This window comes from Fundulus heteroclitus, chromosome 4 (genome assembly GCF_011125445.2).
Source record: "Fundulus heteroclitus isolate FHET01 chromosome 4, MU-UCD_Fhet_4.1, whole genome shotgun sequence".
In the NCBI taxonomy this organism is placed as follows: Eukaryota; Metazoa; Chordata; class Actinopteri; order Cyprinodontiformes; family Fundulidae; genus Fundulus; species Fundulus heteroclitus.
In genome coordinates, this window is record NC_046364.1 from 685,766 (window position 1) to 827,695 (window position 141,930).

The window sequence follows — 141,930 nt, forward strand, 5'->3', positions numbered from 1 at the left end:
TCTTAAACTGGGGTAAGACGGGCCTTCAGAGAAAAGCAGGAGCAGGCAGGTGTTAATATCTACACAGGAAGACGTTGGTTCCTAAACGTGGTTCGCCGGTCCGAGGCCCTGCAGCAGCGGTGACTCCAGATCAGGACACTGAGTCCGGTGTCGGGTTCTGGTCGCTCCACGTTGTCTGGAATCAGCTTCCTGCCACAGCTGAGAATGAACAAAGCTGGTTTTGGCATGAAGGGATTCTTTGCTCCGCCGTCTGACGCTGAAGTTAAGACTTAACTCTGAGTGGGTGGGTGGGTTTCACAGAAGGGACATCTACTCAGCTTGTGGGCTCCATGCGGCTCCATGCATGGCTGCTGGTCCAGGGCGGACTCTCCCTCCTTGAGTCACAGGAAGAAGTGTGGATAGTGGGAGGAGTGGTCTAGGCTCATAGTGGGCGTCCCTGCTGTGAGCGGCTGTCTCCGTGTGGATGCATCCCCCCCCCCCAAACCAATTTTGACCTCTCCTCAGGTTCCATGTTGTCATTTCAATCTGGATTCTAGTCCATGGCTCTGATGGCACAACAACCGGGTCCAATTCATGTGACGGTTTTTAATCAGTTTTATTTCCACTGTTCAGTTTTGCAGAAATGTTAAAATTTAAACACTTTAATTACATTAAATCACTTCCAGAATTTGTAGAATCAGAACCTTTCCCATCTGACTGGATTTGGACCCAATAGAAAATTAAGCAACATTTTATGGATCAGATTTGATTTGAACTTATTTTTGCTCCATTTCCTGGTTAATTATATTTAGACAATGAATTTTACTCTCCACTGCGGCTCCTGTAACTCCCAGTGGGTCAGAACCAGTGAAGCCCAAAAATGACCCCACCAAAAGCACTGAGGCTGCAGACACTCGGGTCAGATGTTCCTGCTGTGAAACGGTACCAATAACCCAACAGGAAGTGGAGAACCGGAACATATTCCGGGCTTTAATCTCTGCAGAGCTTCAGTAAACGGGTCCATCCACAAACCTTTGTTCTGTTCAGTTCTACCTGACGGCTTCAGGAGAAGAACCAGAACCAGAACCCCTGAACTGCACCATTCCAGTTTTGTGAAGGGAGCTATGGTGCCGACCAGTTGGTTCCTAGATGAGATCCAGATGCTTAAAGGAAAATGTTCTGAAGAGAAATCTGAGCTGGATTCATTATTTTAGTGTGAAAACCGTCAGAAATGATTTCAGCCGCTCAGATCTAGTATGGCATGTTCTGGTTCTGTCTGGGTACCAGCTTCCTCCCTCAGTCCAAAACGTCCTGTAATGGACTTTAGGTTGGTTCTGTAAATTACAGCGAATTTTAATTCTTAAACTTAGTGATCGTTTTAGCATAAAGGTTTATTTCTTGGTGTTAAAAACTTTTCACTTTTTTTCTGCATCTTTAATCTGATTCACATCTGTGGAAAAAGTTAAAACAAAGAGACTAAAAGTGAAGAAGTTAAAAAAAGACTAGTTATTTTTATAAAGAAGAATGAAGGCAGAAAATGTGAATAATTGAGACGACACTGAGCCACTCGATTGAGGAGAGTTTAATAAAAACATTTAGAAAAAAAGACAAACGGGAGGTTCTGTTGCCTGCAGCTGAGCAGAACCTCCGCTCTGCAGGACATACAAGCATTAAATTACCTCCTGGCATCGACCCATTGGACCAATATCAGAACCCTGGCTGGACACAGCTGCAGACAGGGAGCGTCTTCAGAGGTTTCCTTAGGCAGGTCCAACAGAACACGACCAGAATCTAAACCCAGCATAAGATTCAACCTTTGATCTGAACCTTTCCAGATGATCCGGTAACGGATTCTCCAAAATTCAACTAAAATCCCCAAATAAAACCATTTCCAACCAAGCGCCGCTTCCGCCAGCAGCCACTGGGGGCGCTGTTGCTCAGAAAGCGGCATCAGATTAAAGTGCAACGTCACAGAAAGAGGAGGAATACTGGGAGTGGGTTCTCCAGAACCGCATCGCTTCAGGAGTTCATCAGGGTTTCGACTCTGACCCGGTTCTGGACAGTCCAACAGAAGAAATGTTTATTCCATGCGAGGCATCCTGGCAGAGAGGAGCTCCGGTGCTGCCCAACACCCGCCGTCTCCCCGGACGTCTCAGGCCGTCAGCTTCAGTCGTCCTGCAGAAACAAACATCAGAGATAAAGGCCGGTTCTGTGCGGGTCGGTCCGATGTTCTGCAGAAGCCACTCCTGTCCGTCCTGACTCCAACACAGCTCTGCTGAACCTGCGTTCTGCCCAGCAGCCAGCAGGGGGCGCCTCGCTGCTGCTGGTCACCTCTGCAAAGGTTGCTTTGACCTTCAGCTGCATCTAATCTGCAGGATTTCTTTAGAAGCTTTTTGGCTAATCTGGAGTGTGCTGTGACAAAGGTTCTGGCTCCCTGTGAGGAGGTCATGTGACTGAAATCATCATAAGCCCCGCCCCCATCATAAAAACCAGCAAACATTAAAGAACAAACTGAATTTGTGGCAGATAATTCTACAGCAGTCGGGTTTTAAATTGGAGCAGAAAGACTAGAACAGGAAGTTGGTGCCATGAGCCAAACTCTGACCTTCAGGTGAGAGCAGAGCTGTGAACGTCCAGCTGACCAGAACATTTCACCTGAACTAAGCAGTTCTGTGATGATTGGTGCAGCTGGACCTCCGGAACATTCCCAGCATTCATGGCCGCCCCCCCACACAACAAGCAGCTGATGTGAGGCAGACATGGTTCACTGGGCCCTGCACAGAGCCCTGCAGGCACATCCACACAAGCTGGGGGGGGGGGGGGGGGTGTTAGAGACAACACAGGGTCACCATGCCATGCTGAGAGCACCATGCCATCACATCCACCCCCACCTACCTGCCCACCGTCCCCCACCAACGGGCCGGCTCTGTCTACCTGTCTGTCTGGAAACCAACCAATCAGAGCACAGAATGAGGACACAGAGGAAGAGGGACAGACCGACAGCGGCGGCGCTCCGTCTCTGGGACAGCTCCGACCTGCAGCGTTCAGGAGGCAGAGCGCAGTCACTGAAAGACCGCACTTCCCACAATGCACTGCAGAGAGCCAGCAGTGGCATCAGCAGGATTCACTTAAAGTTTGAGGAAGAAGAAGAAGAGGATGACACTTTGACTTCCTGTTTGCTTTTCAGAACTAAAGCCTCTACAGCTTTATTTTCCTGCTGAGTTCCTGCAGGAGCGTTTAGGAAGAAGCTGCAAACGAGCGGCGCCAGAACCAGGCCGGCCGGCCCGGTTAAACCAGAACCACCAGAACCACCAGAACCATGCTGGCCTCATGAAGACTTTTCAAACACTCAGGCTGTCCCCGTGTTACTCAGGAAAGAACCAGAACCATCATGTGTTCTGGTCTCTGATTGGACGAATCTAACCAGGTGACACGGCGTGCACCTGTGTGTGTGTGTGCGTGTGTGTGTGTGTGTGTGTGTGTGTGTGTGTGTGTGCGTGTGTGCATGGGCACCTGCAGCCAGCTGGGACTGGGACCTCCTGCGGGAGCTGCTGGGGGTCCTGGAGGCGGAGGACAGCGTGGAGCCGGCGCTGCTGGCCCTGGAGATGGGGAGGGGACCCGGCGTCACGGGGGGGGAGTCCAGCTGAGGAAGACGTGTTGGAGCCGTTTCATTATTTAGCTTTAATTTCATACTTTCCTTCAAAGTTTGTTTTCTACAGATTTATTAACATCTTTTCAGGTTTCTGCCGGGCTCCTCCCTCTGATCGCTATTTATTCCCTGGATGCTGATTGGCCGTTGGTAGAACGAGTCGCTGTGAAGCCACCAGCCGCCATATTGGTACTCCCTATTTCCTCCAGTAACTAGGGAATATGTGCGCTACAGCATCAAACAAAAGTCAAACCACCTGAACATGAGAAAATCCTCGTTAAAATGTCAAATGCCATATACTGTTATGCTGTGTGCATTAATCTTAAAATCTGACAGATTTACAATAAAGATAAATTAATTGACCAATTGAAGCTCCACAGAGCTTCAGTTTCTAAACTAGAAAAATCACAGAAATTTGCAAAATCCGTGTACATGTATGTTAAACATTACATACACAGTGTGTGTTTGCACACACATTTCTGCATTATAATAATAATAATAATAATAATAATAATAATAATAATAATAATAATAATAGTAATAATAATAATAATAATAATAATAATAATAAAAGTAACAGTAAACAAATGACCAAAACTATCTTCAATGATGTAATGATATACAGAGTTGTGGTTCTAGTTGAGAATTTGCATATTATTATATACATACATGTATGTATGCAGATACTTGCACACATTCTGCACCCAGTGAATAAATGGAGCTCAGTGGCGCCACCAGGCGGTTCTGCCCGGTTCTGGCCGGTTCTGGCCGGGCTCAGCCTGCGCTTACCTCTACGCTGTCGTGCGTGGGCGAGGACGAGGTGGACGAGTTCTCGGGTCTCTTGGACGAGGAGGACGCGCTGAGCTCCACGCTGCGGACGCGCTGGGCGAACTTCAGCGAGCACACCGACTCGCTCATGTTGCCGGGCAACGGAGACACCTGCAGGGAGAGCGCGTGAGAAACGGAGCGGGACTCGGAGCCGGTGCCGGGCTGCGGCGGGACTCACCTGGACCATCATCAGGGTCTTGCTGTCTCCGCTCAGAGAGTCCTGCAGCAGGTAGGTGAGCCGTGAGTTCCTGAAGGGGACGTGGGCGTGTCGGCCGCGCAGCGCGCTGATCACGTCGCCCAGCGCCGACAGAGACTTGTTGATGCACTGAGCCTCTCGGAGCCGACTGCCCTCCGCTCCGGACTTCCCGATCCGCTCCGATCCCGCCAGGTCCACCAGGTTCAGCTTCCCTGGACAAGGATGCAGGACAGACCGAGAAGAAGTCTGAGTCAAAGAGTCGGATCTAAAAAGAACTAGTTCTGATCGTAACAATGATTTCTATTAAATAAGTTCCTCTCATCTCATTGGCCGCTGGCACAGAGGGAGGAGCTAAACGCGCTGCAGTCTGGACCTCTGTGGCCCAGAGCACCGTTTACACATCTGAGCCACCAGCAGAACCAGAACTGCCCTGAAGGAACGCGCTCTGATAACGCGCTCTGATCCAGACCTTGTGTTCTGGTTCCGGTCGTACTGTTGAATCCCGACACGGTGATGATGAGAAGCGCGTGGGAGCGCGAGCTGTGCTCGTTGAGGTTGGTGCAGGCCGTCGCTCTGTTCACGTGGCCCAGCTCAAACACCTGAGGACAGGTACAGAGCCATCAGAACATCCCTCCACACAGACCCAGTTCCCCCAGCAGAACCAAAGCCTTGCAGCTGGCCAGATGTTTTACCCTGTTGATGTCCTCGGGGCTCCGGACCACGATCTCGGTCAGTCCGGGGACGTAGAGCTGGCCGCTGCCATCGGGGTTCATCTTGATGTCCAGCTTGTCTGTGGGATTCTCTCTGAGCAGATCGCTGCAGGAACACAACACGTTCAGATCCCGCTCAGGTTCTCAAAGGATCCATTTGTCAGTGAAGAATGAATTATTCAGAGAATCTTTTACAGATGGACCATTAACGTTGGCTCTGAAAGCCGCAGCGCTGAAACTCTCAGCCTCCCTGCAGCTCCGCCCAACAACCGTCTGCTGCTGGACTGTAACTGGTTCTGGTTCTGGTTGGGTCCACAGGAGCACGCTGTGTTCAGCAGAGAAATAAAATAGATCCTGGTCTGATTATTATGAGGTCAGGATCTGGTACTAACGAGACGAGGTGTCCCAATTACCAGATCTGATAAGGACCGTGGCCCACAGTAACTGCACAATCAGATTAGTTTCTCTCATTTCTTCTTAGACACTTTCTTCTAAAAGTGACGGAAATCACAGCTTTTCTTTGGTGAATGTAACGTGATTCTGCAGGGAGGAAGATTTCCAGATTCAGCTCCAGCCTGGAGCCACTGAGGCGTCAGCAGCAGCAGACAGAACCTAATCCCAGAATTCAGGCCTTTCAGCCATAAAACCCAGATAGTCCTCTACCAGATGTTCTGTTAAACAACAGCTGATGGCCTGTAAAATGCGTTGGGTTCACATAACAGCTGGACGAGGCTGCAGCTCCATCAGGCCCAGGAACCCTGAGGAGGAACCTGCAGGAACGGGTCAGAGAAGTTCTGACAGAACCAACCTGTCCTGTTCTGCACGGCTACCATGACATGTTGGTGTGATGCAGGCTGATGGTGCATTCACTGCCCGGGAGCAGAGACTGGAACTCAGGACGTTTCATAGAACGTCTCCATGAAGATTAAAGGGAGCCTGAAGCAGCTGCAGCTGTGCAGCTTCATGTCACATCGTTACTCTGCAATAAATCCCATCATCACTGCCTCCAGCTGTTTCTGACCGTCAGCATCTCAGGCCAGGTGTGCTTTATTATTACTGCACATTATTCTGCATTCCTAACGCAGACCGGCTCCAGAAGCAGCGTCCTGCCTCACCGCAGCGTCTCGTTGTAGATCTCCACCATGCTGACGATGATCCTGTAGTCCCAGTCTGGAGCTTTCTCCGTCACCTCGGAGAACAGCAGGCGCAGCGCCCGCTGGTTGATGCCGGGATCCTCGGCCACGCCCTGAGGACACAGGTGAGACATCCTGTGTGAGTCATCAGCAGAGAGGCGGAGGCTCAAAGGTTCTGATCCGCCTCATACCTCCATGGTGTAGGTTTTCCCAGAGCCCGTCTGTCCGTAGGCGAAGATGCAGACGTTAAAGCCGTCGATGCAGGAAGTGACCAGAGCCTGGACTTCCTGGAACACCTGAGGGACCAATCAGAGAGCACGGATGATCTACGGGCCTTAGGCAGGAGCACATGACCGGGTCCAGGTTCTGGACCAGCAGGGGACCCACTAACCTCCTCCTGCGAGGCCGGAGGCGGGAAGACTTTGTCCAGCTCAAACGTCATGATCTTCCCCCTGTTGGACAGGTACAGGATGGCGTCGTCGTCAGAGTCGAAGCTCAGCATGGTTCTGGCGTCGGTGGAGTCCTGCTCCTCCTGACTGACGGGTCGGACCCGGCAGAAGACCCGGATGTTACCTGGGACACAGACACAGCGGGGCCGACACACGTAGATTCATCAGTTTTCCCTCAGCAGCAGAACAACAAAGCGGAGCCAGAGAGACCCGACTGCTGTACCGGCCAGGTTCTGGTGCTCACCTTTGAGTCGGACCAGCTCGTTGTGGCACTTCTTCCTCAGGTTCATCTCTCGCTTGTATTTGCGCAGCAGCTCCTGGTTGGTGCTGCTCACGTCGCTGATCACCTGGCAGATCTGAAAGCATGCGGGTTTGGGCCCAGTCAGAACCGGCGGAGGCGAGAGCAGCAGGATGAGACTGTGGCGCCTCTGGGAGACTCACCTCTTGCTTGGCCTCGCAGATGGCCTTCTCCAGCATGGAGGGGAAGTCCTGAACCTGCTTCTTCAGGCAGTTATAATCTGAGGTCAGCGTCCTGAGAGCTGGCTGAAGGCTCAGCAGGTTCATCCTCACACCTGGACACACCATCATCATCATCATCAGCAGCAGCAGCAGCAGCAGCAGCCACAGGCTCCACAACCAGAACAGGTGAGGAACGGGAGCCCACCTGCCAGATTCTCATGCACAGCTTTCATCTCGCTCTCGGCTCTGATGAAGGCCTCCTCGATCACGCGGTTCTTCTCCTCCTCTAGGTTCTGCATTTCAGCCTCCAGCTGACCCTGAGCTCGCTGCATCTCCCCCTCATAGACGTGGATCTGAAGGAGCACACAGCAAAGTCTGTTTCTGCTACGCCTCAACGTCAGCGCTACCCTCGTCTCTGGTGTAACCGTAGTTAGACCACCAAGTACGAGGCAGGAACAGAACGCCACTTTAGTGATAATAAAACATGGCAGAGCTGATGTGTCCTCATGAAGAGCTCACTGTGAGTCTATAAATCTTTGAGGAAATGTTGCTTAAAGGGGACATCATGCTTTTAAATCCCTCTTTCTCACACTGAAATCCTCCAGCTGTGGTCTAGATAAAGTGGAACAGCAACGCTTTGGTCTGAGCTCCTCGTTAATTTACCCCCATGGTCCCCTGTCTGCCCCTGTTCTGAGCTGCGTATAAAATGTGCCATTTTATTAATTGTGGGTTAATACAGCCAACATCCGAACATTTTCACTGATCCACTTGTAGCTTCAGATTCCTTCAGCTTAGACTACAAAAATCAGCAAAAATATAAAACTGGTGCATTCACAAAGTTAGTTTGCTGGAAGTTAATGACCTTGTTTAGCAGCTCTGCAGCAAATAAAAAATAAACTTGATATAGAACAGAGAAAACTGAACAGATTGAAAACTATGACCCAACCAGAATCTAAAGATGCTCCTGCAGCTCCTGGAGAGACTAGATTAAATGTTTCTGCCCTCCAGGAGACTCCAAGGACAGAACAACATATTTAAGGGCTATAAAGTGGATTTTGCATTTAAAACTGAGTAAAATATGCAGACATATTTATTTAGACCCTTTAACTGTTGAATTAAAGTGGAGTTAAAATACTCTATACACGGCTGGTGAGATCACTAATAGATAATCCCAGCAGCAGCAGTTAAATTGTCTACATAACTGATCTATACATATACTGCTATCACAAAAAACACAAGTACAGACCAATCTGACCACAAGTGAAGCTAGTTTTAAAAAAAAACACACACAACAACCATCTGAGCTAAACAGTTTCCCTCTGGTCAAAGTGACTAAACTATGCTAGGCTAACGTGTTTCCTCGTGTTAGAGTGACCAGACAAGTCAGTATGGCAAGCTAACAGTCGCTGCGTGAAGTAAGGCTAATAGATGCCCAATAATTACAGTCAGCTAAGCAGTGAGCTTAGAGTGAGCTAAGCTAACATGTTCCCTCTGGTTAAAGTCACTGAGCTAAGCTAACATGTTGCTAACATGTTCCCTCTGGTTAAAGTCACTGAGCTAAGCTAACGACAACGAAAACCTTAACTTACTTAAGCCTAACCTGGCTTAATGGTTTTAACGACCGCCCATTACTAAGGGGTGGTCCTGTTTCGGTTGAATTTGCATGTTATCTAAGCCATTACAGGCCTTTGTCTGGAATGGTATAAAGCTTGTTACTCATCATTACTCCAGACTTTTTGAATTGAGAAAGCTTCCGGGAGAGGAAGCGAAACGTCTTCAACTACGGAAAACAAGTCCAGTTGCTTTGTTTTTTACCTTTTTTTTTTGGGAATCACCAGGGTCTTCCACATTCAGCTGAATCCCAGAACCGTCAGACTCTCAGTGGATGGAGCATTTGTCTGCAGCCCAAGGTTTCCAGCAGGTGAACTCACCTGTGTCCGGAGCTGAGTGCAGGTGCGCTGCGAGTCGTGCAGCTGCGTCTCCAGCTCCCGCAGCAGCTGCCTCTGCACAGACAGCTGCTCCTGCAGGGCGCCGTTCTTCACCTGCATCTCCACCAGAGCTTTCTGCGAGTCCGCCGACTCCACCTCCACCGTCTGGGTCACAAACTGAGGAAGAACGTCAGGATAGTTCACCTGCGGCTCAACGGTCAGCTCTCACCTCTCCAGCTGCCTTTTAATCCTGAATCAAACTCGTCAGAACTCCCCGCACCAACAGTAAACATGGCTTCTGCTCTCAAACCCCGGGCGACTGGGTTGACCCGGTTCTGCTGGAACCATTCAGATGTCTGCAGCTTTCTGCCCTCCCCTCCTCCCTGAGCAGCATTTCCTTACCTTGACTCTAGGGGGCGTTGCTGCCCGCCTGGCCAGCTCTTCCTCACACTCCTGCAGACGGAGGTGGAGGTGGTGCTCGCCGTCGGTCCGTCTCCTGCTGGACTCTTCCAGCTGTCTCCTGCTGCCGTCCAGCTGCTGCTGCAGAGCCTCCACCCTGCAGTTCTTCTCCTGCAGCTCCTGCTCCAGCTCAGCCAGCCGCTGCACCCTCTGCCGGGCCTGGCCCTCCCAGCGGGTCGCCTCCCTCCGCAGGGCCTCCACCTCCTGCAGCGCAGACACGGGGGGAGGAGTCTCAGCAGGACTAAAGGTGTGAGGCTCACCTGGCCGTCAGAACCCACCTGTCTGACACCTGTAAGCTCACCTGGGTATGGGGGCAGCGGCTGCAGCTCTCGGCCGCAGCGTCGGGCTTCTGAAACTCTGAGCTCCTGCATGACTTCAGCTCCTGTTTCAGACGCTCGTTCTCCACCAGCAGCCGCTGCAGCTGCTTCTCCAGGTCCGTCGCCCCCTACAGGACAGGTGGACACACTCGGCTTTAATCCATCAGCCGATCCAACACCTGTGGTACCACCTTCAGCACTGAACTACACTGGCTCCCTATATCTCAGAGAATAGACTTTAAAATACTTCTGTTAGTCTATAAATCCCTCAATGGCTTAGCACCTAAATACATCACAGACTTGTTATCAGTGTATTAACCATCCAGACCACTCAGGTCTTCTGGCTACAGCCTACTCTGCAGAACCAGAACCAGAACCAGACATGGAGAAGCAGGATTTAGTTCCTATGCTCCGCTTATCTGGAACAAACTTCCAGAAAATTGTAAAAGTGCAGAAAGCCTTCTTTTAAATCAAGATTAAAAACACATCTGTTTAAAATTGCCTTTGACTGTTCTAGTTAAACAGTTTTACTGTTTTCAATGTTCTTTTTTGTTACTACATTCTATCCCTACTTGCTTTTATTCTTTTTTCTATCTACATTTTATTATTTTGCTATATCTTAATCATGTAAAGCACTTTGTATTGTCTTGTACTGATTTGTGCTATATAAATAAACTTGCCTTGCCTTGAACCGTGGCCGAGTAAGACCCGTCAGCTTGGTTCCGACTCGCTACTGGGTCATTTTCTAAAGTCAGAATTACACTGAAGTGGCACCAGAACTGGATCTTGACATCGGACGTCTCACTTTAGTACAGAACTCTGAGTTCTGATCCAAAGTTGGGATTTTAGTTCTGGTGGTTTAGAAATCTGCAGAGGTTCTGGTTTTGGATTCAGTGGTTCTGGGGTTCAGGGATGAGGCTGAAGCTGAAACATGCGGTGCAGTTTTGCTGTCAGTTTCTGAGGAATGTGGTCCAACGAGCCCTCACCAGTTCAGAGCGGAGTCTCTCCACCTCCTGGGTCTGATCCAATAGCTTCTCCTCCAGCTCCTCCACCTGCAAGCAGCACAGTCTCAGTTACACACCTGTACCTGACACAGAGGCGCTGCAGGTTCTGGTGCTGCAGCATCAGCGTTAACCACGTCTGGCCCAGGCTCCATCCGGTCAGATTTAGTCTGTACTGAAGCTGAACTTCAGCTCCTGCCTCAGATAGCTCATGCTGATAAAAGGTCTGAATGGTTTCCCGCCGTCGTCTCTCTGCACAGGTGAGCTACCTGCAGACGTACCTGTGTGCGCAGCCGAAAAACCAGCTGCTCTTCTTCAGGACGGCGGAAACAATCCGAGTGTTGAGTGGGCTGCAGCAGCTTCCCACCTAAAACCAGAGACACAGGAACACGTTGTAATGAATCTGCATCTTCTCTGAGGAGGCCTCTGCTCTCAGATCCAGACCGGGTCGGCATCAGGCTGCGGTCTGATCCGTATTCTAGCTCTACGTTAGCAGACGTCTCCAGAAAACATCCCAACATCTGAATTCATCCCGAGGAAGAGTCACTGAACTCTAGACCAGACGGTCCTGGAACCAGATCCAAGTTTACGGATCATTTCTAGATCCAAGAAAGGTTAAAATAAAACAACGGGACTTTTGTTGTGAAGCTGAAGACGTTTCTCTTCCCATCCAGGAAGTTTTCTCAGTTCCGAATGTGTGGAGTCTCACCAGCAGGTCTATAAAGCTGGGAACTCCTCACTACTCTGGATGGGAAGTGAATCGCCTTCAGCTTCAGAATAAAAGTCCCATTGTTTTATTTTTAACCTTTTTTGGATTAATCATGAGCTGCATGACCTGATTCTCACCTGGTTGGGTCAGACGTCGGTTTTAGGTCAGAAGGGTTGAAAATGAATGGAAGTAAATGCACGGTCCTCAGTGAGTATGTAAAACACGGCTGTGTGTGTGTGTATGTGTGTGTGTGTGTGTGTGAACGGCGGGCTCACCTCTGGGCGTGGCCAACACCTGCTCCTCCTGCAGCGCACAAGCTCCTCCCCCCGCCTGCTGCTGGACACCTTGGTGCTGCGACAGCTGATGACGGGAAATCTCCTCAGAGCAGAACCGGGCCTGAAACTCACACACTTTGTCCTGCAGAGTCTGAACACACACGCACACACACACACTGAATTAAACTACGTCAGCAGGAGGAACGACTGCTTCTAAAGGCCGCTGAGCTCTAAATGGACTGGATCGGTCTACAGAGACTAGGAGCCGGAGCAGAACCAGGAGGACGGGTCAGAAAAAGGTTTTTACATCGACAGGAGTCCACCAGCAGGACCAGGTGACTCTCTGCAGGAGGAGACGGCATGGAAGAATGAAACATGAGAGTTAGGAAGACACTGGAAAGACAGAAAGAGAGGAGATCTGCTCATTATTTAATCTAAAAGATAAAAGTGTCTGCTTTTCAGTTTGAACCCAAACCAGAACTTTAGTCTGATAAACCTCGCTAGCGCAGCCTCACACTGCATGTTAACACTATGCCTGTATGAAAGCAGAGAAAATGTAACGCTATTAAAAACAGGAACCATAGAAACAGTTGATGTCCAAGAAGAAAACTGACCAACAGAAAACAGAGTAAATTAAACTTAGATTAAACCATCTAACTCAGCAGCAGGCAGAGAAAATCTTAATGAACCTGAACAGTGAAGCAGGTAAAGAGAGCTGCAGCTTTGATTATGACATAATATTTTATAAAGAGACTAAACGCCGATGTTCCTGTTTCCATCGTCTGAAGCTAAAACCAGGACTGAGAGGATGTCTCCTGCCTGTGGACGTGTGAAACTGCTGTTCTGATGTCTCCTGTCTTCTCTAACATAGAAAGTACTCCTGGGTCAATGTGAGCTTCTGTGCTTTCTGTGTCTCTGCTCTGTCTTCTCTAACATAGAAAGTACTCCTGGGTCAATGTGAGCTTCTGTGCTTTCTGTGTCTCTGCTCTGTCTTCTCTAAGCCCCAGTGGGTGGAGGCAGATGAGCGTTCACACTGAGCCTGGTTCTGGTTCTGCTGGAGGTTCTCCTCCCTGTTAAAGGGGAGTTTTCCTCCCCACTGTTGCCTCATGCATGCTCAGTATGAGGGATTGCTGCAACGCCGTGGTGATATGTGAATGTTGGGAAAACCGTTCCCTACAGGAGGAATCGGCACCAAGAGAAACTGCAGGAAGGACAGACGGCATTTTCTCTGAGTCTCATTTATAGTCGCTCCGTTTCAGAGTTTGTTTTCTTCACCACCAGAAACGGTAAAATGACTGAAGCAGACGATCAGAGGGACATGCAGAACGTCTACGGCGGTGAGGAGCAGGCTGACGTGGCGTCCTCTGAGGTTCTAACCCGACTGACCGTCATTCGGTGCTGAGATCAGCAGCTGGTCACCTCAGACTGACAGGACAGCCCTGCAGCAGCAGACTGAGCGTGCTCAGCTCTGCCGGCTGCTGCTGGTGAGTCTGTGGAGCCAGACAGCGCCCCCTGCTGGAGCATTTACCTGGATGAGCAGCTGGTGGTGGGACGAGTTAGTGTTGTTCAGCTCAGCGGCCAGAGAGGGGCGCTGTGAGAAGGAGGCGGCGGGCAGAGACAGGAAGGAGCCTTCGTCTTCACCATCACTCATCAGGAAGTCCACTGAGCTCGCTGTGAACACACATTTAAAAAAAAGAGAGCCGTTTAGATGTTGTCCTGATGAACAGAACCAGCAGCTTCTCCTCCAGAACCTGCTGGTTCCACCTTCCATATCAGAGCCTCCTCCGTTAGCAGCAGATAACCACCAACATTAACCTGCTCACAGGCTGCTCCATCACAAGGTTCCCTGAGCGCACGAGACCTCCTAAATCCCGCCGAGCGAGAACAATCCTCGCTGTGTGGGGAAAGCTTTAAGCAGATTTCTCACAGCTTTACTGCTGCAGACGTTCAGAGGCCTCGCTGTGCAACCAGCTGACCATCATGGCGCCGCGTCAGAGGACGCAGCTTCGCCCGGCTGCTCTGTGGCCGCTGGTCCTGAAGCCCAGCAGCCACTGAGAATCAGTCATTTAGGACCAGGTTCTACCTGCTGCAGCGACTGGAGATCCATTAAACAGAGGAACAGAACCAGCTCACCTGGTTCTGATCACCATTCTGTGATTAATGCAGCTCCATCTCCTTATCTCCAACATTTAGCCCTTCGGTTCCCCACCTTCATAAACATGCTGCTTTTCTAAAAACTCCCCAAAGCTGGAAACCAACGTTCAGCAGAACTAGGCCAGAACCAGGTGGACTGCAGAGAAACCCGCTTTCAGGCAGGAAAGGAGGCTGCATGGTGGTAGATCATGTGATCATGGAGGTGAACTGGAGGTAAATCCATGTTTTCTGTGGTTCTGCAGCCCCGCTGTCCGTCCACCAGGCTGAACATTATTACCCAACCAAGCTTTGACAAGCTGCGGACCAACCCTGCTGCTGGAATATTAATAAAACACACGGATCGCACAGAGTTCTGATAAATGCAGGCCGCCTTCACGCGTGTCAAGCTCATTATTAAACAATGTTAGGTTTTAATAAGTCTCAGAAATAAAGATGGATCTTTCAGCAACAGGAGGAAGGAATCAGATTGGTTCTGGTTCTGGTTGCTCTGATCAGGTTTTTAACTGGAAAACACATTTCCAGCTTTGTTTCAGCTCTAATAGGATTATTAGTCCAGTTAACCCAGATTGACCATTAAGGAGAAAGGAGCAGCAGCTTGGTCTACGGAGGAGAAACGAGTCTCAGTTCATCTCTATCTGTGTTTACCTCTAAGAACTCAACCTGAATGACAGCAGCAGCAACGGGTCGCTTGGAGGCATCAAGGTTTCCCAACGTTTTAAAATCTATAAAGTTTAGATCTATTCTGCTTGGAGCTGCATCATTTATCATCATCACTGTATCAGTGTGTAATATTTATATCAGGGAGGGCTGGAGTGAGATGATCTTACATAATCTGTTCCAAGGGTTGTAAACGTTCATTTTCATGCTAATATTTTAGCGAACGCTCGGGAAAAGCAAAACGTCACAGAGGGATGGTAGGAGGAGGGGAAGATCAGACCTGATATCATCATTACAATATTTACCAGCATTATTAGTATCCCAAGCTTCTCTAATATCATGCAATCCTAGCAGAGTAACAGAGCTGCCCCTCCCCAGCCTGTTGCTGTGCACTGCCATAGAGCTGGCTGAAAGAAGACTGCTGCCCACGCTGACTAGAAGGACAGATTCAGCTTTTTGGGTTTTCCATAAAGGATTCCCAGACAGGCTGGTTGGTAGCTGACAGCAGGCTCCACCTGAGCAGACAGCCTGACTAATAAACCTGCTAGTTCCAGCTGGTTAACCAGCTGGTTAACCAGCTGGTTAACCTCCCAGTGTTGGTCTAAACCGCAGAAAGTTCTCATCTTTTCTGACATTCCTCCTCATACAGAACCAAGCCTCCTTAGATTAAATATGACTCAGATTCTGTTGGAGTTACTTCAGAGCTGAGCAGCAGGAAGTGTTTCCCTCTGACAAAGTTTTACAGGAATCAGTGAGAAGATTTAAAAACGCAGCCAGAGACACGTTTGGTTCTGGTTGTTTGACAGAAGCTAACCTTCCCGCAGCAGGAGGCAGAAATCCTTTAGTTCAGGAAGCTTTAAACACACCTGGAGCCGGAGCGCTGGGAACAGCTCAGACCAGAACAATGGCTCCAGTGTTTGTTCAGCTGATGTCTCTCCAGAGAGCGTAAACCGATCAGCTGACGCTCACAGCAAACAGAAACTCCACATTTACAGCTCACCTGTTCCTCCCGCCGACAGTCCCAGGCTTTCTCCATTCGGCTGCTCAGGTGTGACTCACCTGTCCCGTCTGCTGTCAGAAAGAAATGCAGCCACGCTGGTGTCTCCAGGCCCCTCCCTCTGACTCACCATCCAATGAGAGATCCTTCTTCCAGAGCTCCTGCAGGCACGGGGCTTGACCGATGTCCCAGGTCTTTCTCGTTCCAAACATGACCGCCGGGTTGAGCGCCGCACTGGACCGCTGGACCGGCTGGAGACGTGGGAGGAGGACAGGAAACAGAGAGTTAAAGTAAAACTCAGCTAAATCAGCATCTGGTTCAAAACGTCCTCATGTCCAGAACCAAGCTGGACTCCACAGACAACGCAGCGGCTCCCCCTGGTGGCCGGATGAAGCCCAACACCCTCACATGTGATGTTTGGTCCATTCCAAGAGTCCGGGAATTTTAAAAGGACCATTCATTGGATTTGATGTGAATTTATGGCATTAAGCCTGGAATTTAAAATGTTAAAGTTGTCCTTTAAATACAGAGAGTAAGATTAGTACTAAACATGTCAATTTTCCTCAGGTAAAGTTTTTCTAAAGCAAAACATTTACACCGGGTGTCAGTAACCCACATAATTGATGCCAATTGGACTGACACACTGCAAAAGAACTAAAATTAAGTCACATTTCTTGAAATTAGTACATTTGTCCTTGATTTGAGCAGGTAAATAAGATTATCTGCCAATGAATGGAAAAAGATGTTTGCACTTAAAATAGGATCTTATTTCAAGCGCAGTATAATCTATCTTATTCTAGGGGGTCAAGATACTCATTTCATTGGCAGATAATCTTATTTACCTCCTCAAATCATGACAAATACACTCATTTCAAGAGAATTTGACTTCTAGTTCCCTTTTTGCACTGCAAAGGTAAATAAACATTAAACATAGGAAGGAAAGTCATAGAAAGCCAAGAGAACAACTGAAATTCTGAACCAGTTAATAAGGGAGAAGGAAACAACCTGAATCAGGTGGAAACTGTAAATCTTCCTGTTTCTGCACATCTAGATGGAAATTAACCTCAGTCTGAGGAGCATTAATGAATGTAGATAATCTGAAGGACTTTCAATCATATTAGAGGTGTGTTAGATTAATGTTTGAGGCTAAATGTGATATTTATCCATCTTATTATTCTGATGTTTTATTAATTGGTCATAGTTTTATTGTAATTCTGCTTGCTAGAGCTGGCAAGGTTTTATTAGTTAAATCGGTGTACAGCACTTTGGTCAATGGGGATGTTTTTAAAGTGCTTTATAAATAAAGTTGAATTGTATGGTTTTATTGTATAGCTCACAAGCTTTTGTTTGATAATCTTTTCCTTTTATTCTCATTCATTAATGAGCCAACTGTTGCAAGTGATTTTATGTTGCTATAGAAATATACAGCTACATAAAATTAATTTATCACAATTTTATTAATAATATAAAGTATTTATACAAATACTTATCTTATAATTTAATTTAAAAAGCGCCTTTTAGAACACTAAATGACGATAAAACAACAAAAGTTACAATGAAAAACTAATAAAAACAATAATCATTATGACTCAACCAAACATTGACATTAGAAATCTGAATTATTTCTGCTTCTAACTCGTCGCTTAAAGCCAGCGGGAGTTTGAAGCTGGGAGACGGGCGCTCTGTCTCGGCTGCTGGTGCAGCAGACATGTCTGAACACGTCTGAGCACTTTTAAAATGAAGCGATGTCAACACACCCAGCATAGCTCAAGTTAGCAAACTTCCTGCCTGAAAGTAATCTTTTAAAGGTTTCTAGGTCACAAAAAGCGTGATTTATCCAACTTTATTCACAGCTTTTCACTGCTTTAGATATTTGTTACAGAACTGTGCAGGGATGTCCAACCAGAGATTCCCTGAGGAACTGAAGTGTGAGGAAACACATTAGTATGTGAGCGACAGAACGTGTGGAACCAGCAGCATCTTCATAAACATGTAACAGACTGAGCTAGGTTGCTGGTTTGATTCCCAGTAGGGGGCGATGGCCCTCACAGCTTTGGGGAAGAAGCCGTTTTTACGTGTAAACGGTGCATCGCCTGGGTGGGTGGGATCTGCGGCATCCCATAATCCCTGGTTCTGACCTCACCACCCATACCACACCGTCACGTTCAGACAAGACGCTTTCCTCTGTAAATGTTTATTAGCTTAGCAGAAAGTCCAGTCCGTTGTTGGGCCTTCTTCACCTTTTGTCGCAGCGCTGTGACATAATCATCCTTTGAAGGGTGCAGCCCCTGGTTGAGACACACCTGTCTCCTTCCAGCCAGGGTGTCTCACTGCTAGACCACTTCCTGTTTTCTGTCCAATCAGAGCCCAGAGAGAGCGACACGCCCACTCTCTCATTTCATCTCTTAATGGTTCTGTAGAAACTGGACCTGAAGGTTCTGTTTAACCCGTCAGATCTGCAGAAAACACTGCAGACACAAACGTGTCCATATGTGACACCAGGAGGTCCGGATGATCCCAGTTTATTATTTTATAAGGATTTATAGTTTTTACACCGAAGTCACCAAAGCAACGCCGTGTTTTTGACACGGTCCAGAAAAGGAGGGAATCTCCATAGCAACCATTGATGGCAACAAAAAGCAGACATCTCGCCAAACTCTAAATATAGAAGCAGAGCCGGATTTCTGTTCGTTAAAAATTGACCAGGAGCATCAGTTTAATTTCTAATTAAACTTCCCTTTGTTCTCAGGCTTTCATTTCCAGAGAACTGAAGCCCAGACCTCTGATTGGGTTAGAGCTCTGAAGGTGTTTTAATCTCATTTACTGGCTGAAGGGTTTTATACAGAACCCATCTGTCCCACTCACCTCCCCTTTCAAGTGTCAGAGAGCACTTTTCTAAAAACGAGGGTGGTAACATCAGGTCCTGATGCTCTGGGCTGAAACTACGGCTCTGACAGAACCAAGCAGACCCAACTAGTTTCCCTTGATGGGGGAAGCTGTTTAAAAACCCAGTAGGAGTTCTGCTGCTAAACCCTCCAGTAAGAAGTTCTGACTCTGAACACACCTCCACATACAGCAGAACCAGCCGATAAGACTAGCTTTCATCTCTGGGTCCAAACTCCTAGCTGAGACCCAAAAGTACCGACTGGTCTCATGCGTTAGCGCCAGAAGACGTCTAGATCTCCAGCTGACTCCAAAAGCCTGGAAGCTTACCGCTCCGCAGCGCGTCTTCCTCTCGGCACCGTGTCCGGACCGCCGTGGCTCCAGCCAGCTCTGATTGATCAGCGTTCCCACCCAGCCCAACATGCTGCCGTCCAGCCATCCACTCAGAACCAGCGACCCACTTCAGGTCCAACCGTGGCGTTCTCGTCTCAGAGCGTCCTGCAGCCTCTACACCTGTGGTGAGGAAGCCCACCTGCAGCAGGACGACCAAACGCAGAGCAGCTGCTCAGGATGAAGGTAATCTGATAATCCCAGGAGCAGATGGTCCGTTAACCGCTGCAGGACGGGACGAGGAACGCAGCTCAGAGGGAGAGCATAAGGGGAACTCTCACTTTGACTTCACTGTAGATCTACAGTAAAATCTCCTGAAGGTCCGTCAGAAGGTCAGGAGACCTGAACTAAACCCGTCCATCGAGCAGATGTAGTTTAGATCTTCTCCTGCTCAGTGAGAGTACAACCAGGACTTCATTCTTATAGCGCAGTCCAACACACGCACACAATTAGCATCCATTACAGTCCATTCAGTAAAAAATGAAAGTCAACTTTTTCTGTGAACCACGCTGGAGATAAGCAGCCTGAGTTCAGCTCCACATTCTTCTAGAGAGCAGGAACAGCGTTCAGATCTAGAGCAGGTACCAGGTGAGGCTGAGGTTACCAAGGCAACAGAGACAGGTAGTGTGCAGGTAGAGGTAGAGTCAAGGTTACCAGGGAGAAACGGACGGGAATCACAGAGAAGGAGTTAAACTGGACTCCTGCTGAGTCTTTGTGCTGGTTTGGGTTTGTTGGTTAAATTAGTGGCTGTGGTTCCGTTTTGGGTCTTTAGACTGATGAACTCAGGCCTTCATGGCCTTCACACTGATCCAATATGAGTCAGTGTTTTTGTTTTTTTTACACAAGTTATTGTCAGCTCCAAACATTCAGAACCGGAAATAAACTGAAAGATGAGAAGATCTCAGAGCGGAGAGAAACCACGTTAGTCACACAGTGAACCACAGCGGCCCATTTCAAATCAGGTCAGAAAGAAATGGAGAAACCGACAGAGAAATGGATCAAAGCCAAATTAATCGGTCAGGAACAAAGATTTAACAGAACATCATTTTCACTGAAAAACATACAAACATCCATGTTTTAAATGCTTACTGAGGACCTGGCCTTGACTTCCATTCATTGACAACCCTTCATATGACCAAACCCAAACCTCACCATGACACCTTAAATCATAAACCTAGCCCAGAAAAAAAGTGATGAGCAAATAAGAAAAAGGTCCTTCCTCTGATGGTAAAATACAAAAAATATGTTCTCACTCAGCTGCAAGTACAAGTACACACACACACACACACACTGTATGAAAGCTTTATTCGTGTTGACAGCTGCTGACACAGGCCTCCCTGCACAGCTTCTCACACACGCACTGTACATCCTCCTCATCCTCATATCACCCTGAACAACTCCAACAAAATGTTTCACAGCAGGAGGCATCGAGTCCTCACAAGGTGGGCAACCTTCAGGGTGTCCCAAGGCAGCAGTAAAACAGACACACACACACACACACACACACACACACACACACACACACACAAGCACTGAATAAATACTGCAGTCACATGGTGACAAATACATCTGTTAAATAAAATATAATGCAAATGTTAAGGTTATTTAATCATGTTAAATTGTAAAAAGTAGATATTAATGTTAAAGTGTATGTCTGTATTGATTGCTGGTGGACTTTTGTAAGATTACTGTAAGGAAATAATATTTTAGTCCTTAAACCCTTAAGAGGTTGTGCTGAATAAACAAAGACGTTCAGTTTCCACCATTCTGTCTTCATCTCTGCTGTAAATCCAGCTACCTAAGGCCACCTTATTACATCCTAATATTAACATGTTTCTAACCTGTAAATGTCTTCAAAAATGTTTTTTAAGCAGATTAAATCAAGAAATTATGGTTTTGTTATTAAGATGATAGAATCAATCTCTGATTATGTTCTCTTCTCCATGATTTGCAATAACAGCTCAAATTCCCCACTTTTGTACCGACATTAAAAGCTTTGCCTCACATTCTGACCTATTAAATTAACAATAAAAACCATAAACAATTTAAAGACTCTGCCAATCAAAGGGAACACGGTCAGGTCAAAACAAAAAGGAGGAAAAATGTTTACTAAATCAGCAACCTGTGTGCGGCAACGCGGAGGACAACAAGAAAACTATTACCACATATTTTGGACGTGCGCTTTGACTGCACCATGTGGAGTGAAAGTCATAAAATCTTTATGTCATACATGTTCTGCATGGACATATAATTTCTGCTGAGATCAATGTATCTAGGTCTTCTATTAGTAGGAAATGGCTCAGCCCCCAGAAACCAATGCTAAATGAGTGGATATAGCTAAAATAGAGAGATAACATTTAATATCAGATTACAAGACAAACCTGAGAAAAAAAAAATGGAGTAAATGTAAAAATAAATTAACCTATTAACATCATTATCATCCAGTCTATGTGGTTCAGCTCATTCACAAAACCAAAATTTTCATTTATCAAGCTTTAAAATACTAAATCGTTTAAATCAGATTTTAATGGGGGTGTTTGTAACCAATGCAAATTACACAAAGAGAAAAATAGCAGCTGGTAAAACGATTGACTGGCAGGTATTCATTTTTCCACCAGTCACTGTGGCAGGTGGGAAAAATGTTTAATTTCCACCCCAGCTGGTTAAAGCATCCGATGATGATGATGATGATGATGTGTGGACGAGTCTGATCAATATGGTCCCATCACCCCCCCCCCCCAGCAGCCGCTCAGTCTGACCTACTTCTACCAACCTGCAGGCCGTACTACGAGCCGTTACGGCTAAAAATACCTGCCAGAGGCTCCGCCCACACCTGCTGCTAGAACAGCTGAAAGGCTCCTCTGTCCGCTCTGCAGCAGCGGCGACTCGGAGCTGCAGAGACCGACTCAGACAAAAACAGAGACATCATGCAGCCGCCTGCCAGGATTCAGCTCGGCTGCAGAAACACGAGCTGCTGCATCAGGTTCCAGAGCCGCACGCCTGCAGCCTCTCCTCCACCCTCCATCCCTCCATCCTCCACCCTCCATCCTCCACCCTCCATCCTCCACCCTCCATCCTCCCAGCTCTTACCTCCCTGCAGCCTCCACATCATCTCTGCATCTTCCTCAGAGCCGCAGCTTCATGGCGACAGACAGCAGCCGGATCAACACCACGGACCCCCCCACTGCTTCCGCCCCCTGTTTCCCTAGCAACAGCAGATCAGCATCACACCTCCTGAAGCCCCGCCCCCTCCTGATGGATTCATATTTCAGAGGAGCTGCCCCTCCCCCACTGGCCCATTGAGCTTCCTGCTCCATCTCTGATTGGTTGGTTTGACTCAGTGACGTCTCATTTCTATAAAGCTGCTTCTGGCTTTCAGATCACATGATGGAAAGATGGGCTCCCACTCATTTAATTACGCTGCAGGCCATGCTGTAGTCATTTTAGTTAATATTACAATTTAGATCACAGAGGTACATGTTTTTGTTTTCTAAGTGCTATTATAAAGCACTACTATGAAGTACTAATGTGTGTAAGGCGTTTCTGCAGCGTACTGAGCTGCGTCATCTTTGCCAGGGCAACAATACATTACAGTGGGCTTTAAGGTTAAATAAAGCATAAATAAATAAAACTATTCCCTTTCTAGCATTTTACTATCTGAATCCAACAACCAGCTCAGCCTCTGCAGTATAATTATATATTCTTGATTGATTTATTTACAGTTTGACCCTGAAGGCATCCTCTGTGAGCGGTTTTATCCTCCAGGATTTAGAGGCAGTGCTGCTGTGACAGGAAACGTCGTCATCCAGCCGCCAGCAGCCGGTAAACTGCAGGAGTCCAGGTTTCCACTACAGGGAAATATTAGTTTTATTCCTCCTTTAACGTAAAAAGATGCTGGGACGGATTTACGTCTCTGTTCCTCCATCATCAGCACCAACCAGAGAGCTGCAGCTCAGCTACAGATTATCTTCATCGTATGATGATGATGATGAAGTGCGTGTCATTACGTAACGATCCTGACAAGCAGAGGTCAGCTGACAGCAAGGGACAAAACTCTGATCCATTAGGGTGAAGCTTTCCTCTGATGGGACACCAGAATCTGAAGAACATTACCTGTAACCAGGTAACAGCTCCACACGGATCAGAACCGCTACAACCAATTAATAAAAACAATAAAAACAAGCAAATAATTAAAAAATAAATAAAAAGAACTGGTCCAACCAGAGGCTGTGTAGAAGCCAAAGTTTCTCCGTCCCTCTCTGAACTCGTTCATGGGCCCTGGTACCGGTCCTGAGGGGCCCAGGAGGGCGGAGCCTCTCTGCTGCTGCTCCTCATTAGTGGCATTACCCCCCCCCCCCCCCCCCCCCATTTCACTGCCTACTTCTAAAACTCCTTAAAATTAAAAATTCACTTTTAGCACGTTCTTTTGGCAATAACTGAAAGGTTTTGTTGGCGTCTAAAAATGAGCCGTTTCCAAAACCTCCAGATTATTGCATCACAATCGGCGGCATAGGCCCCTCCCCTAGCAACCCAAACGGAGCTCCGCCCACCTCGTTTGTTGAGGAGCAGCATGTTTCCCGGTGTACGCCGTTGGCTGCAATAGACCACATGTGTCCGTGATGTATGGCTGCGTTTTATTTTTGATGCTAATCTTGCAGCCAGTGACTTTACCAGGGAGGGAGAGTTTGGAAAAGTAGATCTGCTGTTCGCTGGAACTCTGCAGATGACGGACATTAAAGAACTTCATCATTCCTCGTGTGCTTTTTGCATTGCTATCAGTTAGCATAAGCTAACGCTGCTGATAGCCTAGCGTCATCCCGGCAGACGTCCATCATTTCCAGGGAAAGTTACAGTTTTAGAGTTTTAGGTTCACAGAACCTGATTGTACCGTTTGATGAATTATTACACATGCTGTGAGGCGTGTTGTTATGGCAGCTGGTCGTGTTGTTGAAGGAGGGCTGGGCGTCGGCCGCCTTTGAAAAACAAGGAATAAAAGAGCCGAGCGCGAGCGGCTCACCACTGACGGAGAACTGGGATATTATGGGATGTTTGGATCAATTCATTTAGTTTTGACTGGACTGATCCGTCCTGCTTCTAGGTGTCAGGATTAAATATGTACGGCTGGTGCATCGGCCGGCAGCCATTTTCATGTGAATAAAGACTTATTTACATAAACAATCATTTTAAATGAGTTTAAATATGTGAAACTGGGAAGGTGAAATCTCCTCATCTGAGAATTTATGCAGAAAATGTAATAAAGATGTTTGGTTTAACCCAGAAGCGTAATAGTTCACCTTTAAACCGGTTTTTATTCCTTTAACAGCAGTGAGACGTTTGTTTTAACTGGTTTAATCTTTCGTTTCTGCGCCATATTCAGATATTCTTCTTCTCTGGTTTTATCACATTAGCCTCGTTCAGCACTTCCTGCTGTGGTCGTTTTACAGAAACAACGCTGTGACTAAAACCAGAACCCAAACCCATCCACCGGATCAGGAACTATGAACCCAAACTGCTCAGTGTGACAACAAACTGGACAGAACCACTAATAAACAGATTAGTCCTCATGAGCTCAGAACAGAACCAGCACAGTTCTGTTCAGCACAGCTGCTCTCAGGTTCTTAACAGATTACAAATACGACCGGATCGACCCGCGTTCTGTGGAGGATGCTGCAGGTTCAGCGTAAACATTCAGAACCGAGACAGGTTCTGAATCCAGAACCAGAACCTATCGTCTGCCCCGGTGATCATCCTAGCTGACCCGTTTTCCCCGTCCTCACCTGGACCCGTCCCCTGCCGGTACCACCTCGCCTCCCTTCAGCCTTCACACCACCACCTCTCCTTCCTCGGCCCTCCGAGGCGCCGCCATCCTCCAGATGTTCCTCCAGATGTTCCCCCAGATGTTCCTCCCGTCCTGCAGCCTCAGAGGTTCTGTCCGGCTCGGCGCTGATCCGCTTCCTGAGCAAGCTGTGGAGCGTCAGGACGGCCAGGGTGCACAGGACGTACATGTCCTCGTCCGCAGGTGCAGCTCAGAGTGGGAGCGGCTCCGGGTGGAGGCCAGCCTCCATCGGGGCTCTCTGTGGAGAGCTGAGGAGGTTCTGTTTGGACCCGGTTCTGTTTGGACCCGGCTCTGTTTGGACCCGGCTCTGTTTGGATCCTGCGTCCTCTGGATCTAATCCTCTTCTGACGCCGTAGCGTTCCACAGCTCACCTGAGTCTCCTCTGCCCCGGACCCGCCTCCTCACACCTGACCCAGTTCCACAGAACTGATAAGTTCTGGACCTTGTCCCTGTGTGGAAGTCACGTCCACAGAACTTCTCAGGTGTCCACAGGTAACCGGAACCTGCAGCTTCGGTTTTCAGTAACCCGACCCTCCTCCGTCACATCGGATCCCTGCGGCTGATGCACACCGAGCCGGTTTCAGAACCTCGCCGGACCCAGAAGCCTCCAGCTCTGTGACAAAGTCCGGACTCACTGAAGAGCCTCGGTTCTGCTGTGCAGGGAGACGGGAAGAGGTCCGATCCGACTTCACGCTCCAGTTAGATTTGGTTCAGAGATGACCCAGATGATGGTTCTGGACCTTCGATGTTCTGAAGCGTCCTGCAGCTGCAGCCTCTGGAGTAAAAACAGCCGCTGATCCGACTGGTGGTCCAAAACGTCCAGATAATCCGTCGGTGTGTGCGGTTCTGATCCGAGCTGCAGCAGAACCGTTTCCTCTGAATGAGACGGATTAAAGCGTCACCTCTCCCCCTCCCGACCCACGACCATCTGCTGCAGCGGGATAAACCGGGCCGCCGCTGCTCACCAGCACTAGGAACGGGTCAGAACCGACCCGTCCAAGCTTTTCAGAGCCGCTTCTCTAGACCATCAGAACTTTTCTCTGCAGTCAGAGTCCAGCAGGTTCTGACCCACCCCCCCTCTCTCTCTGCTGGTCAGAACAGACCCGATGAGCGCCGTCAGCTTCAATCAAAGCCTGTGGTTCTGACGCTTGGTTCTGATTGGCTGACAGAAGCTCAGAACTTGAGCGGCTCTGAACTGGACCGTAAACAAAGCGGGTTGCAGATAATGACCCACAGAACAACAGGGCAACGTTTCTGGTCCACTGAGCCCCACTCAGAGTCCTAATGAGGGGGGGGGGGGGGGGGGTCAGGACCGGCCCGCGGCGCCATGAGGTCCAAACCTGAGGCCACATATAAGCCAGACGCTTTCTGGAAGGTTCTGCAGAAGCATAAAGATCCAGGATTTCTCCTTTCAGATTTCATTCTGGACTCAGACGGTTCTGGAGAAACGGTGCAGGCCCAGGTGTCAGCAGGTGAGCCCCGGGCCGACCAATCAGACGCTGAGCATCAGTGATTTTAATCCACCTTTCATCCTGCTGCAGCGGCTCCACCTTAACAACCAGAACCTTCTGTTGTTGTTGATCCGATCCATAAAACCAGCCGGATGCGTCAGAGATTCTGCTCCACAGAATCTCTGACCCGGTTCAGACGGAGGCTAAACATTAACCTGCTCAGGAATTTAATCTCAGGTGATAAAACCAGAACTGCTCCTCCTCTGCAGCGCCGCAGCACAACTGATCCGGACCTACAGAACCCAAACCCAGAGCAGTCCGTTTAATAAGTCCAGCTGAGCACAGAACCTCCCTAGAATCTCTAGAAGGGCTTCCAGAACCAGAACCACTGCAGCATGACCTTATTTTCAGCAACAGGCCGTCTCTGGGGAGGCCGCTGCCAAAGTTCTGACAAACACCAGGAATATGGATCAGAACCAGTTAAATCACTGAACTTGATCCCCGTTTGGTTGTAATAATCTGGACCTGAAGGTCTCAGAGTTGCTGTCAGGAATGAGCCGTGTGGACCTGAGAGATCATTAAACAGCAGTTCCAGAACCAGAACTCCTCCATTCTGGAAACCCGAGACGTTCCAGAACCTGTTGGAGACTTTAGGAAAGGTTGGTGGTTCTGCTCTGACCATCGGCTCCAACATATTTATGCAGGAGGCACCAGAGGCTCTTCAGCTCCCCCTGCTGGACAATCACAGCCGGACCGGAGCAAAGGTTCTGGATCAGAACTTCAGGTGAACTCACCTATGAACGCTTCTTCAGACTCACCGTGACCTAACCAGGCCTACCACGCTGGTTCTGATCCGAACCAACTCACTGCCACAGTTTCCCAAACCCAATCAGCTGACTCCTGGTTGATTGTTCAGAGGAACCGGTAACGGTCCAAAATGTCGTTCCTGATCCCTGCAGGTATCTGAATCTGATACGGACCCCGGCTCCAGAACCCTGCAGGTCCGGTCCAGCAGAACTTCAACACATGCACAGAGTTCCTGAGAGCTGGACCTGTTAGTCAGCGCTCTGAGGTTCTGCTGGGAGGACGTGACTCTGATTAGGAAGCTGCTTACCTGATTTCATCTCATGCAGCTGCAGCAAACATCTGGACCCGCCTGGGCCCGGTCCGCAGAGCTCCTCTGGTACCTGAGCAGAACCTTCTCCTTACTTCTACCAATCAGGTTCTGATCAGCTTAAAATTACACGATGCAGAAGTATTCACACCCCACCAGTGGGTTGCACATCGAGTCTCAAAAACAAAAAGAGAAAATGGAGCAAAACGATGAAATAGAAGGACGATGATTCAAGATTTAAACCTAAAATAAAAAAAAATAAAAATAATAAAGAAGTAGGAGGACGATGATTCAAGATTTAACCCTAAAAGAAAAAAAGAGAAAAAAATAAGTAGAAGGACGATGATTTAAGGTTTTTAACATTTCCTGCAGACAGAAACTTTCTAAGAGTTCGTTAGTTTTTAGCTGCTTTGATTTCCAGAATAAAATCCAGTTCAGCTCTCAGAGATAAATGAGTCCAAGTCTCACTGCAGATGTTCTGGTTCTGGCCTCAGACGTTCCTCAGGGAACCAGCATCATGGAGACCCAGGAACCCAGCAGACGGGTCAGGGAGAAAGTTCTGTTAGCAACAAGTCGTGTTGGAGACACAGCGGACCTGGAGAAGAAGGTCCTCTGATCCCAGGAGACCATCTGAGCTTCAGGTCAGACCTTCAGTCTGCAGCCAGAGCTGCTGCTACAGAGTGCTGGCTCAGCATGATGTAGAATAATCTCTGCTCCTTTCCATCACTATGAAATTCTACTTCAACAACAACAACAATAATAATAATAATAATAATAATAAAATAAATAACACGTTTTTTTTAACAAAGTCATCACAGTTTAATTGTTGTAGGTCGTTTCATTGCAGGTTTTCTGTTTAATCATCACTTTTCCAATAAATCATGACAGGAAAGATTATTTGCCTTTTTAATACAAATCCGGTTGAAACCAGATTCACCAGGAGGAAAGAAACCCGGACCTACAGAACCAGAACCAGCTGGACGGCGGATTCACACCAAGAACATCATCAGCGGTTCTGGAAACAGCAGACATAATCCTGCTGCAGAGCTGGTCTCTGGTCATCATCATCACCATCCTCATCATCACCAGAACCATCATCATCAGAACCATCATCAGAACCATCATCATCAGAACCATGATCATCACCAGAACTATCAGAACCATCATCAGAACCATGTCTGAACCATCATCATCATCACCACCATCATCATCACCAGAACTATCAGAACCATCAGAACCACGTCTGAACCCAGAGAAATGACCTGCAAAGTTTCCCTCACTTGAAATATTTCTACATTTTTTGAACTTCTCTCCAGGTGTCGGTACCGACCCAAATAATCTACCGATACACAGAAATCTGAACGAGTCCAGATGAGATTACGGGTCTAATCAGAACCAGGCAGAAACAAAGTAACCAACAGAAACTGATTATGTTCTGGGAAAACCTTTTCCTGGATGGAGACGTTAGCGTTGGTCCGGAGGGAACCCGACCCGTTCTGTGTAGGTTCTGATCTTTAGTTCTTCCCCTGCAGGTTCAGATGGATCCAAGTCAGTCTGGCAGGTTCTGCGGGACCGGTTCAGCATTTCCTGGGTTCAGGACTAAAGTCTCAGGTGGAAATCCTCTCATCTTCAGGTTCTTATGGGACTGTCCGTGTTCTGCAGCCCAAACCACGACGTTCCGCCGGTTAACTTCTGGGCTGGAGAACAGAACCGTTCTCCCTCCCAACACGATGCGTTCAATGACCTCCACTGACCAGACGGCCTCCTGCAGCCGCTTCAACAAGCTTTTCCTTCACAGGTGCAGAGCGTCCAGGTCTGTCTGAACATCTCCTGGGTTCTCCTGGGTTCTCCGGGTTCTCCTGGGAATTTTCAAAGTAGGAAAGTTTCCATGGAAATAAAATGGGAACTTATTGGAATAAATGGGAATTTACACAGAGCTGTGCCATGACAGGGAAATGTACTATAGCATAAAAACATAAATATCTCTGTTATTCCTCCATCACAGGAACATGGAGAACCCCGCCATGCATCCCTCACAACTGACAACGCTGACAAACTCAGGACTGAAGACTCCATATCTCTGGTTAGTGCAACTATTATGGTTGTAAAAATTTATTCTGTGCTATATTGTGATATTTTAGGTGCACATTATTAAGCATCATAATCCTTTATATGCATCAATACATTTGTGACATCATCATGCATAATTAATGAGCTGCTCCATCTGTTCTGGTGGCTGTTCTGGCTGCAGTTCCCAGGCTGGCCACTGGGGGCAGGGCAGGTTAAGGTGGTGCATTTCCACTAAATGACTGCGCCTTTATAACACAGGTTGGTGTTTGCTGTGTACTGAGGGAAGCCCTGTTGTAGTTTGATGTGAAATATCATTGCACCAAATGTTGCTTATTAGCAACGTAGCAGCTATGATATGCTAAATGCTAAAAGCCGAGCTGAGACTTTGGTGCATTGACACACAGGACCCTACGTTACAGAGCAGATGAACTCAGAGCAGACTTCAACGACCGTTGGTCCAGAAACGGTCAACTTGTTGCTGACCCTGCAGCAACCATGAAGGTTGCCTAAACACATGTGGAAGAGACCTACCCCCACATAACGAGCAGCGGCTGTGCAGCTCGTACTTTCAATCATCTCCTCAGACATAATCTCATTAAAGACACGAGAAGTATGTGAAGTATGTGAAGAGCAAACAAGTGGCTTCAGCAACTTTCCTCTCAAAGCAAAAGGAGAAAACCAAAAGTAACGCTTTAAAGCGAGCCAGCACAACAAGATGGAATCATGTAGGACAGACTGCTGCAGGGTGTCCAAGGATTTTAATCAGGAAATTATTATTATTATTATTCCCCCCCTCAGGAATCAGGAAATTATTACAGACAAGTTAAAATCTTCCTTCAATGGAAAATATTAGGTATAACACAAACTACTTGTCTTTTAATCGCTACACGTTTTACGTTCACTTTGATTTCATAGCAAACGGGACGACATCTATCCAATGACTTAAACGCAGACTTCTGTGCACAAACTCTGCTTTTATTTATTAAAATTGGTTGAATACAGCGAGTGTTTTGAAAGAAAGACCGACCCAATGCTGTTCTTATTGCTTAGAATAGACCAAAATAAATTATAAAAATAATTGATTCCAAGAGATTTTGAAAACTGGATGACTAAATTTTGATCTGGCAAACGTGTAAAACTATTTTGAAGTTTTGCATCTATTTGTATATTGTCTTTGCAACAGAAAAGCCGACTAATTTAATTAAAATATTTCATGTACATATATTGTGGAGCAAGTTAAAAAAAACAACAAAAGAAAAAAAACCCAATAGAACTTTTTGTAATTTTGGCTTTTCTTAAATATACACCGTTTATGTTGTGGCTCTCGTGTATTTTTGACTTGGGGCCATTTTGGCCCAAGTGAAGGAAAGTTTGGACACGCCTGGTCTTCTGCAGGAGTCTACCAGAGACGGCCAAATGAAATCCTGCAGGATGACGTGTTGTGGGAAAGACGGACCAGCAGCCTGAGAATCACAGCAACAACAGCAGCAACTGCTAACATAGAAAGTGAAGAAGGCTTCTTCTCAGAGGAGTCTTCCTCTGCAGCTCAAACAGGAGATGGAAACAGTTCGTCACGTCTAATCAAAGCAAAATGCTGTTTTCAGTAAGTTCTGTATGGAGCTGCTGCATGGAGCATAATAAAATATGAGCTAAGCCTGCTCTCTGGGGGAGAAATGATCAGTTCCTTTGCTGCGATTACAGCCAACACTGACCTCCAGATCTGGATAAGGGGAAAAGCTTCAGCAGTTCCCAATCCAGGCTAACCTAATCTGGGCTAACCCTCTAATCCAGGATAACCTCCCAATCCAGGCTAACCTAATCCAGGCTAACCTGAGGCTGACGCTGAACTGTCCTGTGCCAGGCTGGAGAGCGATACTGAGGAGGAGGATAGTCAGATTGTGATGGAGGTGATGAAGCTGAGGATGAAGCTGTTGAGACATTAGCATAGAAGCTAGAATTTATTTTTATTATTTTACACTTAAACAGTTTCATTTAACCTTTTGGTTTTGGGTAATAATAATTTGCTTAAATGTTTTATTGTTTAAAGACAAATCTGTTCTGTAAATGTTCAATAAAGCTGTTTAAATCTGTTGGATTATTATGTTTTTATGCTTTTATGTATTTGAAAAGTTTAACTTCCCATGGAAAGTTTGCAGTAATTAACGGGAAACGTTGCGGCGCTCTGCAGCCGGGTCAGAACCCTGATGACGAGCGTCAGCGCCGTGGTTCTGGCTCCAGCACCGAGGTCCAGAAAAGCAGCTGGAACCGTTTGGTGACGGTCGGGTCTGAGCAGAACTTTGGCCGTGACGGCGTTAATAGGTCAGGAGTTAATGATAAACCAGCTGCTAGTGATTAGCTCAGAGCAGCAGGACGGTTCTAAACGGACTTCAGCTGCTTTCTGGAACCGTTCTTCTGTTCTTCCAGTTTTTAAAGCTTCTTCACTCTGGGCTCAGATTTCCTTACATGTGGGATTATTTGGGTCGTTCTGGGGGGAATCCTGTCCCCATGAGGACGTGGAGGAGCTGAGGGACGTTCCTGAGATCTCTTTAAACGGATCACTGTTGTTAAACTGCGGTACGTTGAGGCCAACGTGGGTCAGAGAGAAGTTCTCCTCCCAGAGTCCAAACCAAATCTAAACCCAATCAGAACATCAGGTTCATAAATCCTGCTGAGGGACGGTTCCTTCATCACTTGGTGGGATATTCGTCCAATAATCTCCAGAAACCAAGCGGTTCATTTGTGCATCAGTGTTTCCACTGAGCTGCCTGGTGGGGGGGGGGGGGGGTGCATGGCAGCGAAGGGTTAAACCAGCGAAGGGTTAAACCAGCAGCTCGCTCCACGTCTAAACGGTGACGATGCTTCCTGTGATGTGGCTGCAGCCCTCAGGCTATTTATAGAGGCTGAGCTGCAGCGGTCGGCCTGCAGACACGCCCGCCGCCCGCCGCCGCCCGCCGCCTCCTTCCAGCGCCGACAGGAAGTCAGGGTCCTCCCAGGGAGGGAGGAACGCGGCTCCCAGTCAGCTGAGACCTGCAGCTGTTCAACATCTGCTCTGCTGACAGAAGCAGAGACGCGTTTACTGCCGAGCCGCTGAGCAGCAGGCTGACCTCAGATCAGCACAGAAGCTCCGTCCTAGAAGCCTCTGAAGGCCTCGCTGCCGAGGAACCTCTGAGCAAGACAGGCTGGTCTTCAGCAGGCCTCAAAGCGCTCAGACAGAACCGAGCAGGACGCATCTGGAAAGTTCTGCAGCAGAACACGCGGGCGCTGGAAGGACACGTGTCTCCGCTCCTCCTCAGGCTGCTGAGGAACATCTGGAACATCTGGAACTGGCAGCAGGTCCTCAGAACCATCAGCAGCCACCGGGTTCTGGGAGCGAACCCAGACAGACGGAACAAAAAGCTGCAGTCAGAATAAACCCAGACGGGTGAAGAAGGGTGGAGCAGAACCACAAAGCTCTGAGCTTCAGAACCACATGTTCTATTCACAGCACCAGAACATTACCGGGTACTGTTACACCCAAACATCTGGACCTCTGGCTCAGGTTCAGAACAGGATGTCAACAGAACCAATGGAAATCACCACCAGATGTTAATGTCGGCCCAGTTCTACCAATCAGATCGGTACCGTTCCATCAGAAAATTACTTCCTTCAGCCGGTACCGGTACCGGTCGGGATGAACCGTACCGGTGATAACGCAGATATACGATTCATCCCGACCCAGAATGCTGAGGTCATCACCGGGCAGCTGCTGCTGATTGGACGATCCAGAAAGGAGCAGTTTCCTGCTTCAGCTGTGGGCTGAATGCACGCGTACCGGTACCGGTACCGGTCCGACCGCACGTCCCTGTGGACCTCATGTTAAGCCATCATTTTAAAGGAGGCACACCAAGCTTTTAATTAGCTTCTTTCCACATTAAATAAAGAAATAAATCCTCCAGCTGTGGTCTAAATAAAGTGGAACAGCAACGCTTTGGTCTGAGTTCCTCGTTAATTTACCCCCCCCTCCCCGATCTGAGGAGCGTCTGAGAACAACTCGTTTTGGTGCCGTCTCTTTAAATCTAAAGGAGGCCCTTCAAGCCCCGCCCCCTCCAGATGACAGCGTGTTCCACTCCACCCTGTTCGGCCATTTTTGTAGTCTGCTGGTGGACTACAAAATCCCTCAGAGCTAAAAATGGCGGATTCAGTGAGACGGAGGTCCATGAGGCGTCATGGCCTGAAGAGCTTTAGTGGAACATTTACCGAATAAACGGAACGTCTAAAGATCCGTTCTAAAAGATTATAGCAAACCCCCGATACACGCAGACGTGTGGACTTTACACTGTGTGACGATACAGATAACATTGTTTCCATTGACAGTAAAGAGAGCAGAATGTGTGGACCGACCTGTCCAACATGTCCTCACCGGTCCAGGACAGATTAGGACAGATTAGGACAGATTAGGACAGATTAGTCTTCCTGACCACGTCCAGCAGCTACAGCAGAGCGGCTGCTGGACGGTCTTTTCTGATCCGATACCTGGGCTGAGCGTATCGGCCGATCCGATCCGGTTCTGCTGCTGCTGGACGAACTGTGAGCCTCGCCGTGTGAGGGAAGTCGTCAGGCTTGGAATGAACATTGATAAAACGTTCTGCTGTTAAAACGTTCTGCTGTTAAAACGTTCTGCTGTTGAAACGTTCTGCTGTTGAAACGTTCTGCCGTTAAAACGTTCTGCTGTTAAAACGTTCTGCCGTTAAAACGTTCTGCCGTTAAAACGTTCTGCCGTTAAAACGTTCTGCATGTTCTGTAGCGAGACTAGATCCCCGTAACTGCATCGCCGTGTTTGATGTTACTAAGACAGAAATGACTGGATCAGCGTCAATGAGCCCATGTCTGATCCGGGTTTCTGCTCGGTGCGTCTCTGCTGGACGGGTTCATCAGAACAACCGTCCGCATAGAACCAGAGCAGAACTTCATGTTCTAGATCCAATAAAATAACCCCACAGAGATGGAGATGTTCCACCAGATATCATCCAGAGCTGCTCTGTTCATCTCCAGCATTAAAGACACGACCCAATAATCTGAAACGATTCACTGAAGAACATTTAAATGGAGGCAAAAGAACGTTCTCCTCCATTTCATTCAAAGCTTTATTGTTCTGCTGAGAACGTGACAATTGGTCAGATTATGCCGTCCGCTTCATTTAAGATAACAGAGAAGGTGCAAAGCTTCACCTTAAGAGTCGGATCCTTTCCAGCCATTTGGGACTGGGATACAAGGTTCCCAGAACCCCCAGAACCCCCAGAACCTCCAGAACCCCCAGAACCTCCAGCGATGTAAACTATAACTAATAACGGGCCGGTACCACATAAAGAATTCTGGAGCGGTCCAACAGACTCAAAGCTGTTCTAGAACCCGTTCTGGTTCTGGTGGAAACAGTTCTGTCAGAAGACACAGATCGCTTGCTGAACAGAACAGAACCAGAACCAGCTGCTGCGGTTGTTTAGCTCAGACAGGTCCAAAGCTCTGAGTCACAGTGTGGCTGGTTTCCCACACCAGAACCAAACCCAGAACAGTTTGGGCCGTCGGTACGGGTTCGTACTCTCCACCATATGTGACGTGTTCTCCACAGGACAGCAGAACCCAACTATACAGAACCTTCGGTCCCAGGTCAGGACGCGGAAACTCAGGTTCGGCTAAAGTTCGGGTTCATCACTGGACCCTAGCAGCTGCTTTAACGGAACCGTTATTCCGTCCTTCGTGTTCGGGTCTGTCAGAACTTTCTGGTTCGGATAAAAACCCGGTGATCATTTCTCAGCAGATCTCTTTGTTGGATCCAGTCGGAACATTTCGAACCGAACCGTCCATCAGCACCGACGGCGGGCCGTCCCCATGGAAACCAGCACGTGCAGGGTCACCAGGTGAGGCCGCGCGCTTTGTCCCGAATAAAAGAGCCGCGAGGCGGTGGAAGCTGCTGGAGCCGCGTGAAAAGAACCGGACAGAGCCGAGGCTGACCCGGGAGGAGCCGAACCCACCCTGCCGAACCCGGACGGCCAGAACCGGTCCTTACCTGCCCTCCACCTGCCGGTCAGACCGCCACCCTCCGCGCCGCTGGCAGGAGAACGTTCACGCAGAAAACGATCAGTTTGCGGGGTTTGCGGGGCTGGCGGCTCAGCTGTGACTGACGGTGCTGCCTTCACGGACTGTCGGACGTTCGGGAGAGGGCGGGAAGAAAGCGGCACTTTAAAGGAAATGGGGGCGGGGCGCCGCTGTGTGTCACGTGACAAACACAAGCTTCATAACAAAACGATTCAAACTTAAAAAGCAATTAAAAAACAACACAGCCCGTTAAAAATCACCCGGAACGAGTCTCTGTTTGATCACGGATGCAGCTGGACCTCGTTTAAATCTTTCAGCTATATAAACTTCATCCAGCAGCTTTATTTGAGCCCATTATCTAAGCTTAGACCTGCTGTAGGTGCGAATATTATTAGATTGTTTCTTTGTCATCACCCCAAAGGGCCAAGGACGCCCTGCAGCGGGAACTGTGGGAGGGAACCTCCAGAAACTACTACCGGTCCAGGCTGGCAGCGAGGACCTCATCGTTTACCTGTCCAGGTGAGACAGCATCTGATTCAGCAGATATTAACTGGAGAAAACAGCTGCAACATTTCTACCATCAGATTGTAATCAGTGGCTCATTCCGGATGAGTTTCAGTCTGCTGGTGTGTGCAGAGGACATGCAGTCAGCTGCAGCTCCTTCATATCAGTCAGAACAGAAACAGCCTGTTTAATCTCTGTCCCTGACTGTCAGGCTGCTGCAGCACAAAGATCTGAAAGAACTGGCTGCAGACACTAAAAGAGCAGAACTTGCTCTGCAAGGACAGTGAGCAGCGATTCCATTCAGTCACTGGTTATAACCCAGAATAATCTGAGTCTTAATCAGTGGTTCTGGGAAGTAATCTGAGTATTAATGTCAATATTCTGCAGCAAAATCCGGACACAGCCGATTAATCTCAGTATTAATCAGAGTATTTTGCAGAGTAATCCCAGTATTAATCAGAGTAGTTTGCAGAGTAATTTCAGTATTAATCAGAGTAGTTTGCAGGGTAATGTATTAACCAGAGTAGTTTGCAGAGTAATATACTAATCAGAGTAGTTTGCAGAGTAATATACTAAGCAGAGTAGTTTGCAGAGTAATGGATTAATCAGAGTAGTTTGCATAGTATTTTCAGTAATAATCAGAGTAGTTTGCAAAGTAATATACTAATCAGAGTAGTTTGCAGAGTAATGTATTAATCAGAGTAGTTTGCAGAGTAATCCCAGTTTTAATCAGAGTAGTTTGCACAGTAATGTATTAATCAGAGTAGTTTGAAGAGTAATGTATTAATCAGAGTAGTTTGCAGAGTAATATACTAATCAGAGTAGTTTGCAGAGTAATTTCAGTATTAATCAGAGTAGTTTGCAGAGTAATATACTAATCAGAGTAGTTTGCAGAGTAATCTCAGTACTAACCATAGTAGTTTGCAGAGTAATGGATTAATCAGAGTAGTTTGCATAGTAATTTCAGTATTAATCAGAGTAGTTTGCAGAGTAATCTCAGTACTAACCATAGTAGTTTGCAGAGTAATGTATTAATCATAGTATACTATGATTAATACATTACTCTGCAAACTATAGTTTGCAGAGTAATGCATTAATCAGAGTAGTTTGCATAGTAATTTCAGTATTAATCAGAGTAGTTTGCAAAGTAATATACTAATCAGAGTAGTTTGCAGAGTAATCTCAGTACTAACCATAGTAGTTTGCAGAGTAATGGATTAATCAGAGTAGTTTGCATAGTAATTTCAGTATTAATCAGAGTAGTTTGCAGAGTAATCTCAGTACTAACCATAGTAGTTTGCAGAGTAATGGATTAATCATAGTATACTATGATTAATACATTACTCTGCAAACTATAGTTTGCAGAGTAATGCATTAATCAGAGTAGTTTGCATAGTAATTTCAGTATTAATCAGAGTAGTTTGCAAAGTAATATACTAATCAGAGTAGTTTGCAGAGTAATCCCAGTATTAATCAGAGTAGTTTGCAGAGTAATATACTATTCAGAGTAGTCTGCAGAGTAATGTATTAATCAGAGTAGTTTGCAGAGTAATCTCAGTATTAATCAGAGTAGTTTGCAGAGTAATCTCAGTATTAATCAGAGTAGTTTGCAGAGTAATATACTATTCAGAGTAGTTTGCAGAGTAAAGTATTAATCAGAGTAGTTTGCAGAGTAATCTCAGTACTAATCAGAGTAGTTTGCAGAGTAATGTATTAATCAGAGTAGTTTGCAGAGTAACTTCAGTATTAATCAGAGTAGTTTGCAGGGTAATCCCAGTACTAATCAGAGTAGTTTGCAGAGTAATATACTAATCAGAGTAGTTTGCAGAGTAATATACTAATCAGAGTAGTTTGCAGAGTAATGTATTAATCAGAGTAGTTTGCAGAGTAATATACTAATCAGAGTAGTTTACAGAGTAATCCCAGTACTAATCAGAGTATCTCTCTGATCTAACTGGTACTGCAACATGTCTGAAGCGCTTCAGCTCAATCACAGCAGCAGTCCTGCTCCATTTGCAGCGTCTGCAGCTAATCAATAATAATCCATCATCAGGTGTCCACCTGCATTACAGATGAATCATGATTGAATATCTGCACAGCTGCTAAACTGTTTTAATCCTGCTGCTTCTGATGTGAGCTGCAGAGCTGAACTCTGGGAAACCGAGTTCCTTCCAAAAACGTTTCTACATCAAAGGTGGAGCCAAACCTCTAAAGTCTTTTCCTCTTTTCCCAGTTTGGCATCCTGAGACCTGCGGTGAAGGAAGCGTTTATTATTAACGACACACAGCTCTGTAACAAACAGCTTGGCTTTTATTCCAGAAACATTCCAAACATGTGGAGGTAAAGTCAGGATTAAAGCGGCTCCTCAGACTTCTTCTACTCTCTGACTAATCAGCAGCTTCCTGCGCCTCCTTGTTTATCTTTTCCTCCTTTCCTAGTCAGTCCATGTTTCCTCTGCGGCTCCAGCCGGAACAGCGAGGCCTTCCTGTTTCCTGAACCGCTCAGAGCAGCAGGATCTCTGCAGGGATTCAGCCTGAGCAGAAGCTCATGTGAGCTCTGACTGGGGAGGAGACAGCGTGATCATCTACAGCGTTAGCATGAGGGTTCTGTTAAAGCTCCACTCAGAGATGCACATTTTATACCAGGGGGTGTTGAGCAGATGCAGAGTTTCACTTTGGGTAAACATGTTGGGCAGGGAGGGAAGGAGGAGGAGACAGGAGACTCATGGATGCAGTGAAGAAGGGTCTGCAGAGGGCTGGATGGCCTGCTGTGACGCCCCCTACAGGCTGCTAGGATCAAAGCACTTTAACAGCCATGCTAGAAGTTAGACTCTTTCTATTTAACGACTTCCTGTCTGCTACTCTCATCACCGGTCAACTCCAGCTCTGCACAAACTTCAAACTGCATAAAGAATCTGGAGGGACAAGAAGTTAGCACGCCCCTCTGAGAGCAGGATGAGACGTTTTGAGCATCTTTTCCCTGAGAAAATAAAAACATGGATGGTTTGTGTTTGTGTTGGAGCTTCAGAGCAGAGCTTCCAGTCCTCCATCCTGGTCCCGTCAGCAGCTGCTCAGCATCCTCCACCCTCCATCCTCCATCCTCCATCCTCCCTGATGAACACGAGGCGCGTCTAACAGCTTCAGTCCAGCGGGGAAACAGCCTGTGGCGGATCATATTAAAGCTGCAGGACACAAGCTAGACTTTAGGAAAATGAGTTTCTTTCATTCTTCTCCTGTTTTGGTGGTTTCCTCTCCCGGGGAAGCAGCGCCCTGTTAGCTCCTCTCATGGCCAATGGTGGTAGTGCAGGTTTCCAGTGATGAGCAGAAGCAGAAAAAAGGAAGAAGTCGACTCATTTCTTCTCCTCTTTTTTCTTCTCCTCTTTCCCCTCCCTGGTTTTTCCCTCTGCTGCCACCTCCACCGTCAGAAGCTCCTCCCCTTCCCGCCGCGGCGTCATCCTGATGATGACGGAGCTGTCCGCCGTCTCGGCCACAGACTCCTCTCTGTCGTCTGGGGCCGGGCTCCGGGGGACCGGGGAGCGGCGGTGCATCGGGGAAGGGGGTGGGACTGGAGAGATGGAGTGAGGAACCTGATGGAGGAGAAGAAGATAGACACCGTTACTTCCTGAAAGGAAAGACCAGGAGGGCCTCCAGGCCCGGCTAGAAGATCTGCTCCTGTGAAGGTTTGGCCACCTTCACAGTTTCCTTCCTTCCTTTTTGCCTTTCTCCCTTCCTTTCCCACCATATTTAATCCTCCTTTCTTTCTCACCCCCTTCCTTCCAGCTCATATACCTCTGTTTGGCCCTCAGATGGTTTGTAGACCTTCTTCAGCTTGGCGAAGGTCCCCTCGATGCCCGCCTGCTCCGTCACCTTCAGAGCAGCCTTGAACAGTTTGGGGGTTTCTGGTCGGGGTGGGATGACCTCCACCGCCTCCTTGTGTGTCTCCTTCTCCTCTGGCTTCTTGTCCTTGGTCAGCATTTTCCTGCACAGACACAGCCAGACAGGAAACCTGAGCGCACCGACAGACCGCTGGACCGTCTGACGGACATGGTCAGGTCTGCATGGCATGGTCGCCTGACTGAGCAGAAAACCTGAGGAGGATCACGTGACCATGTGACCCGTTTCTCCTGGACAAAGTGGAGCGGGCAGCCTGAGCTGATTAGAGGCGAGCGTAATCCTGCTGAGGACGGATCGGACACAGAGAGGAGAACCCAGGAAACTACTGGGATTGTTAACGGCTCAGACCGGGGATCCAGAACTTTTAGAGTTCGTTAAAGAATCTGCTACCTTTGGACTCTGATGGCTCTGACCCAGAAATCAGCTGCAGGTGATGCTGATCAGCAGAGAGCGTCACTAACGAACCCATAAACTCCAGCCCAATTACCGTTAATGGGTTCTGTCTCTGCGACGCTAATGAGACAGAAACAGGAAGTGGACTGATCTGCTGTAAGTCACCTGATCTGATGATCCAATCAGAACTAACCTCTCATAAACCCAAATAAACACCACGCTGCTTAGATCAGTTTCCTCATGGATAGCAACCAATCACATGGCAGGACCCGGTCCGGCTGGGTCTCCCCCGGTCTTACTTGGCCTTCTTGCGCAGGAGTTTCTGGGACTCGGGGTAATGGACCAGGATCTCTGCCAGGTCATTCTTATCCAGGATGAAGAGGTTGGCGAATCCGTGCGCCTTCACATTGGCTGTGCGCCGGTTTCCTCCGCCCCCCGCCAGCAGGCTGACCAATCAGAGAGAAAGACAGATGTCAGGAAGTTTAGCAGAAAACTAAAGCTTTCATAACTCTAACTTTATTTCTTATTTAAAATGTGGAATGGAAAATGTCAGAGTTTGTCCTGAAGGGGGCGCCAGTGCTTATTTTACTCCAGTCAGAACTGTTCTGTGTTTTAAAGGGGACATGTAATCTCTTTAAGTTCTTCCTTTTCACATTGAAATCTCTCACTTGTGGCTGATATGAAGTTTAACTGCAACTCTTTGGTCTGAATTCCCCCCCCCCCCCTTCCTCCTTCTTGCCCCGTTCTGAGGTTCTTCTGAGAGCAGCTGGTTCTGGTGCCGCTGTCTCTTTAAATCTAAAGGCGCTCTGACTTAACCCCAACATTAGCTGCATAATGTCTTCCCACCCTGGCTGTGAGGAGGTGGCAGATCAGTCTGCAGGTCACTGTCACTGACCTGATCTCTCCGAACACAGAACCGGCTCTGATGGTGACGAACACCGTCTGGAGGTCTGGACCTCCCACCACCTGCACCTCCCCCTGCTTGATGATGTACATCTCTCTTCCAATCTCCCCCTGAAACACACACAGCATGTTAGACCAGCTCCGCAGAAGCTCCTGAAAACCTCCACAGGTGTTCGCTCACCTTCTTACACACAAAGTCTCCAGGCAGGTACACCACAGACTTGAGCCTGGTCAGCAGGTCGAAGACCATCTGCCTGTCGCAGCCCTGCAACACAAACACACAGGCAGGAGGATTTATGCTCCTCTCAGCGCTTCTCGCTGCAGATGTTGGACGTTGGTCCAGTTGTTCTGGGGTTCTGACCTGAAACAGGGCCACTTTGCTGACAATGGAGTAGTTGACGTCCACGGCGATGTCCAGTCTCATCTTAGCAGGAAGCTGAATCAGAAGCTCCTGTTCATCTGCACAGGAAAGGCACAGTGACCTGGAACTCAGCACGATGCGTTCAGGAACACAGTTTTACACATAATCGGTACCGGTGCCAATGGCGCCAGATTACAACCCTGAACCCCAGGCAGTAGGTGCAACAATGACCCGAGACAACCAGCAGATGGTGCTGTTGGCTGCTGGAGGCAGTGCAGAAGACGCTTTGCCAGGATGGACGTTAGAAGTTGGTTTAATAAAAAGGCAGAATGGAGGGACAGACTAGAGCCTGCAGCAGCTGCATCAGACCAAACAGCTCAGAACAGCCAGGAGGAATCTGAAAAGATGCTGCAGGTCAATCTGTTCAACGCGTTTATTCCACAGAGAGGCACAAAATCATATATCTCAGTTCAATGATGTTTTTTAAATGATTTTCCACAGAATTTGCATTTAGGGTCTGTGCAAAAATCATCATTATTTTCCAGAACTTCTGGTGCTCAGCATGTGAAACTGTTCAGAACCAGAACTAGCAGAACTTTCTGTGAGCTCCTTACCCAGCATGCCCTGGATCTTCCAGGTGTAGTCGTACCAAGTCTTGATGCGGTTCTGGACCTCTCCGGGGATGTTGTAGGAGTTCATGTACTTGACGGTGCTGTCCATGCAGGCCCGGTAGTAGTTCTCGCCCGCCGTTGCCGCTCCGACCACATCTCTCATCTGAGACAGAGAAGAGCAGCTGAGCCCAGAGGTACCGAACGCTCAGACACGAGTCCGTCTGAACAGAACCAGAACCCCGGAACGGTCCAGTGGTGGACTGACCTGACCGATCATGATGGAGAACGCAAAGACGCCCACAAAGTAGTTGATGAGCTGGAAGCAGATCTCAAAGACGGTGGTGGGGTCCGGCAGTCCTCCGATGGTGATCAGCGTCTTCACAGCGAAGTAGTAACAGCGGATGTAACTGGAAGCAGAAACATCTCTTTGTTACCAAAGCGGGAGGACAAACAGGTCTGACCATGAAGTCTGGCTGAAATGTTAATCTGACTGATCAGAGACAATCAGGAATATCTGGGGTCCCCATCTGTGCAGTAATGTGGATCATTGACCAAAGGCCTGAACACAGGACTGATGCTCTGGGTTACAGCAGAGGTCCATCTCTGGACAACTCCTTACGCGTTGCCTTTTCCGTTGTAGACCCATTTGGTGGAGCCCAGGCCTTCATAGTCGGAGCCCCAGTAGAAGAGACAGGCATTGATGTGCAGAGAGTACAGCAGGTAGGTGGAGGTCCGAATCACCCTGACACACAACAACAAAGATGTGAGGAGTTTAAAGAGCATGTTCAGAAAAACAACAGTAGCTGGTGTTCCTCCTGTTCCTGTTATGGTTTTAAAATCTGGCCACAGGTGAAGCTCTCTTTGCTTCTGGTTGTCCTACACAGAAAAACGTCTTCAGTGAAAACAGGCTGAAGGTTCTCGTCATCACGAGGTTTTAACCGCCGGTTACTGGAAAAGGAACAATTTGTCTAAAGTGGACTAAAGATTAAATGGATGGATGGATGGATGAATGATGGATGGATGGATGATGGATTGATGGATGGATGATGGATGGATCGATGGATGGATGATGGATGATGGATGATGGATGGATGGATGGATGGATGGATGATGGATGGATGGATGATGGATGGATGGATGGATGATGGATGGATGGATGATGGATGGATGGATGGATGGATGATGGATGGATGATGGATGGATCGATGGATGGATGATGGATGATGGATGGATGGATGATGGATGGATCGATGGATGGATGATGGATGATGGATGATGGATGGATGGATGGATGGATGATGGATGGATGGATGATGGATGGATGGATGATGGATGGATGGATGGATGGATGATGGATGGATGATGGATTGATGGATGGATGGATGGATGGATGATGAAGGGATGGATGATAGATGGATGGATGATGGATAGATGGATGGATGGATGGATGGATGGATGATGGATGGATGGATGGATGGATGATGGATGGATGGATGATGGATGGATGGATGGATGGATGGATGATGGATTGATGGATGGATGGATGATGGATGGATGGATGGATGGATGGATGGGTTCCTCACCTGTAGATGTAGGCCTTCTTCATCACGGCCTCCATTCTGTCGTTGAACTCAAAGAAGACCATGTACTGAGGAGGAGCAACAATGAACAAAGACAATGATGGATGAACAGATGGATGGATGATGGATGGATGGATGGATGGATGATGGATGGATGGATGGATGGATGTACTGAGGTGGAGCAACAGGAGATGATTATGGTGTAAAGCTGAGGGAGGCTGAGGAACATCTTCTCACCTTCAGCAGACGGGGGAACCTCAGCAGAGAGTTCACGCCTGTGAAGTAGTAGAAGATCTCCATGGGAAACAGGCTGATGATGTCCATCTGACAGCAGACATAGAACACTGTTCAGGGTCAACAGAACCAGAGAGAACCCCAAAGTTCCTCTGCAGCAGAACATGTTTGATAAATGAGGAGGTAACGGAGTGAGACGCGTTCTCACCTTGAACCTCTCGGTGGTCATGTAATGTTCTCTCATGTCCTTCTTATCACACTGTCAAAGAAAAACAGCGAAGCCGTTAAGGTGGTTCCTGCAGGAACGTGAAGGCGGTTCTCCGTCTGCGTACGCACCACGATGTCTCCTCCACGGACGAACTGCAGTCTGGGCTGGAAGACCAGGATGTCGGTGATGTAGATGAGGTCGCAGGTGTAGTCCGCCAGCAGCCACAGGTGGATGTTCTCAGGTGTCTGGTAAGGGAACGCCCAGCGGACCGGGATCAGCCACACGTTCCAGTTCCACGCTGCCACCACGAAGAACAGCCAGATCACGTAGATCAGATCTGAGTGGCAGAACGTTGGCAAAAAGGCGGAAATTAAGTGGATGTTGCTTGAAAATGGAAACCAGGAGAACCACAAGCAGTCGGTAGAACCTGGGCTCCTCTTCCTGTCTGTTAATGAAAGACTCGTAAGAATTCAGATTCGTCATTCTTCTCGGCTAACGAGACGTTAACGAGAAAATGGATCAGTCATTCTTCTCGGCTAACGAGACGTTAACGAGAAAATGGATCAGTCATTCTGCTCGGCTAACGAGACGTTAACAAGAAAATGGATCAGTCATTCTGCTCGGCTAACGAGACGTTAACGAGAAAATGGATCAGTCATTCTTCTCGGCTAACGAGACGTTAACGAGAAAATGGATCAGTCATTCTTCTCGGTTAATGAGACGTTAACGAGAAAATGGATCAGTCATTCTGCTCGGTAACTACATTTACTTCTGGACTTCTCGTTCTGCGGCCCATCAACGCTGTGTCTGCTGTGGATCACGTCCGGTTCCTAGGAACTTTCTCTGGACCTGAGCTGGTCCGCACACACGGGCCCCGCCCACACGGAGAAGAGCTCAGGTGTATCTGCACAGGTATTCTGTCCACATGGAAACGGTTATTTTTCAAACTGGGTCTACCGTGTTATACCGTGTTCTACCGTGTTCTACCGTGTTCATGTCCATGTGGACGGGGACCGCCATGTTCTGGCCTGGCTGCGCCTGAGTCTGCCTCTGAACCCAGTAATCAGGATCAATGGCAGCACCTGCGCTCCTCTGCCATGATGCATCACCTTTACGCCTTTCACCTGTGCGCCTGCCTTCATATACGGGGCTTCTCCTGGCAGTCAGTGCCAGATTATTTGAAAGCTGATCAAGTTCTTGTTTTTTGGATGTAAACTAATCTGGATTTACCATCAATGCCATGATTACACAGAAAAGAAACGGCTGGATTTATCTTTCAGCAGAAAGCAGATGCATCTTTCCATCAACAGGAAGTCTGAAGAACTGTTGACAGGAAGTTCAGGAGCAGCGCTCACCGGTGAACGGGTCGATGCTGTCGGGAAAGCGGTATTCCAGAATGGCTCGGAGCCAGTCAGGCATCGGGGGAAGTTTGGGAAATTTCACTGGATGTCCCAGAAGTTCGAACTGGAACAGCTCCTCCTCTTCTTCCTCTGGTGCTGCTGCTTCATCCTTCTTCTCCTCTCCAGGTGGGGGTGGAGGAGGAGGAGGAGGAGGAGCTTTGCTGGGGGCTGCGGGGATCAGGACAGAAACGTTAGACATCCAGACATTCAGTATTTAGATCTAAACCTTCAGCTCTAACGAGGTTCACAGAAGACTCTGAGGGACTTCTTCTACACTGGCTTCCCTGCAGCAGAGTTTCTGGATCATTCTTTCTTCTCTGTTCTGGATCCAGGAGCAACATCTGGATCCTGCTTTCTTTAGGTAACCAAACAAACCCAGCGTCCTTCGTCACTAAATCATCTACGTACACCCGGTGGGACTCTCCTCCTCGGACTCATCCGGGTCCACCAGCCGGTCTTTCTGCCGCTCCGTCCGACCCTTGAAGAGCTTGACCAGCTCGTTCAGACGCTCCTGGATCACGACGCTGCCGATGCTGGCGGCCGACAGAGGACGCATCCTGCAGGAGAAGACTGAGATGATGAAGGTGAAGGGCTGGAGGAGGAAGACGAGTTGTTTCAGCGGCTCTTACCCGTCGTCTGCAGCCAGCAGGTCTGTCTGACTAGACCAGGTCTTCAGACCGCCCTGCAGCAGCTCCTCATCTTCCTCGCCTGCAGACAGCTCCGCTCTGTTGGAGACGCATCGTCACTCTGGAGGTCTCACCTGGACGCTTGATGCGTTTCTTATCATTTGGGTTTTAATTACGTTTTATTAATGTTATGGTAGCAGTGAAGTTTGAACAAATAAACCGTCACAGCGTCTCTGTTGGGACTTTTCTGGACATGTGGAAATGTAGTTTGATAAAATAAATGCTAAAAATAGTTAATTGGGTTACTGTTTTAGAAGTTTATGCTTCAACGGTGCTAAAATATTGCGATTATGAATGTATCAGTTTGAATAAAATGTACTAGTATAAATTTTATTAATATTATGGCTTTTGCATAATCATGTGTTTGTCCTAAATGAGACATTCCTCTGATGGGTTCCCTGGTTTTAGTCATCGGTTTTGTTGCTGATGGTTCTGACTACGACCCGTTTATGGTGTTTATCGTTGGGTCTGCAGCGGTAGGTACCACTACTGACCAGAACATGAATCCGGATTTCATGGTCAGGATATCGTGGTTCAGTCAATGAACTGAACCGGAAACCGTAGAGTTGCTGGTTCCGTTCATTGCTTCAAGCAGAACAATTCTGACCCAGTGGCCCGTCTTTTCTTCTCCCACTGAACAAAACTAAAATATTTCTGCTTATTGATGATTTTCTGGAAAGAACTGATTTTTTTGTCAGTTGATTAAATTATTTTTTTGGTTTCATTGTTGATCAATTTGAGCTGCCTCTGGTATAAATGTTCTACCAAACCTATCTAAGCATTAAAAGTGTGATTTTAAGTGAAATGTTGTGGGTGTTGCACAGCGCCCCCATCAGGCCTGCCTGCTGTTACCTGAGCTCTCGGACCGTCAGAGTGTTGGACTCTGGTTCTGGGGTGGTGATTATTTGCGGGATGTTCAGGTTGTGTCTGTGCAGCCCGTCTCCATCTGCATCCTCCACCTTCAGCACAGGAGCCTCACTTTTCCTGCAGCTCTCTGAGGAGCAGACCACAAAACAGTGTTGGAGCTTCAGGGAACGTCGCCAAAGCGCCGAAACAGCACGAAAACAGAGAAATACTGGATCTGAGCAGCAGCAGGGATTAGAGCAGAGGTCGGCATTTAGGCCTGCAGAGAGATTTTACTATCCCCAAACTTTAAAAATCATCAAACTCAGTTTTTACATTTTGAAAACCAAATGTTGGTTTGATTTAGCTACAGAATAAGAATATAATACCTCAGAAGCATTTTAGATACAAAGTGAACCAAGAAAAAGTAAAAGCTGCTGTTGTGACATAAATGGACTCAATGCAGACGTGATCAGATTACAGTTGATTCTCTTACATCATAAAATCAGTCAAATTTAAAAACAGACGTAAAGGATGACATCACTCCAGATTTACTCAAACCTCAAGATTTATTCCAACATGAAGTTTGGAGAAAATATCACACAGTTAATGGTTTACTGATCAGGAAACAACAATAGATCGAACAGAGACTGAAGAAATACAAAAATCAAGTTAATAAAGAGACAATTTATCAAACCGTTTAGGACTAACTGAGCGGTCTCCAGAAACGGCTCCATAAGTCATTCAGGATTTCTCCTCTGTGGCTCTTAACCAATGAATGCTGTTAGTAAATTTATAAATTAATCGAAAAGGAGCATAACATGGTTCTATTTTTTTATGGTATCCATAGTTAAAAAATCCATAATTTGTTTGCTTTCAGTATAGAAAGTTGACTTTTAAAACTATTTTTGATGCAACACTTTCATCTGATTCATCTTTACCTTCTGCCTGTTTTTATTTCCACACGTTTTTCTTTACAGCAGATTTCCCTTCAATAGATTCTGTCAGATGTTCTGATTCAGACCCTGTTTTTTAAATAAATTTGGGCTAAGCATAACTTTTAATATATTTTATCCATTGATTAAGTAGATTACCTTTAGGCTATTCTCTTCGGTGCATAATTTATGGTAACAGTTATTTTTATTTCATTAAGAAAACATTAATCGGTAGTTATCCTCCATCAGGAATTATGCTAATCTGTGGGTCATAAAAGCAGACTAGGGATTTATTTAAACACAAAACACAAAATAATTTGTCAGTGCTGCATGTTTTTTGTCGGGCTGGATTTGGTTTTGTAGAAAAGTTTCATGAGAAAAACCCTGTTTGGGATTATTTTGAATTAAATACTGCAAACACAAAAGATTTAACAAATCTGAACAACTGATGTTGATTCCAATGAGTTACATTGGAATCAACATCAATGTCAAAAGCTTTATTTATTGCCATAACTTCAAGTTTTGAACTATTTGATAATACTCTATGCAGATGATACTGTTATTTACATGTTCTGATGTAAATTCAAAAATCCCTACAGTTTGACTTCAGCTTGCCCCAAAATAAACTTTTTAACGTTTATGTAAGGTAAACTAATCCACAGATCCAGAGGAGGATGCAGGATTTTCCAGGAAGGTTATTCCAAACCTCATTGGGGTCAAATTCCAAATTAATCTGGATCTTTTTTTCCTGTTGGAAATTATTTTAGGATCAAGAAGACACGATGCTTTTACTCTGGTAAATAAATCCTTTAACTGATGAAAAAATGACATTAATATTTTATGGACTTTTAAAACAATATCCAATCAGAGTCCATCTCTCCTTGAAGAAAAGCTGTGGACAGCCTTCAGTTCCTGTTCTGCTGTTCTGCTGTTCTGGACCTGGACTGGTTCAGATACCAGGATGTGATTTCATAGGCGCATGTTTCCAGAAGATATTCGGCTCCTCAGTGGATTCAGACATCTGGAAATGAGTCCCAACAACATTTAGGGTTTTATTCCAGAAAAGCCCAGATGGTTCTGAAATGGTTGCTTGCTTCTAAGGACTGAACATTTTATGCAATGGTCAGAATCAGTTTGTACATTTTAACTCATTTACATTCTCATTTGGATAAAACATGTTTGTTTGCTTATAGAAGCCCCTCTTATGGTATATTCCTCATATTTGGAATCACATTTCTCTTCAAATAGTCTCATATTCTTTGGAGGTCCTTTGAAAAATGCGGTTCCTTCGGCAGCAGATGGATCCAAACAGCCGCTCAGCATTACAGAACCGAACAGAACCTCAGTATCCAAAGGAAGTTCTTGACCTTCATGTCTCAGCAGTCAGGTCTGTTTAAGTCTTTTGACAACATGGTGCTATAGTTCAGTTTCAGAATGGAAACAGGAAGTTATCTTGTTTTAGATTCACTGTGACGCCTCTGTCTCAGGGACAGAACCGAAATTAGCTGTTATACCGACAGCTGGTGTCATTGTGAAGCAGTTTAAAACGTTCTGGGATCTAAAAGCAGCAGGAAGTGCAGGATTGTGCAGCAGGTTGATGCATCTGTAGCCCGAAAGGTTCATCATCACAGCTGATCAGAAGCAACAATAGTTTTATTGACGCCCTGTAGGTTTGTGGTGAGAAAGTTACGTTTTTGTAGCAGCACAGAGTGTTCATTCATGACATGATAGAGGTAAGGATGTCGTGGTCGTGGTCTACATGGTGTCTAGCACCAGTAGAATCCATTGCCAAAAAGATATCATTAAAACCCTTATAACAGCAGATTCAGTGCTATGATATGTTATATAACCAGACCGCTACGCTTCCAAAATTCAGTTTTCATCTGAATATTCAGGATAAAGTGGCAACAGTAGGAAAGAGGTGGTGGAACAACGTCACAAGGGGATGCAGAAGATTTCAAACCGATAACCAGTCTGTTTCCTGTGGCCCACTATCAATAGAAATATAAACTGGATTAACTACATTTATTCCAAGCAGCAGAGGCTTATTAGTTTCACTCGTGATGCTTTGCAGGACCCGGCTGAGAATGGCTATTGCTGTGTTTGCTGATGGGGGGGGGGGGGGGGGGGGGGGTGTGCTGTACTGAAATCCCAGTAATAATTATCCTGATGGGTCTGTTACCAAGGCAATAATGAGTTTGAAGTGTCTTAGAGAGGAGCTGGCAGAAGACTCTGGGTGGAGAAAGAGTTTGCTAACCCTGCAGCAGCTTCTGTCCCTGATGGAGAATACGTACCTGTTAGGAACAGATGTAGGGCCAGTTTGTTCTGCAGCTGTGAGGTTATAGTTCCCTACCAGCAATAACAGGATCACGTATTGTTTTTTATCCTTATTTATTTCAGTAACATTGTGGTTATTAGTGACTGTCAAAGGAAGGAATTATTGAGAAAGTTAGCACTGCAGGATGTGGTGCTGCTAACCCGCCTTCAGGGCCTAGATAACCTCCACAGAAATACTGTAGAACGTTGTGTAAGAGATACCGTATATCTGGACTATAAGACGCACTTAAATCGTCTCAATAATGGATGCTGCGCCTTATATGTGATTAAAGTTGTGCTGACTGACTGATTCTATGTGGTGCAATGCGCTCAGAAATCTGTTAAAATGTGTAAATGTGACTTTGGTTAGCAACAAGCCGCTCCGCTCAGTGGATATTAGGAGCATTACGGTACACTGTGTCTCTACCTGAGGACCCCTGAGCTGTCTACAGACTGCCTGACTGTAATGTCTAAACTAGAAGTGCATTCATATAAGAATAAACCTAGTAAGTTAATTCAATATAAAAGTTTATTTTATGTTAGAAACAGGGCAGTGTAGTCCAGCTACTCTGTCCTCCCACAGAGACGATAGAGAGACGTGAAGGAGTGATGTTCCACATCTGGAAGAATATTTAATGCGTTTTATGGTACAAAAAAATACGATAAATCAGAATCTTTTTAACTCGAGGCCCCAGCTGTTGGTGGAAGCGAGGAAGATCCATGTTTTGCACTATTCAACGCTTTTAATACATTTTGTGTGAATTTTTAATCTCAATATGTGTCCTTAATTTTCAGAATAACATTTGACACAGCAGAATATAACTGTATAATAACGTGTAGATATCCCATAAACATATGGAAGACAGAAACAGCAGTTCTGCGTGGATTGGACGAACCAGCAGACCAGAACCAGCCAGCAGAGGGTTTGGTGAAGATTACGTTTTCAGCTGCTTCCGTCTTCGGTCGACATAATTTGGGTTTTAATTGTTTTCATTTTCTGGCATTTTCAACAATTATGACATTCAAACGTGTTTTAATTTGTAAATCAATAATTGTGTGTTTTTGTAATGAGAAACTAAAGTTGTTCTGAGATGTTCTGTCACCTTCATCTCAGGAAAGTTCCTGTTCAGTTCTCAACATTTCTGAGGAGTCCAGTTTCTCACATTCAGCTGTGCAGTGAAGCTAAACGGCCACCAGGCGGCGCTGCAGACACTTAGCAGCAAAGCCTGGAGCCTCCACCTCTGCAGAGAAGCGGCTGTTTGGCACTTGGGCTACAGATGGGGGGTCTATGGGGTTTCTGGGGGGCGCTGCTGCAGGACGGAGCGCTTAAGGCTGCTGAGGAAGCTGGGAAGAGAGAAGCGGCCGGCGACGCTGCTGCAGAGCTGCTGCGCCCGCTGGGGGAGCTGCGCCAGCTGCTGGGGGAGCCTGGAGAGCTCTGCGGGTGGGGTTGGCATGGACAGGGCGGGCGGCGTCAGGTGGTGCTCATGCATCAGCTTCCTGCAGCGCTCCACGCACTCGGCGGCTAGCGGGAGACGAAGCAGGAAGTTCTTTACGGGAGCGCACAGGCTGGGAACTGCATGGAGAAACATGAGTGAGAACTTTGCAGCTGAAACTGGGCGACGTGAACATTTATGGTCAGAGAGGGGGGGGGGGGGGGTCCACCAGGAACGACAAGACGGACGGAACCAAGACGGACGGAACCACGAGGGACTGAACTAAGGTGGACGGACCGCCGGGGCTTCTTGGGTCAAAGAGTTGCTCAGCTCTCACCTCCAGATCCAGCTGCTGCCGTTTCTTCTTCTGCTGCTGCTGCTTCGTTCTGAGGAGAAGAAGAAACATCACAAACATGAAAAAATTATCCTGAAACTTTAGATAATCAGGAGCTGCATAATGGTGGGACAGGACTTGATGAAAGCCCAGATGGACCCTGAAGGGTTGGTCCAGAACCTGAAATGATGATCTTCAGGGCTGACACCAGGATTACCTGCTGAATATATGTCGACCACCTGCTGAGGTTCTGGTTCTGTTCTGGCTGGGTAGGACAAACCCTTCAGCCAGTCAGATATAACTCAGATGTTGTAGCAACTCACCTGCTGTGTGGAAGGGGGCGGGGCCTCTTCAGGGTGTGGTTCTGGTTGCTGGGTCACGGGACTCTCCAGGTCTCTCCTCTCTGACGCCGGCTCCACATCGGTGGACGAAGGCGTGACCTGGTCTGGTGCCTGGAGTTCAGAGGATGGAGCCGGAGCTTCCTCCTGGTTCCCCTCAGTCGTAGCGTCTGGATCTTCTTCAGCCGGACAGACGTCCATCAGACACCTGAGACAAGGTGAGATGAAGGAAAAGAGGGATGGAGGAGACGTCCTGTAAGGGTCTCATAGGTGTCTGGGTGCAGAGGGGAGGACACCTGAGAGGAGGACATCACCCAGGACAACGACTGACCTGAAATAGTCCTAAAACCCTGGAGGTCCATTTTGGACCAAACTAACACCTGAGCAGTCTCTGCGTCAGCATGGCTTAAATAAAGCTAACAGCAACACCTGAATGTCCTGACAGGCGTGGCCTCGTCCCTGCAGCACAGGATGTTTCATTTCATCTAAATTATTGACAAATAATTCTCTTTCTGAGGCCATGAAGAGCCAGAAGAGAACATGGAGCCATCTTCACATGAGACACAGGACCTTCAAACCAGCATCTCCTCAACTGTATGCTAGTTAAATCAAAAGGGCCAACCTACCTCTTCAGCTCAGTCCTGATTGGCAGAGAGAAGGTTGGAGAAAGGAGGACAGTTAGAGTCAGATCCAGGATCAGGCCTTCCACTAACCTATAATCACCTGAGGATGGGAAAAGCTTCAGAGTGGGCGGAGCCTGTCCTAACACCTGGCAGAGGGGGCTACGCTAGTTATAGGATCTTTATCACAAAGAGCCAGGAAAGAGCTCGCTAACTCATTCCAAAGGACTGAAGAACCGCAGGAGAACCGCAGGAGAACCGCAGAAGAACCCAGCTCAGATTTCAACCCTAAACCTTCTAGCTCTGACACGACACTGCAAGCACCACCCAGCTCTGGTCCGCCCACCCATCGCCTCCCTATAAGGAGACCTTCTGACCCGATGGTGTGACTCTATGCGAGGATCGGTTGAACATCTGGAAATTAAAATCATGATGCTCCTGGAGCGCCCCCTAGTGGCGGCTCGTTAGCAGCGTAACTTATCTGGATGCAGGTCAGGTCAGCTCGGCACCCTGCATGCGGAGCTGAATTAACCTTCATCGGCGTGTTGCATGAAGACGAGCCATGCTGTGGCGTTTGGGGGTCGGTTGGATAAAGGCTAGCAGGGCTGCATGTGTGGTAAACACACGGCGTGTGAGCGCTGCAAGGCTGAAGCTGCAGGAAGGTTTGACATGTAGAAACGTTCTGTGGCGGCCCAGAACATCTGGTGTTTAAATGGTGGTGCTGCAGCGAGAGGAAGGTGATGCAACAAACGGCAGGGATGCAGCGGGACATTAAGCTGAGCTGAAACTAGCAGAGCTGGAGTCCAAGCCTCCATCTGACGGGGCTGAACTTACTCATCGGTTTGATTCTCTTCAGTACTTTTGCTCTTAGTGCCTGTGCTGTCCTCACTGTCCTCCTGCAGGTTCTGCAGCCTGAGCGAGCAGAAGAGCAGAAAGCTGCTGTGAAACTGAACATCTGGAACATCTGGCTGCAGAAGTTCATCAGGAAGTAAAAGAGCTCAGAGGAGGTTCAAAGCTGCTTCAGTTTGGAGGAAAATGTTATTTATCTGACAAATTTGTCCAAAAAAAAAAATCAACTCAAATGTTTGATTTTCTAAAACTAAAAATAAATTCAACAACTGGAATAAGTTGCTTTGTTCATTCAGTTCGTTAGACCAAACCGAGCTTCTAATATTCCTGGAACCTGAATGTCTGATTAAAGACAGACCAGTCGGACGTTAACGAGATAAACCTGATTAAGATCAGGAGAATCGTGTTGGTAGTTCCCACCCGGCTGGAAATAAAGGTTCTGGTTGGAAAAGGGAAACCTTCAGGAACCCAAGGAAGACGCCAAAGTCATCCGCCTGAAAGCTGAACTGAAGAAATCAAAGATTGTTTGGTTTTTGAAGCCAAACCAGAACCAAACAGAGGAGAACAGGGTTCCAGCGGGCCGAAGAACGCTGCTGGTGGAACATGTCAAGCAGAGTCTGGTTAAAGGCAGCAGGTTAGACCCAGTCAGCGATGATCCGGAGCAGAACCCAGAGGTCAGAACATCTGGAGGACATCTGCAGGACATCTGCAGGACGCCTGGATCCATCAGGACGGTGATGCGTCTGTGGACCAACAAACGAGGAAAACTGGGGCATAATCCTGCTGACAGGATCTGGCAGCTCCAGAACAAGAACCATGAACCCTGATTGATGAAGATCAGCGACGTTCTCAAAGAACAGAGGAGCTGCAACAAAGATCTAAGATCTTCTGAGGATTTCATTTGGTTCTTTCTCTAATTCTGTCAAACAGTTCTGGTAGAATCATCTGTTTAATGGAACGTTCCTTTCTGACATGTGGTGCTGCATTTCTCCTCAGGAACGGCGACAGATCAGTTTCTCATGGAAGTCAAACCGGTACAGAGAGACCAGCAGAACCAGGCTGGTGATGAGTCTTAGAACCGAGCAGCAGAATCTGGATCCTGTCTAAGAGGAAAACAAAGTTTCTGATTCGTTTCTATCACTTTACTCTCCCTGCTGCGGTTCTGCTTCAGCACAGAGACGTTCTGACCGTACTGGACCTGCTAGCTCTGCAACGCTTCAGATGAGTCTTCATCAGAAGAACGGCAACAAAACAGTTTTCAAAGACTCCACCAGAACCCAGAGAGAGAAATGGATCTGCTGCAGGTTCCAGTGAACTTACTCGGGTTCGTCTTCATTTTCCTCCTCCAGGATGTTGGGCAGTCTGCGGACAGCCAGAGACTTTGGTCAGAGAGGACAGAAACGCCTCTGCTGTCCCACAGCGGGGACATTTGGATGCAACAGCAGCAAAAACACAGACAGAAGACAATAAAAAAGATACTGTGCAATTATTCATCTATAATAAGGCATATTCAAGTAAAAATGCGATGTTCAAGTGAAATAGAACTTCTGTGAGACGCTTGTACAAACAAGCACCTCAGAAGCTAAAAAGTGCAAATGGACATTAAACTGAAATGTTCCAGGTCGGTTTAATGGTCCACTGTCCATCAGTGATGTTTTTATTCTGGGACTGGGACCAGCAGGCATCCCAGGACAGTTTATTGAGTTTATCCAGACACTTCCTCTCAGCTACAGATCCTTTATGGCTTCTGGTTTCTACCTGAACTCAGGTCATGAAATCAGACTAAACTGAGCCACTTACTGGTCGTTGGACTCTGGAAGCGTTTCTATAACGATCTTGGCTGAATGCTCCACCTCCAGCTGCCGCACCGCCTCCTCCGCCGCCTTCCTGGCCATCTCCTCAGCGACCCGGGCCGCCTCCAGACGCTCCTGCTGCAGCCTGAGACAGGGAGGACATCCCAGCATCCAGACCCAGCTAAACCCACCGACGGATCCAGTACTTTCTCCTGATATTACAGGTTCTGCCAGTAAGCTCTGATAACACAAACCTACAACATCCTAACACTGGATGCTTTTATGAACGGGACCATCCATGTAAACCAGAATCTGGATCCAACCTGAAGATGGTTCTGACAGAACTCCTGAAGCTCTCAAAGCAGAACTGCTCTGGTCCTCTTGAAGCAGATATTAACGCTTAAACTGTAAGCGTTAATATCGGGGAGACTGGGGGCCTGGGGGGGGGGGGGGGGTGCTCCTCAGTCCACGTGGAGATTGAGGGAGGAAGATGATGATGAGGAGCTGCTGCTAACCTTTCCTCCATGTGAGCGAGGACAGCCTCTCCAGCCTCCTTCTTGATGCTGTCCACCAGAGGACTCAGCTCATCTACCTGTGTCTCTGCGTCGTCCGTCTGCAACCAGAAACACAGATTTCCTTTAAGTCCCTCTGAAATCCTCCCACTCCATCCCACATACCTGTCCAACACCTGTCTCCAACACCTGTCCCACCTGTCCTATTTATCCCATCCCTCCCTTCTGTCCTGTCTGCCACTTCCAAAGTCGAGTAAATCCATCTTCTCCCTTTCTGATGCTTGCCAGGAGCTGCACTACTAACCCTGACGCCTGATTGCACCGACCTGATTGGCTGATTCATTGTTCCTGGCAAGTAACTGAACAGGTGTGCCTAATAAAGTGGCTGGTGTGTGCATTTTTATTTTTTAATTTTTTATTCCAGTAAGTAAATAAGTGAAAATAATCCAGCAGTTGCAGCTTTCTTGAGGACTTCCTCAGAGTCAGTGTTGGACCCAGTGAAGTTTTTTAAATAATTTGTTTGGTTTTACGTTAGAATCTGATAAAATGCTAAAACCTGGAACATTAATACTTATTGTATTACAGATGTTTAACCAGAGCAGATGGTTAACAGGCGTGGGAATAAAAACACGACGTGATTGGTTAGTAAGGGTTTCTGCAGAGCAGCAGCACGCTCACCTCCGCTGTGGACCTCTGCTGGTGGTTCTGCACAGGCGGCTCGTCCTCCACCTCCTCCAGGTCTTCAAGGACCAGGTCCGTCTTCTTCTGAGTGGTGCTGACTAGACGCACAGGGAAGGCGGAGCTGCTGAGGTTAAATGTGTCGACAGTGAACCTGCTCTGCATTGATCACTGTGGATCTGCTGGTGTGAATGTGGACGAGTAGCTGTCAGGCTCGATTAAACGAGCTTACCTCGGTGAACCAAACTCAATCTAAGCGTAAGGAGAACCTCCATTTCTGGGCGGACTAACTGAGCTGAAACGGTATTAAAAGATGGATCTGTGTGTTTGAAGGGAAGAGTCTGAATCTGCATGTTTTAACATATATTCAGCAGCTCATGAATTAGCAGAAGCTAAATTATTGCATCCTGGTAGAAATAAAGTTAATCTTTTTTTTAATTTTACATTTTTATTTTATTTTGATCTTTGTAATTTATTGGCATGTCAACTTTCTGTACTGTCTATATCTCTGTCTGACAGATAATAGGAGCAGAGGCAGACAGAGAGTTTCAGCTGGTTTCCTACACCTGGGTCTGGAGGAGTTTCTCACCTGACACAAGATTTCTGTGATAATTAATATGTTGATCTGTGTGATCTCATATTGAAACAAAAAGACCCATTCTCTGTTTTTCAGATTAAGCCTCATTGTTCCTGAAATGGTCAACATCACCAGCTGATTGGTTGATTGATTAATTGATTGATTGGTTGATTGATTCATTGATTGATTGATCTCTGTGCCGTTCAAACAAAAAGACCAAAAACATTTCTCCATTTTCAAGATCAAACCTTTATTTTCCTGCGTTGCTCGTAGTGAGATAGCTGCTGATGTTTCAGTGAAAATGTCCAAAAAGCAAAAAGCTGAAGTAGGAAAGTGAACATCCAGACTGCAGACCTGCTCCCGGTGTAAAGCAGCGCCAAGCTGACCGGCCAGCAGTTTGTCTGCAGCTGCAGGCGGGTTCCTGATAAGCTCCTAGCAGAACAGACCCTCCTCAGGAACATCAGCTGAACATCCAGTAAAGTCTCACAGTCCTGGTCCTGAACTCCTTTTTTCTGCAGTTTGGGAAGCGAGACTAACGTTAAGCTCCAGAGCTGAGAGCGCTACAGGACTGATGGCGTCAGTCCGCCGCTCATGATCTGCTGCTGTCAGTGTGAGTGTGAGCGACTCTGTCCTGCACCTCCTTCTCCTTTTATTTAAGGGGCTCAGGCCGACCTCCCCCCTGAAACAGAAGGAGAAGAGCAGCTCAGTTAGAGTCCGCCTCACCTCTGACACCAACCCACCAACCAATCAGCTCGTCTGCTAACTTCAGACACAACATCAGACTGACCTGAAGCACCTGGACTGCAGCAGGAGCCCGACTGTTCAGCTGCAGCTCAGCTTCTGTCTACACTAACCAGCTTCAACGCTACGCAGTCCTAAACGCAACATGATAAAAGCTTCACGCTCTGAGGGACTTCCTGAGGAATGAGCGCCCAGAACGTCTTAAACTTCAACAGAAACCTCGTCTGTGAGAAACTTCTCCTGTTGGTTATGAAAAATGGGACATGGGCTGCATCAGCCTTATTACTCCTAGCTCCTGTTCCTACCTCCTATCCCCTAACTCCTACCTCCTACCTCCTGCTCCCTGACCTTTATGGGTCAGCAGAACTCCATCAGGGAGGAAAGGAGCTTCAGCTGCTGAGCTGATTCCAGACTTTAACTCTGACGTCATTAGTGACGGAAACATGGAGGATGGAGTCAGAAACATGGAGGATGGAGTCAGAGACACGGAGGATGGAGTCAGAGACACGGAGGACGGAGTCAGAGACTCGGAGGACGGAGTCAGAGACATGGAGGACGGAGTCAGAGACATGGAGGATGGAGTCAGAAACATGGAGGATGGAGTCAGAGACTCGGAGGATGGAGTCAGAGACTCGGAGGATGGAGTCAGAGACTCGGAGGATGGAGTCAGAGACGTGGAGGACGGAGTCAGAAACATGGAGGATGGAGTCAGAAACATGGAGGACGGAGTCAGATTCTACAGCCCTCTGGACATAAACCACAAAGAGACACTCTCTGCTCTACGGATGTTTTAGCTGATTTCTCTGTGGGAGCTGTGCTGATACGTCCCGCTAAGGATTGTGGGATACCTTCTACCTCCTTCCTCACTAACTGCAGTATTCAGACACTCTGATCATGGCGACCGCTGACCGTGGTTATCTGCAGCAGCCTTTGCTTTAACTCTATGCAGTTTCCTTCCTGCAGCCAGAACTCAGCAGCGAGGTTCTGTGCATTGGTGCCAATAAACCTGCAGCTCTGGTTACTCTCACTGAACAGTTGTCAGGTAAACAGAGATATTTTCAGTCTGTGTGCAGATGGACAACATGTGCAGAACAAATGGTCCAAACTGCAGTGAGTTGGTGCTGCTCCTCAATGCATCTGTCCACAGCATGAGGGAATAAACCAGCAGGCTGAGGCTGGACAGGCTGGTTTACCTGGACTGAGCCACCTGGGCCGTCATGTGGTTAAAGTCATGAGTTTATACTGCAGACCGATCGGCGGTCTGGACGATGATGTGGGTGTGTTACACTGAGGTCCGCTGGTACTTACTGCTCTGCACGTCGTCATTTCCTGCATCCTGCATCAAGGAGACAAACAGACCCTCAGTGAAGGTCAGCTGACCCTGCTGGATATACGAGGAGCTTTGAGGAGACTCACCGGCTTTGGGACGGGCTGAGGCAACATGCGTCCAATGCCGCTGACGATCCAGCCCATCATGCTGCAAACAGAACATTTCTGAGCTCAGAGATCAGCAGGAAGAACAGGGAGATGATGATGCAGCGCCCCAGAAACCAGATCACAGTTGGTGAACTTTTCCTCTCTGACTGCAGTCTATGGTTCTGTCGGGTTCTAGGAGAACGCTGTTAACGGGCCAGTAGTTTCAATCTGCAGCAGTTTCTATGCTGCAGGTCAACAGATTGGACTGAAACCTGTCAGGAGTGACTCTATGAACTCAGATCTGCTGAGTTTGAGATGGTCTCCTCCTAAATGTAGAGATGGAACCCTGGCAGACCAACACTGTGAGCTCCACCACAGACCTTCAGTGTTAAAGCTGTCCTGCAACATTTAGCAGCGTCTCTTCTCCAACAGTCCTGACTCTGCAGAGCCAGACATGCTGGTCAGGCTGTTTAGGCATTTGGTTCAGGAGTGCAGGACAAGGGACACCTGTGAAGGCTGCAGGACACCAACAGCGCCTGGAGTCAAGGGACTCAAGGAATCATTGAAATGAGATCATTTTGGTGGTTTTGCACAGAGATGAAACTGTAATCAGGTTTCTTGTTGTCTTTGGATTGAGCTTTAGGTTTCAGCCGCTGGGATTTTTAAAAGAAAGACTGAGAAGATCTCCACCTACTTTGGCTGCTGCTCTGCTTCCTTTGCAGACCTGAGGAGATAAACAAACAAAGAGAAAAACCTTCAATCCTCATTATTTCTCTCTCATGTCTCATTCTGCTGTTGCAGACCTCCTGCCCTTGTCACGGTTGGATTTTCCACGATGGGCCAGTAGCAACAAACACAGAGGCAGAATAACGGTAAAGGCTGTTTATTGACAGAGAGAATGATTTTGATGAAGACGGGAGTGAGGAAGTGGCTGCCTGGAGGCTCTGGTCATGGAGAGAGACAACAGGCCAGGGAATGGCAGCAGAGGCTGACTTATGGATGGATGGTTTGACTGGAGGAGGCTAGTCAGTCTGTGTTGGGGGCAGGATTACGGTTCTACGACAGAACCAGACGCCGGCAGAGGAGGAGCGCCGGGATGACTGGAAATGCAGGAAGGCTGGAGGGGTTCCCACTTGACAGGAAGTCGGGACAGAGAGAACCGGCGGAGTGGTGACGGCTGAGCTGGAGCAGAACCAGAGAAGCTGGATGGCAGGAACTGAACAGGAACCAGCATGGATGCAGGAGAGAGAAAGGCAAGATCCATGAGCGGTAAACACAGAAGAACGAGAACATCGAGGAGCTGAGACAAGGTCCGGTACCGCTCAGGAGAGCTAAGGCGCTGACGCCTTCCTTCTGTTCCCCGGCTGGGCAACACCTGCTAGCCGGCGTCTGCTGTCCTGCAGGAAATAAGTCAGACCCACAAACCTGACACTGCCCCTTCAGGGTGGACTTGATGAGCAGGTCTGAGCCGGACACATGTGGGACTGATGATGGAGTCAGAACGAGTCCAAAAGCCGGGGTGCCAACTTCCTGGAGTACGTCTTTAGGGGAAAATTCTTAGAAGACAGCCACACCTCCTGGCCACGGGCAGACTGTCTCTGTCTGTCAGCCACACCTTCTCACAGGCCTGAAGGTGACTCCTGACTGATGGTAGGATGGTTTCAGGGAAGGTAGATGGCAGCCATGTTGGTTGGTAATCCAGAGAAACCTTGAAAGGAGACTTCCCAGTGGCGGCGGAGATGTGGCTGTTATGCTGGACCTTGGCCCCTAATCCAGAAGATGCCCCCAGAGCTGGGAGATGGAAGACATGGTGAAACAGGAGACAAGCAGTCAGATGAGCTGAGGGGAGTTTGGTGAAGCTGACTGGAACTAGGCCTTTGAAAATCCATCTATAATGGTTAGAATGGTTGGAATGCCTTTGGATGGAGGTGAACCGGTGACAAAGTCCAACACGATGTGGGACCAAGGCTGACCAGGGATGGTGAGTGGTTGTTAAAGTCCAGATGGCGGTTTATGAGAGTTCTTGGCACAATCAGTACGTGCAGAAAGGTAACCACAGACATCGTTGTTGAGGGACGGCCACCAGACGTGTCGGCAGAGGAGGCCAATGGATCAGCAGGAACCAAGAACCTGGAGTTATGGGCCCAGTGGATGACTTAGGAGCGGAGAGAAGAGGTGCTTCCATGCGGTCTTAATAGTTATTGTGGTCTGTCCAGATGAGAATGGGTTGACCTCCTGCCAGTGCCTCCGCTCCTCCAAGGCGAGTTTGATGGCCAGTAGTTCCCCGTCGCTGATGTCCTCGTTCCTTTCAGTGGGGCTGAATCGTGGGGAGAAGAAGGCGCAGGGCTGAAGGATGCTGCTGTGGTCAGGTTGTGGTAGAACGGCTCCATCGTCTGGAGCGTCTACTTCCATGGTGACCTGTGGTCAGGATGGAGAAGCAAAGATCTCCTTAAGTTCTCTGAATGCGATGTTGGCAGCTGCTGACCAGACGAATGTGGTCCTGGTGGAGGTGAGAGTCCTGAGGAGCTTAGCAATGAGAATGAAGTTCTTGATGAATCTGAGGTAGAAGAATGCGAAATCCAGGAATCTTTGGAGTTGTTTGCGTGATGAAGGTACCGGCCAGTCGACCACCGCTTGGACCTTGCTGGGATCTGTCTTTACCTGTCTTCACCTGTCCACCCCCAAGGATGTACCCGAGGAAGACAGACGATGGGACGTGGAACTCATTGTTCTCGCCCTTAACAAACAACCGGTTCTCCAGCAACCGCTGCAAAATGACCCTGACGTGTTTCTGGTGCTCAATACGGCTACGGGAGAAGACGAGTATGTCCTCGAGACAACAGAAAACAAAATAGTGTAGGAAGTCAGTGAGGACGTCAATGATCAGAGCCTGGAAAACAGCTGGAGCCTAATGAGACCGAAGGGCGTGGCAGATTTTCTACACGACCATTCGTCGCCCTCCCTGATGCACCCCAGATGGTAGGCGTTACAGAGATGTAGTTTAGAGAATACGGTGGAACCAGGGACTGAATCGAAGGCTGACGTGAGTAAGGGCAAGAATAATATTTGTTTTTTACAGTAGTTTGTCTGGGTTAGGCAGTCGATGTAGGGTCAGAGGAACAAAATAAGAACCCTGCACCAACTGGAGAAGTGGATGCCCTGATGATACCTGCTTTTCTCTTTCAGATGCCTTGGACAAACCGGGCGGGAGGAGGTTCGTCTCCAGAGGGCTGACAGGTACGCAGGATGACCCACATACCTGTCAGGTACGCAGGATGACCCACATACCTGTCAGGCCTCTACCAGCATTTAGCTTAGTGCAATTAGCAGCTCTGCTTGAATATCACCCAGATCTAAAACCTGACCTCCAGGGAGTGAAAGGGTTTGTCAGTAACTGTAGGAAGAGAAAAATCTAGATGAATCCGTTAAAGAAGGGCGTGGCCAACATCTGCAACAGGTGACTCACTCTGTCTCCAAGGCGGGTCTGGTGGCCGGAGGTGGAGCTGCAGGGGGAGCTGTGGTGTCCCAAAACAAGGACAAACATTTCAGTAAAGCTCATTGTCCAATGGTGACTGCTTCAACCTTCACCAGAACCAGAACTAGAGGCACCTTTGGCCGGAGCTGGAGTTTCTGACTGGTTGGTTCCTTCGGGCTTTAGGGGGATCTCTGGCTGGGGAACCACCTTCACGATGCCATGTTTGATCCACTCCATCATGCTGGGAGACCAGTGCATGGTTCACATAGAACAACATGTTACAGGTTCAGCGTCTAGATCATCAATTAACCAATTAACCAGCCAGCCAATCAGCACTGACTGTGGGCATTTCTGTCTAAAGAACGGGGATCATGCTGACCTGGGTGGAGCTGTCTGCTCCGTTGGCTCCGGCTCCTTCTTGGTCTTCTGAGGTTCTGCAGGCGAAACATTAGAAAGTGTTGAAAATGAGCTTCTGCTGCAGTTCAGCCGCAGGAACATTGAGGTAAGTTCTCACCTGCTGGAGCTGCTGTTTGCTGCACCTGAGAAGGAGCAAAAACGGGTCAGAAACACCATCATAGTCACCTACAGCCGTAAATAACGATATCTGGAGCTGAACCTGGAAAGTTTAGACTTTACGGGTGCTGGAGAACACGTGGAACCTTTATGTGGAACTCCATGTGTTGGAGTTCTGTGGTTCTGCGTGAACAGCCTCAGTAATGATCCCAGCGAGTTTATTGTTGCAGTAAATCATTAATGTTTGATCAGCCAGACGATCAAACATCTGCGCCTGCTTCTCGTCCCTGAAAGCGGCTCCCAGGTGATTTTCTCTCTTAATTTGCGTCTAATTAACGGTTCAGTTTTCTGTGAATCGTCTCAGATTCATTTCAGGGAGTTTAGTTTATGTTTAGTTCTGTAGCTTCACAGCTACAGAACCTTCTGACCCGCTTTCAGGAAACTTGGTTCCATCTGCTGATCCTAAGTGCTTCAGTAGAAAGCCACTGGACTTCTTCTCTTGTTCCTTGAAGGTTTTTTTTGCTGCTCTTCAAAACGACTCGAGTCCAGTTGTCTTCTGCTGAAGCACTTAGGACGATGCTGTCCTGGATGACTGTGAATCTACGTCAGCGTGTTCCTGCTGCATCACGCTGAACAAATTAACCTTCTGATGACGCCATCGATGAGGGACAGAGGAAACATTTACCTGAACCTGCTGCTCAGCTGCTGTCGACTCTTTGCTCTTCAGGTCAGGCTGAGGAACCACCTTCTCCAAACCCTGTGAGATCCAGGCCATCATTCCTTTCCTGTGGAGGAAACCAAAGGTCCCTAGCTCACTATTTGGCATCCTGGCAGCTATTGGCTGATAAAGCAGCTCAGTATGTGGCAGGCTACTCACTCATCGTTGGGCTTGCTGTGGTCCAAAGGAGCCAGAACACAGAAGAACATCAGTTTAACCGCAGGTCCAGATCCTGGTTCTTCTACAATTATTTTATCTTCCTGGTTTTAACTCCTCAGTTTGAGAAAACTCATGCAGAACATCTGCAGCCTGACTAACAACCTACTGGAACCAAGCCCCTCACTGCATACTATGGTTCTGTGACCCAGAACTGTTCTGATACATTCATGTTCTGACCCGGTTTCACACCCAGGTATGTGCTCACCTGGCTGCTGCAGCTTCCTCCTGAGGTGAATGTGAGAGAGAAGAAGCAGAAAACATCAGGAGGAGATCAGGAAGTCACAGGCAGCGGTAAAGCAGTGAAGGAGCCCACAGAACCTGGTCCTGGGTCAGTAAAGTTCAGCAGAACCTGGTCCTGGGTCAGTAAAATTCAGCAGAACCTGGTCCTGGGTCAGTAAAATTCAGCAGAACCTGGACCCGGGTCAGTGTTTTCTCCTCACCTTGGCCATGGCGTTGGCTCGGTTCTGGTTGGCTGGCAGTGTTGGCTGAGGGAGAGCGCTGCTGATCCATGTCAGCACGCCTGGAGCCGGACTGAGGAGTGAGAACCCAGAACCAGAGCTTAGCTCCTCCATTCAGGATTTAAAGTGAGTGAATGAACAGAATGAAGAGTTTCTGCTCATAGATCCTGGAGGAATCGGGCCTTCAGAGGAGACGTGTGGACTCACCCGTTCCCTGCAGCCGCCTCAGCGTCCTGCTTTGGTTTCTCACTTTTCGCAGCTGTTGGAGAAACAGGAGGCAGGTTTGGTGAAAGGAAGCCAACCGGGTCGGTTTCTAACGCTTCAGCCATCTTACCGTCCGGTTTGCACTCATCTTCAAACGTCACCTTCTTCTCCTGTTCAACACACAACAGCAGAAATCATGATGAGAAACCGCTGCAGCCTTTCTGAAAAGCTAGAGGAAGAGTTTCAGCGACTGGAAAACTGGCAGGAGAATAAATCCTTCAGAGGTGATGATCGTATTCCTGACCTAGAAGCTACTGCAGGTCTGATCTGGTTTTAAACACTAAGGAGGAGCAGGAAACTGATTTCTGACTAAAGTCAGAATGAGAAATAGTTTTGGACTTTGGTTCCGTCTGCAGCGGCTGCAGGTCTGAACGTACTAGAAAAATTATGACTGTGAATTAAAGGGGGCGTGGCTTACGTGTGCAGGGGGCGGGGCAGGAGCAGGGGGCGGGGCAGCGTCTGTTTTTCCTTCCTTGGGATCCTCGGTGTTTTTGGATGGAGGTTCAGGAGGCTGGGGAACGACTTTAACCACCCAGCTCAACATCCTGGAGGAGAGGAAGACGCCGTCACCGCTGGAAACTGGTCAAACTGCACAGCTCAACAAAATAAAGGGAGCACTGAAATAACACATCCTAGATCAGAGTGAATGAAATATTCTTGTTAAATACTTTGTTCCTTACATAGCTGAACATCCTGACAACAAAATGATCAATGAAATCACATTTATTAACCCATGGAGGTCTGGATTTGGAGCCACACTGAAAGTTAAAGTAGAGAAACTCTCTACAGGATCCAGCTTTGATGTAAAGTCCTTAAACCAGTCAGAATGAGGCTCAGCAGCGTGGGGCCTCCACCTGCCTGTAGGACCTCCACCTGGCTGTAGGACCTCCACCTGCCTGTAGGACCTCCACCTGGCTGTAGGACCTCCACCTGCCTGTAGGACCTCCACCTGCCTGTAGGACCTCCACCTTCCTGTAGGACCTCCACCTGCCTGTAGGACCTCCACCTTCCTGTAGGACCTCCACCTGCCTGTAGGACCTCCACCTTCCTGTAGGACCTCCACCTGCCTGTAGGACCTCCACCTTCCTGTAGGACCTCCGCCTGCCTGTAGGACCTCCACCTGCCTGTAGGACCTCCACCTGCCTGCAGGACCTCCACCTGCCTGTAGGACCTCCACCTGCCTGTAGGACCTCCCTACAACACCTGGGCAGCTCCTGAGAAGGTGGAGGATGATCTCCTGAGGATCTCCTCCCAGACCTGGACCAACACCTCCACCACCTCCTGGACCGTCTGTGGAGCAACGTAGCGTTGGTGGATGTCCTGTATGGGTCTCTAAATCTGGTCCTGATGGGGCCCAGTTGTCCTGTATGGGTCTCTGACTCTGGTCCTGATGGGGCCCAGTGGGTCTCTGACCACCATTCCCTGATGGGTCTCTCCTCTTCAGGGAGTGTGAAAACAGATGGAAACTGTGCGTAAATAGCCGCGGCTCCTCCCAGCTTACCTCCTCTGCTTCGCTGTTCTGTGCTTAATGGTGTTTGGATCACGTCTGGCTGAGTGTCGGGCCCAATCAGAACTGACTGGTCATGATCCTAATCCTCCCCAGGAGGCCACTGGACACAATACAAACATTTCAACTGGAGCCCAGTTTGTCACTTTCTCTCTCCAGGGTGGGTTTATCCGTTTATCCAGCCGTGAAGCGGGCCGGGTCGTCGCTCGACGGGTCGTCGCTCCTGCGGCTGGTCGGTTCTGTCTGCTGAGAACCGGTCCAGAACGTAATAATAGGACAGAGTCACAAACAACAGTTTAATCCTCTATAAGCGAGCTCTCTGGGAGTAAGAGGCTTGCTGCAGCGTCGGTTCTGACTGCAGCCAAGCGACCCACATTCTGCTGACAGTTCAGAATGAGCCCATCACTGATCGGACCAGAACCGTCTGCTAACCAGGACCGCTAACTCAGTTCTGGGGTTTTAGCAAACTTCTGCTCTGGTTTAACGTTAAAGATTCTGAAACATTTGGACTTTTACGAAGACACACCTCGCTTCGTTCTGATGAGCTACTCCAGCTTCATTTCTCCAAAGTTCAGACACAAACCCACAAACACTGGAACGTCAGAACCAAAACCCCTGAGATCCAACACCCAGAGCAGAGAAGGCCTCCTTCAGATTCAGATTCAGAGAAGTTTGTTAAATGAAGGCGACCCGTTGACCCGATTCATCGCTGTCTGGTCCAAACATTCTTACTGAACTTAACCCAAACCTAACAGGCTGCCTTCCTGCAAGAACTGCAGAAAAAAACCTGATTAAAAAGGAACAAAAGCTGTTCTGACAAACAATAACGCCACCATCTGAAGCTCCTCTATGGGTTCTACCAACAGAACCTGGAACCAGGAGCAGTTCTGGAGCCAGAACCTGTCACACCTGCAGTCTGAGTGCTTCCTCCCTGCCGTGAGGTCTTACCTTCCTGGGGTCTAAGGGAGCTGATGGTTGGGGGTAAAGGAGCGGGGGGGGGGCTTAAAGGAGCGGGTCCGATGGGTGGGTTGGGTTCTGGGGGTCCAGGTTAGATCTTTAGGGGTTCCTGTCCTACCTGAACGGTTCAGTTGGTTTCCAGCAGCATCCCACTGAGCTGCGGTGAGGAAAGAGTTGCAGGGATCTGAGGGCAGTGGGAGGATTACAGAGCTAACAGGATTACAGAGGAGCTGAAGGACAGAACCGGACTGAGCCGGGGCTCAGATTACATCTTCAGAGGCCAGAACCAAGACAGAACCTGCAGCAGAACCTTGGACCACAGGCTGCAGAAAAGCTGCGAATAACAGATGGATGTCTGGATCAGTTTCTAAAGTTCTTCAAAAGCCGGATCTTCGTCTGCCTTCAGACCCAGTTTCTGGTTCTGGAGAAGCAGCAGAGACCTTCTCTCATGGGACATTAATGTCCTTCATGAAGCTTCCAGTTCTGAAGCTGGAGACCTGCATCCATCTCATCAGTAGAGTTACTAAAGAGCTCTGATGAAGGTCATACAGCAGGTTCTCTGCTCAGAACCTGGGTTTAGTTCTCAGAAAAAGAAACATTTAACTACGCCTTAAAAACTAGTCCATGCATTTGTTACTTCAAGGCTGGACTATTGTAATTCTTTACTATCAGGAAGTCCACAAAATGCAGTTCAAAGTCTTCAGCTGATCCAAAATGCTGCAGCAAGAGTTCTGATGAAAATCAACAAGAGGGATCATATTTCTCCAATTTTAGCTTCCCTTCATTGGCTTCCTGTTAAATCAAGAATAGAATTTAAAATTCTCCTTCTAACGTATAAAGCCCTTAATAATCAAGCTCCATCATATATCAGAGCTCTGATTACCCCGTATGTTCCTAACAGAGCACTTCGCTCTCAGACTGCAGGTCTGCTGGTGGTTCCTAGAGTCTCTAAAAGTAGAATGGGAGGCAGATCCTTTAGCTACCAGGCTCCTCTCCTGTGGAACCAACTCCCAGTTTTGGTCCGTGAGGCAGACACCCTGTCTACTTTTAAGACTAATCTTAAAACTTTCCTTTCTGATGAAGCTCAGCCTGAGGGAACAGTGATGGCGGCACATCGTCTGGCCTGGAGGGCGGAAAAAGGAAGTGAATGAAGCGGCGTCTGGTTGGTGTAAACTGCTTCTTGTTTGCAGGCCTGAGCTGCAGATGATATCAGTGGCTGCACGTTAAAGCTGTTAATGTGCCCCCGATGAGGATTAGCTGCTAACGAGGTTAAGTCCAGCGTCAGCAGAACGAGGCTTGGAGCTTGCTGAGGTGATCATACAGCAGGGACCTCCTCACACCTGTGCTCCACAGCGTGTCCCTCATCATCAGATCCTTCGTCCTGGGGATGACGGTGGCCCAGGAGTTAGGGAGTTCCCCGCTCTGACTGCCTCAGTCGTTGTGCCCTTGGGCCAGACACTTCACCTGCATCACCTGCTGCCGGTGGAGCTGATGTCTGCCAGCCTCTGTCAGTCCGCCCCAGGGCAGCTGTGGCTGCCAGCAGAGCTCACCGCCGTCAGGGTGGGAATGTGCGCTAAACCTGCCTCCATCCTGCTGCAGGTCAGGTGAGGAAGTCATGTGATCCTCAGTGGGGGAGACTGACCCTGGCGGTCAGACAGAACCTCTGGGTCCCCGAGCCCCAGAATGCTCCCTGGCGCCACCCAGTGGCGGCCCACCGCTCCCTGAGGGACGCAGAGGACACGCTTCATTGGAGTGTGCTGCAACGATGAAGATGAAGATTATCGATAAAGATGATTATTATTAGTAAGCAAGCACCTGCTGCCCTCTGGTGGACAGTCAGTGAACTGTAATAAACTAAACTTTAATTAAATTTTATTTATATAGCGCCAATTCATGAAACATGTCATCTCAAGGCTCTTTACAAAGTTAAAATCAATCATATTATACAGATTGGTCATAAATGTCCTCTCTAAGGAAACCCAGCAGGTTGCATCAAGTCTCTCCAAGCAGCATTCACTCCTCCTGAAAGAGCGTAGAGCCACAGTGGACAGTCGTCTGCATTGTTGATGGCTTTGCAGCAATCCCTCATACTGAGCATGCATGAAGCGACAGTGGAGAGGAAAACTCCCCTTTAACAGGGAGGAGAACCTCCAGCAGAACCAGAACCAGGCTCAGTGTGAACGCTCATCTGCCTCCACCCACTGGGGCTTAGACTGAATGATTTCTCACAGCTCACCTCTCCTGCAGGTGGTGTGAGAGTCATGAGTTTGAATCTGAGCAGCAGGAAGGTTGCTGGTTTGAATCTCGGCAGGGTTCTCTCTGTTTCCTTACAAACTACCAGAAACATTCATTCTAGACGAAGCGATGATTACAGACAGGGCAGCGGTGAACGTTAGCATGCTTCACTGTTTGTGAGAAGGACTCAGGCTAACTCCTCCAGGTGGGGCCTACCTATGATAGGCTCCGCCCTCTGAGCAGGTGTAGCTCTGGCTGACAGGTTTTTAGATTGGATGTGTTGCTGAGGAACCAGATTTGCTGTAACAGGGTCTGCTACCCTTTTCTGATAACGCTGCCCATCCCGGAGCTCCAGCCGTGATTCAGAACAACACGCTGGCCCGTTACCATGGAAACGGGCTGTACCAGAACCCGCTGCTGACTCAGTGGTGACTGGGATGAGTGGGTGGTTCAGTTTCACCACAGCAGCTTTGTTTGAACAGCCCCCACCCTCAGTGATGTCACTTCCTGCTGTCGCTCAGGCTGTGAGACCAGGTGTGGCTGGGTCACCTGAGGAAGTCTTTGAAGCTACAGGTGAGGTCCATAAAAGTGTGGCGTGCTCCACTCCTGCGTTATCACTCACTGAGCTGATAACTTCTATCAGAGGTTCTGGGTGTCGCCTGCACACAGCAACCTTCAGCAGAACATCAAACTGTTCAGACATGTGGGCCAACAAACAACAACCATGTTCCCCGTCAGCAGAGGTTCTGGTTCTGGTTCTGGTCCTCAGCCCAGATAAACGCAGAGCGCCGTGCCAGGAGGAACATCCAGGGTCAGAACATTGTTGCATTGACCGTCAGAAGACAGCCTGAGAGGAGCTGGCAGAGATGGACTGAGCATGTGCAGAGGAGGGAGGGTGTGACGGAGGCAGAACATCCAGCCAACGGCGAGGACCACAGATCTCACATAAGATCACGGATCTGCACATAAGATCAACCAAATCAGTAGAAGAAGAACGTTCATCCATTGACCAGCGGTCAAAGACTCATTCCTCATCATAGAGGTCGTTAAATATGCGCAGAAATCACAGACTGATGGTCGCAGACTTCAGTGGAAACTTCCAGCTGCAGCAACCAGAACAGCGTTCAGCTGCTTTCCAGACTTTGTCTCAGTTAAGAAACATTTAACTCATACAGAGTGCAGGAGGTATCCTCTGCAGGGATAAGATCCAAAATGTTCAGATTAACTCATCCAGAACCCAGGTTCCTGCTGCAGAACCCAGTTTCCTGTAGCAGGAACCTGGGTTCTGCTGCAGGATGAGGTGAGACTCGTCAACCAGCTGCAGGAACTCAAACCTTCAGCTCTGATGGCTGCAGCCAATCAGGAACCAGAGTTTGCTCTGACGGGTCGGCGCCTCAGTGAGGAATTCCTGCCGCTGTGCCGCTGTTGATGCTGATGTGGAAAAGTCTGCTCACTGAGTCACGGTGTGTGTGTGTGTGTGTGTGTGTGTGTGTGTGTGTGTGTGTGTGTGTGTGTGTGTGTGTGTGTGTGTGTGTGTGTGTGTGTGTGTGTGTGTGTGTGTGTGTGTGTGTGTGTGTGTGTGTGTGTGTGAGTCAGCTGGTGTATAAACACCACACCCTGCTCAGTCCTGGATCATAACGGAGCTGCTGGTCTCTGAAGGTAAGAACGTGTCTCGTCTTCACTCCACTCTCAGGTTTTTAGTAGTTTTCTGTCAACTTTAGCACATCTGGAAACTTCAGCGTGTTTTTGGTTCTTTGTCCTGAAGGAACCGAGTGTTCCTTCACACAGAGAAGTTCATATTAACCTGTAGAGCTGATCTTTGATGAGTGAATCTACCACAGGGCATAACTCTAGAAAAACTGTCTGCAGAAGACCTTCAAAATAAGAGCCTGATTCTATCTCTTCACATGAAGGATCTAATCTCAAGCTAAATTAATTCATGCATCACAGAAAAAAGGCAAAGCTGCCGTCAGCTTCTTTGTAATTAAACTGGAAGACGCGTCTCTTCTCATGTAATCTGTTCTAGAGGAGAGGGTGAACATGGAGAGAAAAAAGCTTTATGCTGCTTTAAGGTCTCATTGCACATGAAAATGGAGAGGAGTCATTTTTGGGCTTTAATGAATGACTGTCTGGATTAGATGTTGCTTAGAGAGGACCAAACCCTCAAACAGGGCCAGTAAAGCTCTCATGTCAGGCTCTGCAGGGTTACGTCGTCTGATCCCATCATCAGATGTTCAGATGCAGCGACTCACTGATGCTCATGAATTAAAAAGGTGGACTGCCCCTTTAACTGTAGCTCCAGCTTGGTTAGTAGGAGATGAAGTTCCTGCTGGACGTTTGGAGTTTGTTCCATGGTTAAAGGTGGATGGAGCTCCTCCCAGGATTGACTTATCGACACTTTAACGCCGCTCCAATCACGCTGCAGTTACGCAACCAGCTGCACATTCCTGCAGCTCTGAGTCCTTATCTGCAGACACGCCTTCAGGCTCGGCCGCTCAATAAATCAAACACGCCTCTGGAGTTCACCCCCGGCTGGACTCTGGGAGGGATTGTTCCTCTGATCCCAATAAATCCCAGCAGGAAACTCTAAAATGCATCTGGAATCTCCTCCAGCCCTCCTGCTCCTCACCATCCAGACTTTTAATGGAGGATGTTCCAGTTTTCAACAGAGAAGGCATGAAAACATACAAAATACATAAGTTACTTGGGTTCCTGCCTTTTAAAAACAACAAGACAAAAGGAAATGCAAAGGAAATTAAATTGGTGAAATTAGTACAAACTTTAACGTGCCAAAAAACATTTTTAATGGGTAAAAATGGAAATATAGATAAAACAACCAAAATATTCTAAAATAAACCTGATTAAATCCATCGTACAGACGGCAGGACATCAAGACGAACACGTTAGTTCCTAAATGAAGTCAAATATTTTAAAATCGTTTCAAAATCTTGAAAAGTAGCAAATTAAAATAAATGCTGACTGTATGAAAATAAACATTAAAGGTAAAATGCCCATAAACTGGATCTCTGCAGTGAGGTAAATCTGCATTTAGATTCAAGTTCAAACATTAAAAAACAACCAAATTAGCTGCAGAGGAGAAGTTCAGGTGGAACTTCCAGTGAAGGTCGTTGGTGCCTCTGAGAAGCTGGTGGTGGACACCACCGGTGGGTTCTGGGGACTCCACAGACAGAACAAGAACCAGTCCCAGAACCAGAACCAGACTTTTTCCACCAAACTGTTGAGTGATCTCACTTCTCAGCCTCCCTGGAGAAGATTTCTCCACTTTGTTGGACATGCTGGTCCAGCTGAGTGAACCTCTGACCCAGGATGAGCAGTGTGGGACCAGAGGACCACTGGACCAACCCTGAACCCCTCAGAACTGCTGAGGAGGATCTCATGGTTTGGTTGTCTGGTCCATGCATGTTCTGTTGATCTACAGTAATCTGGACATCAAACTTCTTTTTCTGGGGTTTTATTTTTCAGTCAAATCTGGATCTGTGAGAGTAGATCAGCCTTCAATTGTCAGGAAATGTGTCTACTCCCATCTTCAGGTCGCTTTAAAACAGGAAACATGATCCCAAACGGCACATTGTCCGGGCTCAGCTGCAGATTCTGCAGGCAGACAGGAAGATGGAAGAAAGACTGAAATGGTTTTCAGACATGGGGAGACAACCACAGGGAGAACGTCCTGAGGAGAGGTGGAGAGGGAGACAACCTGGTCAGGAGTCTTTACTGTCCTTATGTAACCATAAAGACATTTCTAGTGAGACATCAGATCAGAGTCCACACATAACACACAGACAATCAAGACAGAAATGTTCTAGTTGAATCTACCGACACGTCCTGAGAGGCTAAAGTGTGTAAATAGTCGTCAGCATCTGATGAGATTTAAATGTTTGAGCTAAAAAAGACAGACAGCAGCCAGTTTACAGGACGATGTGAAATCCTGAGCATGGATGTATCAGACTAGCTCTCCTGAGAGGTTAAACTCTGTGCAAATAGCCACCAGCGTGTCAGAGACAGTGTAAATAATCCTCCATCGGATCAGAACCAGTAGAACCAGCAGCGTGTCTGTGAACATGCAACAGACCATAAACTGCTGGTTCACTGACTCCCAGCAGGGGGCGCTAGCCCCCACAGCTTTGGTAAGAAGCTGTTTTTAAGTCCGTTAGTTTCTGATTAATGTTCCTGAACCGTTTCCCTAATGGAAGCGGGTCAAACAGAACATTGTTCTGGAGGGGGGGGCGATACGCCTGGTCCGTCTCTGGACTCATGCAGACCCAGAAACAAATCAAAGGGGGGTGAACACTTTTCAAACATTTCACATGCTGCAGGCTGAACTGTGGCTCTGAGATCACTCCTACAGGCAGCGGTGTAGCAGGGTTGCCAGATTGGGTGTAGCAGGGTTGCCAGATTGCCAGATGTGTAGCAGAGTTGTCAGAGTGGGAAACTCCTTTGCTCTGTTGTCACTTCTGTATTTATTTGGAAATAACATCCATGCAGCGACGGTGAGCACTGAGCACCACGGCCGTCTCTGTAGGCGAATGTAAGACCTGGTGACCCACCTCTCTCTAGCTGTGATTGGCCAGCAGCCTTCAGTCGTTGATATGATTGGTTAAATTGTATAGTTGACAAATCAAAGATATAAATAATATAAAGTTGGCCACTCCGAGGTAAAAAAACAAAAAAACAAAAGGAAACCCAGCTTCCAGTCACCCAGGTGTGAATGTCCAGGAACCTGATGCTGTCCACACCTCCACCACCTCCCTCTGTTGAGAGGAGGTGTTCAGTCCTCCTGGACCTCCTGTGGTCCATCATTACCTCCTTGGTCTGACTGGTGTTCAGGATCAGGTTGTTCCTGGAGCTCCACTGGGTCAGACTGCTGACCTCCTCCCTGTAATGGGACTCATCATTGGTGGAGATCAGACCCACTAGTGGTGTCGTCCACAAACTTCTCCACTGTGTCTGTGGGTTGGGGTGGGGTGGGGGGGTCCAGGACAGTCCTGGGTGAACAGGTGAAGAGACGGCGTCCTCTGTGGTCACCTGGTGGAGCTGCAGGAGGAGAGGTTGATGGTGCTCCTCTGGCTGGGGGAGATGTTCAGGCTCCCTGCAGCCTGGAGAGTCAAAGCAGCTGTTTAAGGTGTCGGGGAAGGTGTCAGAAACGAGAAAAAACTTAACAAAACTTGGAAAGGACAAAACTACAAAGACAAAAGTGGACAAAGAGACATGAAGACAGAAAAGAGAAAGGACCAGGTTCTGCTGAGGTTCTGGTTTCATCACCTGAGATGTAACAGTGAGCTGTGTGTTCTGCAGGTGAATCCAACATGGCGCTGGTGTCCGAGTTCCTGGGTCAGCTGACGCTGTCGTATGGAGGGGTGAGTCTCTCAGGTCTGATCCGCTGCTGCTGCCGTCTGCCAGCAGAACCCTGAACTGCAGCAGGAGGGGGTCAGATCTTTGATGTTTCTCTATCTTCTCTATCTTCTCTGTTTTACTCTCATTTCTGCATATGGGGAAACGGTTAGGATGGATATGGCCTTAGTTCCTGTTAGTTTGGAATGGACACATTAACTCTGATTTAATACAGGATCATTTAAACCATGTGTGATTTTTCAGTGGTCCATCCGTGGATCCAGATCTATTTGCAGGAAATTTTGACAGATCATCTGTCAGAGTGACCTTTTGTTCTGACCGCTGGTTCCTCTGTCTGCTGCAGGAAGAAGAACCCAAATTCCCCACCGTGGTACCGGCACGAGACTTTGACCCGGCTCGGGACGCTGCCAGGATCGATACAGCCATCAAAACCAAAGGTGAGGATTTCAGAGCTCCAGATCCCTGATGATCTTCAGTCTGGGTGTCTCTGCTGAGGATCCTATGAGCCAGGCACAGCCTCCGTCTTCCTGGGAATCAAACCTGTGGTGTTTACTGTGCCGCTGAAGAACATATCAGAGCAGAAAATGTTTCCGTCATCAGAGCAGCTGCACTGTTTAAACTCACATTAATGAAAGCCGATAGTTTCTGTGGTTCTGTTCTGAGGTTCTGTGCAGCACAACACATAGAATAGAATAGAATAGAATAGAATGGCTGATTGGGACAGGGGAAGGTTGAACATCCTGGGGAGACTCCTGCCAGTTGGTCGGGACAGTCCTTTGGTGCTGGGGACACCGTTGGGTCCTGGGTTCTCTGAGTTGGTCTAGTTTCTGCAGAACAGAAATTAAATCAACCTGATCTGCTCTTTCTTTCTTGTTTGGTCAGAGGTGCATATTAAAGTCCAACCTTTCTTCTCAGGAGTGGATGAACAGACCATCATCGACATCCTGACCAGACGGAGCTATGAGCAGCGCAGAGAGATTGCTTTCGATTACGAACGGATCGCTAAAAAGGTGAACACCAGGCCCCGTCTTTTCAGCAGCTTCAGCTCAGGTTGTCCCACTGCTGAGATGAAACCATGAAGATCCATGAAATCCAGATCAACAGATTTAAAAGCTTTGGGTTTTTTCCTAAAAAAAAAACAGTGTTCCTGAAGGAGAGCATTGCTCACATTAAATCTGGACCAGGAGGAGAGAAACTCTTCTTCAGAAACCCCCCATCAGAATAAAAGATTCTGCTCCCGTGTGCCTCCTATAGATGTGCCTCCCATAGATGTGTCTCCTTTAGATATGCCTCCTATAGACGTGTCTCCTATATATGTATCTCCCTATAGATGTCTCCAATAGATGTGTCTGCTATAGATGTGTCCCCTATAGATGCGCCTCCCATAGATGTGTCTCCTATAGATGTCTCCTATAGATGTACCTCCCATAGATGTGTCTCCTATAGATGTACCCCCTATAGATGTGCCTCCCATAGATGTATCTCCTATAGATGTACTCCCTATAGATGTGTCTCCAATAGATGTGCCTCCTATAGATGTACCCCCCATAGATGTGCCTCCCATAGATGTGTCTCCCATAGATGTGTCTCCTATAGATGTGTCTCCTATAGATGTACCCCCTATAGATGTGCCTCCCATAGATGTATCTCCTATAGATGTACTCCCTATAGATGTGTCTCCAATAGATGTGCCTCCTATAGATGTAACCCCCATAGATGTGCCTCCCATAGATGTGTCTCCTATAGATGTGTCTCCTATAGATGTACCTCCCATAGATGTGCCTCCTATAGATGTACCCCCTATAGATGTGCCTCCCATAGATGTGTCTCCTATAGATGTGTCTCCTCTAGATGTACCCCCTATAGATGTGCCTCCCATAGATGTATCTCCTATAGATGTACTCCCTATAGATGTGTCTCCAATAGATGTGCCTCCTATAGATGTACCCCCATAGATGTGCCTCCCATAGATGTGCCTCCTATAGATGTCTCCTATAGATGTGTCCCCTATAGATGTACCCCCTATAGATGCGCCTCCCATAGATGTGTCTCCTATATATGTGTCTCCTATATATGTACCTCCTCTGGATGTGTCTCCTACATATGTGTCTCCTATAGATGTACCCCCTATAGATGTACCTCCAGTAGATGTGTCTCCTATAGATGTACTCCCTGTAGATGTGTCTCCAATAGATGTGCCTCCTATAGATGTACCCCGTATAGATGTGCCTCACATAGATGTGTATCCTATAGATGTGTCTCCAATAATGTGCTTCCTAAAGATGTGTATCCTACTATAGATGTGCCTCCTATAACCGTCTGTATTTGTAATTAAATCTTTATGGCCCTCGGTGTCTTTGGCTTCCCTTTCAGTGGGTGTTCAGCAGTATACCTATCCCTGTTCTGAGGAACCACTCCCTCTGTAGGTGGTGTAAAGAACTGCATATTTCTGTCTCCCTAATTAAACCCTCTGCTGAATTGTTGCAGGACCTGGTTGCTGCCCTGAAGGGGGCGCTGTCCGGCTCTCTGGAGGCTCTGATGTTGGGTCTGATGAAGAGCACCGCCCAGTTTGACGCAACTGAGCTCAAAGCCTCCATGAAGGTCAGAGTCCTGAACCAGCAGGTGGCGCTGCACTTGCTGGTTAATTTTTATTTGTGTTTTTCAATCATTCAGGATGTTTATTTCTTTAAACTATTGAACTGAATATCTACAGCTATAGTGTGATAAAGTTTGACCTAATCTGAGCTTTTTGCTCATCTAAATATTATTGTGCTGATCATCAAACACCAAACTGGGAGCAAAGCTGAAGATCAGCACGGCTGCAGGTTGAACTGAGTAAAAAACACTTAGCTGCATGAAGTACGGTTCTGCAAACTGGACCGCACCAGAACTGCAGCCCAGTCTGACCCGGTTCTGTTGACAGTGTGGTAACGGTGTTTTCTGGGATGTGGCTGTGCAGGGCCTCGGGACCGACGAGGAAACCCTGATCGAGCTCGTCTGCTCCAGAAACAACGAGGAACTGACGGAGATCAAGAAGGTTTACAGAGATAGTGAGTGATGGAGACTTTCTCAACGTCTTAGTGAGAAAAGAACCCAGATGAACTTTAACGAGCGATCAAAGCTCCAGAACCTTCTAACAAGCTTTAAAATGGGAAAGTTCTGGACGCTTCTTTGGGTCATAGTTCAGGATTACTCAGAAGGTTTAACGGATGTTTTCTGAGGAACCTGCTCAGAGATACCTTCATTCTGGTCTCCACTCGTCTCTGCAGTGTTCAAGAAGGAGCTGGAGAAGGACATCGCAGGAGACACGTCGGGGGACTTTGCCAAGCTGCTGCTGGCTTTGGTTCAGGTACCACAGAACCAGGACCAGAACTCTATAATTCTGTATAATGCCAGAACATCGGGGATTTCTCCTTGGGAACCTGAAGAACATCACGTTTCCTCATCAGAAGGTTCTTCATAATCTTTCGGGTCTTCAAGGTGGACTTCTGGTTCCAAGACTGAGTTTAGTGAGAGAAACCCGTCCAGAACCAGGTTCTGTTCCTCACCACAGCTTCAGTTTTATCTGGTCCTGATCTTGATCTTCAGGGACAGGACTGGAATAAATGGGAAGAGACTAGACCTGACAGGAAGGAACCGGGCTGGATTAGATTGGACTGGACAGAACCAGACAGAACCAGACAGGACAGAACAGGACCAGATGAAACTGGACCAGACAGGGCAGCAAACACTGATTAGAATCCTTATTGTTGGTCTGTTTAAAATCTTCAACAGTGCTTTCTGTCTGGGGGTTCTGGAAAGGTTCTGCTTTTTTTCTGAGTGGGTCCATTTACTCAGCAGAACCCTGAAAAAAGCTGAACAATTTCTCCGATCAACAGACAAAAAGAGACGAGCCGACCAACGTGGTGGACTACCAGAAGATCGACGATGATGCCAGAGTGAGTAAAATGAGGTTCTAAGTTTTAGAACCCGTCCAAACCTCTGATAACAAACCACCACGGCTTCGGTACCGGCCAGAAATCAAACGTTTTAATTCTAATGTTAGTCTGCAGTCAGACAAAAGATATTATTTCCTACTTTTTATGGTTAATAATAATAATAATAATAATAATAATAATAATAATAATAATAATAATAATAATAATAATAATAATCCATTCAGACTGGTCAGGGTTGTCCTCACTGCTTCATTTGGACCTTTGAGGTTCTGACCCGATGACTTTCCGTGACTTTCAGTCTCTGTATGAAGCCGGGGTGAAGAGGAAGGGCACGGATGTGGTCACCTGGATCTCCATCATGTCCCAGAGGAGCATCCCTCACCTGCAGAAAGGTGAGTCTGGGTTCCTGCTTACATTGTGCTCAGGCGCTGACACTGAGGTTCTGATGCGGTTCAGGTATGGTGCCGTACCTGCAGAACCCCAGCTCTGGTTGGTCCCTGCGTGTTTCCCTGTAGAACTTTATCTCTGTCTCTGTGCTGTGTGTCAGTGTTTGAGCGCTACAAGAGCTACAGTCCCTACGACATGAAGGAGAGCATCAGGAAGGAGGTGAAGGGAGACCTGGAGAAGTCCTTCCTCACTCTGGGTACGTTTCACCGACAGCTTCAGCCAGAACCGGCACCTTCGTCCTTCTGGTCTCTAATCACATGAAGTGGACTTTAATCCCACGGTGTCCCAGAGGCACCAGACAGGGAACCAGCTGAAGAACCTGAGATGAACGCGTCTCTCTGCTTTCTTCTCAGTGGAGTGCTTTGAGAACCGGCAGCTGTACTTCGCCAACAGACTCTACGACGCCATGAAGGTACCGACCTCGTGCTGCATGGGCTCTTTGGGCTTTGGGCCTTTGTTCTGACCCGCTGTGTGCTCCATCAGAGTAAAGGAGCCAAGGAGAAGGTGGTGACTCGGATCCTGGTGTCCCGCTGCGAAGTGGACCTGATGAAGATCAGGACTGAGTTCAAGAGGCAGCACAAAAAGTCTCTGTACCAGACCATCGCTGTGAGTTCTGGGGTGTCCCACACAGGCTGAGACAGTGAACGCACCACAGCAGGTTTCAGACTCTGACCAGAACACAAAGATGAACCCATTTCAGGGTTCGGACCTCCGCGGTTCTCTGGGATTATTCATGCAGAACATCAGTAACAGGCTGAGAACCTGCTGTGTTCTAGCTGGCCTGGGTTCCAACATTTAATTCTGGAACCCATCAGAACAACACAGAACACGGTTTAGACTTCAGCATTTTCAGAACCTGAACCTTTGGGTTCGACCCAGCAGGCCCAGCTGACCAAGGTTTGCTGGTTCTGACAGCGTGGTAACTGGTGCTGTCTATTAACCGGACTTAAAGAGTTGGGTTCTCCTTCTAAGGGTTCCCAGCGGTCAGAGTTGGTAGTTTGATTCCCAGAAAATGTGCAGAGCAGGTTGAGTCATGCCTAGATAAAAATATTCATCACGGTTCTGACTGAGAGGCGGTTCTGTTGCAGGAACACACCAAAGGAGACTACCAGAAGGCTCTGCTGAGTCTCTGTGGAGGAGACGACTGAAAACACTACGTTTCCCAGCAGCCACCGGGGCGGACCTTCCTCGCCTGCTTCATGTGATTTATTGATGTCTGATTCTGAAATAAAAAGTCTCCAAACCTGCAGTGTGTGTTGGTGAGCAGCAGGGGGCAGCAGAGGCTCGGATTTCAGGGAAACACCTGAGCTGCTGAAGGTCTCACCTGCTCAGAGGTTCCGCTTGCGTCATCACAGCTCCGTTATTATGCGACCAGCCTCTTTGTTTCCTCTGTGACAGATTTTAGATTTAGATACAAACTTGGTTTTACACAGAAAAGACGCAGAAGATGCATTTTTGGATCATTTGTCTGTAAAATGAACAAAGTCTTGGTGCCCAGCCGCCAGAAAGGTTCTGTTACAGAAAAAAGTAACTGCAATCTTTCTCCAGCTGAGACCTGAGAACCTCCAGAACCTGATCCAAATGTTCTGGGAGAAAAATAATGACTGGGGTGTCAGGAGGAACATGTTCTGATCAGATCCTGGCAGAGACTAGTGTTAAACTGGGCCTACGGACCTCTGGTTCTGGTTAGAGGCAGAACAGAACTTTGCCAGGTTGAAGTCTCTGAATGGTTCCTCTGACACGCCTGGAGAACGTTGATCCAGTCAGAACAAAAACATGGATGTTCTGTGATCGTGATGGTGTGTCAGACCAGGTAGAGGATGGAATCGGGTTCAGAACCGCCTGACAGAACCAGGGAGAACCAGGGAGAACCAGTAGGTTTTAGATCCAAGAACCAGGTGTGCTGGTTGGGAGTGGACCCGCACAGGATCATAGGTTATTACGGTGATGGCTGAACACGGGTCCACCTGCAGAACCACGGCTAGAACCTGTGTTTTCAGAACCATCCGTTAGTTAAAGCTTCATGGTTGCTGCTCCTCAGCTCCTGAAGTTCTACCTCATGACATCAGGACCCTTCTGGGCCTGGAGGTCTCTGGATCAGCATAAAGTCAGGTTCTCCAGAGTTCGGCCGATGACCCGGTTGATTGCTCCAGGTGTGTTGAAGCAGAACCTGCAGGACTCGGACCAATGGAGACCCAGGTGTCGGTTTAACTTCTGGTCATCAGGTGTTTGCCAGGTCACCTTCAGCAGAGGGAGAGGATCAGAACTGATCAGTGAGAGAACCGGCCCAACAGATGGTTCTGGACCTGGTGGAACCCTGATCCACCTGAAGGCTGAGCAGCACCAGGATCCTCTCCAGCCAGCAGGAGCGCTCCGCGGCTTCAGCTGCAATCAAAGCTGGGTTCATGAGGACTTCACCGGAAAACGAGCAATCAGGAGGCGCGGCTCTAATTAAGCGGCTCTGATCTGGGCCTGGAGGAACATCTGGGTTCGGGCCTCGGATCAAAGCGGTCCACTTCCCTGCGGCTGAGGCAGAGCAGCCGAACCAAAAACCGACAGAAGCAGGAAAGACAGCAAATATTTCCCGCAGAAAGCTGCAGCTTGTTGAATCATCATTACTCAGATGAAGCCCAGAAACTTGTTTGGGAGCAGAAACAAAGAGGCGCGCTGCTCTCTGCGCCTTTGAAGCCTGGATCCACGCTGGTTCCGGGAGAGCGCAGCGTTTCCGCGGCTGTGAGCGGCTTTCATGTCAGCCTCGGCTTTGAGACGGAGCGGCTGACAGAGATGGAGGAGTGGGGGGGGGGGGGGGGGGGGGGGGGGGGTCGCCTGCAGGGCTGAGTGACGCCCGTCTCCGCTAATGCAGCCTGACGCGCTCCTGATGCCAGCACCTTTCCAGACGCAGCGACCTTTGATTGCTGCGCCTCATCCTGACAGCTCCTCTCTCAGCTCCGCTCCACAACCTCACGCCTCTTTGTGGGAAGTTTTGCAACACTTAGCATAAATGTTTCATGTCCCTGCGTCGCCCTGCGTCGCCCTGCTGCAGGAGCAGATCCGGCTGCAAGGCTGCAGAGCGACGAGCCTTTGGAGAGGGTGCTGTTCTCTCCGAGAGGAACAGATGTTCCCTTTGCCGAATCTTTTATTGAACATATTTGGCAGCAAAGGCTGCAGAGTTTGATTCAAATCTTCACACTTGTTCCCATTATTTATCTCACTGCAACTTATTTACATTCGAGACGGAGGAGGCGGCGCCCTGCTGACGCGCCAACTTCCAGGGAACTAGAGCAGCAACTTGGGCTCCGGCGGCCCGCTCGGCTCGGTACCGAGGTGATGGTTCTGTCGGCGCTGAGTGAGATATCTGCTCCGAACCGAACCGGCCCGGTCCGTCATGGTTCTGGATGTTCACCTGCATGACGCTCCGGTGGTTATCACAACACCTTCCCGCAGGTTTAAACTGGACCCGAGAGGAACCAGAACCTTTTCATTCCCGTTTAAACACGACAGACAGGGGCCTCTCATATTATGGGTCCCTCAGGGCCGCTTTGGCTCCTGCACTGGTTATTACACATAAATCTATACCAGGTAACAAAATAAGGTTTTATGCGCAGGTGACCGGAACTCTTTGTGCTCAGGTGAGATTAACCTGGAGATGCATAAATTAGTGACATTGTTTAATTGCTTTAATTTTAATAAGGTGTAAGGAAATAAGCTAATAATTGAAAGAGTTTATGAACATAAATTAAAAGGTATGAGAAGAAATTTAACATCTGGAAATGCCATATGACATATATACAATATATACTACTATTACTACTACTACTACTAATAATAATAACCGTTGTGGAAAGAAAAGCGATAAGAATTATTAATGCTGGCTATAATAAACATGAGTTAAAGTTCTGCTGGCTGTAAATACACAGAAGATGTTCTCAGACACAGATGGAGGCCATAACCTCTGAAGAAAATATGATCTGCAGCTTCTCAGCGTTTCAACAACCATGAAAACTTTCTGTGGAGCGAAGCTTAAATACAGGAAGGTCCAAACATCTCCTAGTTTATAAAGGATTAAAAGATATTTCACTAAAGCTGTGTTCAGAGTTTGGTTTCTGCTTCTTTTTCTCCAGTCATGTTTGAAATAAACTGATATTTAATCTTAAACATGAAACGTAAGAAGTTGCAGGTTAACGTCTCTTATTGTGAAAATTGTTGGAACGCGGCCCGTTTCACTGACCAGAGGAACTGGAGATCCAACAACCAGGCCCGAACTTCATGGACAGAACCACAAAGAACCGAGTTGGTGAGAGAGGCCGAATCTTCCCGCTCCGTGGTTCTGGTTCCGGGTTCCAGCGGATCAGTTGGGCCTCAGGCTGCTGAGCATAAAGCACCTTTAAACCATTGTTTTCACACCATTAGGTGTTAAAAAGGGTCATAGGCTCCGCCCACCTCCAGGTGTCCACGGCAGAGGAATTTATGACCCGGGATTCTCCAGAACCTGTCGGCTCATTCACACCTTAGCGCTAACTGCAGCTTTCCCATCCATCAACGCTCAGCTACCGCCTGCAGGTGAGAGGCGGGGCGCACCTGGACAGGTGAGTCCGTCCCAGAACCAGCCCACGGTCCATCAGACCCGATGACGTCTCCAGGCAGCATATTTGGCTGTTGGAGGAGAAGCTCCGATGAAGAACGTTTAACAGCAGCTGGCAGCGCCTGCAGGTTCCTCCACAGGCCAAAAGCTTGTTCTGCGTTTTAATCCGCGCCGATGACGTCATCGCGCTGCTCTCACCTGGTTCTGGTTCTAAGCGCAGGACCGCTCAGAAACATCTAGGTTAACATGCAGAGATGGGCAGTTAGAGTAGCGATACTTTTACAACATATTTTTACTTCAGTAAAAGTAAAAAGTTGTCAGCCAAGAAATTACTTAAGAGTAAAAAAGTATTCAGTAAGAAGGATACTCAAGTACTGATTAATTCATCACAAACAGCTGATTTAATATGAAAATAGACAAAAATGTAACGTTATGTGCAAATTCTGGTATTTTAAAGACAAAAGATACACTAAAAACGCTAAAGATGAAAGAAATACTTTTCTAAATATTTTCTAAATATTTTCTAAGCAGCTCCAATACTTCCTCAGTAATAATACGACTGGAGTAAAAGTAAAAAGTACAGGGCAGTAAAAGTACTCCTAAAAGTATAAATGTCACAAAAAGTTACTTAAGTAAATGTAACTAGTTACTACCCAGCTCTGGCCAACAGAACCAGAGAACCTGTGAGAACGTGAAGAGGAGATCTCCGGTTCCTTCACCTGACAGGTGAGAACAGGTGAGAACAGGTGAGGACAGGTGAGAACAGGTGAGAACAGGTGAGGACGGCAGAGCAGCAGAACCTCAATGCTTTTCAGCAGGCAATCCAGAACTACGGGTCCACAGAGGAAAAACCGAGCAGAACAGAGGTTTGGTCAGGCCCGGTATCGGGTCAGGAAGCGGGGGTTAAAATCCGGACGGTTGGATCCAGTTCCAGAGGTTCTGAGTTCCTTCTGGAACATGTGGTTCCCCAGAATCCGCACCATGACCGGGTCCATCAGGCTCCAACAAGACGAGCGGTTCTGCCTCCGTTACTCTGCTCAGTGCTAAAAGAACCGGCGCCAAACAGTAAAACGGGTCAACGTAGCGGATCCAGACTGATGCTGACAATTAGAGCAGAAACTAATCAGAACCAGAACCAAATAATCACCTAACATGATGCAGAATGAGCAGAAGCACAGAAACTGCTGCTGAACACATCTGAATGGACCAGAACCACCTATTTGAGTCCAGAACCACTCAGTGTCTCAGCAGCGCAGAACCACTGAGTCCAAAAACCTCCAGAAAGGATACTAACAGGTTCTGCTCAGGTTCTGCTGGGAAGGACGAGAACCTTTAAATGACTACAATTGTTCCTAAATGGATGCTGTTGGTTCTGTAATTGGTTCCATGTAGATTTTGTGTTGGTTCTGGGTGGTTCTGTTCCTGGTATGATCTGCTGCCCGTCTGGTCCAGTCTGATCCGTTTGTTCTGGTCTGGTCCGTTTTCTCTCGGTATTTCTGTCGGTTCTGGTCTGTTGTTGGTTCTTTGTGGTTCCGCCGCGGCGCCGCCTCTCTCTCACGGTGCTCCTGGGCCCAGTTCTGGCCCGGCTGAGTTATTATTAGCTCCTGGGAGTGTGCAGATTGGATCGGCGCCGCGGCGTGTTTTTGATGGGAGAACAAATCACAGCAGACACGACACGTTTTAATCTCCCTGATGAATGCCGCTCCCCCAACGCCGAAGGATTGATGACGGCGGTAACGAGCTCGTTAGCACACTCCACCACAGCGCTGACAGAACCCAGCCCCAGCAGCAGAACCGGTCCCGGTTCAGGGCGTGGACCCAGTCAGGTCAGATTTATCGGGACCAGATGTGCAGATCTTTGGGTTTGAGTGTTCTGGACTCTCTGGAGGTGAGATGATGATTTACAGAACATCTTCAGGTTCCACCCATGGGAATAACGCAGCACACAGAACCATTAATATTTCTGGTTCCAGGCCGGCCCGGTTGGTTCTGCAGGGTGAGGAGGTCTTCCTCACAGACGGAGCTTTGGTGACAGTCAGCTGTTCTGAGGCCGTGGTTCTGATCCAGAACAGCGAGGACGGCTCCGTCTGGGTCCGTCTTTGGTTTGATGTAGAAGCTGAAGCATCGGGAGTCCGGTTCCTGTGTGACGGACCGGCTCCTGCATCTTTTAAAGGTTCTCCAGAACCTCTCTGTGCTGAAGAGAAAGTTCTTCCCAGCATGGCTGTTTGGTTCTGGAACCACAGAAGCTGCGGCCCGTCTGGACTCCTGTAGCTTCAGGAGCTCCATCATCAGAGACGCTCTCATGATCAGAACTTTGGACTCTTTCTGAGACAGAACCACAACTCTCTAAAGGGACTACATATCTCTTCTGGACCAGAACCACGTGTCTTTTTGGACCCGTTCCACTGTGACCTGATCTCAGACTGGATGGATGATGTTTTTTTTCTCCAGCACCAAACCAACGAAACCCTGAGGACCGGGTTCTGGATCAGTTCTGATGGTTCTGAGAACCAGCTGTGGAGATGACTGTGAAACGATGTGAACCTGCGTGAATACCGGGTCAGAACGGTCCAGAACAAGGTTGGGTTCAGACATCTGGTCCCGTTTGGTCAGTCCTCGCCCCCCCGCTGGGGTCAGTCACCATCACCGGGTTTTCTGGAGAACCTAGAACCTGTTTTCCTCTGTTCTGGTAATTCCTGCTGCTGGTACCAGGAGGTCCAACAGGAACGGCTCTGGTTCCGTCTGCAGGGCTTCAGCCGGTGTTCTCTGGCGGAGAACCTTGGTGGGTCTGGTTGTGCTTCCAGAGTAATGACCTCCATTCATTATGAGCTCAGCTGATTTTCATTTACTGCCACAATTAAGGGAGCAGCTGAGGAGGTGATGGAGGTGATGGAGGTGATGGAGGGAGGGGACGCCCAGAGGTCGCCCTCCACTTCCAGTGATAAATTAAACCCTAACCAGCCCCCCCCCCCCCCCCCCCCCACCACCCGCTGCAGAACCAACAGATCAAACTCCTGGAGCCTCAGTTCCCGGCCTGAATCATGAATTCCTCTGAGTTTCCCCTGATGTCTCAACACGTCTTCCTCTTGTCCACCAGCCGTCTCTCTGCTGATGTCTCTGTCCTGCTGACGTCTCTGTCCTGCTGACGTCTCTGTCCTGCTGTCTTCCTCTTGTCCACCAGGAGTCTCAGGCCTCCTGGGACAGTCCTTCAGATCTCTGTCCTCCATGTTTCTGGGCTTCTGTTTGTTTCTCCTTCTCCATGCACGGCATGGATGCACCGAGCTGCTCCTCTGTCCTGCAGCCCGCCGTGCACGACACCCGGAGCGTGCACGGTGAGGCCTGGGGCGTGCACGGCGACCCGGAGCGTGCACGGAGCCCACACCTAAACACATATTAGCATTGGGGAGCAGAGCAGCGTGCAGCGTTGGGACGGGCGTGTCGCTGCGATCGCTCATCCGGCGGGGGACAAACACAATTATAGAGAAACTCCTGACCTCTGCATCTCGCCTCCATTTAAATGTTTGATGTCTCATTGAATTAGTATCACAGTGTGAAAGACAAAGCTAATGGAAATGAGCCAGAGACAGCGCACTCTGCTGATTGGGCCGATATAATTAGAATAATATCACGTCCGGCGTTAATAACAAGGAGAGGAAATAAATAATGGGACGTCGGTTAATAGCTGCCGCGTTAAACTGGCTGCGTGGAAATGTGCCGAGGCCAGCGCTTCTCCCTGTTTGCTCATGGGCCGCTGATCGCTGCAATATTGATGTGGCGGAGCCATCCTGGCTGAAGGATCCTCAGCTTCCTCCTCCTGATTATTCATCTTGATAAATACATAAGGACGGACTAAATTATGGCTGTTTTTCAGCTGCCGCTGCTCCCTGAGAATTAGCTCCGCTGATGGATGGGAGGCGCTCCACACTCTTTGGTTTTTCTCCACAAATATTCATTTTCACACTGACAGCCGCGAAGATGTGCTTTTCTTTTCCTCTGCTTTAATTGTTTTTCCTCCGGTGGACATTATTATTTGTCATTTTTAGGAAATTACCAGGAAGGCGAAGCAGCAGAGAATGAACTCGTGTCTACGCGAAGGAACCAGGAAGGTTTGGTTCTCCTGGGCTGTTTTATGAAAAGGTCGTAAAATGATATTAACTCAATGTTTCATGTTCACAAAACTCCATTATATGCCAAACAGTTAATTATGATTTAGATTCCATTTGAAAATGTCTTTTTGTATGAATTTGTTGAGTTTCTAATGAATCATTAAAGGTTGAGCTGTGGGGATTACTGCCATCTAGTGGTGACTGACGATATGAAGCTATAATCTGCCTTTTTTCCTTCTTTGTGGTTTTCTTAAAGCTGAGGAATGAAGCATCTAATTATCCGTATTGCAGTCAGGCATCAGAGGCGATTGGTAGTGTTATCAGGCAGTAACCGAAGCATCCGACAGTCAGAGCGCTGAGGGGAGGTCAGCGGACGGCACCGGGTGGAGTCCGTCATGTTCTGGCCTCTCGTCCTGCTGCTCCTGCTGGTTTCTGGTTAATAAAGCTTTTAAAGCGCCGTGTCTGGCTGAATATCGGGTTCTCTGTCTTTCTGCATAGCAGACGCTGTGGGTTTGTGCAGCTGGGTGGTTGACATGTGGCGTTCTCCACAACCAGAGCAGAACGACCCGGTCTGGGACATCTGTTGGTTCTGGTTCTGGGTTTCTGCTAGGTGAATCCACCTGGAGCTCAGAAAGTTTCACAGCAGCACACATATCAGTATCTGTTATCTTATTCATTTGTCAGTAACGTTTTTGGTTCTGTTGGACCTTTTAAGGTGAGTTTAGGCCCAGATTCCCCCACAGAGGAACATTCTGGTCCTTTATAACAGACAGAGAAGCTTTAAAACTCCTAACTTTCTCAAAGGGCCCAGATGTGACTGTGTCTGCTGGAAAGAACCGCACCAACACGCTGGACCGACCCGTCCAGGTCCAAAATCCATTTAAACTGAGTTTTCTCCCATAAAGCATCAACATGAGCCGTTATCTTTATATTCTACCATCACAGAATCTGCTGCACGTTATAAGAAAACCAGAAATCACAACCAGAACATCTGCCGGTATTAAAAAGCCTCGTTGCTGTTTCCCCAGAACCATCAGAGACCAGGAGGTCCGGTTAATGTTCTCGGACCCGAGGACCAGAATGTTCCCCTCCTGGGACCAGACGTGGAACCAGCCAAAACCCGAAACATGGAGCAAAGCTAAAGGGAAAAAAATTCTCTACGGCTGATTTTAACACTAAAAATGTTCAGTTTACTCCTAAATCCATGAATGCATCCAAATGAAGTTAAATAGAAGCCTGTTGGCCTCCAGTTCTGCTCATAACGAGTCAATTAAGGCCTGACGAGTTAACGAGTTAACGAGTTAACGAGGCTCAGAGACCTGGAGGAGCTGGCCTCCTGTTAGCAGCACATTTTTCCAGGTCGGCTCCTGAACACACCTGAGTGCAGCGTTCAATATTTGCCGTGTTGTTGTCAAAATGCAAACAGCTGTTGACTCAGAGCAGAAGCTGAACTCTGAAGAGGAGGAAAATGTTTGCAGCCGCGGGAAAGCCGGCAACGTTAAAGCGGCGCTGGGGGCCGCCGCTCAGTTCATCACTGGGAAACAAGACGGCAAATAAAGACGGCGGCGGCTCTGATGCTTCACAGGTGAGCTCCTGCAGGTGAACGCGGGTTCTGATCATCCGCACGCAGCCGTCAGCTGGGAGCGGATCTGTTTACCCCAAACAGAAAAACATTTGTTCTGCCGCCTTTCTTTAAATACATTTATACATTTTATGCTAATCAGTTATACTTTCCAGCTGCTCCTGGAGTGCATTTAGTTTTTTATTCAGTAATAATTATTTGTCTGTTTTCCATTTCTAACCTTAATCTGTTCCTCGCCTGCAGCGGATGCAGAAATGTGCCCGTTTGTTTATTACTTTGTTTCCTCAGATGAGGCTGAAGTCTAAAGCCTGATTGGCTGAGAGGAAAATAATTAAATCTAATAAAATGTTTGAAATATCTGAAAAGGTTCAAATGGGTGGACTCAATGTTGTCTGGTTCTGGATGTTCTCCTGAACGCAGCAGGACCCTGAACGCAACGCAGCCTTGAACGCAGCAGGACCCTGAACGCAACGCGGCTCTGAACGCAGCGCGGCTCTGAACGCAGCGCGGCCCCTGAACGTAGCAGGACCCTGAACGCAACGCGGCCCTGAACGCAGCAGGACCCAGAACGCAACGCGGCCCTGAACGCAGCAGGACCCTGAACGTAGCAGGACCCTGAACGCAGCGCGGCCCTGAACGCAGCAGGACCCTGAACGCAGCAGGACCCTGAATGCAACGTGGCCCCTGAACGCAGCAGGATCCTGAACGCAGCAGGACCCTGAACGCAGTGCGGCCCCTGAACACAGCGTGGCCCCTAAACGCAGCAGGACCCTGAATGCAACGTGGCCCCTGAACGCAGCGCGGCCCCTGAACGCAGCGCGGCTCTGAACGCAGAGCGCCCCCTGAACGCAGCGCGCCCCTGAATGCAGCAGTACCCTGAATGCAACGTGGCCCCTGAACGCATCAGGACCCTGAACGCAGAGCGCCCCCTGAACACAGAGCGCCCCCTGAACGCAGAGCGCCCCCTGAACGCAGCGCGGCCCCTGAACGCAGCAGTACCCTGAACGCAGCATGGCCCTAAAGGCAGCAGGACCCTGAACGCAGCATGGCCCTAAAGGCAGCAGGACCCTGAACGCAGCATGGCCCTAAAGGCAGCAGGACCCTGAACGCAGCGCGCCCCTGAACGCAGCAGTACCCTGAACGCAGCAGGACCCTGAACGCAGCGCGGCCCTTGAACGCAGCAGTACCCTGAATGCAGCGCGGCCCTGAACGCAGCAGGACCCTGAACGCAGCGTGGCCCTGAACGCAGCGCGCCCCTGAACGCAGCGCGCCCCTGAACGCAGCGCGGCCCCTGAACGCAGCGCGGCCCCTGAACGCAGCGCGGCCCCTGAACGCAGCGCGCCCCTGAACGCAGCAGTACCCTGAACGCAGCAGTACCCTGAACGCAGCAGTACCCTGAACGCAGCGCGGCCCTGAACGCAGCGCGGCCCTGAACGCAGCGCGGCCCCTGAACGCAGCGCGGCCCCTGAACGCAGCGCGGCCCTGAACGCAGCAGTACCCTGAACGCAGCGCGGCCCTGAACGCAGCGCGGCCCTGAACGCAGCGCGGCTCTGAACGCAGCGCGGCCCTGAACGCAGCGCGGCCTCCTCCACTGGTCTGGGCGGAGGAGCGGCGGAGGAAACTCCTCCTCCTGCTCTGCGGGGAAGTGACAGGCCGTCTAATTGGGATTAATCCGGCTGCGGCTCCAGTTGAGCGGCGGCGCTGCGATCAGAGGAGAGGCGGCATTGACCCAGAGAGAGAGAGGTGGATGTGGCCCTGAGGAGGACATCATTATTGGCAGCTCCACCACAGAAGAAGACGCAGCCGCCTCCCCGGGACTCCTGGGTCAAGAACAAAAAGAGTGAAGTAATGAGGAAAGAAAGAGAAAAAGCAGAACTTTCACTTTTCTCTCCTCTGAAGTGAAGCAGCGCTGCTACATTATTCCTCCTCAGCGAGACTCCTGCAGCCCCGGCTTTGAGTTACTGAGCCACGAAGAGGAGGAGGAGGAGGAGGAGGAGGAGGAGGGAGGAAGAGGGAGGAGGAGAAGGAGGGAGGTGGAGGAGGAGGAGGAAGAAGAGGAGGGAGAGAAGGAGGAGGAGGAGGATAAAAAATTCATCTGAGAGAGTTTCAGGAGGAGGAGGAGGAGGAGGAGGAAGAGGAGGGAGGAGGAAGAAGAGGAGGGAGAGAAGGAGGAGGAGGAGGATAAAAAATTCATCTGAGAGAGTTTCAGGAGGAGGAGGAGGAGGAAGAGGAGGGAGGAAGAGGAGGAGGAGGAAGAGGAGGAGGGAGGAGGAAGAGGAGGAGGAGGAGGAGGAGGAAGGAAGAGGAGGAGGAGGAGGAGGAGGAGAAGGGAGCAGGAGGAGGAGGGGGAGGGAGGAAGAGGGAGGAGGAGGAGGAGGGAGGTGGATCAAAAATTCATCTGAGAGAGTTTCAGGAGGAAGAGGACGGAGAGGAGGAAGAGGAGGAGGAGGAGGAGGAAGGGTTCATATGGGAACCAACATCTACAGAAACTTCCAGGACCTTAAGCAATCACAAGAAAATCCAACCAGAACCAGAACCAGAACCAGAACCTGGTGCTGCAGAGCGGAACGATCCAGAACGTTAACAGGAAGTGGTGGAGCGGCGGCACCGAGGTCCAGGAGGAGCGACCATCCCGGTGCTGGACAGAGCGCCTCAGCAGAACCCGGTCCGTCAGAACCAGCGGTCCGTCAGAACCGGCGGTCCGTCAGAACCCTCCACGGTGTGAGGTTCTGCAGAACGTGAGAGGAACGAGTGAAACTAACGGAAGAACTAAGAGGCAGCAGAGAGCCGCTGAGCTGCAGCTCCTCCTGAAAGCATCCAGCCGGTCATTAGCAGCAAAAGAGACGGAAAATGATCTTAAAGTCAATTATTCCTGGTTTACAAATTAAAACTAAAGTCGTTTAAGTGAGTAGTTTGCTCATCGGATCATCCGGGGCTCTCCTAATGCCTCCTCTCTCATCAGCGGGAAGGAATAAGTCAGCAAAACGTCCTGAAAGTTGCTCTAATTGCTGCTGCGGCCATAAATAAATCCCTGAGAACGGCGCAGGCGGCGCTGCTCTGCACCGCAGCGGCTGATCCATGAAGAGTCCGTCTGGATTTAATGAAGAAATTAAGGACAGTTAATGTGGAAAGTAGCCGGCTTTGGTTCATTCAGGGGCCATGAGGGGGCCGGCGGAGTCCCGATCAGGAAGCAGGTACATTAGAGGGGAAACGGAGGAGGAAACGGCGGCCAGCATGGTGCCAATTAGCAGGAAGCTGGCCGCCGCTGGCCTCCTGCAGCCTCTGATTAACGCGCATGCTCCCCGTCTAAATCATCTCCTGCTACAACACATATGCAGGCATCTGTATGTAAATGTTTAATTAACCCGCCGCTGAATCGCCGCGCCGCTCCGCAGAGGAGCTTATTTATCTGACGATGGCGGCCGTAACGCCGGCTAACGCCGCCGCAATGAGGCCCGAGGAGGCGGCGGCCGATTCGTCAGCCACGCCGGCTCGTTTGCTTAAAGAGCTGTTTGCTCTCAGGGGTGGAGTCAAAAGTTCTGCAGCAAACACGCCGTTTAGATCCATCACGGGGAAAAATAAACAGCCGGCTGGGTCCCATCGTTCTCCGCAGCACCGGGGAGGCGGGTCGGACCCTTCCGGGCCTCCGTAGGCAGGAGGAAGCCTGACAGACGCTCCGTCTGGAGAACAAACCCAGATTTATATCCAGGCCTGATCCCACGTCACGAGGATGTTCTCCGGGCCGGACTCTCTGAGTTCTGGTCCACAGAACCAGCCGGGTCCCACATTTTACCTTCCAGGTGGAGGTCCGACTCGCTGCTTCAGGTCCGACTCTCTGGTTCAGGTCCGACTCGCTGCTTCAGGTCCGACTCGCTGCTTCAGTTTCATCTCAAGCTGAATTTATTCAAAATGTCCAGAAAGTGTTTCTGTTGGACTCTGACCAAAGGTTTCTTCCCAGCGGTCCAGATGGGGCCCGCGCGCCACGGCTTGTTTCTCTATGGTTCTGATCCAGTGTCTGGATCTTTTAGTCTGGATCCTCCAGCACCGTGTCAGACCACCTTCAGAACCAGCCAGGTTCTGGCCGCCCCAAAGCTCGGTTGGTGGTGCCGGTGCTGAACGGGCCGAGGTTTGTTTGTCCAGCCAGAAGCTGCTGGCGTTAATTTATGGAGCCAAACAGACGGTTAATGCAGCATGTGATGGCGCTTTAGCTTTTACGGCGCCCGCTAATGGCTTCTTTGTCCTCGCTTCGGTTTCCAGAGCCGCGGGTCAGCAGCTTCCCGGCCAGAACCCAGGTCCGGTTCTTCTCAGCGTTCCTCTGCTCTCTGTTAACCTCTTCATAGTCTGGCTGATTTCATCTTTCATTCAGTCTTAACTCTGACGGTTTATTTATCTTGAGAAGGAAAGACTTCCTTCTCACCTCTGATTGGTCAGCTGGGACCGGCCCACCTGAGCAGGTAAGATCCTGTTTGAAAGAAGCAGAGAGATTTAAAAGCTTCCTAACTGCAGCTTCCTCAGAGCCGGACAGATCTTCACCGCTTGGACTTCAGAGGCCCGTTCAGATCCGGACCAGAACCGACCTGCCGCCGCCGTCTGCTTTAATTCAGACGGATTACGGCGCTGAAGGCCGGCGGCGCCGTTTCAGTCGGATGGCTGCAGATAAACGGCGTCACAAAGGAAACGTCAGCTGGGTTCCCAGCAGAACCGGCTCCACCATGGGGGTAAAACAGTAAAAACAATGAATTAAATAAATAGGAACATTTAATTTAAAGATCAATTTCTAAAAATGTAAAAAAAAAATGGTTTTAATGCAAGAAGATGCTTCAGTTTAATGACTGAATAAACATGAATATATGAATAAAACATTTAACTGGTTTTATATGAGGCCTTCAGACATCTCTGTTCAGCATTAAATCTCCTCCACAATATTTCTATTATTATAGATTTTAGACATTTATGAAAAGAATTACATTTATCCTGGTATTTTCTGTCCTTAATTATTTCCCAGTTTTAGCAACAGAAACAATTTCCTCTGTGACAGTAAAGGCTCAATAATTAAGGGTTTTAAATATTCTGCTATAATCTGAGCCTCAAACATGTTTTTAAATTTTTATCTGTGCTAAAAATCATTTTTCTGGAGACTCTGGTCCCTCCGGAGGAACTCCTCCCGCCTCGTCTCCATTTCCCAGGAGTCCGTCTGTCTGTCACGCATGGGGGGGGGGGGGTCTCTACAAGCATCGTCCCATCTTAATCTGTTCTGCATGCTAAGCAGACCCCCCCCCCCCCCCCCCCCCCCCCCCCAGACTCACATTGTTATAAATGCTGTTTATGGTCCTGCTATGACAACTGTGAAGGGCACGGAGAAGGATTTATCCCAGGATTATCTCCTCCGCCAATGAAAGCACAGGATGGGCTTGTAAATGACCCTGCAGGGTAATAAAAGGAGGCGCAGCTCCGCCGGGACAATGGAGGAGGAGGAGAAGGAGCCGTTATTAATATTAATAATAATATCACAGACTGAGTTTAAGTCAGCTGTGTTTGTTTTGCTGCTGACGTCTGATTTTATTTATTTGAACAGAAGAAGAAGAGCAGTTTGTTTGTGGGCGTGAAGGTAATAAATCAGATTCACAACTTTAAGGAAACGATCAGAAGATAAACTTCTGAGCCGACATGAAGGTCACGGCTGAAGGTCAAACGCTGAGCACCAAACATCAGATTTCATCAAGTGCATGAAGTAAATCCTCCAGAGTTAAACTAAAGGGAACAATTAAAACATTTAAATTCATTGATAAATAAAAGAGCTGCGATAATCTGGTTATTTCCTTCCTTCTAACAGATCTGTTTGTTTCTAAGTTTATGGTTTATTTTGCACGAGTAAAATGTGCAAAATAAACCGACAACAAAGCAACAGCGCTGACTGAAGTGCTGTGCACTGATAAAAACCAATAAATTACAGAGAAATCCTTCCCAGCTCGAGCAAAAATACAGAAAAATTATGACCAATTCATAAAACAGCAGAATAATAAAAACAGATCATTTCATAAAAACATATAAAAATAGAAGTTGCGTCAAAGGCTAAAGAGAAATAATGTTTTAAGAGCAGATTTAAGAAGTCTGGTTTGCAGTGGCACTTTTTCCACAGTCCTTCAGAATAAATCGCGTCTAAAGTAAAACAAAGTTCAGGATTCATTTTTAAATCGTTAAAAAGACGAAGGGATCATCAGAATCTGCATCAGTTCTGCAGTTTTATTCTATTTTATCGTTTAATGAAATAAAAACCCAATATTTGTAGGAAAAATCCCAATGAGAGCAGAAGCACCTGAACTTCAGTCTGACTTCACATTCATGCTGTTTCCTCATCATTTTATCTCTAGTTGGTCATCCTTGGATTTCACCACGATGGCTATAGATGCACTTGTTACAGCTTTTAATGCATCATGTAAAGGTTTATGGGCATAACAGCACCGATCAAATTGCCCAGCGCACAAACCGTCCCTGAATGAATAAGGAAATTCTCAATATGAACGTCAGAGAAAACTCACCACTAGAGGTGCATAGACTTTATCACAGGCAGATCAGCTTAAATAGCCTTGAACTAATTATTTTGCAAATATTATTAAATGAAAAGTGAAAAGTCCTAAATTCTTGTTCAACACAATCAAGAACTTTGTTTCACTCCTTTTACCATAAAGTGAAACACAGACTGCCGTCTCTTTTTAAATGACCTGGTTGATAAAGTCGCCGCCGCTCAAACGTTTCGTGGCCAGGGACCCTTAGCAGCGGTAAAACTTTTCCATGGACCCCTTTAGATTCCTCACGCTGATTTTTAAACAGCCTTTTGTTCTCTTAATACATTAGGAATTATGTAGGTTTTAAAAAAAATATATAAATACACCTAATTTATATTAGGTGCAGCGCCTCCTCAGCAGCGCCTCCTCAGGCCTGATGGACCCTCAACCCGTAGTTCGCGGACCTTCAGGGGACACTGATTACCCCGTTTACACGACCCTCTTTTAACCGAGCTCAGACCGGTCCGAGCTCGGTAACTGAGATAATTATGGAGTGTAAATGGATCGCAGACTGAACTGAACCGAGCTAGACACAACCGGACCGCGCTAAATGCAGCCCAGTTCCAGAAGTGGGCTCGGCCCGGTTCTCTGATAACAAAGAGCGCATGAGCAGACCGCGTCATCTCCTCCCAGCCAGCTGACATTTCAGACATTCATAATAATACTAGCTTCCCTTCCAGAGATGATTCTGCTTAGCAGTGATGAACCTCAGCGTCTGTCGTTGTTTCCTGCGTCTCTAAATCCTGATTAGACGTTCGTTTGTCTCATCCACGTCCCAAAAGTCGACTCTGTCCAAGTATAACTTCCTGAATGTTACGGGCGCCGCCATTTTGATTTTCTTGGTCCCGCCTTCAATCCCAGAGAGCGGCTTGGTTAACTGATCCGAGCTCGGCACGGTTAACTGATCCGAGCCCAGCCTGGATCGGTTTAACAAGGCTAGTGGAAATGGGGCTAATGTGGGGGGGGGGCTGTTCTAGCCCACCTGATGTCCTTCCAGCATCATTTTATGATGTTATCTGGCTTCCGTGGCCCTGTTGAGGTGAAACTGATGAAATCTTCTCTCTCTTCTGGGTCTCTGTCTCTTCTTTTTAAAAAGCCGTCATCTGCCCACTGCTCAAAAAGCTCCATTAGGATCCGTCGCTCCCTGAAAGCTGCAGGTCAACCTCCAAGCTACCATTTTATCAAAGATTCTTTAAAGGCTGCAGCAGAACAACTAAACTGCTATTTGGATGAAAATGGCATCATGGAAACTTTCTAATCTGGTTTAGAAAATTAGAAAATGTCATTCTGCAGAGTGGGCATTAATAAAAATGACCAGTGACTCTGGACTGTGTGCTGGTTCTATTGGACCTGACATCAGGTTCTGACTCCGTGGATCATGATGGTCTTATTGGTATTTCTGGTACTGTTCCACTGGTTCCTATCAGAAAGCGTCTTTACTGTTTATTGAACCAGGTTTACCCAGATAGCGCACTGCTGTCCTGTGGAGTACCTCAGGGTTCAGTTCTCTTTTTGCTGTATTCACATCCTTTGGGAAATATCCTAAAAATCCATAAAAATGGTTCCTAGCATCTATTTGCTGATGATTTCCAGCTGAGATGCACAAGCTCTCTGAACTCAGGATGTGTTTGGCAGAAATCAGAATGTGAATCTACAATAACTATCTCCAGTTAAATAAAAACCTGAAACCGTTATTATCTCCCCTGATGATAAATTCCTATAATCTCACTTCTTTAAATGTGAATCGTAGCCTCTGGGTTTCATTATTGATATTTCCTTATCTTTTGACAATCATTGTAAATCAGTAGTTCATAACTGCTTTTTTTATTTTTGGAATATTTCATAATTAAGAGCCTTTATGTCACAGACTGAACTAGAAATGATTGTTCTTTTATTTCTTTTTATTGTAAATGTCTTTTAGCTGTTTAAATAGATCCAGGTTGTCTTCAGTCTCTGGCGCTGTGGCCTGAACCTGTTCCTCTGGTTCTGACTGTTCTGCTCTGTTAGGATCCATTTTAACACGCTGGTTCTGACCTTCAGAACCGTCAGGCTTTACCGGATCTTTTCATCTTTGTCCGTCTATAACTTTAAGGTCATGGACTCAGACGTTGGTTCCGCTGACCCGTTTGAAGCATGGCGGTGACTTTTCTCTCCTGTGTCTCTTCATTTAATCACCTGAAGACATTTTTATGTAGACAAACATTTGCTGAAGCATGTTTTGTGTTTTTAAGCAGTTTTACTGCTGTGGAGCCTTTTGTGATTAATGTCCATAAACTGTAGTCTGACCCGTCATCTTCATCCTCATCGTCAGTAAAAAGTGCCGACTCGGCGTGTTTCAGGGAGGCTTCGGTTCTTCTCTGACCCGAGGATGATTGGGTCACAGGTGTTTAACAGAGAGATGTTCCTGCAGGTAAAGAGGTTCTGATCTCCAACCTTTGGACCTTTTCTAAATTATGAAATGTTCAGCAGGTTAACCTCTGTTAGGAGGCGGTTCTGGGTCCTGCAGACAGAAACTGAAACTGGGTCAGGGAGACACTCCGCTGCCTGCTGCCAAATTTCCAACGTGACGCCGAGCCAAGAAAGCGGTCCGTGTTTGGGTCCAGAGCATATGGAGGCCGGGAGGCGAAGCCCGGCAGAACCGCTCGCCCTCAGGGTGTCAGTTTTTAGAACTCTGCCACTACAAAGAGCCGCTGCGTTAATCTGGGATCAGAACCACACGAGTAAACACGCTGACTGCCAGCAGCCAGAGCCCGGCCCGAGTCCAGAACTCAGAAACAAACATCATCTTCAGCCTGAACCGGCCCACAGAGTTCCCCTTCATGGTTCTGGATCTCTTCACTCGGGTCATCTGCTGTAGAACCCACAAACATGCAAGAGCCAGCAGGAAACCGGACTGGACCAGAACCTGAACCGTCTGATATCAAACCACACCAGAACCTCTTCAAACAAAGACCAGAACCGGTCTGTGGAACCGGTCCGTGTGTCTGTGCTGGGCACAGAACCTCCTGCAGGGTTAAAGTCTGGGTGAAGGTTCTGTTGGGTCCACTTTGTTCTGTTTTTTAAAGTGAATCCAGAAAGAAAAGAATCGTGTTAAATCAGAACGTTAATTCTATCCTAACATCAAGGATGCGTTGATGAAGAATCTGAGAACTGGACCCGGCAGATTAATCGGACCGTAAAGCAGAACAAAGCAGCAGAACCCCCCAGGGAGCGCCGCTTAATCCCCGCTAACGCTTAAACCCCCCATTAAATATTTAATGAGCACAAAGCAGCCGTGTAACGCGATCAAACAGAGACGTCCTCACAGTTAACCACCGGGTCGGCCCGAGGCCCGCAGAACCAGCACCGCTAACTGAAAGGTCCAGTTATGGGATTCATTATTGAAGCCCGGTTCCACGAAGAACCGGGTCGTCCCGCTGAGGAAGATCTGAGGAAGAGCTGCTGGAAATGACAGGAGGACCATCAGAACCGGCTGATTACACTGGCCGGTTCTGATGGTTCTGTTCTGACAGTTCCTGCCTCCAGGCTGGTTCTGGTTTGGTTCCCATCTCCCAGGTCCTGGTCACCCTCTACCCTGCAGACTTCTCCATCAGCTCCCCAGGCTGCACCTTCAGTACCTGGGTGTTCACCAGAACCAGAACCATGAACTGGACTCATTCTGATGCTTTACAGGACGGGTCAGAGCAGAATCTACCTGCTGAGGAGGCTGAGGTCTCCTGGCCTGCAGGGGGCGCTGCTGGAGACCTTCTTCACCTGAGGAGGCATCAGCCATCTTCTCAGGTCTGATGGAGCAGCTGATAAAGTCATCAGGAGGACCGGTTCTGACCCGGGGCGGCCCAATGTCAGTTTTCCCACAACACATTAAAACAACCCAGAAATGTCCAAAAAGAGAAAAGGTGATGCAGAAAGATGAATTTAAAGTGTAACTCAGCCCTATATTAACTTTTTTTGCAGATAAACTGTATTAACTGGGCCTAAGGTGCTACTTTCATGTTACTGTGAATATTTTATACTTCTATGTGAACTGGAATGAAATTATGAAATAAAAGTATCGTTGCACACGTGCATCCGGCCCTTTAACGACTGCGTGACGCCAAAGTGGCCGCATATAAAAATGAGTTTGACTTCCTGAGCTTCCTCAGCTCCTTCATCCCAGCTGCTGCTGGACTTCATCATCTCTGCTGATTACAACAGACGCCATCAAAATGTTACGTCTCTGCTGCTTTGCAGGTTTTCATTTTCTGTAAATAAATGATCTGCCGCCATTTTCTTAAAATCATTCCACTCAGTTGGAGACTTCTGTAGTTGTTTAAATTTTAAATACGCCATCCCTCCTCAGAGTCTGCTCTGGTCTTACTTCTTTCTACTCAGGCCTTCCTCCTCTTCTTCCTCTTTAAGGTGATTCCCCAGAACTTGAGGGACAGAGGGGGATAAGAACAGGAACAAACAGTTTTTACAGATTTAATTTTTTAACCTCCTTTCTCTGAATACATAATGACTAATTTCAGGATGGAAGGATGATTTTACCCAGTATGCAGGATTTTTTCACCTGTTCTTTGTTTTTACGTTTTTACCTCTGCTTCCATTTGATTCCCTCTCTGAGGGACAAGAAAGGTTATTTCTATTCTATTCTATTCTATTCTATTCTATTCTATTCTATTCTATTCATCAGAACTCCGACTGGGTCGCTCCAGTGCATGAGTAGAATTTGCTGTCAGAAGAAACATGTTGGTCAGAGTTAAAAACTCACTTTAACCCTGAATCTGCCGGGGTGTGAATACTTTTGGGGATCCGGGGAGCGGCTGATCCTCCTCAGTGAGATCCAACCCCAGCAGAAGCTCCATGTGTTCCTGTTCTGTCTGGATCTGGACTGGAGATGTTTCACGCTGCAGTCCTGGACCTCCTGGACTAACGCCGTCTCTGCAGCTTCAGAAAACAGATTTTCTCTTGAGTTGCTGCACATCCAGAGCAGCAGTTTTGAGAAACGTCTGATTTGACTGCAGGTTTCTCCATGAATGCCAGCTCCCTGACTGATGGAGGAGAAAATAGATGCTGCTGGCTGCAGCACCTCCATCTTCTTAAAAGTCAAACAGCCAGAAAGCGGCAGCAGGAACTCTGACCTTCATGATGTAACCGAGCAGGAAAAGCCAATGATGTGTACAAGGCCCTGCTCGGCCTCTCTGATTATGATAAAATATGTCTGAGCGTCACCAAAAGATAACCGCACGTCTCCGTGTGACAGATATGGGCTCCATATTTTAATAACAGCCCAATTTCTGCAGCACTAAAGTGTTTTACTGCAGGCGATAAAACATGAGGCCCTGACACGTGAAGCCTGCTTCCCAACAGAACGGAGCGCTGCAGGAGATCCAGACAGGAAACACAAATATTTAAATCATGAATTGTGCAAAAATTAAAAATAGTCATAAGAAATTCCCCCCATAAACAAAAATTAGATTTATCATTTTGATTCCAGGTTTGCCACAATCACAGTTTGAGGATTTTTCCAGATTTTCCCACAGAATATTGAACTGGTGCTGATGGTTCTGACCCGGTGTCATTATTTAGAACCTTTTGGATTTAACCTCCTTTCATGGCCACAGGTTCAGTTTCTCCATCCAAACGTAGATATTTCTGTCTCCTCTCAGCCACGATGCGTCTGTCCGATTAGCTTTATAAATTATTCATAGTTTCACACACATCTTCTAAAGGTGCTTCAGAAATTCAGAACCATCAAATCATCCAAACTGATTAGTTAAAAGTTTTCTGTCAAATGAAACACATGTAGAAGATGCCAGCAGCCAGAGAACCTGGTTAGACTCTGAGAGACAGAACCAGCTGGATCATCTAGAAGATGAAGATGTTGACAGCAGAAGCTCAGATGATCTGCCTCCCCTGATGATGTCACAGCTACCAGAACACCAGACCAGGTGTACCTTCTATGAAGAGAACAATGTTATAGCAGCATAACTATAAAGGTTGCTCAGGGTAACATGAGCCACTCTGACTAGAAGCTTTGTCACAAAGGAAAGTTTTAAGATTAGTCTTAAAAGTAGACGGGGTGTCTGCCTCACGGACCAAAACTGGGAGTTGGTTCCACAGGAGAGGAGCCTGATAGCTAAAGGATCTGCCTCCCATTCTACTTTTAGAGACTCTAGGAACCACCAGCAGACCTGCAGTCTGAGCCCATTTAAGCTCTCAATGGTTCTGTAGAAACTGGACCTGAATGTTGTTTTTAATGGTCAGAACCACTGTGGACCCAGAAGGTTCTGATCACATGTTGTTTTTAGGTCAGAAGCTGCGGGCCTCCCATCGTCCTGCTGCTCGTCCCACTTTACCAAGAGAAGAAAGGTTTGCTGGATCTCAGAGCTTCAGCGTCCGTCCTCTGCTACAAACATCTCTCTGCTCCTCTGGTCTTCATGAACTGTGAAAACATGAATTCAGTTTCATTTTCTGATGTGTGGTCCTGATTCCTGCTTGTCTGAACCCAGGGGAGGGGGGGGGGGTGCGTCTGGAAACAGATCCCAGTCTCACCCTGACACCCCGACAGGGAAACTTTATTGTCTAACAACACTCGACAGCTTTTACATGCATGCTTGAAATTAGTTTGGAAGTCCTTGAGGGTGAAAAGCTGCAGAGTGTCCCAGCTCCAGAAAAGCCAAGAAGAAGAATCAGGCCGACTGGGAGGACGTGGACGTGTGTGGTCCCTTCAGTCGCCGGGCGATGTGGAGGGAAGCTGTCAGCTGGCTGAATCCTGGGGGGGGGGGGGGGCATTCTCCAGCTCTGACACCCCCCCCCCCCTGAGGGTCGGGGCAGCCGTGAAATGAAAGCCGCTGTGAGGAGGCTGAAAGAAAGAGAGAGACGGCTCCGGTAGTTTATTTTGTCCAAACAAAGCCGGAGTCCCACTTGTGGAAGAAAGTGATTGAGCGTAGCTTTGTGTCGCGCTCAATGGCTGTGAGCAAATACGGCTGGAAGTGAACTGTTAGTTTAACAGATTTAAACCGAGAGGAGGAAGAAAAGCCTCCCTGCAGACCAGCAGGCAGCTGCATCCCAGCTAATATTTACAAACTTTGATTCCTTTAAACTGCAGAGAAAACGCATCGTTAGCTCAGAGCTTCAGCTTCACATCTGCAGCAGCAGGAAGTTTACATGCAGCTCAGGAAACGGCTGCTTCTACCAGTTTAGTCCCAGGTTTACCTGCTGAAGGTGAAACTAAGCAGTTAGTTAACACGAGTTAGTTAACACGAGTTAGTTAACACGAGTTAGTTAACACCAGTTAGTTAACATGAGTTAGTTAACATGAGTTAGTTAGCATTAGTTAGTTAACATGAGTTCATTAACACGAGTTAGTTAACATGAGTTCATTAACACGAGTTAGTTAACATGAGTTCATTAACACGAGTTAGTTAACACGAGTTAGTTAACATGAGTTCATTAACATGAGTTAGTTAACATGAGTTAGTTAACATGAGTTAGTTAACACGAGTTAGTTAACATGAGTTCATTAACATGAGTTCATTAACATGAGTTAGTTAACATGAGTTAGTTAACATGAGTTTGTTAATACCAGTTAGTTAACATGAGTTAGTTAACACGAGTTAGTTAACATGAGTTAGTTAACATAAGTTAGTTAGCATTAGTTAGTTAACACCAGTTAGTTAACATGAGTTAGTTAACACAAGTTAGTTAACATGAGTTAGTTAACACGAGTTAGTTAACATGAGTTAGCATTAGTTAGTTAACATTAGTTAGTTAACATTAGTTAGTTAACACCAGTTAGTTAACATGAGTTAGTTAACACAAGTTAGTTACCATGAGTTAGTTAACATGAGTTAGTTAACATGAGTTAGTTAACACCAGTTAGTTAACATGAGTTAGTTAACACCAGTTAGTTAACATGAGTTAGTTAACACGAGTTAGTTAACATGAGTTTGTTAACACGGGTTAGTTAACATGAGGAAACCTGAAGAAGCTCAATGGAAGCAAATATTTCTGCAGCTTTTCAGTTTAATGGGATGGATTCAGCTGAGTAATTATGACAAATAGTTAGTTAGTTAGTTAGTTAGTTAGTTAGTTAGTTAGTTAGTTAGTTAGTTAGTTAGTTAGTTAGTTAGTTAGTTAGTTAGTTAGTTAGTTACATGATGACAGGGTAACTTTATTGAAGTTTAGGTACTGGTTAGTATAATCAGTCCATAATACACACTTGTTTAGTTGAGACTAGTTCTTGTTTGTTTGTGTGAAGTTAACAGCTAATTAAGAAATAGGTAACACTTAACAGTTATCGCTAGACTATTGTTAGTTAAATGCTAGTAAAGCATTAAAGTATTGTTGCTGATAATCAATGTTTATTTAATGATAAGCAATTGTTTAATTAAAAAAGTAAAGCATCAGATGTTGATATGAATTATCATTGTTTAGTTAAATTTTTAATACCAGTTAACTATGTCAGTTTAGTTGACTGGTTTAGGATTAGATGCTGATGATTAACTGATAAATAAATGGCTGGGTGAGAATTTGTCAACTTTAGTTAATCATTAGTTGATTCATTATTGTAACATAAAGTTTATAACTAGTTAATGACTGGATCAAGATTATTGATAAGAAACTGGTTAATAATGGTTAATAATCAATGTGTTTTAATTAGGCAGCTTTAGTCAATCATTGGTTAAACCTTCTTAAAGTAATATCATTTTTGGTTAGTTTAGTTGTGAATTCCCTAAACATTAGTCGTTAATAATTTGCAGTAATCTCTGCCGAACTGTACATTTGAAGTCAGTTGTTGTATTAATGTTTATTTGTCTGTAAATAAAGGAAGACTTTTTGACTGGCTTATGTTAAAATGAAGGCAAACGCCATTAATGACGGAATAATAATTGGTTAACGTTAGTTAACAAGGATTTAAGCAAGTAAATGACTAACTGGTTTTCAGCACCATTTTTTGAAGCTCCAGTTCTGCTGGGCGGTTCCGTGAGCAAAACAACTGAACCGGTTCTTGGATCCTCCAGAAGAACGTTCTCACAAAGATCCGGGTCCACTGACCTGCAGGCGGTCTGCCACCTACAGGTCAATCTGATGTTTGCTTCTGAAGACGTTGCTAAGTTCCTGTCCAGAAAACATCTGGAATAAAGGTCAAAGCAGTGAGACAAGATGCAACAACAACCAACATCCTTTTATTTATTTATCATAACTAAAATTAACACAGAATAATAAAAATATAAACCCAGAGACTCCACAAACTGAAACCAGTCAGCAGATGATTTAAATGTTTCTAAAGTCCAAAACACCTTCAGGCAGCAGCGACACCCATCCAGAGCAGGTTAGAGGTGTTAAAAATGCTCTTGTTTCAATTACATCTTAAAAAAGACTCATTAAGAAGCAACAAAGACGCCATTTGGATGCAAATGCAGACAACTGAAGGACTCTCCCGGGTGCTTTAGGAGGAATCAGTGGTGCATTAGCACTTGAGAGGAACACAATGGGCTCGGTCGCCTCTGGTTCAAACTGCCTTTCTCCCTGCAGGAGGAGACCCCCCCCCCCCCACACTACCCCCCACCCCCCACCACCTTTTCCTGTCTTTGGGTCCAGACCAGGGACACAAGTCTAATCGTCATGTGAATGTGTGCCGCCTCGTTTCTGACCAATAAAAGGGCTGCAGGTGGAGGAGGAAAAGACTGGTGGTAGAAAGGGTGGAGGATGGATGGATGATGGATGGATGGATGGATGGATGGATGGATGGATGGATGGATGGATGGATGGATGGATGGATGGATGATGGATGGATGGATGATTAGATAGATGATGGATGGATGGATGATGGATGGGTGGATGGATGGATGAATGATGGATGATGGATGGAGGATAAATGGATGGATGGATGGATGGATAAATGATGGATGATGGATGGATGGATGATTAGATAGATGATGGATGGATGGATCATGGATGGGTGGATGGATGGATGAATGATGGATGGATGGATGATGGATGGAGGATAAATGGATGGATGGATGGATGGATAAATGATGGATGATGGATGGATGGATGATTAGATAGATGATGGATGGATGGATCATGGATGGGTGGATGGATGGATGAATGATGGATGGATGGATGATGGATGGAGGATAAATGGATGGATGGATGGATGGATGGATAAATGATGGATGATGGATGGATGGATGGATGATGGATGATGGATGGATGGATGGGTGGATGGATGGATGAATGATGGATAATGGATGGATGATGGATGGATGGATGGATAAATCATGGATGATGGATGGATGGATGGATGAATGATGGATGATGGATGATGGATGGATGGATGGATGAATAATGGATGGATGGATGGATGATGGATGGATGGATGGATGGATGGATGATGGATGGATGGTGGGTGGATGGATGGATGGATGGATGGTGGATGGATGATGGATGGATGGATGATGGATGGATGAATGGATGATGGATGGATGATGATGGATGGATGAATGGATGATGGATGGATGGATGGATGATGGATGGATGATGGATGGATGGATGGATGATGGATGATGGACGGATGATGGATGGATGGATGGATGGATGGATGAATGATGGATGGATGGATGGATGATGGATGGATGGATGGATGATTAGATAGATGATGGATGGATGGATGATGGATGGGTGGATGGATGGATGAATGATGGATGGATGGATGATGGATGGAGGATAAATGGATGGATGGATAAATGATGGATGATGGATGGATGATGGATGGATGGATGGATAAATGATGGATGATGGATGGATGGATGGATGAATGATGGATGATGGATGGATGAATAATGGATGGATGGATGGATGGATGGATGGATGGATGGATGATGGATGGATGGTGGGTGGATGGATGATGGATGGATGGATGATGGATGGATGAATGGATGATGGATGGATGGATGATGGATGGATGAATGGATGATGGATGGATGGATGATGGATGGATGATGGATGGATGATGGATGATGGACTGGGCTGAACCTGCGGTCAGAGATATTATGGGATGGATTAGATCAGCGCCATGGGTTAGAATGGCCTAGTCAAAGTCCAGACCTGAATCCACTAGATAAATTGTGGCTAGACCTGAAGACTGATGTTCCCAGATGTTCTCCATCCTGCCAGGTGTTTCATCAGGAAGAACCAAACCTTTCCGTCTGCAGATGATGCTCCAGAACCTCAGACCCACTGAACACAAAGGCACACCGCACTTTTCAGATTTTAGTTGGATTCTCTTCTCTGCGTTGGTCCGTCACAGAACATCCCCGGAACCAGAGTCTGGAACCGGAGTCTGGAACCGGAGTCTGGATCCGGAGTCTGGAACCAGAGTCTGGAACCGGAGTCTAGAACCGGAGTCTGGAACCGGAGTCTGGATCCGGAGTCTGGTCAATGTAAGGGGTGTGAATACTTTTGCATTAGTGGAACCAGAGCTGAGTCAGATGAAATCCAAAGGGTGGGAGTCCGGTCTCCAGAACTTCAGAACCGCTGCAGCGGGTCTGCGTTCTGCTAGCAGCACCATGGCTGCTGAGTTTGGACCTGCAGCAGCAGCAGGACCTCCAGCCTCCAGAGTTCTGGTCCCGCTCCGCCCTTCATCTCCAGCAGAACCTCCGTCTGTCCGGGCCGGGCCTCGTCTCCTGGCTCCCCTTCGGCGCCGCCAGGCACGTCACCAAGAAGACAATCTGTCGCTGTGCAGAGCGGCTGCCAGCGCCTGAATAAATCATCCGCCTCAGAGGTGAAGCGGTTCCATGTGTGACCCAGAAAACCCGGCTGAGTTCTGCGTGGCGGCGGAGACGGTCCACCTGCGGCCCAATCAGAACATTTTGCTTCACAGGCCACCATCCACTGACCAGAACTAATCACAGAACCACGGTCCACGTTCTGCTTCAGCTGCTCCACATCAGGTCTGAGGTTCTGTAGATCCATCATTAGGAACAGGTACCACAGAACCAGCAACAGAACCAGAACAAACCCAACGTACAGAACCAAGCCTGGGAGCCTGAGCCAGAAGCTGCTGATCAGATGCACTGATTCACAGAACGCCATCTGGCTGTGTGCTCACATGGCGCCGGGACAGAGAGCATCATGGGAAACGAGTTTCCTCCAGCGTCATGTGACCCTGAGGCTGCTGCGGTGCCGGTGCTGTCCCTGATGGACCCGAGCAGAACCTCTGGTACCATGCAGGGTCTGAACCGGCGTTGCCTGAACAAACATGGCAGGAGACGTTTTTATCGACGCCATCGTCCCGTCACATGACCGCTGACCCCAGCACCCTCCAAAGGCTTTGTTCCCATGATGCACCTGTGCATATCCTGCAGCCGTCCTGCAGAGGTCTGGTCCTGGTAGCTGAGCAGGACTCTCATGATGGAGGAGAACACGGAGAACACAGAAGAACACCTGGAAACAATCCCAGGTGTGATAAGGCCAGAGTCCATCTGGGTCAGAACCAGAGTGGTCCAGAAGTTCTGTTTCAGGTCAGAACTGTGGTGAAGGTCTCTCTGGAGGTCTGCAGACGGACCTCATCCAGGTTCTTCTGGACCAGACGGGTTCTGGTTCTGGTCCTAAACAGGATGTTGCTGTATTCTGTTTAGTTCGTTTGCTCTGGGTTGGAGAACCAGAACCAGAACTGGAACCGGATCAGCCAGACTGGACCAGAACTCGTGAAGGGAACCGCCATAACTGCCATGGAGAGACTCGGTTCTTGTGTTTGAACGGTTCTGGACTGTTCTGGCCACGAAGGAACCTGTGCAGCTCCTGCAGAAAGCAGCTGTTGTTCCTCCAAACAGGTTCTGCAGAACATTCCTGCCCTCTAACGGAGGGCCAAGCAGCCCCGGCTGGTTCTGATCCAGACGTTAGTTTCTGGATCCTGAGTCCTGGAGTCTTCAGACGGTTCCCAGTCGGGTCGGTTCTTCCCCTCGGGTCTGCTCGTGTGTCTCGTGTCGACACATGAAGCGTGACGGGACACTTTGCTCAGACCCGGTTTGTTCCGGTTCTGCTGGTTCTTGAGGAATGCCTCAGATGATGACAGACGCTCAGCCTTAACGACCTGCACGTCTTTTGGCTCCTTATTTACGACCCGTTCAGGAATCTTATCTCCTCCTCGGCCGTGAACCAACACCTACAGCGGCACTTCAAAGCTGCCAGAACCGCTGAGGCGCTCCGGGAACAGCAGACGCAGGGAGGACTGCAGGTTCTGCAGCTGGAACGGGTCAGATCGGACCTTAGGGCCTGCAGGGGCCCTCTGGAGGAAAACTGGTTCCCCAGTCCGGCCAAAGAGAACGACTGGATTCAGCTCTTTTTATTTAGAAGCATTCACAAAGACGTGCCGGTCCAGCTCATGGTGGCAGGATCACACAGGTTCTGATCCGGTGATCGTGACTGCATGCACCGGTCCAGCCGCAGAGACAAACACACAATTTTATTAAAAATATGGACAAATATTATGAAGTGAATTATTTTATTTTTCCTGTTGCTCAACTAGGAGCAAAATATTTACATGAAATTAACAAATCAGTCAGATTTGTGTAGAAAAAGGTCTCAGGTTTGCTTATTTACAGATATATTCATAAGTTTATTGTTTTATGTTTGATAAATCAGAACAAAAGCAGGACATCGCTCAGATTAACTGCAATCAATCATCTGGCACTGAATTTTTAAATATATATATAAATACACCTAATATTAGAGATTTGGATGTAACTGTTGTCCTGCTTCCTAATTTTAGCTGATTTAGTTTTTACTCGATGAAGTAAATATTTGTCTATAGTGTTACTTCGCTCAACCCCGACGCCTCCTCAGGCCCGATGGACCCCCAACCCGTGGTTCGCGGGCCCCTGGGGGTCCGGGGACCCCGGGTTGGGGGTCGCTGCTTTAGAGGAATTGCTGTTGCTATGCAAAGCTGAATGGAGCTGGTCAGTCTGACGTATTTACCGGAACGTATGAGAACAAATTAACTTAAGGAGCCAAATGAATACGCTGACATTTAAAGGGAATGTTTTTATCTGATTGTGAAGGTGTCAGCCCCGCCCTCCATCAGGAGGGGGTGGTTGCTGAAGAAGCTGGTTGTTCAGGGTTCTGGATCCAAGCATGTCACCAGAAAATTGGGTGGAAGGAAGAAGTCCAGAAGCAGCAGGGAGACCGGCACCGACTGAGGCTGGAGTCAGCGCCTCAGGAGCCGCTACGCCCAGAGCACTCCTGGACAAGGGTTAAATGTGGCGTCGAGCCTCTCCAGAACCAGAACCAGAACCAGAACCATCAAGGCAGATGAGCTGAAGGCAGCCCTCAAAGCCATCTGGGCTTCCAGAACCTCAGCAGAACCCCAGGCGGCCTGGCTCTGTGCCACGGTGCATTGATCCAGGAGGAAAGGTGATGATCCGTTTGGACCGAACCTTCCTGCTCAGCGGGAAACCAAACGGATCTCTGTGAGTTTGAGGCGCTGCTGCTCGTTTCTTTCCTCGTCTTTCATCATGTGGGATCTCCACCCAGAGGAGGAAACGCGCCGTGCGTCGCTGGCTGGGGGCGGGACGTGGCGTCATCACCGCCATCTTCATCAGGGAGGTGTCGTCCTCCTCAGTGTGAGCAGGACCGCCTGGACGCTTTGCTAATTGAAGGTTTGGTGACACCTCGCTGTCTCGCCTGCGTCTGCAGCCTCTAATTAACGAGCGACAGCGTGATTAATTACCGCCGCAGCAGCACAGGCTCGTCCTGAGGATCTCCAGCTTCACTCGGCTGGAACTGAGCGTCTAGCTTCTGGACAGTTTGAGTTCTGCTGCTGAACGCAGCCTCATGTTCAGCTGAATGGGGTCAGCATGAAGCAGAACCTTCCTTTGTCTCAGTTTTAGATTAATGCGACTCGCCTGCTTCTGCAGAGGCAACATCTGGACCTTCAGAGAACGCAGCGTGAGCGGCTGCTGATCAGCGAAGATCTCAACAAACAGAGGAAAAGTTTCTGAAGCTTCTCCTCCTCCACTCGTTAAAGTCAGTCTGAAGAAGCAGCAGCTGAAATCTGGACTGTCGGGTCTGAATGCGTTTAGACAGAACTTCCCAAAACGTTTCACTGAACAACCTTCACTTGGCAGGAGCAGAGCTGTGAGGATGAAGGGAAATAAATCTTGTTTTTTAACATTTCTAACAAATAGAAATGAAAAGTGTGGCATGCATCTGTGCTCTGCCTCCTGCATCAGAACTTTGCAGAACCACCTCTGGCTGCAGGTCCAGAACAGATAAAGCTCAGTGAGATCAGACAGAAATCTTGCCACAGATTCTCAGTTGAATCTAGGTCTAGACTTTGACTAGGCCGTTCTAATGAATCTGCTTTGATAGGAACCATCCCATAATATCTCAGGCTGCAGGTTCAGGAGAACCTCACCTCTAACAGGTTCTAGGATGACCTCAGACCTGCTTCCCACAGCATGATGCTGCCACCACCGTGCTTCACTGTGGGGACTGATGCATATATTATAGTCAGGGGCGGTTCTAGACCGAATTTACCAGGGGGGCCAAGGTGGGGCCAGTGTTTTTTCACAGGGGCACAGAACAAAAAAATTTAAAAACAATAAAATGTCAATATTTAACTGTGTAATAATATTAGGTGAGCCACTTGTGGCTCTGGAACTGCAGGTTTCAGAGCCCTGATCTAGCAGATGAAAACTTTGCCCCCTGCTCAAAACGGGTAAAGCTAAATGTGAAACATCTTAAGTTTTAAATTCTTTTTAGAGTAAAGCTGTATAGATAAAAAATATTATTGGTCAAAATGACCAATCAGTTATGGTTTCTTTGCTATTGCAAATAATTATGAGAAGTTTATTTAACATCATGCTTTTAGTACAGGGGCCAGGGCCATTTCTACAGGGGCATGGGCCCCTGTTGGCCCCTGTCTAGAACCACCCCTGATGATTATATATATATATATATATATATATATATATATATATATATATATATATATATATATATATATATATATCCATTCTGTGGTCCGTCACATGAAAAATGGTTGTTTGCGGTGGACAGGTCAACATGCAGCTCAGGTGTGAATATTTAGCCAGCCCTGAACTTTCTCTGGGAGGTCATGAAGCTTAGACTGGGAGGTGCACAGCTCCGGGTCTGGGCCGAGTCCTGAGGAAGATGGAGCGGTCCAGAACCAGAAGTTCTGCTCTGGGTTCTCTGTTTGTCTCCTTTTCTGGGCTCGTTGGAAGCGGAGCGTCAGGGAAGCTGAGATTTCTGCTCCAACGTTCCTGCTGTAACTTGTGTGGTCACCAGGAGGGTGGGGGTGGTCCTGGGTGGGTGGGGGTGTCCACATTGTTGTGGGGACGGTCCCCGTCTCTCAGCAACGCTCTCAAAGAGCCCTCAGCTTTAACGGGGCTGATTGTGTTAACGGCCCTTCACAGACACCCGGTCAGCCTGAGAGGTTCTGCTGCTCCTCCGTCGCTGCTGACCGTCATGGAACCGGATCACTGATCATCTGCTCAGAGCTGAGCAGCAGCTGCAGAAAGTTCTGCTCCAAACTGAAGTTAGACACGCTTTATGTTCCCTTTCTGTGAAACCAAGAACCAAGAATGAACGATCCATCCTGGTTACTGCTTTGTGTCGGCTGGTTCCGAGCTTGAGCAGAGATGTTCCTTATTTAGACTGAAGAAGAGATTCCAGGTTCTGAGGACAACCAGAACTCTGCAGAGGGTCCAAATGAGACCAAGAAAAGCTCTGCTGAGAACCTCGTTAACGGACATGTTAACGAACTCGTTAGCATGTTCGTTAACAGACCTGCTTCAGGTCTTTCTGCTGTTTTTATCTCTTACTTTTTAATAAACCTTTCAGATACGGGGGGTGACTGCGAACCATTTGAAGGTTCTGGTTTCAGTGAACGGACCGGCTCCAGACATTTGATCTCCTGGTTCTTACATCAAGTCCAGCACCAGGCGGGTCCAAATGGAGAAACACTGGAGAGGACACTGTAGAACGTAATAGGTTGACTTTACATAAAAAATAAGGAAATCTCAAAATAATAAATGTTTGAACTTAAAAATGTTGTTTTGTGCCAGAAGAACCCAGAAGTAAGTTCTGCTCACATGATCCAGTCCGTGTCCAAATGTTTGGTGGCGAGAAGCTCTTTCCAGAGGACCAGCGGTTCTAGAGCTGTTCTTCAGGTTCTCTGTGGTTCTGGGGTTGATTTAATGTCTAATGTGGGTTTATTAGAACCATGCTGATTGGATCCGTAGTGTTCTACCACGTTCCCCACAGTGGTGGGCCCGCTCTAACCGTTAATACGTAGTTAGTTGTTTTCTCTTTACACAGACTCGGTTAATTGCTGCCTTGCTCAGGTGTTGCAGGGCTGACCACGCCCACTTCCACACAGTCAGCCAGGAGGTCACGTTCTCACGGTGATCCAGAAAAGTCCTCGCCACTTTCACAAACATCTCTTTGTTTTTTTTTTTACTTAACTTATATATTATAGTCAGATATATTTATGAAGCTGTGAAGCGTTTTTCTCCAGCAGCTCACACACTCACTTCTTTAAGACGAAGGTTAAACAGCAACTCCATGACTTTGGTTCCCTTCTATTAACCTGAACGCTGCAATTTTCTGTCTAACTGGATTTTTCAGTTTCTTACTGGTTCCTCCTGAGAGACTGAGTGAAGCTTCAGCAGCCTGACCTTCTGACAATGTTCTGAAGTTCTTCAGCAGGTGTGCCAGGAGACCAGAGCCGGGATCAGATCGGTTCCTCAGGAGGAATGTTCTGCGTCCGGCCGACTGGATCGGACCTCCGTGTCCAAACATCAGGTAGCCGCCGTATCAGCATCCGCCTCAGAGGACCAGAGGACGGTCCGTGCTGTTCCTGGAGTTTGGAAATATTTAGGAAATTCTGCCAGAACCATCAGGAAACAGGTTCTCCTCCATAAAACCCGGATCTGAGTTCTGATTTAAATCAGCAGCCGAGCTCTCCTCTAAACATGCATAAATCAGAACGATCCAGAACAATCTGGGTCCAGAACAAACCGAAGCGAGGAAAATAAACCTGTGGGATGATTTCTCTGCAACATTATGACTTAATTCATTATTACTACATTTAATACAGAATAAACTGTTGTAATAACCTGATAATATCAGTGATTTATGCGAATATATTTTTTTTAGCTAAAATGTATTTTTTTATTTGCAGAATAATTTTTTTGCGACATTTCAAAAAAATTATAAATACCAGTGTGTGTGTGTGTGTGTGTGTGTGTGTGTTTTATTTACCTAAAAATAAACACATTTATCGCAAAAAGACGTTTTTTTATTTATTTGTGGAAACAAATATTATATTATGTCGGTCATGAAAACATAAATTTGAATAATTGTTTCTTCCACAAACATTTTGGGATCAAATCAAATTAAACACAAAGGAAAAAAATACATATTCTATTTTTTACAGAACATAAAGTAACAAAGAACCAAAAGCTTAAATTAATAAATGGAAGTGAGCTCAGAACGCGATGACCGTCAGGTTAAAATTATCCTGATTCACAAAAATGTTCAAACTTCTGATTTTCTTTTACCATAAAAATGAAAACCGCTGAAAACTGAAACTGCGACTCAATAAAGCATCAAATAATTTTTATTTTCGCCTAAATTACCAGGAGAAGTTTAAATGTGAATGAAAACGGTTTGAACTGAGCGGCTGGTTGTTGCGCCGGCCAGGAGAGCCGCGAGAAGCTCACCTGTCCACAGGTGAGCTTCTCGCGGCTCCTCTACCTGCTCAGCAGAAACACGCAGACCAGGTTTCATGTGGTTCTGAAATCACTTTCTATTTTCTGTTGGTCCGTTTTTACTCATTTATTACCTGAATTAATTATCGGTCAATTTTATCTATCTGCCTAAAAATCAATTTAATAAAAACAGCAAAATTGTTCTTTAGTTTTTTATGGTTCGGCATTTGCAGCAAATAGAAAAGAAAATAAGGATTATCAAAAAAGCAGCAGGAGACAGAAATAAATAAAACTTTTTAAATATGCTTTTAAATTTTTTCCACAGCGGATGAGTTTGATAAAAGATGAGAACAGAAGCAGAGACGCGGCGTTCAGCCTTCATGCGTTCTGATGGACCAGAACCAGGATTCACAGCAGCATGCAGACACAGACAAGAAGAGCGAGGCCTTAGAAAGTGCTTCACAGACGGTCCATCGACGGTTCTGGTTGGATGAACGGTTCTGATCCAGTTTTTCTCCTCATCAGTTATTAGAGACAAACTGAAATATTTGGTTTATCGAAACTTTCCTCTTCAGTTCTGACAAAGTGAGACAAACGTATCAAGTTGGGTTTGAGTCATGAGTTTCCTTCAGCTTCACGTCTCTGCAGGATCCACCGAACCTTCAGCTCAGAACCGGGCCGGTCAAATGTCTCACAGCTCTCCACGCTCCGCGCGTCCTGCGGGGCGCTCAGTGCACCGCCACCGCCGACTGCAGCGCCTCTGCGGGGGCGGCCGGGCTGCTCTGGCCGGTGGCTGTGTGGGGGGAGGTCGGGCTCAGGGAGCGCGGGGAATGGGCCAGGAAGGCCGGGATGTGCGCGGGCAGGCCGGGTGCGGGTTTGATGGGCACCGGGATGGCGGGCAGAGTCTGGCCGCCGTGGCAGAGCGTCTTCAGCGGCATGCCGTAAGCGGAGTAGTCCCCGGGGGCCATGGAGATGGGGGCCGCGGGGTCCATCACGCCCGGGCCGTACATGTGCGGCCAGGCCGGGGTCAGCTGGTTGTGCAGCGGATACCCGGCGGTGGGGAAGGCAGCCAGTCCGCCCGGAACCTTGTACTCTCTGGCGATGATGTTCTCGATGGCGAACGGGTGCTTGAAGCCGGACGGCTGCGTGACGGAGCTCAGGCTGTACCCGGCCGGGACCTGCGGGAGGTGCGCGGCGGCATGCAGCGCGCTCAGCCGCAGCTTGGCCTGCTGCTGCAGGTAGTGCGCGGCGTCCTGCGGCTTGCTGGGGCCCAGCGGGTCCGTCACCTGCACGCCGCCCACCTTAAAGCGCTTCCTGCGCCGCAGAAAGCTGCCGTTCTCGAACATGTCTCCGCAGTTGGGGTGCAGGGCCCAGAAGCTGCCCTTCCCGGGTTGGTCCGGCCTGCGGGGAATCTTGATGAAGCAGTCGTTGAAGGAGAGGTTGTGGCGCAGGGAGTTCTGCCAGCGCTGCGTGTTCTCCCGGTAGTAGGGGAAGCGGTCCATGATGAACTTGTAGATCTCACTGAGCGGCAGCATCTTCTCCGGGCAGCTCTGGATGGCCATGGCCGTCAGGGAGATGTAGGAGTACGGAGGTTTCTGGTCGCTGTAGGTGTTCCTCCCGGGCCGAGGCATCCTTCCGAGCCGAGCTGAACCGAAACGGGCCGGAATCACTTCAGTCTCAGTCTCTCCAAAGTTTTACAAACTCCCGCAGCTCCTCACTGCGTCTTTACGCACAGCAGCGAACTGGGCTGCAGGTTGGTGCGCATGGTTCCGTTTGAGGCTGGAAGCCAAACTCCAAGTGGAAGTTGAGTAGAAAGTTGATTTAAAGATATCCTGCCGCTCTTCTGTCGTCCTCAGCTCCTCCCTGTGGCTCAGCAACAGGTGCTGCGCGGGGGTTCGTCCTCTCTCTGCCCGCTGCTGCGCTGCGCTACGCGGCTGTCTCCTCCTCCATGTCCCCCTCTCTGCTCCGTGCTCAGCTCCGTGCGCGGCTCCTCCTGCGGCTGACGGCGCTGACAGAGAGGAGCTTCATTAATGGGACACTTTTCCACAGCCACGTGACCGCGATGAGAAAAGAAGGGGGGGGGGGGCAGTTTGGGCTCAACTGCGCACGCTCACATGGACGCGCCAGGACTGACTAAAGGAGCAGCTGCAGGAGCTCCGACCGAGCAGAGAAGCCTGGAGTCGGGGAGGAGCCGCGGTGCGCTCCGCAGAGTTGCCGTGGAACCTCTCACGCACGACGTGGGCGTGGGTGCGGGTGTGTGCGTGTTTGTGAGTGGGCTGCTGAGGGCCCCCTCTAATTTGCTGTGACAAATAGGTCCGCTGAGAGCTGCTGTTGGAGCCGTTTTCATTTCTTTATTCTCCTGAGGAAGAGGAGGCTGAGGAAGGTTCAGGTGAACGAACTAAAAACCGCCAGAACCTCCAGGAGCAGATTTTTATTTCCCATTTATTTTATCTGTTATTTGGAGAAAACTAACATTTTATTTTAGGGCCGTTTTCCTGTTGGTTTTATTTGCGCTGTTTCTTCTTTTTTTATGATCACTATTCGCGGACTGTGAGGAAAATTATATTTTAGTTCAATTAATTCTGGAAACTGAAAGAAAAAAGATTTTTGGACCGTTTTCCGAAGATCAGATGCGTTTCAGTTTTTTATGTAAAAACTACATTGAATTGTGTTTGTTAGTGAAGATTATTATTATTATTATCAATAATAATAATAATAATAATAATAATAATAATAATAATAATAATAATAATAATAATAATAATAATAATAATAATATACTGAATTTTGTATTCTAATTTAAGGCAGATTAAAGCTGATTGTTTTTTATATTATAAATCATCATTCTGATCCCACCTTTATAACCTCAGTCTCTCCGGGTTATTCATCATTTAGCGGCAGCTGAATCTAACTGAACAGTTTAATTTATTTTATAATTTTTTTTCTTGGATCTTTGTGTCTCGGCTACATTTTTCCTCATGTTTGTGAGGAAGCAGCAGATGGAGGATTAAAGAAGACGAGCAGCGGCTGAAGTGTGTGTGTGTGTGTGTGTGTGTGTGTGTGTGTGGGGGGGTGGTCGGCCACATCAAACCACTTTAACACGTCTGACCTTTGGCCTGGAGCTGCTGGAGAAGAGATTCACATCAATTACTTCTTTTGTTTGGATTTTTTTAGTTTCATTTTTTTGCTCGTATTTCGTTTAATTTTATTTCATTTAAAAATATTCCTGAACTATTTTTACTTAAATGTCTTGATCCAAATATATATATATATATATATATATATATATATATATATATATATATATATATATATATATATATATATCAAAATTAAAATTTGAAATAATTCAGTTTTTTTATCTAATTAATGTGGTTTTATTTCCTGTCATTTTAGTTCAGTTTTGAATTGTCAATCTCTGTTGATATATTCGAAGTTATTTTCTATTTCAGCCATTTGAGAATTCCTTTAAAAATTGGATGGAGACATAATCAGTTTTTACTCTTAAAAATTTTAAAGGCAGTATATTTTTGTTTTTCTAATTTTTTGCTCAGTTTTCAGGCTGTTCGTTCTCTTATGAAGATGAAGATTAATTATGAGCATCAAAGATGATTAATGTTGTCAAATATTGATTTAACTGATCAGTAAATTGTGTTTACACACAGGAATATTTCCCCAGGGCCAATAAAACAGACAGTTTAAGGCGCTCTGATTTGCTGCTGGACAACCAATCAGAGGACTCCAGTTTCATTGACGTCACCCAAATATTTAAATATTGTTTTATGGAAAACGGCTTGAAATGTTAGTCACATGATGTCACCAGACCATCATGTTGTTAAAGAATCCAATTTAAGCACCTATAAAAAGATTTAATACGACGCTTTGGACCAGAGTCCTTAAAGCCATAGCTGGTAATCCTGTTCAGAAGCACTTTTTGTTCTACTGGGCAAAATCGTCTTTCCATCCTGAAAATAATAAATGAATGCTGCTTGTCGGGACTTTGATGCAATCACCTGGTTTCCTTATATAGGACATTTTTGACCAATCTGTATAATCTGACCCAATCTGTATAATATGATTGAACTTGACTTTGTAAAGTGCCTTGAGATGACATGTTTCATGATTTGGCGCTAAAATTGAATTGAATTGAATTGAATTGAATTGAATTGAATATATATCTAATATGAATAACATGTAAAATATTTCAGCACCTAATTTTCTAGTAGTTGATAGTGTTAGTACATCCACTGACTGTAGAATTACCTGTGAAACGTTTTCACACAGCCAGAAAACTGCTTGTTGTTGCAACCAAATCCTGTGGGATTCTGTGAGAGTAGGGAGGAGCAAGATGGCGGCCAGTGACTTCAGTTTTTCGGCAAAATCAGCACTCCAGTGTATTATATAGCTCAGTGGTTTATGCATCCAGTTAGCTTAGCGGTTAGCTTCAGTGTTAGCCGTTCACTGTAGCTCTGCTGCTCTCACCGTAGACTTTGAACATGGCTGACAGTCGCTAGAAGTGAACCACGTTCATGTTTATGAGAAGAAAAGGAAGATCTCAGTAGAAAGAAAATGAGACCAGAGAGGATTTAGGAGATTTTTCACGTGATCTCCCTGAGGAGCGGAAGAGTCTTGTGCTTGCGAAGTAATTCAGAAAGTGACTTGGGGGAAATTCTGGAAAAATCACTGACACTAGCTTTAAAAAAATAAACTTCTTAACCAATCACTTAATCTGGGTGGCATTAACCTGGCCTCTGGTAATAAAGTTAAAAATCTTGGTGTTATTTTTGACCAAGACATGTCATTTAAATCCCATATTAAACAGGTTTCCAGAGTTTCCTTTTTTCACCTCAGGAATATCGCCAAAATTAGAAACATTCTGTCCAGGAGTGATGCTGAAAAACTAGTCCATGCATTTGTTACTTTAAGGCTGGACTATTGTAATTCTTTACTATCAGAATTATACGTATCTTCCTAATGTTCCTGAGCTGCAACTGGCTGCAGGAGGACATTAAGACCTCACTCTGCCGAATTTTCCTACTATTCTCCAATTTTGCATTGTTGTCATTTATACTTTTACCTTCATGTTGGCTCTGTTTTCCGTCTGGCCTGGCGTTCCCCGGTCTCTTCTCAAGGCAAAGCATCTGGAGGAGCTATTGCTGTAACCAACGCTGTAATGTTCTATGTTTCTTATTCCGTAGACTTTACCACCACCTCAGAGCTGGTCTGGTTCTCCCCTGGATGGAGACAATGGTAAAATGTCCCACAGTTACCACTGACACTGAATGCAACACAAACAATAGTGAGCTCTCCCACAGTTACCATGGACAGTTAACTCACCATGGACAGAGAACTGGTTCCCTTATATAGGACATTATTGACCAATCTGTGTAATCTGATTAAATTTCACTTTGTAAAGAGTCTTGAGATGACATGTTTCATGAATTGGCTCTATATAAATAAAATTTAAATGAAATTGACAGTGAACTCACCACGGACATTGAACTGTCCCACAGTTACCATGGACAGTGAACTCACCACAGACAGTGAACTGTCCCACAGTTACCACGGACAGTGAACTCACCACGGACAGTGAACTGTCCCACAGTTACCACGGACAGTGAACTCACCACGGACAGTGAACTCACCACGGACAGTGAACTGTCCCACAGTTACCACGGACAGTGAACTCACCACAGACAGTGAACTGTCCCACAGTTACCACGGACAGTGAACTCACCACAGACAGTGAACTGTCCCACAGTTACCACGGACAGTGAACTCACCACGGACAGTGAACTGTCCCACAGTTACCACGGACAGTGAACTCACCACAGACAGTGAACTGTCCCACAGTTACCACGGACAGTGAACTCACCACGGACAGTGAACTCACCACAGACAGTGAACTGTCCCACAGTCACCACAGACAGTGAACTGTCCCACAGTCACCACGGACAGTGAACTCACCACGGACAGTGAACTCACCACAGACAGTGAACTGTCCCACAGTTACCACGGACAGTGAACTCACCACGGACAGTGAACTCACCACGGACAGTGAACTGTCCCACAGTTACCATGGACAGTGAACTCACCACGGACAGTGAACTGTCCCACAGTTACCATGGACAGTGAACTCACCACGGACAGTGAACTGTCCCACAGTTACCATGGACAGTGAACTCACCACGGACAGTGAACTGTCCCACAGTCATCATGGACCATGAACTCAGCACACTTTGGACCGATCAGCTTTAGGCTTCAGTTTTTTAAAGAACTGAATATCTGAACCTGCCCTGGAAATGAAACAGATGGGATGTTAAATGCTTTTCACCTCTTACTGCTGATGGCTGTCTGGCGACGGTCTGATACCCGGTTCTGCTCAACGCTCCACCTCGCTCCCCATTCAGGAGAACATCACTTCAATTAAAGCGCAGATTAAGCAAAGTGGAGGATGATTAGTTGATGAGCGGCAGGCGTCATGAGAGCTGCTTTCTGCTGAGGTGATGAGTGTCTGGATCATTACTCCGGATCCACTCCGCTGTGTCTCCCGCTCTGGTGGAACCAGCAGCATCATGTTATGCGATGTTCTAGTGGAACTAAACGTTAGAACGTCTGTCCGGCCTCTGCTGGTCTGAGATCTTCTGTTACAAACACATAATCAGATCTGATGTGTGATGGATTCTTCAGGGCGTTTAAGGTGAAGCTCCTTTAATTTGTTTGTGTTGGGTAGCGAAAAGTTGACTAAATATTTTTACAGGAATGTTTAAGACTGAGAACAAGAGGAAAGCTTCACAAGAGCTTTAACTTAAGCCTCAGTTTTAAACTCAGATTTACTTCCACTCTAAAGTTTGAGTCTCATTTTTACCTTTTCCTGCTCTGCTCGTTATCCTTCTGCCTGCAGGAGCTCCCCCTTAGGTCCAGTTGCTCCATCTACTGGACCTGCTGGTTTCCACATGGTTCTGGACCTCCATCAAACATCTCCTGACTGGCAGCCGTGGGACACCAGATGCACCTGAGAGGAAAAACGGGATGCTGTACCTCTGCAGCTCAGGTCCACCTCAGAACCAGGAAGACGTTTCCTGTGTGACACAGGCAGCAGCCGACTGGATGTTAACGAGCTCGTTACTTCAGAATTCACTTAGAAGAAGGATGAGAGTGTCTGAAGACGAAGCTTCACTCTGGATCATCACCAGGACAAAGAATCAAACCCTTGGGCTGGTCAGCATGACCCTGGCCACCGGTCCAGCTGCTGGGTCTCTGTGTTGGTGTTGAAGGCAGCCTGTGCAGCAGAAGGTGGACCTGGAGTCAGACACAGGCTGTAAAGTGTCCCAGATGGAAGGAGGGATGTCCTGGGCTTCAGCGATGTGGAGCACAGACATCCAGGAGGCTGGGACCCCACGGAGACACAGGTAACAGGTTGGGAGGAACCCAGCAGGTGACTGAGTGCAGCTCAGGTGTGTGGGCGGAGCCAGAGTTGGGCCAGCCCAGAACTTTTCCACGTATTATCACTCCAACCTTCCTTGGTGTGGTCTGCAGTGTAACCAGAACCTTCAACATGTCCGCTGCTGCCATCGCTTCCCACACCAGTCTCCTGGATCAGCTCCGGTCCAGATGAGTCCCTAAACACCCAGAACCACAGTCAGCTGAACCAACAGGGCCCCATCAGACTGTGGGGGGGTTCTGACACAGTCTGATGGGTCCAATAGACATCCAGTCTGTCTCTGACGGCCTCATGCTGGGGACTGGTTACGCCTCACCGCCGCCCTCTGCTGGCCGATCTGCGCATGGCAGCCTCCCAGAGGAAGGAAGGACATTCAGATTATTTAAAGCTCCATGGCAAAAATGACAAAAACAGTCTCTGTCATACATTCCCATAAGCAAAGGGGAGCAGAAGGAACATAAAATCTTATTTTGTCCGCCTCTAGTCAAACAACGAAATAACTATAGCCAAAATAAAGCAGTACCACAACAAACGTTAATGTTCAAATAAACCAACAAACATTTTTAATGGAAATATCAACACTCACCTATAATAACAAATAGTAAATACACAATGCACAAGGCAAATATATATCTATATATATTATATATACTGCACATATTCATACATGACACGCTTCTCCCTCATGAGGCTCTGAGGCATCAGGATGGTTCATTTGCTCTACCGTCCCATCAAGTGGACAATAAATACAGGCGGCGTGATTATTTGACATGAATTCAATGTGAAGCTTTAAACTGAATAAATCAACATTATGTGAGATGCCAATAAACAAATTCTGGATAAGAATTAGTTTATTGTTTATTCTTTAAGAGCTGAATTGAAAGAGAAAGTGGGTTGAGGGTTGTGATGTGAACATGTTACTTTGTACCTGTGCTCATAATGACAGCTTTTATTTATTTAACCAGGTGACGCCTGGCTGAGGTAAAGAAATGTCTTTCCCAAGAAAAGACAGAAAAATGATAAACCTTAGAACCAAACTCATAACTCACCAGTGAAAGAGCCGCAGCTGAACCACCAGACCACCATGATAGCCCTGTTGGAGGTTTGGAGGCTCATCCTCAGCATGTCTGGCTGAACCGTCAGCAGCTTGGAGGGAGAAACTGCCTGATCAGAAGCCTGAGGAGAACCCAGCAGAACCGCAGGGAGAACCTCCAGGGAGAACCACAAGGGAGAACCACCAGGGAGAACCGCAGGGAGAACCTCCAGGGAGAACCACCTTTAAACATCGTCAGGAAAACTGTTGGGAAGGTTCAGTCAGACAGTTGGACCTGACAGCAGATCATCTCGTTAAGGCTGATCTCAGGACTGTTTGAGGCGTCTGAATATTTAATTAATAATTAGTCAGTAATTCCTCCTCAGGAGTTATTATCCCTCAAACTGGTTGGAGAATTTAATTATTAGCAGCCGTTTTGTTTCCTCAGCCCCTCATTACTGTCAGGATTGATGTAACACAAACTTCATTAAAAATTAAAGCGGGTTTCTTTAATTACGAGGCCGCCCTCACTGAAGCCTGAATTAGCCAAGTCAGTGATGTGCAAATGAGAGCATTATTTAAGAAACATGCTGGAAGTAGTTATGCTAATTCAGCGGGTTCACAGTGGCAGACTCTCCTCTCGCGCCGCAGATTCATTAAATGCACGATGCAGATTTAATGTAGCAGCCTTAGTAATGCCTGTTAATTTATTCAGATTTATTTGGGAAGACTTGTAAAAAGTAGCCGTTTAATTAGCTCATCTGCTCGGCTGGCGGCAGCTGATCGCTGAGCTTTCTGAAAAGCCTCGGCAGACTCAACGAGACGTCTCAGAGACGACGTTTCACAGCTTCTGGCCTTCAGACGAGACAAATCGCTCTCCCTGCTCCCCCCCGCAGAGGAGCCCAGCCGGGAAAGGGTTCTCCTAAGGAGGACACGGGCCAAACTGGACCAAAAAGGGCCAAACTGGACCAAACAGGACCAAACTGGACCAAACTGGGCCAAACTGGACCAAACAGAACCAAAAGGGCCAAACTGGGCCAAACTGGACCAAACAGGGCCAAACTAAACCAAACTGGACCAAAAGGGCCAAACTGGGCCAAACTAAACCAAACTGGACCAAACTGGACCAAACAGGCCCAAACAGGACTAAACTGGACAAACTGGACCAAACAGGACCAAACTGGACCAAACAGAACCAAAAGGGCCAAACTGGGCAAAACTGGACAAACTGGACCAAACAGGGCCAAACTAAACCAAAACTGGACCAAACTGGACAAACTGGGCCAAAAGGGCCAAACTGGACAAACTGGGCCAAACTGGACCAAACTGGACAAACTGGCCCAAAAAGGGCCAAACTGGACAAACTGGGCCAAACTGGACCAAACTGGACCAAACTGGACAAACTGGGCCAAAAGGGCCAAACTGGCCAAACTGGGCCAAAACGGCCAAACAGGACCAAAATGGACCAAACTGGGCCAAAAGGGCCAAACTGGACAAACTGGGCCAAACAGGACCAAACTGGCCAAACTGGGCCAAACAGGGCCAAACAGGACTAAGCTTCAGTTCTACTTCGACCCAGTTTCATTTAGACCTCCATCAGTAACAGCAGGAAGTTCAACAAGAAAATGTCGGAACGCAGAAGAAGAACCGCTGGTTGGACGTCAGAGAGAACTCTCCACAGCTCAGAAACAACTCAACCTCCAATTTAACTTTCAGCACAAAGCTTCAAAGAACCCGGTTCTGTAACCATCAGTCCCAGAACCGTCTGCTACTAAATCATCTGTTCCAGAATAATCTGGTCCAGAGCTATCGGTTCCACAACCCTGTCTTCCAGAACCATCCATTTCAAAACCCTACAGACCTTTCCCTTAGAGAGTCATCTGTCCTAATATACAGAAAACATATAATAAATATAATAAAGATGAATCCATAAATGTTTGAATGTATATCAGTGTTTCTGTTCTGGACGTTTCTGGACTGGTACTATTGCTACGTAGGTCTTGCCATATCCAGTTAATTTCTCTGTTGCTCTCCACTCCTCCTCAGTATAGAAGCTCCCTGGTTCTCATTGTTCTCCGCTGGTTTCTTCTGTGTTGTCAGTCTGGTTCTGGTTCTGTTCTCCTTGTGCTTTGCCAGAGAGTTTAGGTTTTATTATAATTAAATCAGCGTCACCAAGCTGCTGCCAAACTCCTGTCTGCATTTATAGCTGCTGCTACAACCTCACCAGTCATGGCGGTCTGGTCCAGAATCTAATAGGATTCCAGAATCATATCCAGAACCGACTGGTCCAGAACCATCTATTACCAAACCATCAGCTTCGCAACAATCTGTCCCAGAGCTATGAGTTCCAGACTTTCTATTCCAGAACCCTCTGTTCTACACCAGCAGCTTCTAAACTATATCTTCTAGAACTATCGGTTGCAGAATCTTCTGTTTCAGATCCATCTAGTCCAGAACAATCTCCATTTTGCTTCCAAACTGCCACTTTCAGAACCCTCCATTCCAGACCCATCTGCTTAAGAGCTCACAACACCAGAAACATCTGTTTGTACATCTTTTCACTGAAAACCTATTAGTTTAACCAGGTGCCTCAGAACTGTTACAGAACTACTTGTTCCAGAACCATGAGATCTGGAACATCTTGTCTGCTTTGAACGTTCTTCAGTAAATCTTCCTCTAAAACACTGGAAACTGAGTTCCAGATGTTTGAATAATCTGGAATCCCAGGAACGGATACCAAGAGGTGGAAAGCCCAGACGGGGCGTGGCCTCGTTACCTCAGGTGTTCCTGAAGGAGGAAGATGGACGCTCCCAGCGGTGCAGTGAGGGTCATAGACGACGTGCCTCTGTGTTTTATTATTAATAAACCTTAATTTCTACAGCCTCATAGAGACACCAGTTCTCATTTATACGAGAGACCTGTTGGCACATATTTAACAACGTATTCAGAACAATCATACGAGATTCACGAAAATACAGTTTCACAATGTTTACAATAAGGAATAAGAAAAAAAATCTAAAATATAGGAACAGGAACTTTCTGAATCACGGTATCGAGATTTTTAAACAGGTAATAAAATCACTCAGAGAGATTTGATACAACAGTTTCAGGTCCTGCTGGAGAGGAGTCCAGGTTGAAGGTGCAAATCCAGAGGAGGATGGTTCTCCTAGCTCTGTCTGGACCGAGGGAACGTCGAGAGGGACGGCATCCTGGGACCTGGTGTGTTTAGGTGACATGTTACAGGTCAAATAAAGAGGCTTTATAGATGAAAGTGTAGAAAGAAGAACTGCACAGACAGTGATGATCAGCTGGGCTGCAAAAAGGACAATGATGGGTCAGAGATCTGCATCCGGTTATGAAACTTAGAGCTGCATGATGACATGAAGCTCATAAAGAAAATTGTGTGAGGAATTCAGAAAATGTCTCCATGATCCGATAAAAACTTTAAAACTTAGCTTTTCATCAATTATCATACTAAGACATTTGCAGGAGGACATAAGCTCAATAGAGGAACCTTCTGAGGACACGGTTACATTATAAAATGACAGGCTCTCTGTTTTAGCTGGAGAACAACACCACCCTGGTTTCATTTGGATCTAGAACCGGTCCGAACTGTTCCGTGACTGGATGATAATAAATCCAGACAGCAGGTGGTCGACAGTAAACCAGAGTGTCATCAGCCAACAGATGGACAGAAGCATGTATGTGTTGACCTACAACATTTAATCATTTATAGGAACAGGAAACGTCAGAGGCCCCAACACTGGCCCCTGAGGTACACCATCAACATTATTTAAAAGGCCTGAAGAGAATCCATTCACACAAAGACTGATTTTGGTCTGACAGATAATTAAGCCAGAGCATGGTCAGTCCCAGTTATTGGCACAAAATGCCACGATCAGCAGAAATCAGCAGAAATCAGCAGAAATCAGCAGAAATCAGCAGAAATCAGCAGAAATCAGTAGAAATCAGTAGAAATCAGCAGAAATCAATAGAAATCAGTAGAAATGAACAGAAATCAGTAGAGGTCAGCAGAGGTCAAAGGCCTTAGAAAGGTAAATGAAAAAGGCAGCGCTGTAGTTATTGGCCTCTAATGTCTCTGTAATGGCATTAATGACCTTAATGGCAGCCGGGATTGTGCTGCTTGTTTCTAAAACCAGACTGATGATTTCAAAATGTACCATTAGAATATCAATAAAATACAAAGTAACTGGTAATTTACTGATTTTTCTAACATTTTGGCTAAATGTTTTGAGATTGGCCGTTAGTTAATCAGAGCTGAAGTCACCATTGTCTAGAGGTGAAACAAAAGCAGTTTTCCAAACATCAGGGGGAATATTATGTTGGATAGAAAATATGAAATACTGGTTTGGCTTTTATTTGTGCAGCTAGGCTGATGTTTTAGTGATTTTAGTGTCTTTAAAACAGCTACTCACTTGGTTCCAGTATGATAAATGCTGGATGAGAAGCTGATGTTCCAGAAAATTATTCGCCAAACAAAGAGCAGGAAACGTTCATTAAAACCATAAAGCATCTCCTCTTTGTCTCTCTGTTGTGGTGGAATCTGGTTTTGGATAATTTGGTCCGGATGGGTCCTGCTCTGCTCTCTGGATCAGTAACTACTGGATCCGGTGGCATGAAAAGCTTTTCCCTTACCTGGGAGTTTCTGTTAATGATTTCAGGAGTGATTCTGTTTCCAGCTGCAGATCAGAACGCGTCACTAAGCTTCAACCCTGCAGGTGTAAAACAGCGACGCTGCAGTCAGCTTCTAACCTTTCAGCTCTGCGTCCAGATGCTTCCTCTGCTCAGAATCAGACGGGAAGCTGATCGCTAAGCAGCTGTTTATCCACCGTTCACAGCCTCCCATTTACCTCTGCTGTTCTCCAGAGCTCTGGCTCTGAAAAACAGCAGCTTAGCGGCTCAGGCTCCTCACACATGGAGGCTTCCTGCCGCCTGCAGCGAGGCCCGGTCCACAGATCAACAAGGAGTGACTTAAACCCACAGATCACCTGCAGAAAATCCCTGCAGCTGATGCTCTCTCAGGGAAGCACGCTGCTGTCTGCCGACAGATGAAACAAAGGCCTTCGTTAAGGTCAAGATTTACTGTGCAGGGCTTGGTTCCGGCGTAAACGCTGCGCGGCTCTGCCTCGGCTGATTGCTTTGCTCTCCAGACGATGTCAATTTTAGGCTGAGGAGGAGTCGGCATTAAGGCGGCGGCGTGTGGAGGGTCCTTACTGGAGGCAGGCGAGTCCTGAAGCGGCGCTCCATTAGCAGACAGGCCCAGAGGAGCGCGGCCTGCGGCTCACACAGTAATAGGACATTAATGCTGGAGCTTCATGAGGCGCCGCTGCTGAATCCCCCGCTGTCTCTCTGCACTCGCCTTGTTTTGGTCCTGTTGTTGCATCAAGACTCGCCGGGCCGTAGAGCATCCGTCAAACTGCCACAGAGCATCCAGGGAGCGGCGGCCGACACGGAAGTCATTACACACGATGAATCTGCTGTATTTACTCGGCTGTTATGCAATAATAAAGACAGAATGTGGTGCAGGACAAAAGGAAATGATGGTCTTTACACAGAGCGGAGAGGCGCTGTGAGGGAGCGGCAGACATTTATCTGATTTAAACGCTTCAGACTGTGCAGCTTCACAGACGCTCTCTGCAGAAATCACTCCTGATTCGGACGCTTTCCTTCAAAATAAGACAGCAGAAACAATATTTCTGTCGGTTCTTCAGGGACTTAGGCTGCAGGAACAAACCAGCGCAGTATTTAATGTAAGCTCGATCAGATTTAGAGGAATTGAAAGGGTTCTCTACAGCTCTGCCGATGATTTATGCTTGGGCTTTCTCTTTGTGTTTCAGGGATGAGGCCCTCTGGGTTCCTGCGTGTCTGCATCTGTTTGAGGAACAAACCTGCATGCCTGTACAGCTGGGTTTGGGTTCCCAGCAGAACCTTACATGAGCTAATCACACAGATCTCCTAATTATTACCTATCTCAGAGACAGCCGAGACCATCAGGTAAACTGGACCAGGAACCGACTCAGGAACTCATGGGGAACCAGTGAAGCTGCTGGTCAACCGCTGCTGCTAACCTGCAGATCCCTGAAAAAATGAGCAACAAGCACCGTGAGCTCTGGAAGGAACAAATAAAACAACTTCAAAATACAACAGTAAGTCTGGACACACTCTGCAAACTGAGCCGTGGATACAGGAGATAAAGGAGAGGAGCGCCTCAAGCAGAACCAGAAACTACTTAATGGCAGCTATACAGAGAAGCACAGATGGAGAGCAGTAGGAGAAAGCAGCAGGGTGAGGAAACGCCACCAGCTTAGCATGGAGGAGTCTACGCTGCTTATAGGTTCTGACTGGTCTGGACCTCTGAGCCGAACCGCAGCGGCCCGGGTTGTGGAGAGCTTCTGTGGTGTGAAGGTCTTTGGTTCCTGTTGGTGGACCAGCAGGGATGAGGAACCTGTCAGGGCTTGGTTGGTTCTGGGAACCTTAGCTTCTGTTTTTGTTCAGAAGGACCCGCTGATCTGAAAGCTGATCAGATCAGCTGATCTTCACCTTCTGCTCTGTTCCTGCCGGTTCTTTGAGTCCGTCTCACAAACAGAAACTCTGTCTCACTCGGACCTTCGCTCATCGATTTTCTCCCATCTGGGGAAATATTTGCAGCCCAACTCTGTGAAGGAAACAGAAGCTGCTGAATAAACACAGATTCAATTATCAGAAGATTAGTGTTTGATTTTGCTGTGAAATGAACTTTGATGTGAAAGCGTCTGGGTGCAGCGCTGCGCTGAGCGCTAATTAAATCAAAATCCTCCTCAAACACATCATCAAGCTGCTCTCTGAGCCTCGGCGATGAAAACAGTGTTTCTCCAGGACTTAACCAGCTCCCGCTTCCTCTTAATTTGTAGGAACCGTCGGTGGACGTGCGGCAGGGAAACGTTCTGATCCGGTAATCCGTGCATCAGACGAGAGTCCAGAGATGATTGTCTCATTAAAACTTCTGTAGCAAAGCTCCTCACATGTTCTGCAGGTCTGAATTTATGAAGAAAACCGGCTGCAGAAAGTGTTTTCATGCAAAGATCACACATTACAGACTAGCACCGGCTGACTGGAACCAGAACCAGAACCAGAACCAGGACAGACCCCTGCAGCTTGTGCTCCCCATGCAGGCTCTCATCACCTGAAAGGTGTGAACATGTTCCCTCCCAGGGATCCGCAGCACTTTGCAGCAGGTTGATGCATTTTTGCAGCTGTAAAGTAAAATAAGTGCGAGTTGATGCAGAATAAAGATGAATGCCGGGCGCAGACAGCCGGCAGCAGATGAAAACTCACAAGGAGGCCACTCCATCTTAACATGGCCGTCCTGTGTCTTATGATATCTTATCATTAGTTTCCCTGACAGTGATGGAGCAGCCGCCAGCGCCCACCCTCAGCGCTGCGAGCCGTGTATAAAGTAACCTTCTTTCCATAATAATGGCCATTCGTCACTTCTTTAACTGTCACAAGACGAGGGACGCAAACAAAGTGGGATTTAACAAGGTGTCGGGGGTCAGAGCATTCAAATGGTCCCGAGCTTTCACCTGCTGGCGTTCCCGCTCTGATGTGTTCAGGGAGCGTGGGACCAACGAGCAGCGCTGGAACCAAGCCTGACCTGTGCTTATTAAGGAGAGGCGGCGTTATTCTGCTGTGACGAGTCTCTGAGGACGAATCAGCGCTGGGGGGGGGGATGTGAAGGTTCATATCCTGGCAGACAGGACTGAGGGCTGAGCTGATCACTGAGGGGCCAGCAGAACCCTGGACCGGTCCTGCTGGCTGCAGCAGTTATAAGCTGATCTCTGGTCAGACTCATCGTTCCTGCAGTGATGGATACATCAGAGTTCCTGGCAAAGGGACCAGCTTGGTTCTGGAAGTCCAGAAGTGGTTCTGGAAGTCCAGAAGTGGTTCTGGAAGCGGTTTAGCTCTCCAGTGGCATCGTTGGTAGAACTGGTGCAGGGGAGGAAGTGTTCTTGATTAGCTGATCTCCATTTGGCTCCGCCCACTTAGCAAACATTTAAGTTTTTCTCGTTCCTTTGAATTGTGACGTAAGCAGACTGCTGTTCACTGATTGGTCGAGGCGTGAGGAGAAACTGGGAGATTTCTCTGAGGAAGTCCAGGAAAAGTTAAAATGTAGAGCGACGATATTAATATGAAGTAGTGGGCCGAACCCAGATATTATTTCAGTATTTTATTATTATTATTATTATTATCTTATTATTTTAGTATCTATGGATTTCTTCAGCTCTGTAGACGCAGACGGACAGGTTGGATTTAAGAACCTGCAGATCTGCGGATTTACCGAGGCTCTCTCATGTTAAGGTTTATCCTGCAGAGACCGGCAGCTCCTCCGTGGTTCTGACCCAAAGAACTGAAGTGAATATCCAGCATGTTAATCATCTGACTGCAGCTTTCTACTTTAAAGTGTCAGCAGTTAGCCGTCAGAGCCGATCTGTAGCCGAGGCCTCCGTCTCTTTCTGAGTCGGACTCTCAGACCGGAGCCCAAACAGAACCACTGATGGTCTGAAGTGGTTCTGTTTGGGCCTGGAAGCATCTGAGGAACACAGGCAGTGAGTTCTGGTCAGAGAGTCTGAAGCGATTCCCACTCAGGGTCACACTTTACACTCGGCTGATGCTTCAGTGAAGGAAACCTCTGAGCTGCTGATTAAATTCTGATTACAGCAGCAGAACCTCCAGCGCTCGGCCCGGCAACCTGTGATGGAGAAGCTGCAGGAGTCTGGCTGATTAATCGATGCAGCGGCAGGAGCAGCGTTTGAGCTGCTCTCATTAGTCTTTAGGACCATTTCCTTCCAAACTGGGGGTGAACGCAGGCCTCGCTGCTCCGCCGTGATTGATGAGTCTGATTATCTTCATGAAGTGCTGCGAGAAGAGGTCGGTCATCTGCTGTAAGAAGAACTGACTGCGGGCGCCGTCCCCGTCAGACCACAGCAGCAGACAGCAAAGATGAGCCTAACGAGGAACGAATTAATGAAAACTACAAACCCAGTCTGCAGAAGCTTGTTAAACTGCCACAGAATAGAATAAGCCAGATTTCCCATAAAAGGTGGAGGTCCTGAACGCACCACTCAGCTGGATGAGGCTCCATGTTTGACTGCAGATTACTGGCAGCTAATTAGCTGTAATGCTGCTAATGTGAGCGTCCATGTTTACCCAGAGACATCAGAGCCGCTCAGATTACAGCAGTAAGCTGCAGAAAGTCTTCTCCACACACACACACACACACACACACAATCACACAATTACACACACACACACACACACACACACACACACACACACACACACACACACACCACACACACACACACACACACACACACACACACACACAACACACACACAAGGACACACACCACACAACACACCACACACACACACAAACACACGCACACACAACACCCACACACACACACTACACACACACCACACACAACACACACAACACACACACACACACACAACACCACACACAAGCACACACCACACACACCCACATCACACAAGCACACACACAAGACACACACATCACACACCCCACAACACACACACACAACACACACACAAGCACACACACACACACCACACACACACACACACACACACACACAACAACACACACACACACACACCACACACACAAACACACACACACACACACAACACACACACACACACACACACACACACACAATCACACACACAACACACACACACTACACACACACACACACACACACACACACACAAGGACAACACACCACTCACACCACCACACACAACCCACTACAGCACACACACACAATGGGACACGCTTCTCACACACACAACCACCCACACAAGGACCTACCCCACACAACCACACACACTACACACACAATCACACCCACACACTAGGACACACACACACACCACACACACAACACACACACACACACACACACGACACACACACACACACCACACAACACACACACCACACACACACCCACACAATCCACACACCACACACACACACCACACAAACACACAGACACACACACAACACACACCACACACACACACCACAATTACCACACACACAATTACCACACACACAATTACACACAACACACACACACCACACGCACAATCACACACTACACACCACACACACAATCAACACACACACACACACACACACACACACACACAATCACACACACACACACACACACACACACACACACACACCCAGAACTACAGCTCAGCGGCAGGAACTGGACCCAACAGGGGAGGTTCTGCCTCGGTGTCAGAAGGGTGTACCAGCCAGGAGAACCAGGAGAACCAGGAGAACCAGGAGAACCAGGAGAACCAGCCACAGCGGGAGAGGACGGTGAGGTGGGTTAGAAACCCAGAAAAAGGTCTCAGTGGGAACCTCCACACAGACCAGCGTTTTTTGGTGGAACCAGCAGATGTTCTCACAACCAAAACCACGTCCTGGTCCTTTAATGCAGACAGCATGAAAGAAGAGAACCTTCCTCTCCATCCTCAGCACCTTTTATCACCACAGCAGCCGCAGACCTGACCATCGTCCACCAAGATGATGAAACCGTTTCAGGGCCCGGCTGAGGAAGAGGAGGGGAATGTTTACACGAAGAGACCCGGTACCGTTGGACACCTTCAGACATGTTTGCAGGTAGAATGAGACGAAGTGACACCTGGAAGTCTGGATGGCATCACGTCTGTGAAGCCAGAAGGTCTTAAAGGAGATGGCTATGAGTTTAACCATTCGCAGCCTGGAGGTGGTGCCCTCGCTGGCTCCTGCTCCACCCTTTGGTTGTAGTTCGCCAGCCGGTTGCCAGGTCCTGGGTTAGCATCAGCAAAGGTTTAGCGTAGGTGGAGCGGCAACGCGCCAAAGCCTGACCGAGGTTCAGCCTCGCTTTGCTTCTGTTTGGTCGACTTGAGTCTGAGGAATGAAAAGCAGAGCAGAGGACATTTCTCAGCGCCATCACGGATCTGAGCTGCGTGTCACATGACCGCAGCCGACGTTTCCTATTGGTGCAGAGTCTCATTAATGTTGGCGTCGTAGCCAGAAGTTAATATTTATGCATTTAGGACCCATTGATATTTATAACCGTTATTTATACATCATATATTTATTTTTCAGTAAAAATCTGTGTTTTTATTTTGCATCACTCCTGTTGTTGAATTATTTTTGGAACATAAATTTGTGTTTGGAGAAGGACTGCATACTTTATCTCTAAACTGTTTCAACTTTCAGAAACAGAAACACCTGGTACCTGTGTCTGTCTCCATGGTAACCGTCTGTCTCCGTTACCATGGTAACTTCAGCTGGTACCGTGGCAGGCGAGGCGATAAGTCTGAGCGGCTCAATAAATCATCCTCCACGTCTGAACGCTGCGTTTTTAATAAAGTTATTTTCCGTTTACTGATGATAATTAATCATTTCTGTAGTTTTCACATGAGATGAAAGGTTTTAGTTAAATCTCATTTCCCTTTCTGCAGCAGACGTGGCTCAGTGTGCTCGGGTTCTGGCTCTTCAGGTCTTCTTGTCCAGACTTTTCTGTTTCTGTCTCTCTGTCCTCCACTTGATGCTGATTATCTGAGTAGCATCCCTCTGCTGCTCTCAGCGTTTGCTCTACCTGCGGTTCTGTTTGTCTGAAGACAGGAGGCAGCAGCTCCTTGCTCCTCATCCGTAGATCATTTTTAATCATTCTGCCTGATGTTCCGCTGGTTCTCACCGGGCTTCGGGGGGTCAAACGTCAGAGCAGCGGCTGCTGAAACGGCTCTGTTCATTAGCAGGCATCCATCACACCCAGACGGCTCCCTGCAGAGCCTGAAGCTGACCTCCACCTGCAGGTTAAACTCTCTGCGCTCGGCTGCAGCATCCAGACAGGAAACACGTGCAGCTGCCGACACGGAGGCAGCGTGATGGATGAGAGGGAGAGAAGATGCTCTGAGGGAGGAAACAGCCCAGAAAGGCTGCACATCCTCACCTTTCTGAGACACCTTCTCTCAGTCCTCAGCGCTAATCATCAGCAGAAGCTCTGGTTTTAATCCTCTCATCAAACAGATGCTTTTAAAATCATTTTAAAGAACAGAAAATAGACCCACTGGAAGCTCTTCCAGATGGTTATATTGTTTTTAAGTGGTTATGATGCTGAAACCTTATTGAAGTATTTATATTTCTGCTGATTTATTTGTTTTCTATTTGAATGTTTGTCTTTGGATTTAAACTGGAAAATGAAAAAGTTTCAGGAATAAATCCAAACATCTGTGACGGTATATTTAACTTTTTTTCTACAGATCTTAATCCATTTGTTTCCATTGAACTGGTTCACATTTTAACTAAACTTCTCTTCTTTTATTCCCTGTAAAAACCTTTAAATTCCCTGTGATTAGTGTTTTCAACCATTGTCTGAAGTTATTTCTTCCATTTTACGTCACTCTGCCCTCTGATCCTGTCATCCCCTGAATCCTTCCTCCCAGGTGCAGTCAGACGTTATCATCTCATTATAACTCTTCACATCATGCCAACGGATCCGACCTGATCAGAACCGGTGCATCTGATCAGAAGCTGAGGTAACTTGCACAAGCCTTAGCTGGGATGCTGCTGCACTATCATGCATATTCTATTACCCTGCGTTATGTAAACAGGCTGCAGTTTTTATCCACTTTTAAATATTTTTCACTGTGCAATATTTAATATTTACTCTGGTATTTACTTTAATCTCCTGATCTTGGTGTTTCTATAGACCTAATTTTAGATTAATATGGTTTGTCCTTTTTCCTTCTTCTTTTCATTGCTAATAATTGTGTGTAACTGTCTGTTTGCCACGGCCACACATGAAATTCCCCATTGCGAGATTATAAAGGAATTCTTATTCTTATTGAATCTAACAGAACCAGAACCAGAGACAGGTCTGCAGAACAAGCAGCGCTGTGTTATACCGCCATCTAGTGTCACATCGCAGCAGCTGCACCTCTTAAAGATTATGTTTTTTTCAAATAAAAAGACAGAACAGCAGCAAGAGGAAGTCCATTCATTCTGTTAGGAACATACGGGGTAATCAGAGCTCTGATATATGATGGAGCTTGATTATTAAGGGCTTTATACGTTAAAAGAAGAATTTTAAATTGCATTTTGTGGACTTCCTGACAGTAAAGAATTACAATAGTCCAGCCTTGAAGTAACAAATGCATGGACCAGTTTTTCAGCATCACTCCTGGACAGAATGTTTCTAATTTTGGCGATATTCCTGAGGTGAAAAAAGGAAACTCTGGAAACCTGTTTAATATGGGATTTAAATGACATGTCTTGGTCGAAAACAACACCAAGATTTTTAACTTTATTACCAGAGGCCAAGTTAATGCCATCCAGATTAAGTGATTGATTAAGAAGTTTATTTTTTGAGGACTCTGGTCCAAAGATTACAACTTCCTTCTTGTCAGAATTTAAATGCAGGAAATTTAAAGTCATCCAGCTTTTGATGTCAGGAAGACATGACTGCAGTTGAAGTAATTGATTGGATTCATCAGGATTTATGGATAAATATCATATCAAAATAACAGTGGAAATTAATCCCATGCTGTCAGAGACTCTTCCCGGGTCTCCCCTGGTCCTGACCCGAGTCCGGCAACAACTAAAAGCTTTTGATCTAAGTAGACGTAAAAGGAAAAATATTAAGACAAGGATGCCAACTCACTCTGGATTAAAAGTCAAGGAGAAAAAGAGAGTTTCTAAACGAGTTTTAGGAACAACAGGAGATGGAAGAAGCTGGCTGGGTTAGGTTTTGCAGCTCAGTCCAAGTTTTAGAAGCTAAACCTGCAAATCTGTCTCCTCTGGATTTATAGACAGACTTTGGGATGGAGAAAAGAATCTGGTGCGCTGAGACGCCATGACATGTAATGATGAAGCAGCTCAGACCAACAAGCAGGGACCAGACCATTAAGAGAGCTAAAAACAAGTAAAGGAATTTTAAAACGGCTGCTAAAGTGAACATGAAGTAGTTGAAGTGACGCTAAAACCGTAGTTAGGTGCTGTTGTTTACATGCAGCAGTTAAACATCAGCAGCATCCTGGACCAGCTGTAGACGTGAGAAAACGGCGTGAGGCGTTAAAACATGGATCACTGTCTCTAGACAGGAGGAGGCAGATTTCTGACAGCCGCCTCAACTGAAAGAAAGATTCATTAATCACAGCGTTGACATTTTAGTCACGTTTTAGGCTGGGGTCCATTTTTAAACCTAAACTATGATGCTGCATGGCTAAAGGAGGGCTAAAGCAGAAAAATCAAAGGAAGGAAATCAGCTGGAGCCGCTGGATTTAATGAGCATCACCTCCACTATGCTCATTAAATTAAGGACATTTAGTGCCATCCATCTGCTGTCAAAGAGACAATCAAGGAGAGACTTGACAACGACATGGTGTCAAAAGCAGCTGTGAAATCTGAAAGCACAAGTAAAACAGAGTTCCCAGAATCCATCACTAAAATATGTCCATAAAAAAACCCTAAAAGAGCAGATTCAGTGCTGTGAACACTTCCAGTCTTCATATTCACCCAGGAAGGCCTTCAGCTGGCTGTGAATAGGACAAAAACGGGAACCTGGAGATCGACTATAAGTAAAACGTACAGAGATGGAAGACAGATTTCTTTAACAAGGATTGAACCACAGTGTGTCTGAAACTGCTGCGCATCACAGCGGAGGCCAAAGTACCAATGACTCAGGATGAAGGGGCCAGTGGCAGGACTTCCACAATATATATATATATATATATATATATATATATATATATATATATATATATATATATATATATATATATATATATATATATATATATATGTAATTCCAACTAATATGGACTTTGTGCCCGTAAACATCGCCCAACCTTCTGAATTTACCTCAGGTTCCTGTTTTATTTTGAAAAGCTGAGAATCAGCAGGTCTGTCTGCGCTTTTATTGTGAAAGGCTGAAGCGGAAGTCAGTTGGTTGTGGACGCAGCAGCTAGCTAGTTCTGCGAGGTTCGGTTTAGTGCGGTCAGAACCAGAGAACCATGGCTTACCAGTTGTACCGGAACACCACGCTGGGAAACAGCCTCCAGGAAAGTCTGGACGAGCTCATTCAGGTGAATCCGGCCGAACCCGCCGAACCGGGGGTCCAGATGTGGGTCCGGAGCCCGGGGGCTAGCTAGCTGTTAGCCGCGGCTCGTTAATGTCTTTAAACGACCCGAACCGGTTTAACCAGAACCGCATCCGGACGCGATAGAACCCAGTTGATGTAAAACTGAACTATGGTCCGGTCCGGTCCGGTTCTGTTAGTGTTTCTTTTACATATGGAGATGGCTGAACAAATCTGAGACTGACTCAGACCGAACCGGGTCAAGACAGAACTTATTGTGTAGTTTTTTGGTTTCGAGTTAAACTAAAACGTACCGGTTCTGCTCGTCGGCGTGTTTGGCTCAGTTTGGATCCATCGGAACCGGACAGGCTTCCTGCAAGGTCTAAAAAAAAAGTCTAAAATATAGCAGAGCAGAAAGTTCTTGAAAGCCCAGATTCTCCTCTGGGTCTTCATTCGCTGCCGGTTCTGAAGCTGATAAATGAGCTGGAAGCGTCGAACCGGGCTGGTTCTGGTTTGGATCCATTACAAATCCCAGATTTCCAGGCGCACCAGAGACTACAGGCTGACCCAGTTCTGCTGGATCCAGTGGAGGATCTTCCGGTTCCGGCTGCAGCAGTAAAGGTCCGATGGAGGTTCAGAACCAACTCTGCAGTTCTGTTGGGTCCAAACGACCGGATCCGTGCAGAACTGCAGGAAGTCCGGTTCTGATCCCAGTTAGAACTTTGGGTCAATATTTCCTAAAAGTAAATCAGCTGATTATCGGCACACACCTGAACGGGTTCTGGGTCAGGAGGCGGTACCATCCTGGCTGGACAGAGGTCCAGAAGACCGGCACCAACAGCCAGGAGAACCCGGTTGTTCTGGGTTCTGGTTCCAATGTTGGCAGAAAATTGAGTGGAAGGAAGAAGTTCCACCAGGACCGGACCGAGGCTGCAGTCGGCGCCTCCTGGGCCCAGATGCAGCCGGCCCTGAACCAGAACCGGGCTCAGGAGGAAAGAACCCGGACTGTTGCTACATGGTCCAAAGTTCTGATCGAGGAGAAGTCCAGAACCCACGATGCTGGGCTCGGGGTGATGTCCCATCAGAACCGGGCCGCAGCGTTTGGTAGTGCGGTTCTAGTCGGACGGACTCTGGAGATGTTGGTTCTGCTCCATGAGGTCCGAGGCCCGTTCCCCCTTCACCCTCCCGGGTCCTCAGAGGTTCTGAGGTTCTGTTGGGTCAGCTCGTGACCCGACCCCTAACCGGGCCTGGTACCGGCCTCATGGAGGTCCAAACCGGTTAGTTCAGTCAGGTCCTCTCATGGTTTGGGTTCTGGTTCCTGTGGGGTCGGGTCTCCCTGACGTCAGAACCAGTATCCAGCCGGTCCTCCTGCAGAAGGTCCAGTTTGGTCCTGTGAGGGATCTCCTGTCCAGCTGCAGCGGAACCGACCCGATCTGAGAGTTCTGATGGATCCTCTGTGTTCAGACCCAGCAGATCACCCCCCAGCTGGCCCTGCAGGTTCTGCTCCAGTTCGACAAAGCCATCAACGCGGCGCTGGCCAGCCGGGTCCGGAACCGAGTCAACTTCAGGGTGAGTGAAGCTGAGCCCGACCCGGTCCGGTCCGGGCCTCAGAGCGGCGCTGATCCGGTCTCCTCTGTGTCCCCAGGGCTCGCTGAACACCTACCGGTTCTGTGACAACGTTTGGACCTTTGTTCTGAACGACGTGGAGTTCCGCGAGGTGACGGAGCTGGTGAAGGTGGACAAGGTGAAGATCGTCGCCTGTGATGGAAAGAGTGAGTGTGAGCAGAACCTCGCCGGGCCGGGCCGGTTCTGGCCGTGCTAAATGAGCCCAGAACCCAGATCAGGGTACCGCGATCGCAGCAGCTTTAGAAACCCGCTCAGGTTCTGATGAGCACCAGATCTGGACGGGTCCAGTACCAGGTTCCAGCAGCAGGGGGCAGAACCCCGGTTCTGGAGGGCGGTGTCCCGGGTCCGGCACAACTGGATCAGACGGTTCCGTCCTCAGCGTGCAGCCGGGTTCTACAGGGTTCTGCTGGTCTGATTCAGCCGTGTTGGACCTGAGACGAGTCCAGGAGGGCAGGAGTTAGACCGTGGTGCCGTAGAAGGTTCTGTAACGTTCTTTTGGTTCTAGGGTTGTGCTGTAACGTTCTAAGGTTATGCTGCAGTGTTCTAAGGTTCTGCTGTAGCGTTCTAGGCAGGGTCCGAAATTAACACTCGCCAGTCGCCAAATGCGAGTAAATTTCCCGTTTGGCGAGTGAATTTCAGAGGGCTAGCTGCCACATGGCGAGTAAATGTTTGTACCAAATAAAATAAAAATAACATAAAAATAACGAAACCCATACGATCCGTTCACAGCTCTGTCCATCCAGAGCTCAGTCTAGACCCGCCTTCTGCGGAGCTGGTTCAGCTTCTTTCACATTCAGAACCAGTCATGGCTGTACGCTGGATCAGAAAACAGATCTGCTAACCAGATACAGTCTAAAACGCCAATTAGTCTGTTTATAAGTTTCGTTCTTATTTATTCTGATTTTTTTTAACTACCTGCGCTGCGGTTCTGTGCTTCACCGCTCTTACTGCGCCTCCCCCGCCCCCTCTCGGAGCAAGGTGCTTTTATCAGCGGCCAGCCTTCAAAACGTGAATCGCTACGTTTAATGTCCTTCCACTCGTACCAAAATGTCCCAATTAAAGTCAGTAGGAGAGTCGGTAACTGTTTTTCATGCTCTTTTGTTTTTAACGACACA

At 47.6% G+C, this 141,930-nt stretch overlaps 5 protein-coding genes and 1 long non-coding RNA gene across 17 annotated transcripts in view; 3 read left to right on the plus strand and 3 right to left on the minus strand.

The window, feature by feature from the left end:
- Positions 1 to 1,545: 1,545 nt before the first annotated feature.
- Positions 1,546 to 35,828, minus strand: kifc3 (kinesin family member C3). 8 transcript variants are annotated; one of them, XM_036135791.1, is made up of 23 exons: positions 35,688 to 35,828; positions 16,031 to 16,151; positions 13,621 to 13,763; positions 12,400 to 12,435; positions 12,093 to 12,243; positions 11,390 to 11,475; positions 11,094 to 11,159; positions 10,092 to 10,235; positions 9,734 to 9,994; positions 9,335 to 9,508; positions 7,609 to 7,756; positions 7,386 to 7,516; positions 7,189 to 7,300; positions 6,887 to 7,068; positions 6,687 to 6,791; positions 6,478 to 6,608; positions 5,345 to 5,468; positions 5,122 to 5,251; positions 4,635 to 4,864; positions 4,418 to 4,567; positions 3,493 to 3,622; positions 2,875 to 3,014; positions 1,546 to 2,154 (listed from the first exon to the last, which is right to left on the minus strand). In XM_036135791.1, exons 2-23 carry the CDS (start codon positions 16,110 to 16,112, stop codon positions 2,146 to 2,148), a joined length of 2,865 nt encoding a protein of 954 aa, XP_035991684.1. In that variant the 5' UTR covers positions 16,113 to 16,151; positions 35,688 to 35,828; the 3' UTR covers positions 1,546 to 2,145. The 8 variants fall into 8 exon arrangements, with proteins under 8 accessions (XP_035991684.1, XP_035991678.1, XP_035991680.1 ...); XM_036135785.1 differs by lacking the exon at positions 35,688 to 35,828 and adding an exon at positions 24,951 to 25,396; XM_036135787.1 differs by lacking the exon at positions 35,688 to 35,828 and adding an exon at positions 24,951 to 25,393 and having other exon boundaries at positions 2,875 to 2,921.
- Positions 35,829 to 38,508: 2,680 nt separating this feature from the next.
- cngb1a (cyclic nucleotide gated channel subunit beta 1a) lies at positions 38,509 to 68,198 on the minus strand. Of its 5 annotated transcripts, XM_036135793.1 has the most exons (40): positions 68,104 to 68,198; positions 65,940 to 66,066; positions 65,592 to 65,631; positions 65,465 to 65,516; positions 65,240 to 65,330; positions 65,005 to 65,024; positions 64,740 to 64,754; positions 64,548 to 64,647; positions 63,864 to 63,888; positions 63,729 to 63,783; positions 63,484 to 63,590; positions 63,341 to 63,389; positions 60,569 to 60,598; positions 59,875 to 59,935; positions 59,767 to 59,794; positions 57,141 to 57,241; positions 56,466 to 56,563; positions 55,958 to 56,095; positions 55,478 to 55,519; positions 54,143 to 54,220; positions 53,315 to 53,329; positions 52,674 to 52,896; positions 52,354 to 52,402; positions 47,342 to 47,483; positions 46,433 to 46,528; positions 46,212 to 46,360; positions 45,759 to 45,971; positions 44,532 to 44,740; positions 44,404 to 44,454; positions 44,199 to 44,285; positions 43,965 to 44,029; positions 43,001 to 43,123; positions 42,647 to 42,788; positions 42,385 to 42,544; positions 41,771 to 41,868; positions 41,591 to 41,674; positions 41,402 to 41,520; positions 40,806 to 40,952; positions 40,009 to 40,198; positions 38,509 to 39,806 (listed from the first exon to the last, which is right to left on the minus strand). In XM_036135793.1, exons 2-40 carry the CDS (start codon positions 66,063 to 66,065, stop codon positions 39,570 to 39,572), a joined length of 3,855 nt encoding a protein of 1,284 aa, XP_035991686.1. In that variant the 5' UTR covers position 66,066; positions 68,104 to 68,198; the 3' UTR covers positions 38,509 to 39,569. The 5 variants fall into 5 exon arrangements, with proteins under 5 accessions (XP_035991686.1, XP_035991688.1, XP_035991687.1 ...); XM_036135795.1 differs by lacking the exon at positions 54,143 to 54,220; XM_036135794.1 differs by lacking the exon at positions 53,315 to 53,329.
- On the plus strand, positions 51,105 to 68,563 carry LOC118562853. Its single transcript, XR_004930832.1, has 3 exons — positions 51,105 to 51,338; positions 59,294 to 59,297; positions 68,553 to 68,563. It is a non-coding gene; the product is annotated as an uncharacterized LOC118562853 (long non-coding RNA).
- Positions 68,564 to 71,808: 3,245 nt separating this feature from the next.
- Positions 71,809 to 81,224, plus strand: LOC105920866 (annexin A2). The gene is made up of 13 exons (XM_021312890.2): positions 71,809 to 71,879; positions 75,534 to 75,595; positions 75,934 to 76,027; positions 76,506 to 76,600; positions 78,078 to 78,191; positions 78,550 to 78,640; positions 78,860 to 78,939; positions 79,469 to 79,528; positions 79,827 to 79,920; positions 80,076 to 80,171; positions 80,329 to 80,387; positions 80,459 to 80,581; positions 81,064 to 81,224. The coding sequence occupies exons 2-13, from the start codon at positions 75,545 to 75,547 to the stop codon at positions 81,121 to 81,123; spliced, it is 1,017 nt and encodes a 338-aa protein (XP_021168565.1). The 5' UTR covers positions 71,809 to 71,879; positions 75,534 to 75,544; the 3' UTR covers positions 81,124 to 81,224.
- A 33,966-nt stretch (positions 81,225 to 115,190) lies between these two features.
- Positions 115,191 to 118,174, minus strand: LOC105919405 (forkhead box protein B1). The gene has a single exon (XM_012854713.3). It carries the CDS (start codon positions 117,162 to 117,164, stop codon positions 116,262 to 116,264), a length of 903 nt encoding a protein of 300 aa, XP_012710167.1. The 5' UTR covers positions 117,165 to 118,174; the 3' UTR covers positions 115,191 to 116,261.
- Positions 118,175 to 139,028: 20,854 nt separating this feature from the next.
- Positions 139,029 to 141,930, plus strand: part of gtf2a2 (general transcription factor IIA, 2) — a 4,641-nt gene continuing 1,739 nt past the window's right edge. The window contains exons 1-3 of the mRNA XM_036135814.1: positions 139,029 to 139,196; positions 140,654 to 140,758; positions 140,835 to 140,961. Coding sequence (XP_035991707.1) covers positions 139,125 to 139,196; positions 140,654 to 140,758; positions 140,835 to 140,961 — 304 coding nt within the window. The 5' untranslated portion in view covers positions 139,029 to 139,124. The remainder of the gene's footprint in view (positions 139,197 to 140,653; positions 140,759 to 140,834; positions 140,962 to 141,930) is intronic.

Bases quoted from the DNA above. Each gene is read 5' to 3' on its own strand.
- cngb1a (XM_036135793.1), bottom strand. From the start codon at position 66,065: ATGTTGAGCTGGGTGGTTAAAGTCGTTCCCCAGCCTCCTGAACCTCCA. The intron at 63,390-63,483 runs GTGCCTCTAGTT...GGGACACCACAG, and splicing joins AACTCCAGCTCCGGCCAAAG to CTCCCCCTGCAGCTCCACCT. The intron at 45,972-46,211 runs GTACGTAGATGA...TGATCCCCGCAG, and splicing joins GGAGGAGAGTCCCACCGGGT to CCCCCAGCAAAGCTCCTCCT.
- LOC105920866 (XM_021312890.2), top strand. From the start codon at position 75,545: ATGGCGCTGGTGTCCGAGTTCCTGGGTCAGCTGACGCTGTCGTATGGA. The intron at 78,641-78,859 runs GTGAGTGATGGA...TCGTCTCTGCAG, and splicing joins CAAGAAGGTTTACAGAGATA to TGTTCAAGAAGGAGCTGGAG. The intron at 80,172-80,328 runs GTACGTTTCACC...CTTTCTTCTCAG, and splicing joins GAAGTCCTTCCTCACTCTGG to TGGAGTGCTTTGAGAACCGG.
- LOC105919405 (XM_012854713.3), bottom strand. From the start codon at position 117,164: ATGCCTCGGCCCGGGAGGAACACCTACAGCGACCAGAAACCTCCGTAC.
- kifc3 (XM_036135785.1), bottom strand. From the start codon at position 25,178: ATGTACGTCCTGTGCACCCTGGCCGTCCTGACGCTCCACAGCTTGCTC. The intron at 9,995-10,091 runs GTGAGCTTACAG...TCTGCGCTGCAG, and splicing joins GCCGCTGCCCCCATACCCAG to GAGGTGGAGGCCCTGCGGAG. The intron at 3,623-4,417 runs GTAAGCGCAGGC...CGTCTTCCTCAG, and splicing joins CCACGCACGACAGCGTAGAG to CTGGACTCCCCCCCCGTGAC.